This window comes from Myodes glareolus, chromosome 10 (genome assembly GCF_982192425.1).
Source record: "Myodes glareolus chromosome 10, mMyoGla1.1, whole genome shotgun sequence".
Lineage (NCBI taxonomy): Eukaryota > Metazoa > Chordata > Mammalia > Rodentia > Cricetidae > Myodes > Myodes glareolus.
In genome coordinates, this window is record NC_142035.1 from 18,453,800 (window position 1) to 18,597,978 (window position 144,179).

Consider the following 144,179-nt stretch of genomic DNA (forward strand, 5'->3'; position numbering starts at 1 on the left):
CCCAGGCCCAACAGGCTTGGAATAATAAGGTTCCTGTGGACATCCTAGTAGCTGTGGTGACAGTAACTGGCTGACAGTGCATGCAGAGCTTGAGAGTGTGACTGGAATCAGCTAGGCCATATGAAGACAAATACCCTGACAGCTACCAACCTAACATTTAGAGGTGTCTCGGCACCAAACAGCCTTACCGAAATAGGGGTAAAACCAGTAAACATTATAGGAGCCCAGAGAGGCACTTTCAGAAGAGGTGGTTACATGATGTGAATTCTTTCCAATAACATGTCCAGAAAAGACATTGTTTAGAGAATGACCAGTGGAGGATACCTGTGGGACTGTGGGTAAGCTGCAAATGGGTGTGAGGGATCTTAATAAGATAAAAGTGGCCTAAAAGTGGCCCGTTATGCTAAACAAACCAGTCATTAGTCACTAAAAATTATTTTAAAATACTGTATTTAAGACATGTAAAATACACTTCAATAGGAGTGCTTAAAAAAATAGCAGCACCCACTCCCATTCACAGAGAGCTTCACGGAAATGCTGAGAATAAACTTTTCTCCTTGTTGGTCACTAGTGACCAAGGCTAGTCCGCAGGGAGGGGACTGGGGCAAACAGGGTTGCAGTGGGCGGGAGAGTGAGTGGTGGGGATGACTCATGGCAGGTACTTGTTTGTGAGATGAGAGGAAGAGGTGGTGGCTGGAAAGGTTGGGGGTTGGGAAGTTTCTCTCTCTCTAATGTGGCAGGGACAATGAACTAGCAGCATAGATGACAGGGGAGGGGAGATGTGTAGATTAGGTGCCACATAGAAGCTCCTCTTTGCCTGCTACTGAGTACCACAGAATGGAATTTCTCTGATGCTGCCCATGTGGCTGGAATTCAGATGTATTGGGTTGCCAGCAAGGACATAAGCTTACTCCAAGCTCAGCATGCCTTCAGAGCCCTTTATACTTTGTCCCTCTTACCAGCCCCCGAAACCCAATCTTTGCAGCTACTTCTCAGTCCCAATCATGATAAGCTGAGATTCTTATTCTGTGATTTTACTCAACCTGGAATGCTCCTTTCTATCAGCACATACTTTTGCTTTCCATCTGTTACCAAGACCTGGCAGGTGGGCTTGCCAGAGGTAGGTACTACTTCCTGCTCAGTATCTGTCTAGAATTGACAACCTAGTTGTTATCAGGGCCTACTCGGGTCCCCAGAATAAGCTTTATTTTTTACTACCCAGAGAGTATCAGTTGGCTACCAAAGACCTGTTTTTACATTCCATCTGGCTAACTCAACAATACATAATTCAAAATTCCCTCTTGATTCCAGTGACTGTTTACTGGTTTTATTCCTTGGGATTAAGTGCTACCTGTCTCACTGGCCAATGAAGTTCAAGCTTTAAGGGACCAAGAATTCTCTGCTATGGGCCCAGCACCAGTGACAACTGAGACCATTAAGGAAGGTGGTTCTGTATAGACTACTCAAGCCAGCAAGCTTGGGTGCAGGCCTTTCAACTGGTAGCCCATTCTGACCTTCCTGTTGGCCTGAAGATTTCACCTTTTTATTCAGAATTTCAGATTTATGATGGGAGAAACACTTTGTGGGGATTAGGGCTACTATTAGGTATCTACAGCTCTGGGAATAGACACAATAAACACTTCCAACCAGTCAATACAGAGAGTCTTTATTCTACCTGGGAGCTTTTGATATCTGGTACTTGGTGCTGACTGACCTGACCTCAGTACTGACTGGAGGTTTCATCATACAAGCAAGCCTTAAGCAACCTTCTGCTTCTGTCCAGTGGAAAGCTCTCTACAATTGTTTCGCAAATAAACCTGGTCTTGTCTTGCTCAATAGGCACTGCTCATTCTTAAAGGGCTCCTGCGATTCTTAAAGGTTGTATTGTACCTTCCCTTGCTTTCTAGGCCCGTCTTTACGGAGGGAGACTTTGATACTCTCATTCCACATCAGGACAGATGAACTTCCATGTCAAGCCCCCTGCCCATCTTCCCCTGGGAGAGACCTGCCTACCCTTGCTGACCTGAATGAACAGACCATGCACTGCACTAAATCCCAGCCCCCGAGCCTTCACTCTGGCCTGGGGCCTCATTCACAAAGAGGCAGACGCTAAGTTTCAGTTAAGTTGTAGGAGTTTATTTTAAATAACCTACAGTTGATTAAAAGGGAATTCATGATAAAAATAGAAGATACTTGAGGAAAGATGAGGGAATGGACTCTGCACACACACTAAACTAACAATGCCTCTAAAACTAATGATTATAGCAAAAAAATGTCTTCACATTAAAATTTTGCTTTTTATGTTTTTCCCCCATTTTTTACACAATTACAAAAGAAAAAAATAAAAGCCCTAAAATCTTGATTATTTTTACTTTTTGTTTTTTTGGGTTTTTTTGTTTTTGTTTTTGTTTTTCTTGGACCAAATGCTCATTTTCCTCTAAATTTATTGACCTGTGGAAGTTTTTAGACAAAAAAAAAAAACAACTCTCAAAGAATGGGGTTTACAAAAGAAAAAGATGGATCTCTTAAAGGGTACAAAGAATGCTCCAAACAAAAAAAGATGGGAAAATGGTTTCAGTCACTGATTATTTCATTATCCTTAGACTCACTCGCCCTTCATCCCTCCCCACCCCAAGCTACACGATCTTTAAGATCAAGAAGAAGGCTTAAATATTTTAAAATAATTAAAAAGAAATAAAAATTCACATTTAAAAAGGAACACTCAAGTCAGGAAATATTTTCCCATCATGCTTTTCTGTGAATAGGTGTCTGAACCAAAACACTGCCGATGTCACAACTGCTTCAAGTTTAATGAAAACTGATTCCCATGACGATAGAGTGACAACTCTAATAGGTGCGCTGGGTTTTTGATTTGTTCTACTTAATTTTAAATTCCTGAAATAGGGGAGAGAAGGGAGTTTAGGAATTTGTTTCTATTAAAATATAGAAGTTATTGCAAAACCCTAACTGTAAAAACGCACCAATATAATCAGACTGTGCATACAGTAGCTGAGAGAATCCAAACATTGCAGCAAAACTGAATTTGCCTGGCAGGATGCTGACAAATTCCCATTCACTTGCTCTCTTGAAAATAAAAATAAAATTCAAAACAAATCAAACAGCTAGAATTTTGATATCTGAAATATTTTTAAATAAGTTGTCCATAGGACAACTGGCTCAGCTCTCCCTTATAATATCTCCAGGTCTATCTTTTTGCAAAGATGTTGGTTTTTTAAGACTTGCAGCCTCCCCCTCAGGTGTGAGGGCAAGTGAGGCTCAGTTTATCCATCTTCCTCAAACCACACTGTCCCTTTTCATAGAACCCCTGGCAAGACTGGTCAAAACTCGTAGTCCTCATCCGTCATATCAATGGCCCAGGCAAACTTCTCCCTCTGTGTTTTGTTGTAAATCTTCTCAATTGGGACCCCCCACTTCTTACACCTGCAAAAAATAAACAAAGGTATAGATGAGAAAGGAAGTCTAGGGTTTTCTGGCACACCAAAAATATTCAAAGTACTTTATTTCATTACCCCATTTAATCTCAACAGAGATCTCTAAAGTAGGTGTTACTACAGATATACAAACCAAAAAGGTAGACTTTAAACAACAACCATGCAAAGAAGGTAAACAGCGGTGTCCTCTACTACTAGAAAGGGCAGATGGAATTTTAACACTAAGCAGTTTGGTTCAAAGCCCACACTTTTAAAACTGCCTCTTCTCAAGACTTAATACAGGCTCAGTGGGGATCCTGGTTGGTTTTGCTGTTGTTCAACTTGATGGGCTAGAGCTATCAGGAAAAAGAAACCTCAACTGAGAAAATGCCTTTATCAGAATGCTTGTAGGAAAATTTACAAGGCATTTTCTTGACTAAAATTTCATGTCAGAGGGTCCAACCCAAAAATCAGGCTGAGGAATAAGCCATGGAGCAAACTATTAAGCAGTATTCTTCTGTGGTGGTCTCAGCCACATTTCCTGCTTCCATGTACCTACCTGTCTTGAGTCCCCACAGTGATGGAATGTGACCGGAGAGTCATAAGCTGAAACAAACACCTTCCTCCCAAAGTTACTTATCACAGCAATAGAAACCCTAACTAGGATAGAAAGGGTAAGTCACTTGCTACCAAGCCTAAAGACCAAAGTATGATCCTCAGAACCCACATGATGGGGGAGTGAATCTACCCACCCCTGTCAAATTGTCCTCTGACCAAGTACACTGTGGTATGTGCACACACAAAAACTAATGAAAAAAGAAAATTAAGCCAAGCAACACAAGTACAAAGCTGGATCTCTGGCCTAGAAGTCAACACTCAAGCTTCAGAAATAATCCACTTGTTTGTTGAATGCTATTGTATGACTATTTGTGAAAAAATAAGGAGGGTGTATGTATCCATTCAAATTAGGGAATCTATGTGCCTTTATTGATTGAGCTCTCTACCTCTGTGTACGGTGTAGGTTACTTGGATCCATAGTCTCAATTCTTTGCCCTGCCTTTCCTCCCTTTTTCGGAGGTGGTTATTTATTTTTTGAGACAGAGTCTCTCTATATAATCCAGGCTGTCTTCAAACTTGCATAGATCATTCTGCTTTTGCCACCTGAGTGCTGGGTTATATGCATACACTACCAAGCCCAACTTACATTCTTCTTTCATGTGCAAAATTTCTGAGGGCACTGGACAGATGGCTCAGTGTTTAAAGTGCACATCCTGTTCTTGTAGAGGACCACAAGTTGGTTCACAAAACCAACATAGTAGTTAGTACTAAGTGCACTTGTTGCAGGCTGGGAGTGGTAGTGTACAGTCCAAACACTAAGCTGGGACAGGTGGATCTCCAAGTTCAAGGCCAACTTGGTCTACACAGAAAGTCCTACAAGTCAGGACTACTTTGTGAGACCTAATCTCATAAACAGATGGCTTTTTGGTCACTGCAAAGTTCTTTCTGTTAAAATATGGATGAACTGACCCTTCTGTTTTTCTTTCACAAAGGCCTAAGAGAGTTCATTCCTGTCATACCCACTTTCTCACAATAACAAAAGACTGGGAGATGTATGGTAAGGAAGAACACATGTGAAAACGGAAGGAACCATGGCATAAAGTGAAAGAAGGAGGATATGAGGTGTACTTCTCTGGCCTCTGAGGCATGGGGTCCTACACACACACAAACACATGCCCTTGGGCCCATCTAGGATAATCTGCTGTATCTGTAGACAAGGCTCAGCAACCAGAGCAGCAGGTTCTCCCAGAGGTGTGCAGCTTAGACATGGCATGAGGAAGCTGGCAATACTCTTGAGACCTGCCTTTCCTTCTTTAAGCAACAGCAAGAGCTCTGCACAGGCCTAATGCTTACCAAGCCACTGTGATTCTAGGGTCCAGATAATTGAGTTTGGAAGTTCCCAAGGCAATTTGTTTATTCTCTTCTCGATCTGTGGCTTGAACTTCCAACTTCATCAGCTGTTCTTCTAGTCTCTGTACAGCCTTCTTTTTTGATTCTACAACCCTGGAAGAATGGCATTCATTATATATTAAGACTGACCTCTGAATAAGAACAAGACTGTGTCCTCGCATGCCACTAAAGGAGAAAAAGCATGGAAAAGTTTCCCAAGAAATCCTTGGAAAAAACCAAAAAAGCTCAGTATAGTGATTTAGCATGGGAAGCTAAGAGGATTGTGAGATCAAAGATAACTATAATAAGGTAGGTGAGCTGGGACACCCAGGCCTCTATATTATGAGGCCAACTGTTCTTTCTTAGCCAGCCCTTGGTACAGTATCAGATACATACTTCTTGGTCTTTGCATCTTTCATGGCTTTGGCATCAGCCTTAGCACTTTTCAGGTCCCTTCGAGCATCCGCTAGCTGATCTTTCTTGGCATCAATCTAAGTAGAAAAAATAGCAGTAAAGTTAGGAATAAAATGAGCCAGAGAGGGAAAAGAAGGGCTCCATCTTAGAATGTAAAACCTGGGCATTGTCAGTGTTTTCAAGTATAAATACAAGGGTGGATTTATGAGGGCAAGGGATAGACAGTGACCACAGAAAACAACCCAGCCGTTGTCTGGGTTCTTCAGTGAACTTTAAACAATATGAAGTTCTATAAAGTAACCTGCAAATCTGGTTGCAATCTTTCAGGGAAACACGCAGCTTTAGGGAACAGGAGGGCCCAGATGACAGCGATTATCAAATAAATCCTGTGTCAGGCTTTAGTATTTCTTTGTTGTCAGTCTGTTAAGTCTCAAAAAACAGACAGGGTCTGACTATGTAGTCTTCGCCATCCTGGAACTCATTATGTAGACTAAACTGGCCTTGAACTCAGAGATTTGCCTGATTCTGACTCTCAAATTAGGAATGGCCTCGCCTTGGCTTTATGTTTTAGAAAGTAGAGATGTCTAAACTGAGAAGAAAATTAGTCACTCAATAAAAGAGATGTGAAAAGAATCCATTACAGATTTTTCCTCCACAAAGGTAATCTTATGGAATCCATATCTATAAAGAAAAGCCAGAACATTTTTCATTCGTTCTTGCTTGTTGGAATCCTTGAAAAGCTAAGTTCTGCTTTGGGTATTGCTTAGAAACAGCAGTAGGCAATACTAGGACACTAAAGATAAAGAGTTGTGGTGCTGGGTTCCAAAAAATCTTATTCCTGTGATTACCCTGATGACCTGTGAGGTCAAGAGAATATCCCAGAGTAATACATGTTGACTGACACACATTGGATTATTGTTGACTGAGCCTAAAATTTGTTAAACAAACACCCCACCTCCGCAAAAACAAAAACAACAACAAAAACCAAACCCATATAAAATGCAGCCTAAGATTAAAACAGTACACCATTGTGAGAGAATCATTAAATATGTTTTACTGTTAGTGGCTTCCTTCCAACTGTCATTGAACAGTTACTGGAACTGACTGTGCACACAAAAGCATAACAGCTACCACTAGTCAGATGCTTCTTAGGTTAGAAAAGCAGCAAACCACAGTCTTAATCATTTCTATGAATGCTAAACTGGCAAGCTATGTCAAATTCTCTAAGCATCAAAGACGCCATTGATTCACTAGGCAATGGAGCGTGTGTTTGCTTTGTGGGCACATAGGCAAAAGTTCCGAGGCTTGGAGGGCTTGTGTGTCAGACATTCTTAACTGTTCAAATGGGGTTCCAGAATAAGAGCAACAAATGATCCAAGAAGGGTCTCCTAAACTGGGTAAACAGCACCCCAGTACTCAAGCTTTAGTCTGAGCTTAGAATGCCAACCTAAGAAGTAAGCAGTATCAGAGGATCTCCGTTGAACACAGGGGAAAAGCAAAGGTAAATGCTAAGATGGCAGTTTGTGGGGTTCTTGTACATAGACTAGAGACCCTGTACATAGACTAGAGAGCTGTGATCTGTATTCACTCACTGTGGATGTGAAGATTCCCTTCAGGCCAGCTGCAGCAAAGCCTCTAGATTTTATCTTTAGAATTATATACATCATGCCTGGGTACTCATTTTATAAAAATCTTAATAGAGAAAAAACTTTCTGAAATGTGTGTTAAATTTTACTACAAAGCAGTTTCGTAAAACTGAGTTGTTCAAGTACAGAATTCCATAAACTTGGGAAGAAAAAATTGTATCTGTATTTCAGCTACTCTCTAGCTGACTTTTATTATTTCCTCTTTAAGGCAAGAACTCAAAGAAATATAACTTATCCTGTGACTATTAACAATAGATGTTGAATACTTTCCTATTATACATTACAGTTTATAGAACTCTTGAAATATCACTTTTATTTATTACTATCTTAGACTGTATAGAATTATTAGGACTACCTCAAGACCTTAAATGAAGATCTTAATTCCTGTGCCACAAACTGTGTTTTAATATAACTGGCTTCCATGTGCAGCTGTTTCATTATGAAGTATCTGCAAACTTTCACTTTGGGTGAGGGAGTTCAGATGCACAGTTAAGCAGTCAATAATAAGAGAGAGGAAGGAGAGCTGTATGACAGCGGAACAACATCAACCTGTTTTTATCAGTCTCTTCCTATAGGGCACAACCCTGACACAATCACATCTGAATTTAACAGATGTCAACATTTGTGCTAGGATTAGAGGGGAATCAAACACCATTGCTTGACCATCTTTTAAACTTGAAATAATCTGATAGAAAAGAGTTAACTTTCCCTTCTCCTGCTTATACTTTAGGGACTAAACCGAGGGTTTCATGTGAGGTAGACATGCATAGGAGACTCTATCACTGAGGTGTATCTTCCACCTTAGCTAGAGCATAAGACTTTATTTTTTGTGGTGCTAGAGATGGAGTCTAGTGCTCCATGCCCCATGTTAGACAAGCATTCTACCACAAAGCTGCACTCTAATTTCCATTTTTCTTAAGTATAACAGGGACAACAATTAGCAGTTCAGGGATGCAAAGTTAGCACTTCAAAATAGAAAATAATTAATACAGAACTGTGTCACCAGCACAAACATTTTAGGAAAACAAACTAACTAACAGATAGTATTGATACTATCCAATAATCTCCACTTGTTAGCTATAGAACAGATATTTCTTCAGAATGGAACCAAGCTAGTCTGCTGTTATCCCAGCCTACACAAGATCAGATTCCAGAAGCCTTTCATTTTTATATATATTTGGAACCCTCCATACCTTAGACTGCAAGTTCATCATTGACTTCTCAAAGGTCTTTGGTGGTGCCCTCTGGTGGTTACAAAGAATTGCAACAGCTCGATTGGCACGGTTATAAGACAGAATCTTTGCTGGTACATTCTCATCAGCTGTTAAAAAAAAAACAGTATCAGCCAATTTATATAGCAATAATATATAAATGAATTATCTTCTATGGACTTCATCCTTGTGATGTTTGTACTGACCTTCAACTTATCATAATCAAGTTTCTTTGAAGGTACAGGTCAAAATTTTCATCAAAAGCAGAAAATGTCTACATAAGCCTGAATGAGTTCCTATCACAAGAGGAATTTTAGACTTCTACTTTCTTTTTATAAGCTTACTAGATTTTGTGAGCAGGTCTTACAAATATGTAGTCCAGGTGGTCTCTAAACTACTGGGCTCTTGAGCAGCTACAACTACTGTACCCAACTTGTCTCTAATATTACAAGGAAATCTACATTTGTTTTTTTAAACCTCAGATATTTGGCCACAAACCCTTCTACTGCTTGTCTCATTTCCTGTCTCCCACTTACCATAGAAACGTAGCCTGAAGAACATGCTGTATTGGGTGAAAAGACTACAGAAAGATGAGATGAAGAAATTTTAAACTGTATATGTTAAAGCCATTATGACAGAGGCTGCAGAGATGGCTCTGTGACTAAATACACTTGTTGCAGAGGACCTGCAAGAACATGGTTTGGTTTCTAATACCCCTGTGTTGCCTCACAACCATCTGTAATGCTAGTTCTAGGGATCTGACTTCACTTTTTTTTTTAAAAAAAAAAAAAAGCCAATTTTTAAAAATCACACCCTAGGACTGGGGAGATGGCTCACTGATTAAGAGCACTGGCTGCTCTTCCAAAGGACCAAAAGCTCACATGGCAGCTCACAACAGTCCATAACTACAATTCCAGGGGATTCTGCATTCTCACACAGACATACATGCAGACAAAACACCAATGACCATAAAATAAATTAAAAAAACAAAATAAAAAAAAATCACACCCTAAAATATTGATCTTCAGTTATACCCTTTTCTGGCTTATCTGAGACTACTGGACACATTTATAGAAGACCGTAGAAATCCAGACCCCAGGAATGGTGGTGGCTCATGCCTACAGTTCCAACTGTGGGGAGGCTTTAGGCAGTAGGTTTACTATTTAAGGCTACTTTGGAGCACATAATGAGTTATGGCCTGGCTTCAGGTACAGTGTGAGAACTTGTCTTAAATGAAGAAGGGAAAAAAAGAAAGTACTAAGGTCCTAAGAGTAATTATTATGTACTATACTATTAAGAAAACAAAACAACAACAAAATAAAAACAAAAAAAATTTACTCTCATATTTTTCTGGAAACTATGACAACTTTACCCTCCCCAATTTAATAGCAAGGCTTAAAACCTTGTAAGCTTTTAAGTAACAGAGAAAACACAAAAATTCTTAGAGCAAAGTTCTTGTATCATTCTATGAGGTTAATCTAGAATTTGGGGTAGAAGTGGGAAGAAAGGCACTGGTTTTGTTTAGATAGCTAAGCCTCTTCTAGAGGTCAGAGGGGAAGAGTGAAGCTCAAGAAGGACACTGGTACCATCCGAGGGGCAGCCCAACAGAACTACTTACGGGCTGTGAGCTCTTTAAGCTGCTGTTGTAGCGTGATGGACGCATTGTATGTACGGAACACTTTAGCGGTCAAACCTTCCATGAGATCCTGAAGGTGCTTATTTAGAATGCCAGTCTGCAGAAGACAAAGCAACACAGAGGATACTGAAATTGGGGTAAAAGCCAAAATACACTTTTCCTTGCAGTAAGCACTAGGAGTCATTGTAACATGCTGTCATCATCCTGATAAGTTACTGCCCTGTCCTTTAAGAAGGCAGTTAGCCAAAGAAGGAAAAACAATTTCAGAATACAAGATTGCATGACACCTTCCTACAAAGTACGTCAATCTTGAGCAGTTCAAAACAACAAATTTGTTCTTTTCTATAAAAGTCTTTCCCAGTACAGAAGTCAAGTGACAATCTTAGTTCTCTAGTACAGGTAGTTGGTCATCTCATGAAAGAATGCAAGAAAGAGGGAAAAATACAGTAGGTCTCAACTCCCTCTGCCTGAAGGCTCTGGTAGTAATGTAAAGCAGAGGGTGCCTGCTCCTGGTTACAGATGCATTGTGTGCTCCCAGGGAGAAAGGGCATATAGAATGTCACTGACAAGCTAGCCTGAATGGATAGCCCAAGCATCCTTTGACAAAGGATGCAACTCTTGTCTTCAGGAGCATGAGACTGGTCTACTTACATTAAGTCGATCAAAAAGATCATCCTCGGGCTGCTTGTTCTCCATAAATAGTTGTAAGTTCTTAAAAACCTAAAAGAAATCAGTCCCATTATTATTCTTCTTAAAATCTTCAGAAATAACTTTAAAGTCACAAAAACTTGCAAAACAGAAAAAGGCAGTGACCACCCATATATATACTATACTGAAATTCTCGCTTTGTATGTGTAAATTTACATAATTATCTAAGTATCTGTTCTGCGTCATTTGTGGGTATTATAGCACTTTAGCTCTAAACATCCCAGTGTCCACTTCCTAAAAACAGAAACTCTCCCTTAGAGTCAAACTATATGCTTCCCACAGTTGCATGACTTAGCCGATATGCACTGTTATCTAGTAGACCAGAGTAATAAGTGCATGTATGCCTATCTCATGGGTCTATGGAACTGCAGCATGATCTACCGTGATAGGCTCAGAGAACGGAAAACTGAAAAACTATCAGTTGGGAATTGGCCTGGGGCTAAGCAAAGGCACAAAGTGTCAACTGTGGGCATGACTAGATGATGCTGATGTGCTTAAATTGCTAAAGTGGTTGGGTCCAATTTATGCTGAGTTTGCTGTAAGGGCTAACTCTCTGCAGACTGTTACAAACTGCTTCCAGTGATGGCTGCACATTCCTAGCACAGCAGCAGAGGTTGCGGGATGGGGCTAAAATGAGGCACAGAACACACCAAGCAAAACAGTATCTTTCTTTGAGAATATTTTCGCTAGAGCCCAGCAAAATGTAGAGCATAGAAAAAGCACTCAATAAATATTTGTTGAATGAACAAATAAGTAAAAAAAGCAAGCCAGAGAGCACAGGCCACACGAACTTACTCTTTTCTCAACTGGGACTTTGTTATAGTATCTGATTGAGTCCTTCCCAGGAAAGTCAAATTCCACCACATATTCCTGACCATCCAATTCTGGGTGTAGATTGATGTGTTCCACTCTAAGTGAACAGCAACCCACAGTGTCTGCTGTTTCTCCTTCCTCCTTCTCATTGCCTGCTCTCAGAGCAAGCTGCGCAGGAAAGAGGGTTGGGGTTGTTAAGAAAGAGATAAGCATCAGTGAAGAGACATGGACCGTATATGATCTCTAGGAAACACTAAACCAGAACCCTCAATTCTTCTGTGGATGAAGCATTAGGTCTGCACAGCCTGGAAACTCAGATTCTACAATGTTGTGACTCATATCAAAGACAAAGGGATACTCAAAGACTAAGTTTCTCTACTGTATCCTTAGAATGGAGATAGAGAGAAAAAAAATTTAACAAGGCAACAAATGAGAACATTTTTTCCACTGGGCACATTAAAACTGTTATCAATTTTGTGGGAATTCAGAATTTGGGCTAAAACATAAGCAGTGCAAAATGAAAACAAAAAACTAGAGTACTAAGAAACTGAACTCTATAGTACTATCTTTGAAAATATATTTGTAGGCTGGAGAGATGGCTCAGAGGTTAAGAGCACTGCCTGCTCTTCCAACGGTCCTGAGTTCAATTCCCAGCAACCACATGGTGGCTCACAATCATCTGTAATGAGGTCTGATGCCCTCTTCTGGACTGCAGGCATACACAGACAGAATATTGTATACACAATAAATAAATATTTAAAAAATGTATATATTTGTAATAAATCACACTTTGTTTAACCAATTTTATAAGTTTTAATCATCTTTTTGTAAAAGAATAAAATGGAGAAGAAATATCAGAATTCAGGTCTAGTAGTTAAGCAATGGTTTGTGCAATTTCTGAACTGATTGCATAGAAATAAATATGTGTGTTGGACTTTGACATAAGTACTTTTGCATTGTAGGTTAGGGTACTAAAAAAAGTTTTAAAGTATCACAGTTATCCTCACCGCCCCCTAAAAGAAAAATTTAATTTATGTAGAACCTTTTGTTACTCAACAGCAAACGTACTGTGGATGCCTCTTTGTAGCCACATCTACTTTTCCTACTAGGACAGACTTGGTGATAAGTCACATAACAGATAAAATACTCCCGACCCTATACTTACAGAGCTGATACTCCCTATACCTGTAAACAGAACTGCCCAATGCGGATAAAGGAACCTGCTCCCACCTTATCAATGAAGTACAGTGCTACAGCTCTCTGACGGACTTTCATCTCTTTGGACTTCCAGTCTTCCCGATACTGATTTCGGATCTTGTCCACACATTTCTTCAGCCGCCGAGCAGTCTCGTATTTCTGCCAGTCTTTCTCACCCTGTAGAGACCACATTCCCAAAGGTGGATTATTTATAGAGCGTAGAATAACATATTGAATATTCAGAGCTCTGAATATAAGAGTATAGCCAGAGCTTAAGCAATGTTGAAAAGCACAGAACTGAAGAGAAAGTCTGGAGCATTTATTTAACCTGTTATACTTCCACTAAGCACAACTGACCCGTGTATAATTGCTAAAAAAAAGTTTCCAAGTCTATAAAATGTTCACACTCTTGGTAGAAGCCCACAAGCCATGCCCCCAAACTGACTTTATAAAAAAATAAAAATTTCATTTATTATGTACATAGTGGTCTGTCTACATGTATGCCTGCAGGCCAGAAGAGGGCATCAGATCTTGTGAGCCACCATGTGGTTGTTGGGAACTGACTCAGGACCTCTGAAAGAGCAGCCAGTGCTCTTAATTACTGAGCCATCTCTCTAGCCCCCCAAACTGACTTCTGTCAACATAAAGAACAGACACACGGGGCTGGAGAGATGGCTCAGTGGTTAAGAGCATTGCCTGTTCTTCCAAAGGTCCTGAGTTCAATTCCCAGCAACCACATGGTGGCTCACAACCACCTGTAATGAGGTCTGGTGCCCTCTTCTGGCCTTCAGGCATACACACAGACAGAATATCGCATAATAAAGAAGGAAAGGAAGGAAGGAAGGAAGGAAGGAAGGAAGGAAGGAAGGAAGGAAGGAAGGAAGGAAGGAAAGAAGGAAGGACGGACGAATCCCAGTCCCTCACAAGCACCACAGCCTTGCTCCCGAATCTCAGATCCAATACCAGTTTTCTGCTAGCACTGACTTCTAATAAATTTAAGACAGCCATTGAGTTTCATGGAGCTATCAAAAAACAAAACCTAAGACTACATGTAATTAGCAAGGAACACAATGACTTCCATGATTGAACAGTTATAGATTCTAACTTCTATATTTAAAAGTAGGGTCTAGTGAGACTGAGAAAAACAATGTTTCTGAGGACACCTTCCTTCCTCCTTTGGAGCTTAAAGCATAAAGCTTGAGGTCTGATCCCAAAGCCCATGAAATGTTATAAAAATGTTACACATGCCTGATATTGGAAACCTAATCAAGAACCTGTGGCTGGGGAGCTCATATGTCTGAAGGGTGAAGGTACTACTATGATTTTGCTAAAAAGATATGGAGGTAAAAAGCTGTCTTCTAAATACATTTCTATGCCCATAGACTAGTGCAACTCTTGGTCCTCATCAGCAAAACTTGTGCAAGATATGGATGTGGTTAATACCAAGGCTGCAAATGATCTTAAGTACAGAGAACCACTGACTGTGGAATGCTCAGCCATGAATGGGATCTCTATACCACACACTCTGACCTCAAGGTTCAGGAAGCATTGGAAAAAGTGATGGAAAGACTATTTGAGGCACAGGTTAGGGAGGACTGGGCCCAAAGTGTCTTCTGGACATGGTAGTACCATTCTGTAAGAACTCACAACAACTGTGGTTGCCTGCACAGGATAAAGCCAGTCAGCATTCCTGTATGAAGTGGGGAGGGAAGTGTACACAAGCCCCAACTTGTAGCTGAGGAGTTTCTGACATTTGGTGACTGTTGGTATTGTGCTTAGTTTTCTTTAGAGGTGTGGTACCTGGTAGCTTTCCCATGCCCCAGTGGAAGGCCACACTCGTGTATATGTGGGCACCACTAATTCCAACTGAGTGGGTTACTAAAAAGAATTGCCATGAATTTCAGAGGAAGGTGTGTGTGTGTGTGTGTAACATGGAATAGTTGGAGGAAGGAAGTTGGGAGTGATCCAAATAAACTATGCATGCATGAAATTCTTAAATAATAACTATCATTAAAAGATTTAAAAAATTGTCATTACACAACAGATTTCTGCTACCATCCTGAGTGAAAACAGACCCACAAGCAAGGCCTAATAATGTCAAAATGAGAAAGATTAGGAAAATTCCATATAGGCAAAGAGTTTGACATTAACACAGGAAAAAAAAAAACAGGTTCTGAAGAATACAAGAATCTGGGGATGGAGAGATGGCTTAGAAGTTGAGACAGACTTGGGTTCAAAACCCATATAAAAGTGGCCTGTGACTCCAGCTTCAGAGGGATCTGATGCTTCCCACCTTTGTGGGTAATTAAATGCACATGCCCTCACACAGACATGGGTAAAATAAACATATGGAATTAAAAAATAAGAAATAACCCAAGAATCTCTAATCTTGATTCTTTGATCCTAAAACAAAGGACGAAGGTGGGAGTGATTTCTTCTTGGTTTCCACATGAAACAAAAGAACCTGATCCATAGGACCTCGTGAAATCCTTGAGACATAAGAACAGTGGTCAAGGTAACCAGTCTCTGAGCACAGAGGCATGGGGGTACAGGGAACAAAAAGGCATACTTCCAGATCTCAAGAAAGCAACGCTTATTTGGATGTGCTAAAGAGTCATTAATATTTCATCACAATTGTGTGTGTGCCATTTGTATGTGCTGTTCGGATTTAAAACAAGAAGTTCAATAACTAATAGTTGTCTCATTTCCTGGGGCGCTGAAAATTTTTCACTTGATGTTTAAGAGAGTGAATTACGAAGAGTACAATACAAGCTGTCCTCCTGAATAGGGCAATGATGTATCTCCACCACAATGTTATATAAACCGCCACCAACAAGACACCTGAAAAGGCTTCCCAAAATACAGTATCTAACCAGGAGTGGAGACTTCCTCACCACTCCAACTCACATAGGCATCAGCCTATCTCAGTGACTGCTCTGAGAAAGTCAAATAAATAATTTATATAAGACACCTCCACAGCAGCTTTCCCGGATGGGGAACAGGGGCAGAAGGTATCCTGCAAAGGGCTAACAAGAAAGGGCAGGCCTCCAAGTATGCTTGTTCTGATTGGTTTCAGTGCTGCTGAAAAGTCTATAAAATGATTATAGACTTAAAATCTTTTTGGACTGCTTGTAGAAAATATTCACCTAGGTCTTAAAAGGAGAGTCACACAAAAACCATTGTGAAAGGTCATCTCCTGACATTGGCACACACGTGCTCCTTTCAAACCCTGCTACTACATCTGTACATTACTGATGTGGAATAGAAAAGCAGTTTGGTAAAACAAGATAGATAATGTAGGAGCCTTGACTCCCTCTCCTCTTTCCCTAGTTGGCAACCTCTCCATAATGGAGAGAAAACTAGTTAGTGTCAGTTATAAACCAGTGATCACCATACTTCCTCTTATAAATGTAGATACTTATCCACTCAGTAAAACAAGCAGATGAGTCAAGGCTGCAGAGCAGGAAGTGTGTTGAATTTGTCTTTGAGCCCTTCTTAGGAATCTGTATTGAGAAAGATGCCATTTGCCACTACACTTTGAAAATGTAAAACAAACTCAGAATGTTTACTCAGACGCTTGTTTCTGAGATAGGGTCTCTCACTGACCTGGAACTCACCACTTAGGCCAGATTGTTGGACAATCCAGACCCAGGAATCCTGGCTCTACCTCCCCAGAGCTGGGTTTACAAGCATTACCATGCCCAACTTTATTATTATTATTACTATTATTATTATGAATTGCTACATCTGTATTTTTAAAAATGTCATACATGTATATAATGAAATATGACCTTATCTATCTCTCATTTTTCCTCAAGTCCTTCATACCCACCAACTTCAAGTTTTTGGTTTTAAGATAACTCAGTAAATACAGTTAGTGCCACCCAGAGATTCATATGTGCACTGGCATGGTAGCATCCACTGTACCATGTGTAATCTAACAGAATTTAAAAGGAAAAACAACAACAACAAAACCAAGACCTTCCAAATACTAGGATTAAAAGTTTGTGCCACAATGTCCAGCATAGCAGAATACTTTTTGTAATTAAGAGACTGAATATATTGAATATGGTACCATGACAGCATCAGATGTTAGGGTCAAGAATTTATTATATATCTATTCTTACATAGTTTTGTTCCTACTGTTCAGGCCTTTATCTGGACTTCATGGCCACGAGGCATAAAACACAGTGCACATACATTTATGCAGGCAAAACACTCATATACATAAAATAAAAATAAATTAAAACAATAACCCCCCAAAACTCCTAAAGTGTGAACCTTTATTTAAGAGAAGAAAAAAAATAAGAAAAGAATGCTTCTCTGGGTGGCAACACAAAATTAAAAACTATTCAAGGTATTATCAAACCCCAACCTCTGAAGACAATGCTGTTTTGTTAAAGGGAAGACAGCCTAAGACAGGACTGAGAACAAATTCAAGAAATCAGAGGCAGCCGGGCAGTGGTGGTGCACGCCTTTATTCCCAGCACTCGGGAGGCAGAGGCAGGCAGATCTCTGTGAATTCGAGACCAGCCTGGGATACAAGAGCTAGTTCCAGGACAGGCTCCAAAACTACAGAGAAACCCTATCTCGAAAACCCAAAACTCAAACCAAAAAAAAAAAAAAAAAAGAAAAGAAGCCAGAGTCACTACCTCACCCCTGGGCCAACAACATCACCTCTTTCCACACCTGTAATGACTTTTTTTGGGAATCTCATCCCAGTTGACTCAAGGGTATCTTGGGTACATGCATCTAGACAGGGACAATCTCTGGGTGATTCTCAAGTTTATTATCTTAGCCACTGTCTAAGAAACCTGGAAAAATACTTGCTATGCAGTTATCCGGTTATTGTCTGGGTAAAACTGGCTGGCTTTCCGTTCTAATTAAGGTGGTGCTCTAGCTCACCTTACAAGGAACTCACTCTTGTGAGAATGACAATCCATTACAATCTTTACCTATAAGAGAACACAACAACCATATATGTGAAATCTATTCCCCTTTCTCCACTCCCATTGCCATTATCTGCCTTGGTCTCTACAGTTTCTTGCCTGAAGAACAACAGTTGTCTAGTGGCCTAATTTCCTGTTTGTGTGAAATCTAGGCTTCACCAAGTAGTCAAAACTATCAATTATGCCACAAGTCAAGCCTATTTTTCTCTTTAAAATCTGAGCTCTTCTTTCTCATGGCAGAGATTTCAGAAGGTCTCATTTTCTCTCTGGAATGCTAATTCCTTTTGTTTCTCTTTCCACAGCCAAAATTCTTATTCATCTCATAAATCAAATCTTAAATATTATCTTTTTGGAAGGCTTAACTTGAAACTGAGATGAAATCAAGCCCAGAGGTATACACTTTAATGGTATTCCTACTCTGCTCAGCAGCATTTATCACAGCTTACATTTATTGCTGTGATTACATGTCATTCCTACTAATCTTGCTAAAGTTGGGAACCTGTTTAAGATACCCTTCCACTCAAAGTCCTTAAGTGGTTCTTTTCCTGGAACAGAACACAGTCTTTTCTTTGGCGTGTTATTTAAGAATGGCCACAATTTAACTGCAGGATGTCATGGGAGAGCATGAGATTAGAGATCTAAATTACTTTCTAAGAAAAATGACATAGTTACCAGCTATCAGATCGAGGACATATTTTTTTTTTTAAAATTCTCACAGACTAAATTTATTCACCTACAAAGTGGACCCTGTTACGGTTATTAAATATCAACTTACATGAAAAAGCCTTTCAACACTAAAATAATATTCACCATGGATTGACAACTTTTTGCCTGTGGTGATACACATAGAATTTACTATTAGTGTGACATTTAGTATATTCACAGTGTTATGGATCCACCACTACTTAGTAGTTGTAGTGTAGGTAGTACATACACATTGTGGTGTGTGATATATGCACATGTGCATGTAGGCACAAATCCCTGTGCAAGCATAAAGAGACCCTCCACCTTATTTTTAAAAGATTTATTTATTTATTTTTTAGATGTGCTATGGGTATTTTGCCTGTGTACCGCATACATGTATACTACCTATAAAGGCTGAAAGAAGGCATCAGATGCCCTGGAACTGAACTGGTTGTGAGTTGCCATGTGGGTGCTGGGAATTTAACTCCAGTCATCTGGAAAAACACCCAATGCTCTTAGCCACTGAGATATCTCTTTAGCCCCTCCACCTGATTAAGACAGGATCTCTTACCGAACCTGAAACTTACAATCTCAGTTAAGCTGGCTGATGAGTGGGTTCCTATCACCAGCATGTATCTATACCCAACACTGGAAATACAGATATGCATGGCTTTTCACAGCTTTATGTGGGTGCTGGAGACATGAACTCAGGTCAGGTCTTACTCACTGTGACATTTCCCCCAACCATATTTGACAGTTTCTAATTAAAATATTCCCTATGTACCCTCTTTTGTCCATAGGCACCCTAATCTGTTTATAAGACCTCTTTAAACACCTAAATTCAATCTGACTTCCTCTAAAAATAAAGTATTAATGATGTTAAGAAAAATTACTAGGGGCTTGAGAGATGGCTCAGCAGATAAAAGCACTGGCTGTTCTTTCTTCCAGAGGACCCCAATTCATTGCCAAGCACCCACATGGCAGCTCATAACTGCCTGTAACTTCAGTTTCAGGTGATCTACACCTTCACACAGACATATATGCACACAAATGAGTGCATATTAAATAAAAATAAACTATAAATTTAATTAAAAAATAAACTATTAGTAACAGTTACCTTTCTTCTCACACAACTGAATGAATCCTTACACAATTTGCCCACCAACCTACAAGTGTGTCAAGGAATAAAACTATAGTTAATTTACTTCTATAGCTTTGTAAGCTAATTACATGAGGGAGAATAGCATGATTTTTAACTTTCTTTCTCTACTCTCCTTGATTCTATACTTACTTAGAACTAGAAAAACGTACCCAGGTGGTATTTTTCAATAACAAAGTAGAGACATATGTCAGATCACAGGGTGTAAGCTAGAAAGTAGGCATCTACATAGCCTTTTCCACCTGTAACTCTCAGATATTAACAAACAATCCTTATAAACAAGTGTTTCAAAAGTCTTTAGCTTCAGACTCTTGAATGGAAAACAGTTCTAGATTACATAGAACTAATCCCTTGGCTGTTTTTGCTCTTTTAGTTGTAATTCACATTTCCTCAATGTCTGATGGAGGAAGCTTGTAGAACTCTTCAGAGCATATAACTAGCAAACAAGATAGCAACAGTCCCTTTCAGTAAGTCTAATAATAAAAAATAACACGAGTATGTAAGATAGTATATAGTGGGCTTTCAATACAAGAAATCACATCTGTTCCTAAAGGAACTTACTCACATGAGACCTTAGAAAGCCAATATATAAAACTCTAGGTTTTATAGCTTGTATCTACATTCATAGAAAATTCCTACACTTCTCACATCCTGACTACAAGATAGTAAGCAGTAACTGTGAATGCAAGAGATGCATCTGTGTAATTGCTATGACCATAAATACATTGTGGTTGGAACACAGTAAGATTTCAGAAAATTTTCATAGGTAAAATTACAATAGGATACAAATGGAAACATCTTTGGGAGGTTACCAGGTAATGATAACCATGAAAGCACTTGCTTCCTTTGAGGGAATGAGATGAGGCAGGTTTTGTTTTGCTTGGAAATTTTTTTTTGGGGGGGGGGGGTTTCAAGACTGGGTTTCTCTGTGTAACAGTCCTGGCTGTCCTGAAACTCGCATGGTATACCAGGCTGGCCTTGAACTCACAGAGACCCACCTATCTCTGCCTACCAAGTGTTGGGACTAAAGGCATGTGCCACCACTGCCAGGCAGAAGATTAGTTTTGAACTTGTTAAAGCTTTACACTTGTTAAAGTTTAAACTTGTAAAAGCACACTGCAAGGCAATCAAGAGAAAGAGATTACCAGCTCCAAGAGGTGCAGCCTATAGTTATGCTTACCTTGATGCGTGAACTGGGATTCAGCATGATGTATTTAATAGAACCCTGGATATTCTCTGTCCAGGAGACCAGCCAAGTGACCTTGTTATCATGTCGTACTTCTTTCCATTTATGTCCTGGAGGAGGAGAAGGAACCTTGGCATCTCTGTGAAAATAACCATGTAGAAGGTAAATAAAATGAAAAGTGACAAACCATGTCCCTTTTCATAACCAGAAGTGGAACTATCTGCTAAATATGTATTTCCAACCACTTCCCACCCATCAAAAGTCTGAACAAAAACTTGGAAATCTACACATGGAAACATAAAGCTGTTTTCATAGTCCCAACCACCTAGCTTTGAGGAAAAAAGCTCTGCACCTCAATTCTGCCCCTAAAGATGAACCTTTGTGCTCACTTGCTACAGTTGATAATGATATCCTCAGGCATGATTCTTCTCTTCAGCATGCCCATCTTGGGATGGTTACCCCGGCCACGGAAAAGCCCTGGAGGTTCTATCTTGAAGTTGGCAATCCGTTCTCTATGATTATCCATAACACAAAAGCCATATTCTTTCAATAATTTTTCATTTTCTTCTTTGATTTTCTGAAATAAGAGCAAGGAAGTAATTAAAATGGATTTAAACTGCTAAGACTTACTTAACTTTACCTCTTACGAGAGAAAGACCAAGAAGTAAAGACCAAAATTTGCTCAGAAATAAACTCAAATAAAGGAAAATGTCTACTGGATCTTAAACTTATACATAATAAATTGCCAAAAGACCTACTGAGAATAAATGACTTTACACAGATTCTCACTTGTATCTTTTGTAGTACTGCTGAACCAAATCTAATGTATACTAGATAAGTACTCTATCATTGAGCTAAAGCATCAACCCTTGGTTTTCTATTGTAAAGGGTACAGATCTATGAATGTCACTTATTTTCAATTCAACTTAGTTTTAAAAACGTGGGCTCATGCATCATGTATCTCAGGATATCTTCAAACTCTCTACAACTTAAAATGATCTTAAATTTCTGATTTTCTAGTCTCCACTTCCCAAGGATTGATTGCTATTACAGAAATGTACCAACCACCATGCATGGTTTTATGCAGTTCTGGGAGCAGAGTCAGGGTTTCATGCAAGCCTTCAGGCAAGACCTATAACAAATGAGCTGCTGCAGTCCCAGTTCTACCTAGATATTTTTAAATGTTAACCTTAAAAATTAATACTGTGGGGGTTAGAGAGATGGCATAGAGGTTGAGAGCACTGGCTATTCTTCCAGAAGTACTGAGCTAAATTCCCAGCAACCACATGGTGGCTCACAACCAATCTATGATGAAATCTGGTGCCCTCTTCTGACATGTTGGCAGAATAATGTATACATAGTAAATAACTAAACCTTGTATCCTGTCACTTGTATTGTTTTAATAAAATGCTGACTGGCGAGTAGCCAGGCAGGAAGTACAGACAGGACAATCAGAATTTGAGAATTCTGGGAAGAGGAAAGAATGACTCAGTTTGCAGTCTTAACCCAGACAAAGAGGAAGATGAGAATTACTCACCGATAAAAAGTAGAAAGCCACATGGCTGACACAGACAAGTATTATAGATTAATGTAGGATGTAAGACTTAATAAGAAGCCTGAGCTAATAGGCCAATCAGTTTATGATTGATGTAGACCTCTGTGTGTTTCTTTGGAACTGAAGAGATGCAGGACCAGGCGGGACAGAAACCTCTGTCAAAAAATGGCACCCAAAGTGGGGCAACTATATCCCCATAAAACTTAAGAGAGCTTGGGAAGTAATTCTAGACACAAAAGAATAGAGTTAAGCACGGCTTCTTGGTAGCAGCATTTTCTCAGATGGGCTCTCTTTGATAGAGGCAAGCACGTCTTATTTAAGAGAAACTTCCTTAACTCAGCTTTAGTTGAAAAAACTTTGCAGCCCCATTCAGAGGCCCCACCACAAAACACTTAAATGGTGTTTAAGAATACCCAACAGCATGTTTCTAGGTGGTGTCAGGAACCTTGAAACTTCATAGCATTGTGGCAACATGGCTCTAGTTGGTATCTCTGCCATGAGGCTAGACTCTCAGAAAGTTAAGGAACGGGGTGGATCCAGCCAAAGTCATGGCTTTAATTCTAGCCATATCACTTAGTAAATTAAAGACTCATGTGATCAGAAAAAGAGATATTCAGTAAAGAGATAGATTCAGATGAAAAAAAAGCCCTCTAAATAGTTTAGAGTGTGTTTAAAAATGTGTAGGCTTGGAAGAGAGAAGAAAAAGGATAAAGTCCTGAGAGAGAGAGAGAGAGAGAGAGAGAAAGCTGGGTGTGTTGGCACACACCTTTAATCCCAGCACCTGGGAAGCAGAGGCAGGCAGATCTCTGTGAGTTCAAAGACCGCCTGGTCTACAGAGTTTAGTTCCAGGACAGCCAGATACACACAGAAACCCTGTCACAAAACATCAAAAATTAAAAATAAAAAGAAATAGAATTTAAAATAAAGCCACATAAAGATAGAAAATATACAGAGAGTCTGGATACTGTACATTATTGTGTTGTCTGAATTGTTTGATCGTTGAGAAAGGAGCAACAGTTGCTAAAAGACACATGATTACAAATACCACTGGATTAATACAACATATATATTTTGAAAATGCTTTGACTTCAAAACTTAAGTCAAGAGATATGTTACTTTGGAGAAGAGATTTTGCTTTAGTTTCCACAGGAAATGAGAGGCTCTGGATTCATTCTGGGTTAAGAAAAATCAGGTTTGATCAAGGAAGACTACCCCCACCCGCAAGGATCTCTGATAGGAGCAGATGGCCCATATGATCCAAGATTTCAGAGGTCCTCTGGAGTTTCCTCTGAATACTACATACAGAACAGCATCAAGACTATTGGCTGAGATGATCAAGCCTCAAAGTATTTCATTCAGGACTTAACCATAATCCTAAATTTTCTTAGGTCCCCATAAGATTATCAGCATCCCAGGGCTGGAGAGATGGCTCAGCAGTTAGGAGCATTGCCTGCTCTTCCAAAGGTCCTGAGTTCAATTCCCAGAAACCACATGGTGGCTCCAACCATCTGTAATGAGGTCTGGTGCCCTCTTCTGGCCTGCAGGCATACATGCAGGAATATTGTATATATAATAAATAAATAAATAAATAAATATTAAAAAAATATTATCAGCATCCCCAATCAAGCAGGAAATTGCTTGGAAAACTACATCCACATTACCAAAAAAATGGATTAAGGATATTTATCTTTGTTTAGAGTGTCGGTTACAAGTTGTTACATATAATGGTGGGGGGGGGGAGCTAAACAAAGGAGATTAGATTCAGAGTTCTTGTTTTGGAAAAAAATGGGGGGAGGGGAGTGCTGTGGGGCAATGCTCTTGTATCCTGTCACTTATATTGTTTTAATAAAATGCTGATTGGCCAGCAGCCAGGCAGGAAGTAGAGGTGGGGCAATGAGAACAGGAGAATTCTGGGAAGAGGAAAGACTCAGTTTGCAGTAGTAACTCAGATACAGAGGAAATAAGATGAGAATGCCTCATTGATAAAAAGCAGCAAGCCATATGGCTGCCATAGACAAGAATTATAGGTTAATGTAGGGTGTAAGACTTAAGAAGCCTGAGCTAATAGGCCAACCAGTTTATGATTAATGTAGACCTCTGTGTGTTTCTTTGGGACTGAACAGCTGTGGGACTGGGCGAACAGAAACCTCTGTCAACACTGTCTAGTTATTGTTTTGGCTATTAGACAAGGCCTTGCTTTCCTTAAACTCTTGATCCTCCTGGCTTACCTCTTCCCAGTTCTGAGATTATAAGAGTTCAACATCATGGCCCATAGATGAATGAATTCTATGTAGTGATTCAATAACCAAGCCCTGCTCGACTTACTGGCCACAGGTCCCCCTGCCAAGGGGCCTAAACAAGGAAATGTTTATAAAAGTGTTGTTATTTGAACTAGTATTCCAAGAGCAAAGGTCCAAAGTAATCTTTATATTTAAAAACACTAGGGCTGTAGAGATGGCGCCATGGTTAAGGCAGTTCCTAGCAACCATGCTGGGCAGCTCATAACCTCATGTAACGGCTCTAGGCAATCCGACATCTGGTCTCCAAGTGTAGCCACATACACATGCATGCATTCATATACAACTAAAACCTTAAAATTTCCCTAAGTAAATATTAGACCAAATTTCAGTGACTTGGAAAACAACAGATAAAACGAACCCAGGAGGATCAAAAGTTTAAGGAAAGCTATTTGCCCAGTCCCACATTAGCTCAGGCTTCTTAAGTCTTACATCCCACTGGGAAATGGGATTATAGGCACGTACCAACACAGAAAGATAGTTGACAGTTAGAACAACTCAATAATCTAAAAGAATGGACCAAAATAATATTAAGTTACTTTAATTACAAGTCCTTTAAAATGTCAAGACTACAGCACCATAAAGTACAGAAATCTCTTTGAAATCCTTAACTTCTGGATGCTGGTTAGGCATAAAACCTACCTTAAGATTTCTCTAAATTAGGGCTTGGCAACTTTTTCTAAATAGGAAATATTTTAAGATCAAAGGCTATATTGTTTGTTCCAACTACTTAGAATATGAAAATAGCTGCATCTGTTTATGAAAACAGGTGGCTCGCAGAGAACACACACATTAGATACTAGAAGACCTTTCACAGTGAGTATAACCAACACTGGGGAATGGAGATGGATGATAGTGGACAGATACCAAAGGAAACAATGGGTAGGTACATGGTCAGTATTATTTCATGTGTCTTAAACCTGAGTACCTGTAGCTGCTGAGGAACATGGCTCCTCAGGCTTAAATGCTACAGCAGTTAAGTTATTGATTGTTACTGAAGTACTCACAAAGCTCATTCTAAATTAAAAAATCATAGACTTAGTAGTGAATCTTTAACACAAAAATATAACATTAACGAAATCAATGTTGTGTCACAAGAATCAATAAAATTAGACCAATAATTACTATTCAGAATTTTCTAGTTTAATAAATTCTATCATACCAATTTTTCTTCCTTGCTCATCTGCTTCCGAGCCTCCGACTGGGCTTTGAAATACTGGCTCATCTGTGTGAAGTCGCATTTGCTTAGGTTGGTAATCGTATTTTTCTCGTCATTAGTCATTTCCTAGTTAAATGAAAAGAATATAAATATATTGATAAGTTCTCCTATTTCTAGGTGTCTAGAAAGGTAGCCAATCTCAGTAAGGTGTTTTTTTCTTGGGAGGGGCGGCTGGAGAGTTGTTCTGTTATAAACTATATTCTTTTAATATAAAAATATTTTTAAGTGACTTATCATGGAGAAAAACTACTCATTTTTCAGGGGGATTCTTGACAAAAATACAAACTCATGAACATCAACCTTAGAAACACAATCAATTACTTTAGGAATGAGAGAAACACTTTGTCTTATTTTCCTGTATAACTACTACCCCTGTTCCTATTAAATCTGGCTTTAGAGAGCCTTAGTTGGTAAATTTTAACTCAGTTTGTTTATACTATCCAAGTGGAGAACAATGCAATTTTTACCTAGGCTAACAGTATAGGTAGAGCCAATATGAATCAAAATGAAATATGAGGTCAGATTACTTCTGCGCAAAGACAGCACAGGACATTCCCTGCAAAAACAAACTTTCTTTTGTTCAGCTAGAATCGGGATTTTCTGTTGAACCTATCTGATCAATTCTCCTTCCTGTGTCATATGAAAGCTGAGAGAAAAAACATTTAGACATACATCTTTTACTATAATAAAATTCAAAATAGGGTTGATTAAACTAGTTTGCTTTTTTAAAAAACAAGCTATTAAAATATTAATGCATGGGCTATACCTCCCAGTCAGCACTTTTGTGAACTATTAAGATATGAACACATGGGCCATAATACCTTTCTCCAGTCTTTAAAGAAATTTTTTCTGAATATTTCCTTAGTAGTATATTCATGGTCAAGCATTTTTGCAAAGAATGTAGCTACTTCTTCTGCTTTGGGACTCAGCTTCATAACTTTACCTAAAGGAAGAAAATGGTTCAAATCAGTGAGGAACATCATTCATATTCTATGTGTACTGAATACTGGAGACATCTTTACTGATGGCTTACCTCTCCAAAGTGTACAAAGGTCTGCTGATACATAATTATAACAACAACAGAGCAACATAACTGTTATATATCTACTTATAAAATTTCTCCTTCTCTTTAGTAGATATTTACCTGGGTCTTTTTTGGAGACTATGCCAGTTAATTGTTCCCAGGTGCCTGCTCAGGACAGGGATGACCTGGGGAAGGCCCAGCCACTCTTCCTTTTCCTTTCAGCAAGCAGGGTCCTTTACACCTCTTCAATGGTTTTTAAAAATCAAATCCTCAGAAGGACTCCTGCCACTGCTAAGCTAAGCAGCCTCTGTTCAAGAAGGGGAGGAAAGGATAGGGGCAGGGAGTGGAAGAAAGGAATTGTGGGGGAAAGAAATAGGCATCTTTCTTCTTCAAAGTTACGTGGGTGGAATATGAATAAAAATATATATTCATAGCAGGCAAGCCTAGATTTCCCACATTTAAAAAAAAAAAGCCTAAATAAGACCTTTCCTCTAGAACCTTTGCTACATAAAGTATGGTTCACAGACCAAAAGCATCAGACACAAGTTTCTTATAAATAACAAGTTTGAGGCCTCAATCCTAGACCTAGAATCAAAAACTGTATTGTGTGTGTGTGTGTGTGTGTGTGTGCGCGCGCACGCGCATGCATGCCTCTGTGTGTGTGTGTGTGTCCATGTAGGGGTCAGAACCTTGCCTTCCATCTTGTTTTTGAAATAAGGTCTCTCTGGTTCACTGCTACATTATCCAGGTTAACTGGCATAAAAGCTCATGCCATTTCTCCATAGGGACATGATGGAATTACAGACAAGCATGCTACTTCATCCAACTTTGATGTGGGTTCTAAGAAAACAACCTTAGGTCATCAGGCTTGAACAGCAAGTACTTTTCCCACTGAGTCATCCTCCCAGCCAGAAATGGCACTTTTGCAACACTAGTGTACACATAGAGTGAAATACATTGCAACCGAAATACTGGGAACAGCACCAGGAACTCACCTCTTTTAGAAAATCCCAAACAATCCACAGCACAAGGTATGGCTGGGTCTGGACAGCATATAAGTATATGTAAAAACTGCTCTTAAAAAAACCCCTGTGTTCATAAGGAAAGCCACTAAACTAATAAGGAAATTCTGGAGGAGGCATAGGTTTTGTGTATCTTAGATCATAACCATCAGTGAAAGGAAAGTATAAGTTTAACCTATCAAATTTTCAAAGAGATTTAAAAACAAAACAAAACTTTAAAATACTATAAAGAAGTACAATAACATTTGGCTGCATTCTAAATGAGATTAAATATAATCCCACGGATTTACAATTATGTAAGTACTAATAATTCCAAAGTATTCACATTCATTACAGAAATCTAAGTTAACCAGAAGCCTACTCCTTGTACAGTTCAGAAGACATCTTATCTTATAATGGCTGGAAGTGCTCTTCCTGGCTGTAGGAACACCGGGAATACAGGACAAAACTGAAACTTGTGTTGTAGCGGAGGATCAGCTTAGAAGATGTAATTTAAAAGGCCAATAGGTGGTGTAGTTCCTCCTCGGTCCTTCAAGCTTCTGTTTTGAAAAAAGACTTTGAGGAAGAGGTTTCTGCTCCTCCCCCACCCCACCCTCAGGTCTGAATTAGAGTTGCTACCAAAACTGCAACATGTTTCAAATATAAATAAAAAAATAATGAGGCCAAGGTGGCACTGGCCTATAACTGTGGCATTCAGAAGGCTGAGATGGGAGGATTGTGTGTTTGAAGCTAGCCTAGGCTATAGAACCACTGTCTCAAAACAAAAATAGATAGGAACAAATTTAAATGAATTGAGTTCCCTAGTATGTTTCACATAATCTAAATATTCAAAAATGTTTTTATTTTGGGGGTGAGGGTATCTTTGGAACTATTTCACTGGGTTTCTCCCAATAAAGCCACTACTATGACTCGTTTCTGTTTTAAACGGGCTATGGAAAGATTAAACAAGAGCTCCTACAGTAGAGCAGTGGGTGGAGAGTTGTATAGGTTTCCAGCAATAGTACTCTGTGAATGAGGCTGAGCGTCTGGAAACGGAAACTGCTGAGTCAGCTGACAGTAAAGGTCCAGAGCAGAGGCTGCCATTCTGTGCTTCAGCAACCAGGTCCTGTCTACCAGTACTTACTTATCAGCTTGGATTAACAAGTCAGTTAGGAGTTTTACAACCACAGGGAAGAAATCCCAGGAGAACCAACAGAGAAAACACCAGTGTTCCTAAAGTGAAGGGCAAGGAAAATGGAGGAATAAACCATAGCCAACAATGAGCTTTTCCAGGCCTTAGCTTCCTATACTGAAAAGTAAGAGAAACCCCAAGAGAAAAGGATCTAGTATCTATCCTTTATCACCTTAACTTTTCCAGCTCAGTTTTCTAAAGCTAATAAGCCCAGACAGGTTACAAAATACCAGCAATTAACTTTTCCAAGGCCTTAGATTTTTATGTCCTCATCAAGAAGTTTAACTTCAAGTATTTTCATAAGAATCTCCAGGAATCACCCAGTATGTAGGCTATCTTGTACTTTTTGATCAAACTGTTTTGCAGTCAGACCATGAAATATTTTATGCTGTCAATTTCTTAAATAATTTGAATAGTAGTTTTTATCTATTGATAGGATTTGGGTGTCTAATATAAGCATATTCATTTTCCTGATGTACAGAATGAGCCCTATGGTCAAAACTAGATGAACATCCCTTATCGGAAACATCTGAAACCAAAAGTATTTGGGCTTTCGCTTCTCCCTCACTGCCATCCAGATTTTGTGGTGTTTGTATATGGGTATATGTGTGTGTAAAGAAATGAAGTATCAGGCTGGACATGATGATGCACATCTTAATTCCAGCACTCAGGAGGTAGAGACAGGTGGACCTCTGAGCTCGAGGACAGCCAAGGCTATGTAGTGAGACCCTGCCTCAAAAAAAAAAAAAAAATAGATAAATAAATAAATAGAGAAAAAAAGAAAAAGAAAAAGAGAGAGAGAGAAAGAAATGAGTTATGTTGACGATGAGACCCAGGTTTATAACAATTTGTTTCATACATTGTTTTAAATCCTAAAGTAATGTCACATAATATCTTTAATGATACAGAGCACACAAGTTTCACTTTTTTGTAAGTTGCATGTATTTATTTAATGTGTGTGTGTATGTGCAATGTGCTGATCACTGACAACATGCAGGAATTGCTTGCTTCTTTCACCATGTGGACACTAGGGACTAAACTGAAGTCATCAAGCTTCACGGCAAATGTCCTTATGGAGCCATCTTGGTGATCCTAAACGGTTCATTTTGTAGTGTTATGTTGTAATTTAAATTTAAAAAAATTTTTCTGATATCCAGATTTCAAATGTTGGATGCTAATAAGCCTATTCCATCCTAAACCCACAGGCACCCACAGTCCTGAAGCAGTGCTGATGAACAAAGACATTGCAAATAACTGAGGGTTTGCCACAGGCACTTCTTAGTAGCTATCCTGTCCAGTGTTTCTCCATATTGGTAAACAGACTATTTGGTTGTTCAGAAGCACCCAGTCCTACCACCTCATTTACTAAAGAGCTACTTAATGAATCTTAAGCATACGTAGGGTTTGACGAACAAGACTCTGGCATTCCTGGACAGAACTCTTGGAATGAAGAGGTGAGTTGGATATCATCAACTATCAGCACACTGTCAGTAAAAGGTTTGTGAAAGACTACTCTCAAATCTCTTATCTCAAGGACAAAAACACAGATGATAGAACTCTCAGCAAATATGGGAAGTTCCAAGAAAACCAAATAGATCAGGTAAGGTGGCACATGCCTAGGAGTAGAGGCAGGTCAAAGAACTAAATTCGAGGCCAGCTGATCTACTTTAGCAAGTTCAAGGCCAGGTAGAGCTATGTAGTTAGAAAACGTCACAAAATAAAACAAACACATAAATACATAAAAATAAGTAAATAAACAAAAATAAGAGACCTAGGCAGAACATTTCTTTAAAATTCACCTATTGAAGACAGTGTTACATTACATAAAGTGAGTAATATAGTTTATGATTTCTACCTACAGGCTGAATGAAGGCAGCTAAATCCTTTGTCAAATACTATTTCTAATGATAAGCAATTTGCTGGTATATTATCACTAAAATAAAATGCTAGTATTTGAGTAAGGCTTTTCTAACAAATCCTCAGAACAGAACAGCTTTACGGCTTCCTAGAAACTGAGTTCCGATAAAAACCTTCCATGAGCTGACAATAGGATGGCTATGAGCCCCAAGATAAACCTTATTAGGATTACAGATAAGATACCAATAGCCCCTTTACTTACGGTATTTTTTTAAGCAGCAAATGGGCCCTTATGAATTAAGCACCCAAGGTTCCTTTTCCCAAACCACACAAGATCAATAAAGTGAAGCAACTATACAGGACTGTCCAGCAGAGGCGGCGCCTTCACTTTCTATCCCAACAGAAGCAAACTCTTAGTCAAAATTCAAATGACCTGAAATAACTCACCATCATAGTAAAACTTGACACCCTCTGGGAGAGGCTCATATGGTGGAGCAAAGACAGGCCCTTTATGTTCTAAAAATTTCCACTTGATGCCTTCAGGATAGCGTTCTTCCTCCCACCTTTCAAAGACAAGGCTCAAAATTATTAAGTGATCCCTTTATATAATAAAAAGATTCTCACCTATCAAATGCCAAAATAATTAATCAACTGATGGTACTCATTCAAAGGCTGGATAAGAATAACCTGCTTCTTACTGAAAAGGCAGCAATTTCAAGCTTGATGAAAGAATGTGGTAGCATTTCATTTAACAGTTTCAGTACAAAGATAGTAGGTATAAAGACTATCATTCAAAGAGCCCAGCAATAACTAGTGAATATGAAAATGGGGATATCTGTTCTACCATGGCATTCTAACAACATGCCACAGTAGTATACGCAAAGGAGGCATTACTACACTGATGAAATGCAGGTGAAAGTTTAGAGAAAATTACAAAATACAATCAGGCAGGATTGTCACACGCCTATAGTCCCATCACTCAGAAGGCAGATGCAAGCAGAACTCTTGAGTTCTAGGACAGACTGGTCTACATATCTAGTTCTAGGGCAGCCAAGGCTATATAGGAAGACCTTGTCTTAAGAAAACAAAATAATCAAACAAAAAAGTTCAAATGTAACAAATGGATTGAAATAGTTTAACTGAGGCACACTGAGTTTAAGGAACTTAAATACATCCAGCTAGCTAACAAACACTTGCAAAATTCTAAGTAAACTGTAGGTTAAATAATTTTCTGAAACGCTTTTATTAAAAAAAAAAATCAAAACCAGGCAGTGAAGTGGAAATTTTTATAAACAAACAAACAAACAAAGAAATTTAAAAAAAAAAAAACCAGGCAGTGGTGGCACATGCCTTTAATCCCAGCACTTGGGAGGCAGAGGCAGGCGGATCTATGTGAGTTCGAGGCCAGCTGGTCTACAGAGCAAATAAATTCCAGGACTGGCTCCACAGCTACAGAAAAACCCTGTATAACCTAAAACATATATTTAACCTAAAAACCTAAATAAATATATAAAATCAAGAAAATCAAGCATACAGAAAAACAATGGATAAAATAACTGGATATATACAAAGAACTAGTAAAATATATTAATTTCTATTTTGACTGATAAAGTTAGTTGTGGGTAAATATATAATACTTTAGCTATTATCCTTATAAAAGTGATCTTCTAATACATAGTTACAACATATATCATCAGATCTAACAAAGTCAATAGTTTTCTAGTTTCATTCTTGTATTTAGTATGATTATAAATTCATCAATGAGATCCAATGTATTTTACAGGTCAAAATCTACTGGAAGATCATGCACTGCATTTGGCAGATGTTTCTAATACCTCCTTTACACAGATACATCTTACCATCCTCACAGTTTGAAAAGAAATCAGCTAGATAGAATGCATCTGACATACAGATTGCTTTAAAACTCAGATTTCATCTTTACTGCTACCTCTAAACAAGAAGAATTTCAAGGATGCCTATTCTGGTTTGAGGGCTTTGTTTTTGTTTCCTGAGACAAGGTTTCTCTGTGTAGCCCTAGCTATCCTAGAACCTGCTCTATAGACCAGGATGGCCTCAAGCTCAGAGATCTGCCTGTCTCTACCTCTCAGGAGCTGGGATTAAAGGCATGTGCTGTGTGCCACCACTACCTGGTTTGTTCTGCTACTATTTAATTCCAAGCCCAACATTTTAAACAAAGATCAGAAAGAGAATAAGAAACATGAATCCCATGAAGTTGTAATACTGTTATATAAAACTGTAATCAACATATATTGTCAAGTAATTTTCAAGACTTATGACCATCCAATGGTTAGATGATAGATTCTAAACACTGGAATTTGCAAAGAGGACAAAATAACAAAAGTTAACACAAAATGAACTAAGAAATTAAAATTCTAAATATAAGAGCTAAAATGCACTTGGACATCTGGGAGAAAATAAAGGGAAACAGCTTCACAACATTGGGTTTAGCAGTGATTTCTTGGATATAATACCAAAAGTAACAACTATAAAAACATACATAAGTTGGGCGACATCAAAAGTAAAAATACCTGTGGATCAAATGGCATGTTCAAGAAAGTAAAAGGCAACCCATAATAAAAGAAAATATCTGAAAGCTGGAAATGCAATAAAGGGTTAATAAGAATACACAAAGAACTCCTTGTTGGGTCTAATGGCATGAATCTACAGTCCCAGTAACTTGAAAGGCTGAGGGAAAATGAAAATTTGAGCCAGGAATCCAAGGCCAGCTGGGGCAACCACAAGGGAAGCTAATTCTTCTCTCTCCCCCACAATCAAATTTGCTTTTATTTACTTTGTGTCTTTGAATATTTTGCTTACATGCATGTATGTGCACCATGTGTGCCTGTTGGATTTCCTGAAAATGGGGTTACAGAAATCATTATGTGAGTGCTAGGAATCAAACCCGGGTACTTTGAAACAGTAACAAGCGCTCTTAACCACTGAGTGTTCTCTCCAGTCTAGGAGGCCAATTCTTAAACAAACAAACAAACAAACGCTGGGTAGTAGTAATAGAAATGCCTCCAGAGTATACAAAGATTCTAACTTCTATTTCTGTCCCACCAACATTTTTTGGTTCCCATCTTAATATGTCTCATTGCAGCTTTGTAATAGTGTAAAGTAGTTTCTCATTACAACTTTGATTTATGTTAAGATGACAAATTTTATGTGCGTTTTAAATATACATTCACATTACAAGTAAGTAAGGATGGAGCTAGAAAACATCATTTTGAGTAAGGCAACCCAGACCCAGAAAGACAATTATCATATGTATTCACTCATAAATGGTTTCTAAATATAAAGCAAAGAAAATGAGCCCACAAATCACAATCTCAGAGAACCTAGACAACAATGAGGACCCTAAGAAAGACATACATGGATCTAATCTATATGGGAAGTAGAAAAAGACAAAAAAGATTTCCTGAGTAAATTGGGAGCATGGGGATCATGGGTGTGGGTTGAAGGGGAGAGGAGAGAAAGAAAGGGGAGCAGAGAAAAATGTCTAACTCAATAAAATCAATAAAAAAAATTGTATGAAACAAACCAAGTATTTAAATATTTTTTTAAAGTAAAGATTCTTATAAAGCCTAAGATCTGAAAGGAACAATAAAGTCCTCCTATAACCAACTTTACAGACAAGAACTCTACTAGCTGATGACAATAGCCTGGATGCAGGAAAATATCTAATCCCCAAACCAACTACTCTCCAATTCAGAGAAAAAGTCTGCAAGCATGTGAAAGCTTCTTAAAGTGGCTTAAATCTGTTGTTAACAGTCACAGTGTAATTGTGGAGGGGTTCAGAACACCATGTTTCCCTTATACTCCTGTCACCAACTCTATTGTTTCAAAATTAAGACTCCAAATCATTTCTTACAATTCCTCCAAACTCAATATAGTTTTCCTTCTGGACCTATGACAAGCTTCTTATCATTTAAGCTTAATTAAGTGATTCAATGAAAGCCAGGTGGAGGTGGTGCACACCTTTAATCCTAGCACTATAAAGGCAGAGGCAGATGGGTCTGTGAGTTTGAGGCCACCTGATCTACAGAGCCAATTTTAGGACAACCAGAACTGTTACACAGAGAAACCGTGTTTTCAAAACAAAAGGGGGGGGGGTGTGGAGTGACAGAGAAAGATTCAATGATTCCCTGAAGAAAAAACTTCAGTTTAGCCAGAAAAATGGAACATATCCTCTAATATATTAGCATTATTGGAGTGACATACATTAGTGTTCAAATAAAATTACTTTGTTTGCCTTTAAACAACACCCCACACACATTCCACCAACTAAGAAATGTATGCATTCAAAATGTCTCCTTGATTGCGGGTTGGCTTCAAGTAGCAATTTTATTAAAAGAAAAAAAATTTGCTTGGAAAGGAAAAAAGTGCAGCAGTGCAAAAAGGAATATAAAATAGAAAAGTAGGCCCACATGCTTTCAAGTCAAGGTCTCCAGATGTGAACAAGTATCTCACAAAAAAATTTATGATCTATAAAAATTCAGAGATTAAAACCCAACACTATAGATTTCTAGAAGCTATCTACTAGAATGAAGGGAAGATTAGGTGTGAAAAGAATATCAACAATCCATATTTATTAAGTTATTTTTTCTTTTTTATTTAATCATTATCACTGACATGACCCACGAGTCCAGGGCTTTTAATACTAATTCCTTTACATTATATTCCTAACTTCTTTTAGCACTTTCCTTGAAACACCATTTAAATTCCAACCTAGTGATGAACTGGCCAGTTTCAAGTCTTTTGGGAAAGAATCAGTTGTTTAGAATTAATTTGGCTCTTGTTTTGGTTTTGTCTTTAAAGATGGTCAGTTGATTTGACAAGAATTTTTTTTAACACTACAGATTTATGCATGCTTTTCTTTTTCTTTAAAGCTTTACTTTGTTTTATGTATGTGAGTGCTTGCATGTATATATATTACATAAAATATACAGGGAGTGCACAGAAGAGAGCAGTTACAGAGGGTAATGAGCTACCCTGTAGAAAGCTAATTGGGTCCTTTGCAAGAGAAGCAGGTGTTCGGGAACACTGAGCCATCTCTTTAGATAGGCCTTTGCAAAGTTTTCTTAAATCTGAGTAACTTGGTTCTACGATGTCAGTCCAGAGACAAAAGTGTACTTAACCCAACACAGAGCAGAACCCTATGCAGTTCTATAATAGGAAACAGGGAAACATGAGTTAAATACATTGCATGAATGTATCAAAACAAACTGTCATCACTTCTAATATTGTCATTATGAGGAAAAATTATCAAAGTCACAGGAACCTGAGCTATTTTCCCATTCCCATAATTGTGAAACAGGGGAAGATAATCAGAGTAAGTTCATTTTTGTGGTTAGACCTTGGAGAAAGTCTGCTTCTGCAGTGCTGGTAAAATATATTAATTGTTTCACTGAGACAGTAAAGGAAATCATAACAATGGGAATATCTTCCAGTTAAGTTCTCCAACTAGACCAGTTAGAAGTCATTGAGGACTTCAGCATGCAAAAAGACACTGTTCATCCCTATTCTTCATTTCTAGCAGTTTACACTAGACAGTGTTAAAGACAAACACACACAAATTGAACAATGAGATTTGTTCAATCTCATTGCATGCATAATCTACAGCAAAAAACTGTCCATTTCCAAACCAACTATCTTAAAAGGCTAGCTAGTTCCCCTCTGAACCAAAAAAAAAAAAAAACAACAACAACAACAAGTTTTGATCTCTTAGAATTAATGTATGGTCAGAAGGGGAAGACTTGATTACTTCCCCTTAAGTTTAAGATTATCTTAAACTTAATCTTAAACTTAAGATTAAGTTTGTTGTAGTAGAGCCAACTACAACAAACCTGGCTCTACAATCCTGTTGCTCTCAGATGTAGCATAGACTCCTAACTAGAACCTCAAGTCTGCATTTGAGGATATAGCCTTCTAAGCTGACAGTTGTTGCACAGATGAGCAGGAAAATGAAAGATGCTATAACTGGCCCTTTAAGATACAAAAAATTTTGTCTGGAGTAAACCCTATGGATAAACTCTAGAGTACCCAGGATAAAACTAGTTTACAGAGTTTCATTATTCATCTGTCTGTTCTTCCAGATTATAATTTAACTATTGGTATGACTGGCCCTGCTGAAGTTATTCCGTCTGTTTACCTGTCTTCAGCTCTTAATCTGCCTGTTTTGACATGCTACTGCAATTAGACTAACTGGCCTTGAGAATTATAATAGCATCAGTTTCAGGCTCTTGCCCAGTTCCATCAACAAATTTTGAATAGAAGGAACCTGTACCATACCATACCAGAACTTAATATTCACAACAGGGAGGACCAAGCTGCACACACCTTGACCAACAACTTTAAGTAGAAAATAACCCTGCTTATTATCAACACCTGAATCATCTGTTTAATCTAACATACGTGTATCAGGTTGAAAGCAGAGTGCATTGCTTTTTATTCTGTGATAACTAAGAACTAAATATGATTGACCAGGACTAAGAAATTTTAAGTTCACCTTGAGACATAAAGCAACAATAGAACTTCCCCACTGAACTTAATTTGCAGCTAACTCAAATAGGTTCACAGGATCTGTTTGCCAAGTAGGAGAATGGTTTTCCTGCTTCACATCACCAACGAAAAATCTGACTTGAATGGAAACTCTATAGTGAATCCCCGAGTATGATGTTAATGGAAATTATCATTCATTCAAGTGATTTGTAGGTTCCCTAAGGACAAGACAGACATTGCTCCTGGTGACTTTTACAATATGATTATCAAGGAAGAAATACCAACTACTATAAATAAACTTTATAGGCAAAGATTAAGCTCTGTACCTGGCCTTATCCCTGGATGTTGTTTTTTATTGCCTATTCTATCTCATTCTAACAACTTCCTGATATTTTTTGGAACCATCTCTTCCAGTTTTCAGTGGTTTAGACACTTGTTGAATCTTGTGCTGGACCTGTTACTCCAACCTCATTAATCAGTAAAGTCCTTCTTGACTCTAGTGATTGGTTCAGGAATGGATACATGATTCAAGTTTGTCCAATGATAATCAGCCCTAGGCGGTTTACTCAGTTGTGAAGAAGTTCTCTTTACTTAGAAGCTTTAGTTTTGTGGGAGAAAAACTAAAACCAATAGGGCCTACTATGTTGAAAGAGCCAGACAGAAAATGAAGCCAGTGCAGAGGGAAAGAAAGCCAAAAGAGCGAAAGACTTGAGTTCCAATGACAACATTTATGCCCCCTGGATCCAACTGTGCCTGAAGCTAGTGGTATATCCCCTGGACTTTGCACAGTTATGTGAACCAATAAATACACCCCTTGTTTAAAAAAAAAAAAAAAGAATTAATGTATGGCACTTGATAAGGACTTCAATCACTAAAAGTTAAAACTGGGACAAGTAAAGCCTACAAATGGCCCTAATCATATACACAAAGGGTAAGATTCTATCTACATTGGGATGGGGAAAAGAAGCATTTTTTTTCCTGACTGGATCACCTGAAAATTTTCATCAAAAATATAAATTAAACATTACTAGTATAATAGTTAAGTAAATAAACATAACAATATACAGCTATTTCAAAATTCTCAAAAGTAGAAAATAAAAATTAACTACACCCACAAAAACACAGGCAGTAGATAATTTTATGCCAGCAAAACTCAAAGAAGGGAAACTCTCTCTCTTTCCCCCCATTACCAATAAAATAACAGGAATTAACAATATTAATAATATTGGTCATTAATATTCCTCAATATCAATGAACTCAATTTGCCAATAAAAAAGACACAGGCCAATCAATGAATACAAAAACAGGATCCATCATTCTACTATGTGCAAGAAACACACCTCAACATTAAATACAGGTATTACCTCAGAGTAAAGGATTGGGAAAAAGATTTTCCAATCAAATATACCTAAGAAGCAAGCTGGTGCAGCTATCCTAACATCTTAAAAAAAAAAGAGAGACTTCTAACCAAAATTAATCAAAAGAGATGAAGAAGGTCATTTCATATATTCAAAGGAAATATCCAACAAGATGATGTCTCAATTTTGAATATCTATGTCTTAAATCTTAAGGGCACCCACATTTGTAAAAGAAACACTGCTAAAACTTAAATCACACATAGAACCCCATGCAATTAACAATGGGAGATTTTTAACACCCCACTCTCACCAATGGACAGATCATCTGAACAGAAACAAAACAGAGAAACAATGGAACTAACAATGTTATCACTCAAATGGACCTAACATATATCTACAGAACATTTCATCCAAACACACACACATACACAGAACCATCTTCTCAGCACCAAATGGAACCTTCTCCAAAACTGACCAGAAAGCAAGTCTCAACAGATACAAAAAAATTCAAATAATCTCCTTACCAGATCACCATGGATTAAAACTGGATTTCAACAACAACAGAAAGCCTGCAGACTTGTGGAAACTGAATAACATTTTACTGAGTTACCACTGGGACAAGAAAGAAATAAAGCTAAAGACTTCCTAGACTTCAATGAAAATGAATGCACAACATATCCAAACGTATAGGACACAATGAAAGGGGTGCTTAGAGAGAAAAGTTCATAGCACTAAGTACCTTAATGAAGAATTTGGAGAGATCTCATAAAAGCGACTTAGCAGCACACCTGAAAGCTCTAGAACAGAAAAGAAGCAGACACACCTAAGAGGAGCAGACAACAGGAAAGAAACTGAGGAATGAAATCAATAAAACAGAAACTCTATAATACAAAGTTAATACGAAGAACTGTCTATAATACAAAGAATCAATGAAACAAAGTATTGGTTCTTCGAGAAATTTCAACAAAATAAACCCATATCCAAATTAACTAAAAGGAAGAGAGATATCCAAATCAACAAACCTAGAAATGAAGAGAGACATAACAACAGACTCAAAGAAATCCAGAGAATCATTAGGTCATGAAAAACTGTACTCCACAAAATTAGAAAATGTAAAAGAAACAGACAATTTTCTTCATTGATACCACTTGACAAAATTAAGTCAAGATCAGATAAGCAATTTAAATAGACCTAAGAAAATAGAAGAAGTCATTATAAGTCCCCCAATCAAAAACAAACACAAAACAAAACAAAACAAAACAAAAAAACCCTCAGGGTCAGATGGTTTTAGTGCAGAATTCTACCAGATTTTCAAAGAAGAAGTAATACCAATACTCCTCAAACTATTCTACAAAATAGAAACAAAAGAAACACTGCAAAATTCAATTTATGAGATCACAGTCACCCTGATAGCCAAACCACATAAAGATCAACATAGAAAGAGAATTACAGATCAATTTCCCTTATAGACACAGGTGAAAAAGTACTCAAGAAAATACTGGCAATGTGAATCCAAGAACACATCAAAAAGATCATCCACCATGACCACGTAGACTTCATCACAGATGTAGGGATGGTTCAACATACAAAAATCTATCAATGTAATCCACCACATTAACAAACCAAAAGGAACTGGTTCTCTCCTTCTACCATGAGTTCCAGGAATCAAACTCAGCTGATCAGGCTTGGCTATAAGAAAGCGCCTTTAACCAATGAGCATTCTCATCAGCCTAAAAATTTCAGCTAAAAAAATTTATGGGACAATACGATGGCTCAGAAAGTAAGGGTGTTTTCTGCATAAGCCTGGCAATTTGAGTTTGATCCCCAGCAGCTACACAATGGGGAAAGGAAAATACCAATTCTAAAAGTTGCCCTCTAACCATCACACATACTTTGTGACACATACTCAACCCACATATCATTTTTTAAAATCTATTTAAATTAATTAATCTATGTATTCATTTTTAAAAATTTTTTAAAAGCTGTTGCAGGTATGCATGTGAGGATATGTGATCATATGTGTGTACATCTGTGGGACTCCGGGTACTTGTGTATACAAGAGGTAAATGTCAAATATTTTCCTCATCACTGTGTATTTTATTTTATAAACAGGTTCTCTAACTAAACATGGCCCGCAAACTCCAAGAATTTGCCCATTTTTGCATCCTCAGTACTGGGATTACAGATGTGTCCTGCCATGCTCAGGTTTTTACAAAGGTGCTGGGGATCTAAACTCAGATTCTCATCCTTGTGCCACAAGAAATTAATTTATCAACTGATCTATTACCCCAGCACGAACATTTTCATTTCTGATGTTTTAAATTAATAATTTCATTATGGTTCTGGTTTTATTTTGCTCAAAATGATCTTCACTTTTCTAAAATTACACAAATATTCATCAAGATATTCTTGTGGAGGTTTCCTAAGAGGCAGCATTCCAAATATGATTTATCATAGGAAACACATTTCTAATAGCAATAAGGACACAGGAAAGTATGATAATTCTCAGCATAAAGATAGATAGGCAGGCTTAGCCTAATTTAACATTACAGAGGGTACACATGCACTGAAATATTACATCACTAATAGGGATAATTTGTAAGGAATGAATGAATGCATTTGTGCCTTCCTCCTGTGCTGAATACCTTTCTATACATAAGCTACTTCTAAAACCCATTCTATTCAATGGGATTAAACTAGTTTTGAGATCCACTAGGTTTAGAGCTAGGAAATTACTTCATTAATACCCCAAAACTTTTTTTTAGCTATTCTTATAGAATTAAGTATTTCCCCCTTAAATGTCAAGAAATTAACCTTAATAATTCAATGCTTGCTTAATTATGCTGCACAATCAAAGCGAGAGCTGACAGCTTAACCCAGTGCTGAAATGTTACCATTTCCACTTCTGCTCCTCTTCCTTTTTCGGCTTCTTTTTCTTGTTATCTGACTCAGCAACTTTTTTATCTTTATCTTTATTCTTGGGTTTTTTCAATTTGCCATCCTACAAAGAAAGAGAAAGCACTTAAGTCAGGACTAATTACACATCAGGAGGCTGTTTTGGTGAGCTACCCAAAAGAAAAACTATAAACAAAAACTGCTGAAACCGGCTGGTGGTGTTGGTGCACACCTTTGAACCCAGCACTCACTTGAGAGTCAGAGGCAGATGGATCTGCGTCTGAAACTAGCCTGGTCTACAGAGCGAATTCTAGGACAGTTAGAGCTACAGAGAAAACCCTGTCTCAGGAAAAAAAAAAAATACTGGAACTAAAAGACCTTATATCTAACACCCCATCACCACAGATAAAAATTTATTGATAACTTACAAAGGAGTATTTCCCCTAATCCCTGACAAATAATTACCCAGGAATATCACACGACAAAAGCCTAGTAAACTACTCCAACAGTATTCCCAGGGTAATTTCCAAATTTACTTTAAAAATCTACTCATTTCGAATCTTCAAATCTAATGAAGAATAGAAAAACTATGCAAGATTCTTTCTGAAAGGGAATTCTGTGACACGGTTGCTGCTGCTTACCGTGTCATACAAACACAAGAGTATTCTCAACTGTGAACTGCTCAGAGTGGCACAATAAAAGAATATCATCAGGCATGGTGGTTATCAGTTATCTGTAGTAGTAGTGGTAGTACATCAGTTACCAGTAGTAGTAGTTATCAATTAAAAGTACTCTGTGTGTATGAGCAGCAGTAACCGAGTTACAGGAGTTCAAGGCCAGCCTGGGACATAGAAAAAGAGACTCCATTACAAATACAAAATGTGCTGGGGGGCGGGAGGTGGGTATAGCATACACCTTTAATCTTAATATGGGGGAGACAGAGGCAGAGGGATCTTTTTGAGTTTGAGACCAATTGTATGTGCATGTTCTTGAGTGTATATATGTATGCATAAGAGTCTCAAGCAATTTAAAAAAAATAAGCTTCAAACCTATGAGTAATTAATATTTACCATTAAAGACAAATCTAAAAACAAGTACACATCCCAACTAAGGTATGACATACAACAGATATACTCAGCAGAATCTGATTTCTTCTAAGTTTGATCTACATTTCTTAACATCATCTAAGACTTTACTTGGTAAGTTTTATATAGCAATGAAAGATGATTTATAGGATGGCCCAGCTAGAAATCATTTGGTTTGTTCTCTCCCAATCATAATCAAGGTAGTTCTGAAATCGGTTTGCTATTTTATTAAGGTTATGTAGCTGTTGCTGAGCATAATGAGACCATAAATTTATCTTAAAACCAAACAAACAACAAAAATCAAAATAAGCAAACAAACACAGAACGACTAATGGAAATGGCTAGAGAACATTCTATAACTCTATAAAAGGATATCAATCAAAGAAGGGATGAACTTAGGTCTCTAAGCAGATGATTTTTGAAGACAAAAAACAAATGCTATAGTATTACACTGTAAGTAGATATGAGTACAAGTGAGTAGAAGTAGAAGGACAGCATCAAAATATCCCATCAGTGAGTAGGGAATGGTAGCTCATGTCTAAAAAACCCTGTAGTCAAGAGGCTGAGGTAGGAAGACTGCCAGGAATTCAAGATCAGTCTGGGTCTTGGAGTAAGACTCCATCTTAAAAATACACAATAGGCTGGGGCTATAACATACACTTTTAATCTTAGTATTCAGGACACAAGAGGCAGAGGGATCTTTGAGTTTGAGGCCAACCTGATCTACACAGGAAGTTCCAGAACAGCCAGAAATACCAAGTGAGATCCTGTCTCAAAAGCACAAACAAAAATAGGGGCTGGAGCAGAGGATATTGGATTTGGTTCACAGCACACATAATAGTTAATAATCATCTAAAACTCCAGTTCCAGGGATATGATGCCCTTTTCTAACCTCTGCAGGTACCCACCATACAGGTGGTACACAACATACATGTAGGCAAACTCTCAATACACATAAAAATTTAAAATAAAAAAATAAAGGTACAAAGAGGGGGGGAGATAGAGTGATAACTCAGATAGTAAAAGTGCTTGCTGTTCTTGCCAAGGACTGGGTTTGGTTTCCATGACCCAAACGGTGACTAACAACTATTTCCAATTCTAAAGATCTGATGCCCCCTACTGTTTTCTGTGAGCACATGCATATGGTGAACATAAATATTCATAGAAAAACACAGAAAATAAAATTGAATGTGATAATAAAAAAAAACAAATTTGCATCATATGATTTAGTGTTTGCTATGCCTTATTTTAATCTTGCCTTGCTTTGATCTTCCCTTGATCTGTACCATTCCCGTCTTGAAATGGTAATGTTTATTCTGCCCTGTATATTGAAAGTTCATAATTTATATATGGTTTCATAGGAACTCAGAATTAGGAGATTGAACCTCTCTGAGACTGGACTTTTAAGTGTTGAGATAAACAGGACTATGAAGTTAAGAGTGAATGTATTTCGAAAATGAGATATTCATAAGCCCATGAAAACACAGATGAAAAGGGAGGGGAAGTTCTGTTAACAAACCAAGGGGTAAACTTGTAAGTTAGTCTTTACTGCTAAGTTGGTTAAAATCTAGGATCTAAGAAGATACCACATCATGTCTGTGAGAAAATCTCCAGAAGGTTAACTGAGGAAAGAAGACCCATTTATTAACTGTGGGCAGACGCATCCCAAGTACTGAAGACCCAGGATTAATCTACTGCTCCCTGGCCTGTGAGTGTAGCATGACCAAACAACACTTCACTCTTATGCCCTAACAGAAAATATTTCCTCAAGTATTAAGCCAAAATAAACTTGACCTTGTGTCACAGCAACAGATTAATAAATATTTTTTAAAAAATATTACACTAATAGGTAAAATGTTCCTAATTTTATGTTATCATTTAAAAATAAATTTAAATGAAAAAAGTACATCTGTACTTTCTTCTGGGAGAAGGAGTTGGAGAATTACATTAATTCAGATGATGTTCACTACTTAGGCTGAAAGACAACACAGGATAGGGAAATGCTGTTCAGTTAAGATAGCCTCTGAACAGCTTTTAAACAGGCATGTATATGATCCCATCGGGAAACTACTGCCTACACTGTAGGTTTTCTTTTCTTGGTTTTTGAGAATGGGTTTCTCTGTGTGGTCCTGGCTGTCCTGAAATTCCCTATGTAGACTAGGCTGGCCTTAAACTCAGAGATTTGCCTGCCTCTGCCTTCCAAGTGCTGGGATTAAAGATATGTGCCATCACTGCCCAGCACACTGTAGGTTTTCGGGCTTCAAACTGGGATAATCAATAACCAAAAGACATCAGAACAATCCCAGAAACAAATTAAAAATAAAAACTGAATGCCAATGAAGTTTAATGATTAATTCTGACATCTGGGGTACATGCCATAAGAGGACTATGAATCAAAATTCAGTCTTTCAGTCTGTATTTTCTCACAGGGAGGGGAGTGCTAACTAAAATATAAAGTCAAAAGTTTTCTTTTCCAAATTGTTTAGTAAGAGAGCCATTTTACAAAAAGGCAAAGCAATAGATTGCAAGAAGAACTTGACTTTTACACTTCTTTAACCAGTCTATACTGATTATCTAAATGAGAGTAGAGTGGCTGGCCATAGTAACAGCTACTCAGCACTTCACTATCAATTCCATACACTGGTTCTCATTAACTTGAACTTCTGCTAAACAGATACTAAGGATCTGAAAAACTACAACTTTCTATCTGCAGAACCTGATTATCTCTTTAGCTCACTCTAACTCTACCCATGAATATTTTAAACATTTCACTGAAGGCCTTTCTTCTTTCTTCTTGTGAAGTGAAAGGACCATCACACTCTCACACATGAGGCAAGATAACATGACAGATAGTGTGTTGGCTCTAGACTCACAACGTATGAGAAAAATCCTGGTTGCACAATTCAGTGGTATACAACCTCTAACAAACGATCAACTGCTCTACACCTTAAGTTTACATATCCATTAGTAAGGATGGTACTATAGTCATCTCTTGTGGTTGCCACTAGAATTAAAAGACACACATATAGAAAACTGTCAGGAATGAAGTAAATATCTATTATACATTTAAATATGCATATCAAGTTCTTAATAATGTGATAAATGACATTTTTATTGCTAGTTTGTGGTTCAGGCTAGATTTGATCTCATAATTCTCCTGCCTCAGTCCTCAAAGTGCTGAGATTGCAAGTCTGCAGTCACCATACCAGACCAAATTATCCCTTCTCTGCAAGGCAGGGTCTCACTATGTATCCCTGCGGAGCCTAAAACTCTGACTCCAGAGTGCTAGGATTATTAAAGGAGTGTGCCAACACACTCAGCCTTAGATTTGCAATTTTAAAAACTCCTGGCCCACTATCACTAGCATTACTCCTGGTACTTTAAGCTATCCACTTTTAAGTCCATTTTGTCCATAACATTGACTGACCTCAGAACATAAAAGTTAAAAATTGTACTCAAAAGCCAAAGTTTAAGAGCCTTAGGGACTGCTGCCATCTTAAAAAATTTCTGGCTAAAAACCTTTTAGCACTAGAAATCAAAACTACCAAAAAAAATATTATTTATTATTTTTAATCTTTAGAAAAGCACTTGAAGCCAGGTCAGTGGTGGCGCACGCCTTTAATCCCAGCACTCAGGAGGTATAGGCAGGCGGATCTCAGTGAGTTTGAGGCCAACCTGTTCTACAAGAGCTAGTTCCAGGACAGGCTCCAGAGCTATACAGAGAAACCCTGTCTCAAAACCACATCCCTGCCCCCCACCAAAGCATTTGAACTAAGATAAGATTTTTAGAGATGATTATAAGCCAGTATAAGAAGAGAGGAATAACGTGTATTCCAAACAGAAGAACAGCATGAAACACAGAATCTGGTATGAAAAACAGAGACAGCCAATATGGCTACAGCAAGGTGAGCTTGGGAAGAAGGCACAAGATACAAAGTCCAGACTGATGAGTGGTGCTCAAGAGCTTAGATTTCATACGATGAGCAAGTAGGCAATCATTAAAGGACTTTAAATTAGGACTTATTTAAAGTCAATGAAGAGCATGCTTTATTGGATATACAACAGTTTATTCAAATCTTCAGTGTTAAAAGCCAAAATGGTATGAGCATTTTTCTGCAAACCTGCAATGGCATAAATTCAAGTATCAGTTAGCAACGCAAGCTACAAGTAGACTCAACGGTAGCTAAGGATAACCTAAAGATACTCTGGGGTCACTTCAAGATGTTGGCACACTGAGTGCCACAGCCACAACTTGCCTGTAAAACCTTTCTCCACTGTTACTACTACAACAAACCAATAAATCAATCCCCAAAACTCATTTGGCTTCAAGAGTTGTTTTAGGAACAATGAGATGGCTCAGAAGTTAAAGGCACTTGATGTCAAACCCGATAACCTGAGTTTGATTTCCAGGAGAACCAACTTCTCAAAGCTGTCCCTTGATTTCTACGTGTGAACCATGATATGCATAAACACACACAAAATAAAAAAAGAAAAGTTATGTTTTTAGGTTGTTTTATTAAATCTTAAGCCTCAAAAACCTTTACTAACCTCCTCTTCTTCTAATTTTCTTTTCTTCTCCTTCTTGATATCTTCTGTCTTAATTTTCTTAGGTTTATAATCAGCACTAGAAAGGGGAACACGAATATGCAGTTAATGCAACTATGACTAAAGAGTTCTCACCTACAGGATAAGACTCTCCCAACTCTTGAAGTGTCCAAGGAAGATGTGATGCTGTTATTCTTGACTAGGCATTCTATACTAACTGGAGCAGAACAAGTGAAGGATCAGACAGGACTGGAGAAATGCTCAGCTATTAAGAGCACTGGATGCTCTTGCAGAGAACCTAGGCTTAGTTCCCAGCACCCACATGGGACAGCTCACAAAGTCTGTAACTCCAGTTTCAGAGGACCTAATATCTTCTTCTTTAGGCCTGTGGGCACCAGGAATGCATGTGATACACAAATGTTCAACTCATAGACAAAATAAATAAATATATATACTGTGTGTGTGTGTGTGTGTAACTAAAAGAAAGAAACAGACTAGAAAGCAATAGATATAGCTCCCTGATGTGGGAGCTGGGAACCAAACTTGAATCCTCCAGAAAAACAAGCACTCACAACCACTAAGCCATTGCTGTAGTCAATATTTTTGATTTTCAATTATTCGATGCATCTATCTGAGTGCTCATATTCATATGGAGGCCAATGGACACCCTCAGCTGTCCTCCTGAGGAACATTCTCCATCTCCTTTGAGACAAGGTTTTGTAGGGGCCTGGGCTTCACTAATTAAGCTAGGCTGACGAGTCAGGGAGTCCCAGGGATTCTCCTGTCTCTGTCATCCTGGTCCTAGAATTATAAGCATGTGCCACAACACCTGGAATTTATATGTGGGCTCTGAATCAAATTTAGATCCTCAAGCTTACAAGGTAAACACCAACTGTGCTACAGCCCCAGGCATTCATAGAGTATATATAATAAGCTACATGGACTCAAAACTAATAAATAAAATGTATTGTAACTGGGTGAATCTAGGAAAGAGCCTTAAATAAATAACAAGAGCAATTTTTTTATCTCTGTACTGAAGGTTCCATATGTATCAAATGGCATAGATCCTAGAAAACGAAGAAAAAAATAATTGGGGCTGAGTCTCAGGTAACCCAAGCTGGCCTCAAATCACTATGTATTCAAGAATGACTGAGTTTCTAATCCTCTTGTCTCCATTTCCTAAATGCTGATATTATAGCATGCACTACCACATCCAGTTTAATGTGGTGCTGGAATCAACCTATTGCTTTCTGTGTGGCAGGCAAGCACTCCACCAACTGAGCTACACCCCTAACCCAATTTACCTGTAGTGTAAAATTAATCATGAATTCTAAGTGACTAAATAATTTAAATATTCTTCATTAATATTGTATTACTTGAAATTTCTATACTACATATGCCTATCATTTTAACATGAAGGAAACACATGTGACACATAACTCCCATAAATTAATTTGCTTAGCAAACCCAATTCTCAAATATCAGAGTCTATTATGCAAAATGCCAGTTAATGTAGTTTTTGTTCATTAGAGATACACACACTTATTATTTAAATATATTTTGGAAGTACTGCTCCTATTCTAATTCATTTTTAACATTTTATAATATATATATATATATACACACACTTATACATGTACATGCACACATATACACACACTTGAAAATAAAAGAAATGCAACACAACAAAATTAACCAGACCCAAACCTCAATGAATGTCTATACTTAGAACAGGCATTCAGGAGTTTCACATGCAATTTTACATTTCAGTACTGAATATATTTTATGCATTTATCCATCACCAAATTAAAAAAAAAATCCTTGACAAATCAGGACTAGAAAAATAGCTTTATATACTTTCATAACTAATTTCCATCACCTACATTTAGTCCTTTGTCATCCCTTTATATTTAACCTGTCCTATTCTCTTTCTTCGTGGTACACAGTATTCACATATACATTTGTGTTTACACACACACACACACACACACACACACAGATCTCATGAGAGAGTGTGGTTTTTCTTCTTTCTGAAATTATGTAACCATGCTTAATACTATACATATTAAATCCATCTATATTCCTGCATGAATCTTACTTCATTTTTTTTAGAGATGAGTAGTATATATTCTATTATCCACACACATATGACATTTTCATTATCCATTCATCTGTTGATAAAGAAGATTGATTCCATTTTTTGTTTTTTGTTTTTTTGCACTATAGCATCCTTTTGAAACTGAAACTTCATTAAATGTTTCTCTTTAGTCAAACAGGAAGAAATACATACTCATCCTCATCTCGAGGTCTCTTCAGTGGCTTTATATCCTCTTTTGGAGGAGCAAAATAGCTATCATCTTCGGGATCATCTTTAATTCGTGGTGGACTAAAAAGAGAGAGAGAGAAAAAAAAACAGCCAGTTACTGATTCTAGTTACTAGAATGTCTACATTATGTTAAATAACACAAAGTAGGTGTCTGGCTAGTTTTATGTCAACTTGACCCAAACTAAAGTCTCATCTGAAAGGAAGGAACCTCAATTGAGAAAATGCTTTTAAGATCCAGCTGTAGGGCATTTTCTTAATTAATTACTGACTAATGTGGGACGGCCCAGCTCACTGTGGGTGGCTTTACACTGGGCTGGCAGTACTAGGCTCTTTAAGTAAGCAGGTTGGGTAAGTCATATCGAGCAAGCCAGTAAGCAGCACCCCTCCATAGCCTCTGCATCAGCTCCTGCCTCCAGGTTTCTGCCCAGCTTAAGTTCCTGTCCTGACTTCAGTGATGAGAAGGCATAATTCAAATAAATCATTTCTTCTTCAAGTTACATTTGGTCATGGTGTCTTGCCAAAGGAATAGTAATCCTAATCAAGACTGTAGGCATACTTCATCTTATCAAGGAAAGGCTAAAGTACACATGTATTTTCAACACTTTTGTATTCCATTACAAGCTTATAAAAACCTAACTTAGGTAATAATACTGTCTTCATATTATAGATAAATGGATAATGCCAAGATTCAGGATAAAGGACTTTACTCCAAATAAACATTTTCTTTTCTCACTATAGTTTAGCTGCCTTTGTCAGTAGGTCTCAAATCAGAGAAATAAATTAAAAGTTTTCTTAACTTACATGAAGGATCAACTATATATGTGATCCATGTTCCACAAATGACCCTAACTGTTTTAACAACCCAAAATTAAATAAAGTGTCTACAAGGAAAGAAATAAAACCTACCTGCCTAAGCATGGTATGCTAAAATCATGCTGTGGCAACGCCATACATATTTTATTAAGTAGCACAGAAAAATGACCAGTCATACAAAATTACAACAAAAAGCTAGGTAATAAATAAGTATCAGAATAAAGTAAAGTTATTCTCATTAAGTCAAATTTTCCACTATTCCAACTTGTGGGTTAGGTTTCTTACTTCACACAAAACATGCCTAGAATCTTTTGCTAAGACTTTGCCCTCTGAAAATATAGAGGACACAGATTTTAGGATAGCAGATCAGAAATTGCCTGTGTGTTAAATGATAAAAGACAAGAACTAGGATAAGAAAGAACATAATTTGGAGGTTGGAATAAACGAACGAATGAGTGAATAAATAAATAAATAAAATAAGCTTGGAAAAAAGTAGATAACTACAAGATCTGAAGGGAGCACTCAGTAGTTAGGAGCACATGCTGTTCTTTCAGGGGATTTGAGTTTGATTCATAGCAATTTTATCAGATGACTCACAAATGCCCCAACTTGAGCTATAGGGAAAACACCACCCTCTTCTGGCCTCCACTGGCACAAACACACATGGCATGCACACACATACACACACCCACAATCTTTAAGTATTATTGGAAAAATGGTTGATCAGTTAAAATCACTGGCTATTCTTCCAGAGTACCCGGATTCAATTCCAAACATGGCCGGCAGAATATTAACTCCAGGTCCAGAGGATCTGATGCCTTCATTTCAACTCTGTGAGCAGCAGTCAAGTAGGCGGACAAAATGCCCATACACATAAAATTAAAGTAAACCCTAGTAAAACAAGAAATAAAAGCTGAGCACTGGGCTGGTGATATGGCTCAGTTATTAAGTGAACTGGCAGCTCTTGTAGGGGTCATGAGTTCAGTTCCCAACAACCACAGAGTGGCTCACAGCCATCTATAATGGAATCTGATGCCCTCTTCTGGCCTGTAGGTGTGCATGCAAATAGAGAAGCATATGCATGTAATAAAGAAATCTTTAAAAACTATTTTTTTTAAAAAAGGCTTAGCATGGTAGCACATGCCTTTAATCCCAGCACTCAGGAGGCAGAGGAGGGTGAACCTCTGAGTTAGAGGCCAGCCTGGTCTATAGTAGTCAGGGCTACTAGTGAGAACCTATCATGAACCCTGCTCCACACACCAAGTATAACATTAAAATCCTAGACATATGTTTCTTACCAAAATTAAATGAAGAAGCTATAAACAAGTTAAACAGATCTATACATAACAAGAAAGAAACTGTAGCAGGAGTCTCCCGATAAGCTGCCCACAATTAGATAAATTCACTGCCAAAATCTACCAGCTCTTTAAAGATTAACACCAATACTCTTCAAGCTGATCAAAAAAGAGAAAGCAACACCATTACTAAGATATCAAAACCAAGTAAGGAAATAAAATTATAAATCAATTTCTCGGACAAATATAGATGAAAAATTCTCAAATATTTGTAAGTCAAATTCAAGAAAACACGTACAATGATACATGACTAACGGTAGAATAGTTCAATACCTACAAATCAATAAAAGCAGTTACAGCATATATACAGAGTTTGGGGACAAAAATCACATGATCAATGATGCAGAAAAGGCATTTGATAAAGTTCAACAACACTTGCTGATAAAAGCTCTAAAGAAAACAGGAATATAAAGTACATACCTCAACATAAAAAGGATATATATAATGACAAACTTAAAGTCTATATTATATTAAATGGAGAAAAACTGAAAACATTTCCACTATAATCAGAACCAAGAGTAAGGCAAGAGAAAGAAACAAAAGGGATACAAAAAAGAAAGGAAGAAATCAAAGCATTATTAAAAGATCCTTAAGACTCCACCAGGAAACTCTTTGATCTGATAAACACTGTCAAAAATAACACACAAAAATCAGTATTTTGTTTTATATACCAATAATGAACTTGCCAAGATGTAAACTGGAGGAGGTGGGTCCCTATTCTAATAATAGCTTTAAAACAAAGAAGCCAGGTAATGGTAGTACAAGTACTTAAATCCTAGCACTCAGAGGCAGAAACAGGTGAATCTCTGAGTTGGAGGCTAGCCAACAGAGAGAAACCCTGTCTCACAAAAAAACAAAACCCAAAACCGAAACTGAACAAAAACACAACTAAGGTCATCAAGATGTATCAGTGGATGAAGGTGCTTTGCTATCAATCCTGATAATGAGTTTATTATTACCTGGAACCCACATGGTGGAAAGAAAACTGATTCTTAGAAGCTATGCTTTGACTCCACATGGATATCGTGGGTATATCATGTAAAGCACGTCGTGTGTATGTACCATGCGCTTATGCACACAAACAACCACACAATAGATATATGGTGATGCCTGTCTTTAATCCCAGTACTCAAGAGGAAAAGGAAGAGGAAGAAGACCTCTGTGAATTCTATGCTAACTTGGCTTACATTGCAAGTTCCAGGACAGCAAAGAAAAGCAAATACTCTAGTAGAAATAAATCTAACAAACGCAGTGAAAGAAAAACCTGTACAATGAGCATTAAGACTCTGAATAGAGTGAAAAAACATTAAAAAATGCAAAGACTATCCATGATTGCATTGCACATTGGTAAAATCAGTACTGTGAACCTAACTATATTATAAAAAGTTATCTACAGAATCAGTGTGATCCCCATTAAATTCCAATGACGATATTCACAGAATTAGAAAAAAAAAACATAAAATTTATTTTAGTATAAAAGATCCCATACAGACAAAGCAGTCCTAAGCAGAAAGAACATTGGAGGCATGGTCGCAAACTCTATTAAAGACCATGGTAACAAAAATAGCATAAAACAAGCAAGAAAACCAACAGAACAACAACAACAAAAAATCCAGAACAAACCCGCAAAGCTACAACCACCTAATTTTTCATCAAGGACATCAAAAGCATTGAGAAAAAGCAGTCTCTTCAGCAAACGGTGCTGAGAAAACTAGACAATTACCTATTATCTAAAAACAGATCAAGGGCCTTAATGTAGTATCTGAAATTCTAATCTTTCTGAGGGAAACACTTTCAAAATAGATATAGGAATAAACAATTTTCTGGAAAGAACCCTTATAGCTTATGAAGTAATTGTCAAGAACTGACAAATGGAATTGCACACAATTAGAAAGCACCTGTATACAAACTAAACATCAAGAAAAAAGTGACAGCTTACAATAGTTCAAAGTATGTGCCAATTGTATATCTGACAATAATCTACAAAGAACGCTAAAAAAAAAATCCATCATAGTTGAGCAAGTGAACATAGTATCAAAATACAACCAGCAATAAATACTTGAAAAAAATAACGTCCTTAGGCATTAGGGAGCACCCCAGTCAGAACAGCTAACAAAAAGAAAAAACAAAACAAGACAAAACAAACAAACAAATGCTAGTGAGGATGTAAATTGCTAGGGCCACTAGAAATCCTACTGATGACTATACCTAAGAACAAATGCTACCTCTACAGCTGTTCTCCTTCTACTCCCAATCAATCACAAAGCCCTGGAGATCCAGAATAAATACTGAAACACCCAACCAGTCCAAAGTATCTGCTCCATCTTAATACTGTCATGTGTGAATTTTAAAGCAGGTAGTGAGGGTTTGCTACTCTTCAAGAAGTTCTAAAACAATTTACCAGAAAGAAAAGTTTTAGTGAAGCATCTAGATTCTCCACAAGACTCACTGGGTTGCAAGTGACTGCAGCAAAGTGAATCAGAGGACAGTGCTTAGGAGAACATATTCCTGACCCTTCCAACACCCCACAATCTGTCAATGAACTCAAGACAATAAACTGAGTCCAAAGAATCTATTGAGATCTTAGTTTAAAAGAAGTCTTGCATGGTTTCTGGACAGAAACTAGACACCACAAATCTCAATCAATTAATCTAAGAAACAGAATACCAAGGGTAGCATGTTACTTCCTTGACCTTTTCTGCATTCTTAAACCAGTTATGAAACATTCCTGCAGAGATGTTTTCTTTCTCTGAAGTACCTGGATACATGCACAGTCTCAAAATCTTTATTTATCAAATACAACTGAAAGTTCAAAGACTCAAGGAAGCAAACCTATCAACTCTTTGACTAAGTCAGTAAGGTAAATACGGCCAACAATCCCCTAACAAATCCATTCTGTTGTTCTGTGGAAGGCATAAAAATACATAATGTGATTTTAAGTGGTCTTCTGAATCTAGAAAGAACTTTGGAGCTTACTTGAGGGTTCTGAAAATGAGGAAAAAGAACAGAAAGAGTAAAGGCAGTTAAAATGGGCTATAGGTAGTTAGTATGCATTTATATACATCTACCTAAATATATACTTATTCTTAAAATTAAGTCCAAAAGGTTCTATATATAAGCCTTACAGTATTAAGGAGTAATTCATAGTGACTAAGAAATTGATAATTACTAGCAAGGAGTTTTTTTTTTTTAAATATTGGGGAATAGTGAGGTTGCATTGTAAGGTAGATACATTCTAAAATGGCAATTTTGTGGCATGCATATACCTCAACTTTTAAATATCTTATTCTGTCAGTCTTCTCCATTTCTAAACTTTCTGGATTAGTGCTATTCAGTCTCACTAGCTACAACTGTAAAAACCCAAGCTGGCCAGGTCAAGTTCTCTTACTACTGACTTTATTTTGAACCATCAAGTTGGGTAGGTCAATTATGTGTTGGAAAAGTGTAGACACCACCAGGTGGAGTCATCCAGAAAAAAATAAGCTACCATAGCATAAGATCTTACCTAGAGAAGCCATTTTCCTTCTCCTTCTTTATTTTTGCATCCCCAGCTGCTCTAATCTGCAAGGTAAAAACCACAACAATTCAGTACGTGCTTTGGAAAGTATTAAATATGAAAACAAATTTCTTATTCAAGAATACTACCATCAACTAGGGGTGTGGTGTTAAATTTTTATTAGCATGTATTAATTATATATAAAACCGGTTTCATTATGACATTTATACAAGTAAATGATCTATGCATAGCTCATCTCCCCAGTCCCAATCAGTTGTTTCCATTACCATGTCTTGTCTTCTTTCCTTTTGGGTGTCTCACTAAGGTTGCTTACAGGAGTACAGGCACATTACCAGTAACCAGGCCACTGGAGAAAATGCCTCTTTCCTCTAATAACCTTTAATGGATGGTAAGTCTTGAAGGAATAATGAGGCATCATGAGTCCCTACCCATCTCTAAGACAGAATGTTGATGGGAACAATATTGTACATATCTTGGGCTGATAATCACAGCAGTTGACTGTTCAGGAAAGCCAAGGCCATTCCAGGCTATTTTAGAGTGTATGGATCCTGGACTGTCTCTTTTTGTTAGCAAAAGTAAGGTGAGTCAACTAAAGACCTTGACTTTTCCCAAATCTGTTTTTTGACAATGCTAGGTGAAACGAACCGAGAAAGGTCTTACTGAAAATAGCAACTTTTAATCTTAAAATAATAGTAATTTCACTTCCCCAATAAATATATTTGCTACTCAAAATCTGCTGCTGGCAGTGCAGAGAAAGGAACAAACACCAAAATCAAGAGAGAACAGAATAGTCTATCTCCTGCCCTCTTTGGTTTAGGCAGAGTATTATCTATTTTCCCCATCTCCTTCAATTTTCTTTTTTACATGAATTTTTTTACAGAAAAAAAATAGATCTTTCAGAAATCTTGACATATACACACAAATGGATGCCCCTCAGCTCCATCAGTCTCTTTGGAAAGGAACAAAACAATCAACACACTGGCTATCTCAGGGAAAGATGGGGAACAAGTCAGGAGGGAACAAGGAGAAATCTTGTTCCGCATTCTATATTCCACCATGTCTGTGTTTTTTCATTTAAGAATCTTCAACCTTTATTTTGAGTCAGGGTATACATTTCAGGCTGGAAATCACCTTGAACTCACTTTGTAGGCCAACATTGACTGAATTTTTACTCTTCCTGTCTCCACCTCCCAAATACTGGGATTACAGACATGCACCAATACACCTGGTTTAGATGGTGCTGGGAATCAAACCAAAGTCTTCCTGCATGCTAATAAAATACTCTACCAACCAAGTACATACCCAACCCCAGAATCTTCAATCTTTATCAAAAGGAGACCCAATAAAGCTTGAGACCTTCTTCCTAAAATTTCAGAAAGATCGTGTTTCCAGAAACTTTATATCCTCACTATAGTATAAAATAAAAGGTTTACTGTATTGTGAAGGACCCAGCTGGTAAATAATTTGGTTTTCATAGTTTCAACAGGTTGACTCTAAAATCTTTGGGGTGGAGTGGGGAGTTTAGTGAGTACACTGCAAAGAAGCAGTAGGGCCAGGCAGTAACTATAGTACTGCCTGCTAACTCTCAAGTCTTCCTACAGACTGCTTTACTCCCCATGTCAAAGGCATACACAACAAAGGTACTTTCATTACCAGCTTCTAAAGTGATCAAAATAAAAGTAGAATTAAACTTCTCCTTTTCCCCCTAACGGAAAGTTATATACCTTTTCCTCCTTTCGTTTTTCCTTGTCTCTGTCTTTATGTTTATCTTTATGTTTTTCTGAGCTTCCATCCTTATGTTTGGTTTTCTCTTTCTCTTTATGTTTCTTTTCAGAATCTTTATGTTCACTGTTAAAAATAAGACATAAAGGGTTAGCCTAGAGTTATGACAAGATCAACTTAAAAGACATAAACCATCAAAACTTGTAATGCTTAGATAGTTCTGACAAAAAGTTCAAAGACTTGCTGGCATTATCAGAGGTCTAAGACCTGGATTAGTTCACCAAGTGAACTAACCAGAAAACACCAAAAGAAATCATCTGGATTTTGTTTTGATTTCCCCCAGCTCCTAGGTACAAGCTGTTGCTGGGACAGGAGCCTACAATGAACCAGAGAGACAAAGAAATGTACCCAGTGTGCAACTGCACTGCTGTATCACGAACACAGGGAAAACTAGTTGGGAGAGAGAAAATACTCCATGGCATAACCTTACTTCATTCATGACTCTGAGGATGGCACCGGTCAAATGAGACCTAAGAGATGGTGCCCCTTTACCTGCTGGCTCAGCAGTCAATTGAGTACCTTAGAAATAAGGTTGCAAAAGTCCTGAACATAATCACTTGTTTTCTGTCTTCACAGAAGCTTCTTTAGAACTCATAGCTGCCACATATTACCTGGGAATTTGGGAGTTCCCTACTTTTGGGCTCTTACTCTAATTAATAAAAGAACTTAGAAACAGACTCAGAAAGAAGCTTAAAAGCACACAAGTAGAAAATCTTGGTACCTGCCAGAGAAAGGTAGAGAGAGAAGAAGACAGAAAGTCATGCTGTTGAATTATGCCAGCACGTTCTGCAATAGAGGCCCACAAAGAGTCATATGGCAAACAAGCAGCTCCATGGCAGAAGGGGTGCGGGGAATGTCTCAGCCAACAAGTGAGAAAGCTCAGAGATGTCAGAGAAGGCATTCCAGACTTGGGGCCAGTTTATCAAAGAAAAACAGATTTAAAATTAAAAGGGAAAAGTTAACCTTTTCTAAATTAGGTACCTAATTCTCTAAATTAGGTAGATAAATTCTACAGCACTACATAATGGAAGCTCTGCAAGTGACTAAATCCAGGACATTCTTCAAATGTGACAGAATATATGGTCAAGTCTAGTGTTATTTCTATAACTTCCTAACAACAAAAAATACAATGAAAGTTCTATCTCCAACAGTCACATCTAACCTAAGATAATTCAATCTAATTTCATGACTACGCCAGACTCAAGACAAAATGTCATAAGTGAATGGCCCAATATACTGAATATTTTCCCACTAGCTTTAACTAGGAAGAACTAAGTTACTTCCACATGAAGTTTATAAGCCCTGCTTGTCTCTTCCTCAAAATAAGAAAAGATCCATCAGAAATTAAGGACAAGTTCTATGTTCATTACTTCCAAGTCATGCTTTGAAAGAGATATGTGGTCATACCAGTAGCACTGTAAAAATAATATTCCTATTTTGGAAAGCAAAATCTTACATTAAAAGCCAAGAGCCATTAAAATGATGAAACACGTTCATACAGGCTCTATCTTCTAGAAATTTCCTTATGAAAATAATGTTACAGGCAAAGATGTTTATTTTAGTACTTACCATAGTAACCAAAAGAAAAAAGAAAATGAGAAAAATGGGAAAATGAATACAATCTAAATAATTAAACCAGAGAGGAATTTGTGTTATATCAAAGTATATAACTATTAAGAAATATTGTTGACTACTTTAAGTATACAAGCAGAGTATTCCTGACAAATGCCAACAGGACTATGAAAAATGCCTTTGAATGTAAATGTAGACAGAAACAGAGACTAGCAGCAAAAACCACATGCTAAAGAACATATAGTCATTTTCTTCCATATATCTGGCTTAACAGTTAAGTCATTTGCTCACTGAAAAGAGCTGATGGATTCCATAGCTAAGCAAAACAGAACTCAAATTCAATGACAAGAAGTGGGAGTTCATCCCAGGTGCAGGAGTGCCAATAAAGCCCAACCAATGGGGATAGTCAGGCCTATGAGCTTCATCAGATCATTTGCCACTATTTTCACTCAGAGCAGAAAAAGCAGGCTTCACTGGCAATGATCTCAAGAAGTCAAGAAGTCTCCTCTGAAGCTGATTCCTAAAAGGATACTTGTCTATAAACAAGACAAAAATAAGACAAGCCACAGAATATGTGTCAGATTACCTGCTGTTACACCCACCTCTATGCACTAAAGTAGTCATAGCTAAGACAGCCATCTGGATTCTAAGCAGGTTTAAGAGGAATGCAGGTACTATCACAGATGTCACAGATGAGAAGAAATGCCCACTATGCCCTGTTTACATACTCTTCCCTTATTTACATTCCCCTCCAGCTCTCATTAGCTGTTATCTATATGAGTTATACAGCTAATGAAGGCTGAATGGCAGAGAATGCCTATGGCACAGTGACATTTCTTTACTAATAGTATCACTCTTCTCACTGTGTTCTTGTATGTTTCTACTAAACTGCAACATTTTATCAAAAATTTTATCCTATAACCAATGTAAAAAAATTAATTCTTGGGGCTGGAGAGATGGCTTAGAGGTTCAGAGCACTGGCTGCTCTTCCAGAAGTACTGAATTCAATTCCCAGTAACTACATGGTGGCTCACAACCATCTAAGATGGTTGATCTAAGATGGTAAGATCTGTTGCCCTCTTCTGACATGAAGGCATACATGCAGGTAGAATACTATACATATAATAGATAAATATAAAAAAGAACTTAATTCTTTATATGTTGCTGAGCCTAAAACCTGACATACATAATATGCATAGCTTTGATATTACTAGCTTCTATTTAAAAGTACTATAATAAAATGAAACCCTATAACAAAGTCTAAACACTTAGTCTCCTACATAAATTTAAAAAAAAAAAAGCAAACTCTGGAGACAAATGCAGTCATCTAAATGATGACTATATCTTCTCCCCACACTATCCTCTAGCCAAGCATGCACTATACTTGGTTTTTTATGTTCTGTGTGCGTGTGTGCGCACGCATGCACAAATGCATGTGTGTGTTTTGACATTTTGCATGTCTTTTGAGATAAGATCTCACTATGTAGCCCTGGCTAGCCTGAAAACTCATTGTGTAGACTAGGCTGGCCTTAAACTTACAGAGACCTGCCAGTCTCTGCTGGAACTAACGGCGTGCACCACACATGGCTGTACTTGTTTTTATAACCCTCATTGTACTCATTTTGTAATAATCCAGAGAGGCAGGTTTTATTTTCTTAGACAAATTTATATACAAAGAAAGTGGTAGTTTAAAAACTAATGCAAATCCTGTTGCGAGAGAAGTGATGCTAGGATTAAACTTGCTATTTCCATTTATAAGTTTAGACACCTGCTAGTACAATGTTATCACCTTTTCACTTAAATACTGTTTTGCTTTTGTTTTCATGTTTATTGTGTATGGGTGTTTTGCCTGCATGCATGTCTGTACAACATGCACTCTTGGTGTCTGAGGAAGACAGAGGAAGAGTTGGATCTCCTGGGGCTAGAGTTACAGAAGGCTGTGAGCTGATATGTGAGAGCTGGTAGTTGAAATGTGGTCCTCTGGAAGAGTAGGAAGTACTCAACTCCAGACACATCTCTCCAGCTCTAGATATCACAATTATCACTTAAAGGAAACTGGTGTTGTATAGAAAATCTAAGATTTGACATATTAAGGTCATTAATATCTTGCCACCAAGTAGATATTTTCTAAAACAAAAATATTCAATACTTGAAAGGATAAGACCTTTGTGATGCTTCCTATGAAAACATAAATGGCTAATTATGGAATGCTTCAGGCTCCATCTTCCTTTACATATTATACCCCTCTTCCAATTCTTTTTTTTTTTTTTTGCTTTTTTGTTTGCTTTTGTTTTTCAATAAAGGGTTTCTTTGTGTAACAGTCCTGGCTCTTGGTTGTCCTGTAACTCGCTTTGTGACCAGCCTGGCCTCAGATTCAGATATCTGCCTGCCTCTTCTTCCCAAATGGTAGATTTAAGGTGTACACCACCACCACAGCTCTTTTATAAGAAAGTAATTAGAAAATTAATCTGCCTCAGTGAAAAATTAACTCCTTGATTCTGTACTCATGTCTATGAATACGATTCTACCACACCAGTTGAATAAGCAAAGCCATGTTCAAGAAAGTAAACATAGTATGTCTAGCCCTAAATGGAACACACACACAAATACATACATATGGCATCCACGCCTCTAAAGGCTCAATGGTCGTTGCAGAAGAGAGGGCAGATAGAGTATAGTAAGGAGTGATGGAACACAATCAAATTCTCTAAGAATTAATAGTTAAAAAGAGAAAAATAATGAACAGAAAAGACTTAAGGCCTTCTTTTCATAATGTTCATTCTTGTCTTATGCTTCGAATCAGTTGAATTCCTATGATGACGAAGATGATGGAAGAAAGCAGTGCATGTTATTTTTAAAATGAGGTAACAGTGAGATATGGTCTGTGACTTTTATAGTAGTTAAGCAAACAAAAGATTGACCAGTGTATCTTTAAAGCATGTGTATAGAAATAAGGAAGGTGAGAGGAGAGACAAGCAAGGGGATGGCAGTAAAAAGCCAGGAGGATTAGGCATTTCTCTTTTGCATTAGAAAATTATTTAATTTTGTAGGGAAAAATTAAAAGGGGATGGACCTTTGCAAAACCTGGAGTCTGATATTCCGAGAAGCTATATGTTGGCTATGGGAAGATATTAAAATCAGTTCTTTATGAACAATGAAGTGTTTAGCATATAGAAGAATAGTAGCACACAACACACACACATCTTGCTATAACAAAAACCCGAGACAAGCCTGGTGGTAGTGGTGCATACCTTTAAACCCAGCACTTGGGAAGTAGAGGTAGGCAGATTTCTGAGTTCAAGACTAGGCTGGTCTACAGAGTAAGTTTTAGGATAACCAGAACTGTTTCACAGAGAAACCATCTCGAAAAGAACAAAAACAAAACAAAACAAAAAAACCCAAACAAACAAACACCCTGAGATAAGTACTGCTATCTCCACTTCACAGATCTGGAAATTAAAGCACAGAAAACTTGAGTAACTTGCCTAGAGAGAATCATTTAATAAGAAAGAATGAGGACTCAATTAAATAAACTCAGGCAGTCTGGCTCCAGAGTTATGAACTTGACCATTCTATTACTTCCCAAAGCAAGCAAGCAAGCAAATAAATAAGTAAATAAAAGCTATTAGGTTTAATAGAAATCTACTCATCTTGTGAGAATAGCCACTGATGCTTGCCAACTATATAAAGCAGCAAATCCTCGAAGGTCACAGACAATTGAATCTAGGGTACTCCTACAAGAGAGTGAATAGGCTTCCAAGCTACAGAAGGAAAGAAATTAATGGCTTTTCAAGGAAAGCAGTCACTTAAAGCTTAAATGCTTAAAATAAAACAATTTCAGGTAACTTCAAAGTTGTCTCCAGGAAAACAGAGCAGCAGCTAGTTTTCAAAAGCTCTAAGGCATGGTGACTGCTTAATATCCACCATCATTGGGCTACTAAGAAAAATCACAAGGACTCTGCTCTTTTGAATTACCACAGCTGCCCACCTTGGATCTAGTAGATGTCTAAAACCACAGATAGTATCCAACTCTATATATAGAATGGAATAGGGATTGGTAGTCCTTATACAAGCATATCTATAATAAAATCTGACCTATTAAATTAGGTGTATTAGGGATTAATATCAACAATAACAATTTTCTGTAACTCTCAGCACATTATTTTCCTTCTCCTTTGAGAACTTTCCCTTTCCACTTACAAGAAAAATTTTACTGCTTCCTTTGGTATATCCTAATCCCCATACTCACATTTTGAAAGCATTAGGTAAAATGAAGGTAAATTGAATACAAGTTTTAACTATGATGTGTTGACCGATGATCTTCAGATAACCAGACAACTACTGACAAGCACAAAGAGAAGGCTGGGCAGTGATGGCACACACCTTTAATCCCAGCACTTGGGAGGCAAAGGTGGGCAGATCTCTGTGAGTTTGAGGACAGCCTGGTCTATATTCCAGGACAGGCTCCAAAGCTACACAGAGAAACCCTGTCTCGAAAAAACCCCAAAACAAACAAATAGACAAGCAAACAACACAATGAGAATACATATGTATTGTGGATATACTGGATAGAGAGATAAAGCAAGTCCCAGGGTTGTATTTCCTGAGAATACTCAAAAAGTCAAAAAAAAATAGAAACTTATAAGCAGAAGAAATAGTTCATACCTAAGTAATCCCAACAAAAAGTTCTTCAGCTTGAAGCCAGCCTCTGTAACCATCTCAAAACAAACAAATTTAGGAACTATTGTCATTAGAAATTTTCTATTATTATAGTTTGGACTTCTTTTCAGAAGAAAATTATAGAAAGTCAGGAGAGGAAGTGGGAATTTGCATTGGTATTTTTTAAAGTAATAAAATAATAATAAAATTTAAAAAAAGAGGGGGCTGGAAAAATGGCTCAGCGGTTAAGAGCATTGACTGCTCTTCCAGAGGACCCGGGTTCAATTCCCAGCACCCACATGGCAGCTCACAACTGTCTGAAAATCCAGTTCCAGGGGATTTGACACCTTCACACCAAAAAAGTTGCTTTGATCATGAAATCTTTAAAAAGCATTAGTATTTATTACAATAGGGATAAAAGTAACTGAAAAATATAACAGGTCCAAATTAGACGTAGCAATAGTGACCTATTAAATTAGATCCCACTACAAAAACTGGCAGCTGTATTTTATCTACATGATCTTCTATTAGGCTTTGTGGTAATCAACACTGTCACCATTATTACCTTAATTACTTAGCATATTACAGTTTATGATGAGCTGTCATGTACATAACAAATCCAAAAGTTTGCCAAGACAGGTACTACTATCCATAGTCAAGGAAATAGAAAAAAGAGACAAAAAAGTTGAATGCTTGGATTAGGACAAAGCTTGTGAATGACAGAAATTAGCCTTTTGTCTTATGGTGCTTTTCAATATCACATCTAGTATTAAAGAAAATCTGACTACAAATGACTGAGAAAGCCGTCTGATCAGATTATAAACCAAACAACAGCTTGGAAGCTAGAAAACCAGTCCTTTTCTTTCAAAGTGTTTTTTAAAACTAAACTGTAAAAATGTTACTACTCTGTCCCTAGTTTGTTTTCTATTGCTTGGATAAAACACTGATTCAAAGGAAACTGGGGGAAGAAATGGTTTATTTGGCTTACATGTCCCACATCAAAATTCAATGAAGGAAGTCAAGGCAGAAGTCAAGCAAAAGCCATGGAGGAATGGTGCTTATTGGTTTACTCCACATGGTTTGCTCAGCCTGCCTTCTTATACAACCCCAGGAATGGCAAAACCCACAGTAGGTCGGGCCAACATTAATTATTAATCAAAAACATGCCCCCCCACAATGCTTGCCTGTTGGCAGATTTTATGAAGGCATTTTCTCAATTTCCCAATTGAGTTTTCCTCTTTCCAAATGACTGTAACTCATTACAAGTTCACGAAAAGTAACCAGCACATAATTATTAGGGAATAAATGAGGGGGCTGGACGCAATGGTTAAGAACACTGACTGCTCTTCCAGAGGACCTGGGTTCAATTCCCAGCACCCACATGGCAGCTCACAACTATATGAAAATGCAGTTCCATGGAATCTGACACCTTCAGATCAAGGCACATAAAATAAAGTTAAATCATTAAAAAAAATTTTAAAAAAAGAAATAAATGAAGAATTGAAAGATGGTGAAATTGTTAAGAACACCTGTTGCTCTTGAAGGGGACCTGGGTTCAGTTCCTAGCACCCACATGGAGGCTCACAACCATTCACATGACTCCAATCATTTGATGTCCTCTTCTGATCTTGGGGACACCAGGCACAATGTATGTTATAAATACATACATGTAGGCAGAACACCCATATCATACATATAAATCTAATAAAATAAAATAAACTATATAAGTAATAATTTTATTTGACTGGTGTAAATGTTTGTCCAACATCATAGGCAAAAACAAAACAAAAGAAATAGGAGACAGAGATGAGGTCTTCCTAAGGTCAGAATTTGATGTAACTAGTGCTTTTAAGTCTGAGGGACTTAGACTTCAAAATGACATGAACTCATCTTTAAAAATTAGGAAACCACCTGGCGGTGGAGCATGCCTTTAAACCTAGCAATTGGGAGACAGAGGCTGGCAGACCTCTGTGAGTTCAAGGCCAGTCTGTACAGAATGAGTTTCTGGGACAGTCAGAACTGTTACACAGAGAAACCCTATCTTGAGAAACAAAGAAAACAAAACAAAAACTTAGGGAACCTACAACATGCTTAGGGAGACAGTGCTTATACTTGGGTAAGTTGGCTACACACTTTGTTTAGGCAGGAAGTTTATTTGGTTTGTTTTTTGTTTGTTTTGTTTTGATTGTAAGGAATAATCAACTGGGAATGTTGAAGTCACAACCTTTCCTTATTGGATAATGTTATGAGTTTTGTACACATGACCTCAAGCTCCTGTCCATAGAAAAAAGCAAATAAAATCATCATCAATATTTGCTGCCTTGTTTTCCACTTTGAATGAAATCAACCAAAGTGGGATCCTGTCAGGTTTGTGCCCACAGCACCAAAACAAAGAAAGGTGGCTCTCCTGTTTATAGTACTATTATTGCACAGGAATGTAATTCCTGGACTTGGATCCCAAGTGCAATCTGATGATAAATAATTAATGCTACTATCTAGATGAGGAACACAGAAATACATTCCAAATTCATGCCCCCTAACAATAACAGCATTGAGGATAATAGTCACCAAAGAAACTGACTACTAGGAATCACAGCAGTCACTTAAACAGGAACATAATACACTGAACAGTAGTAAAGTATAACTTTTACTCACTTGCTTTGATGCAAAACCTATGTCTGTGGAATGGTCAAAACAGGAAGCACTTGTAAGCTTCCTTATAAGATATCTGATTAACTGTCTTCCTAAACTTAACCACATATGAATTAGAAACTACAGTCACAGAAACTCAGATCAAGTTCTTTCAAAGTTTCCTGGCAAAAAGGCTACTGGTTTATTATTTTAAAAAAAGAGTGTATACCAAAACCTGCCTAAATTTAGGCTGGGCATGAAGGCATTGGCTATAATTATTAATTTCCTTCAAAATTCTATCAGTTTATGTGTGTGTGCAAATTTTGAGGCTCTGATAATATTATAGCAGCATGTGTAGTTGTTATATCCTTTGTATCATCATGAAATGAGGGTCTTTGCAACATTCTTTGCTCTCAAATCTACTTTGGTACATATTACTATTAGTTGGAGAAGTTAAGATACACAAGAACCAAAACTCATTTCAAGTGCTGAGATTAATTTTAAATAAATAAAATACAATAGTTGATCAAGTTTTAAGAAATGACTGTGTAGTAGGAAAACAAGGAAAGGTACATAATTTGGGAAGAAATGTCTTCACTAGGGAAAATTAAACTGGTTATTTTAATGATTCATAATTAAATTACAAAATGATAAAAATTTTCTCTTAACTTGTCTGCTAGCAATAAGACAAACTAGTGAAGTAGTTTTAAAATACAATGTTTAAAATACACAAATATAGTTTTAAAATCTAGGAAACAATGATATCAAATCATTTTTTTACCAAGGCAAGTTCTGTATGTTTGATTAAGCAGCATGTTACAATAGATCTATACTTTAGCTATTATGAAATATATATTAAAAAACTCAATGTGCTTGCTTTGTACATCTAGTCTAAACAAGAACATCCCAAATGAGGCCTGAATTATCAAAGTATTCTCTTTAATAACCCAGCAAATAGCCACGCTACTGGCCTGTACCAACTGATACCTATCCATGGGAGTCAAGGACGCCAGCTCCCAATTGAGTGATAAGCCCTGTTGGTCAAACCTTACCTGTTACTATGTTTAGACTTTTCCCGGTCCTTTTCTTTATCCTTCTTGTGCTCTTTATGCCGGTGTTCTCGATCTTTGTGTTTATCTTTGTGTTTGTGAGAATCTGCAAGCATAGGAGAAAAGTCAGTTATAAGCAATCATGTTATCTTTTATCTGCCTACCTTAACAAAGGGATGTAGAAACAGAAGTCTAACAGCAAAGAGGCCACAACACACACTATTGGTAGGAAGATTTCACAAAGACATCCCAACATCCTGCCTCAAATCCGTGAACTTATGAAAGATAAGCAAGCACTCTATCACTAACCTGCCTCCATGGTTTCATTTACTGCTGAGTGACATCCATTATATGACATCATATATATAATGACATCAGTATACATACACATACATACACACACACACACACACACACATTGTAATTTATGATTCACATGCTGGTGGTGGATATTTGCTTCTAAATGAAGTAAAATTGCCAGGTCAATTAAAGAGTACTTTTAACTTAAAGTGCTAAATTACACATTACTAAGTGGTTATACTAACATATATGTCCATAAACAATCATTTGAGCTTTAAGATGCTATAAATCATTAGCAACATCTAGAATTATCAGTCTTGGCTTTTCTATTTGTTTGTTTCTCTATAAAACATTTAAGACAAAGTTTTGCTACACAACTCCAGTTGACCTGAATTCTGTATGTAATCAGACTGGCCTCACCCACCCCTGCCTCCTAAGTGCATCACAATGCTTGGCTAATATAATCATTGTCTTAAAGTTTTCCTATTCTAAAAGGTATATTGTGGTGGTTTGAATGAGAATGACCCCCATAGACTCATCTATTTGAATGCTTAGTCATCAGGGAGTGGAGCTATTTGAAATGTTAGGAGGTGTGGCCTTGTTGGAGTACGTGTGTATCAGGAGTGGAATTTGAGATTCCAAAAGCCCACGTTTTTCTCTTGACCTGTGGCTCAGGATGTAGCTCTAAGCTACTTCTCTAGTACCATGCCTGCCAGCCTGCTGCCATGCTTCCTGACATGACAATGATAAACTAAACCTCTGAAACTGTAAGTAAACCCACAAGTACATGCTTTATTTTTATAAGAATTGCCTTGGTCATGGTGTCTCTTCACAGCAATAGAATAGTGACTAAGATATATATACTACCTCACTGTTTTTTAAAGATTTTTTTATTTTATACATGAATGGTTTGCCTGCATGTATGTAAATGCAGTGTAAGTGTGTATGTATATGTGTGTGTGTGCTAGATCCCCATAGAGGCCATAAGAGCATTGGATCCTCTGGAGCTGGAGTACTGGGATCCAAACTTAGGTCCTCTTTAGTAAGAACAAATGTTCTTACCTGGAGCCCCCTCACTGTGGTTTGAATTCCTGCTTTTCTAATGATTAAGTAATGTTTAATGTGTTTATTGACTATTCACATACTTTGGTCAAGTATCTATTTCAATTTCACCAACTGTTGTATACAAATATGTATATGTTTCTGTGTGAATCTGTATGCATCTTACTATTGAGCTATACAAATTATCTATATATTTCTGGGTTGCAATTTTTTGGCCACATGTATTATGATACTATGAATATTTTCTGCTGGTCATTGACTTGCTATTTTGGATGGATACCCTCCTTCTTACCTCAGACACTCAAGTGTTGGGGATTATAAAAGTAAACTATCATAATGAGCCTTTCTTCAAAAAAGATTTATTCTAATTTATGTGTATAGGTATTTTGCTTATATGTATGTCTGTGTACCATGTACATGTTATATCTGTCTGTGGAGGTTAGAAAAGGGCATCAAGAGTCTCTGGAACTGAAGTTACAGATAGATGGTTGTGAGCTTCCTTCCATGTGGGTTCTGGGATTCAAACCCAGGTCCTCTGAAAGAGCCATCAGTGCTCCTAACTGCTAATTTATCTCTGTAGTCCCCATAACAAGTCTTAAGGAAAAAGGTGTCTAAATTTAATCAATTTTTCTCTTGGTATGAGAAAAAAAATGCCAAAATATCAACTGTTCACCCTACCCCCAGTTTTATTACAAAGGCATTCTTTACTTTGTTTTGATTTGTGTTGATTGTACGAAATAGTGGGTTTCATGATTACATTGTCTCTCCCACTTTTTGCTAGTTTTAGGGAAATACTCTACCACAGAGCTATGTCCTAGGCTGAACTGTAACATTTCATACATGCATATAAAATACTTTGATATCCACTCCATTTCCCATACTTTATCCCCAGTCCCAATGGTTCTCTTTCTATTCCCATTTACTCTATTGTCTATTTAAGATCACATGAAGGAAACTTATAATATTTATTGAGATAGGGTCTTTCTCTAAACCTGACTGCTCTGGAACTCTCTAGGTAGACCAGGCTGGTCTTGACTCAGATTGTTGATATTAAAGATGTGTGTCATCAGGCCAGCTTCAAAATAAATTTTAAAGTTTGCTAATCTTTAACTGACTTTATTTCCCATAAAGAGGTGATCTGTATATTAGTAGGTAAACTGAGAAGTTAAAACCTCTTGCCTGGCAGTGTGGTGCCCACCTTTAACCCCAGCACTAGGGAGGCAGAACAATTTCTTAGTTCGAAGCTAGCCAGGTTTACAGAGTGAGTTCCAGGTCAGCCAAGGCTACACAAAAGCTCTGTCTCAAAAAACTGACCAACCAGGCGAGGTGGTGGTGGCGCACGCCTTTAATCCCAGCACTCGGGTGGAAGGGTGGAAGAGGCAGGTGAATCCCTGTGAGTTCAAGACCAGCCTGGTCTACAAGAGCTAGTTCCAGGACACCTGGACTGTTACTCAGGGAAATCTGACTCAAAAAACCAAAACAAAACAAACAGGAAACCTCTAAAGATGCATACTGAAGAGGTATTTCTGAGTAAATTGGGGTGGGATCAAGAGTTATAAAGACAGATAAAACAATACTAGCAAAAGGTTGCCAGTTACTGAAGTTAGATGATGGGTACATAGTAGCATCAAACTACTCTGTTATATGCAGTGTGTATTTTTTACATAATAAACGTGATCTCTAAGCCTTTTCCTTCCCAATCCCTTATTTTTTGTTATTTTGTAAAGGTAAAGGAAGAAAATGAGCCTAATTCCAAGAGAGAATTTGCATTAAGGAGGCAAAGAATGAAAAAATATTTTGTTTAGAATTGGGGCTAAGGATCAAATTCAAAGCCCTGTTCTATGCTGGCAACTGCTTTTTAAAACCACTGAGTTACATCCTGGCCCTTGGGGTTGTTGTTAATGAGGTCTTGCTGTATATAGTTCAAGCTGTCTGCAGAACTCAAGATCCTCCTGCCTCTGTCTCCTGAGTGCTGTGATAACAGACCTTTGTCACCACAGTAGGTGTCAAAAGATAATGTTTAATAGTTAATATTAACTCAAGGTCAGAGTATTCTACTCTAGGTTGACAGCTATCTTAATCTGAAAAAGAACAAAAATAAATCATAATAAGGGAAGCTAGTTGAAAGGCAGTGTGTAGAAGAAAGGATAAAGAAAAATTACTAGCTAGTTAACAACCCAGAAGACTGACAGCAAAGAGACTAAGAACAAAGGAAAAAACATTCAAGTGCATTTAGGAAAATAGAAGCTAAAACCAGTTCTAAGAACAACAATATGTGTAAAGAATGTAGAGAAAGAGAAAAGGAAAATTCTCATCTTTAAGTTCCAAAATCTGGAAGAACAAGAGGCCCTAGTAAAAAAAAAAAAAAAAAAAAAAAAACAAAAACAGAAAGCTTGTGCCCAAAAAAGTGAGAGTCTATGTATCTAAATGAAGTCACGTATTTAAGGTAATCGTGGGACATGTGACCATGTGATGCTGTTCAAAAGAGGGAGTAAGTAGAAAGTGAAGCCAGTAAGAGCACACAGAACTCTTATCATGTATGGTGAAAACTTGTTTGTAGAGAATATACTAGTGGCTTTAAAGATTATGTATCCTGAAACTTGTCAAAGAACAGATATTGTTAATTTTTTGTGAAAATGATTGTTTCCACAATATCTCCAAATATCTATCAAATGCAAAAAGATAGTAATAAACTTGAATGACAGCTAAGAAATTAAAGATGCCAACTACTGTGTACTATATTACCATAAAATCTAATTTACTGTGAATTCAGTCACCCAATGGCAGTTATGCATGCATTCCACTTGAGCTCATGTAGAAGTGTGTGTGTGTTTGTGTGTGCGTGCACACACCAACACGTTTCAATTCTTGCCATTTGAAAACTAGATGAAACCACAAAGACCCCTAAAGTCACTGGAAAAACAGAAGAGTGTGTGTGACACTAACTACTTCACTGCAATTTAAATAAAATTATTTCAGAAAGACACACAAGTAAATGAATGAATAGAAGAGACCAGAAATCAACAACTTTTGTTATTATTACATAAAGTATTCCTCCCTAAGGTTGAAAAGGCTTTTAAGAAAAAAAAAAAAAATCCAGGTCCTGAGTTCTGTTCTCAGCTCACAGCACTTATGTTGGGTGAGCTCACAACTGCCTTTAACTCCAGCTCTGAATTCAATGAGTAAAAATATACACACAGAAATATAAAGCAGAGCCAGGCAGTGGTGGTGCACGCCTTTAATCCCAGCACTCAGGAGGCAGAGACAGGTGAATCTCTATGAGTTTGAGGTCAGCCTGGTCTACAAAATGAGTTTCAGGCCAGGCTCCAAACCTACAGAGAAATCCTGTTTCAAAAAAAACCAACCAACCAATCAATCAATCAATAATAATGCAGAAAAAGTCAACTTCCAAATGATGAAGATCTTCCATCTTTTCCCCACTTTAAGAGCAGTTTCTAGCTAGCATTACAGAAGATTTGACAGTTACTGTACAAAATAAGAGAGATCCTTGTACTACCAGACGCAGGTTTACCTTGTGATGACTAATTTAATTTACAACCACTTACATGTATTCTCAAGTCCAAAAATCCTTCTAAAGATTGATCAGACAAGGACTCTGTACTCAAAGACTTCACAATCCAATCATGTAATTAATATATGAACCTAAAGAGCCATTACCCAAGGTACACAGGAGAAAGGAACATTAGAACAGGAGCAGACTCTCAAAATGTGGCCTTTTTTTTAAATTAAATTTTTCCATTTATTTTACATACTGACTGGCCACTTTCCCCTCCCTCCTCTCCTGTTCCCTCCCCCCACCTCTCTTCTACCCCCTCGTCTCCACTCAAAAAGGGGCAGGCCTCCTATGGGAGTCAGGGCATCAAGCTGAGGTAAGACCAAGCTCCTCCCTCAGCATCAAGGTTGGGTGAGACAACCCAGCCATTTTGTTGTTGTTGTTCGAGACAGGGTTTCTCTATAGCTTCTGAAGCCTATCCTGGAACTAGCTCTTGTAGACCAGGCTGGCCTCCAAAACAGAGATCTACCTGCCTCTGCCTCTGAATGCTGGGATTAAAGGCCACCCAGCCATATGGCCATTTTTAATAAAAAGGAAATATACACATTAGAGTCAATAGGTATTATTTACTAACTATGCATTTTGCTTAACTTGACATTTTTGGAAATACAGTATATCTAGTTGGTATATACAATCCTTGTGGCAGTATAATTCCAAAATATCTAATCAAGTAACTAACTCGTGTGCTCTCATATCCCTCCTCTGCCTCTTTAGTGCTGCAACTTGGAATTTATGCCATACCTTAAAGGTGTCTCTAGACTCGAAGGTTAAAAGGGATGGAACCAAAGTTAAGAGAAAAACCTTCCACAAGACAAGTGACAGGTGAGGGGAAGCAATTAGAAGACAAAGGAAGTACAAACAAAGAGTTAAGAAAAAAGACGAGGAAGCCGGGCGGTGGTGGCGCACGCCTTTAATCCCAGCACTCGGGAGGCAGAGGCAGGCGAATCCCTGTGAGTTCGAGGCCAGCCTGGTCTACAAGAGCTAGTTCCAGGACAGGCACCAAAAACTACAGAGAAACCCTGTCTCGAAAAATCAAAAAAAAAAAAAAAAGAAAAAAGAAAAAAGACGAGAAATTTAAAACTATTCTGAAGAACTATAACCACATTCCCAAATTTGGAGTTTACACAAGTCAACATTATACTTAATAGTATGCACTTGTATTTTCTATGACTTTAAAAGACTTTTTGTTTAGGGCAGAAAATGAACTGGTCTCTGGTGTTAAAGACATACCAAAAAGTGTGGTCATGTATTGGGAATATGCGAATCTCCCTCAAGAACTAAGAAGTTTAAAAACTTATTGCCATTAAAAGGAAAGAACAGTAAAAAAAAAAAAAAATTCCACCCTCTTTCCAATGGTCTCAATTCACACTTTAAGAATGTTGGTTTACTTTTAGTATAGATCTTTTTTAATGGTGGCTGGCTAATATAAGTGAATCCATAGAAGAGTCCTTATTTTACATTAATTCTTAATGAGAATGTTTTCAAAATTCTAGGACATAATTAACAACTTTTGAGGTCAGAAGACAGGTAGTTCCTGGCTAAAGAGAAAGGCTCTAAGAGTTCTGGAACTGAAAAGGAGAGGAAAAATTTGAAAGGATTCACTTCTAAACCAAACCATGGGTTAGATGTGTTCAGCAGCAGAGCATTTGGGTAGCATGTGTGGGTGAAGTCCTGGGTTTAATCCTCAGTACTAAAAAAATAAACGAAATAGAGACAAAGGACAAACATACATCCAGAATGCATACCTTAAGCCAGGGGTGGTGGCATACCCCTTTAATTACAGCAAAAGGAACAGATCTCTGTTACTTTGAGGCAAGGTTGGTTTACATAGTAAGACCCAGGACAGTTAAAGATACATAGTGAGACCCTGTCTCAAAAAGGTTGGGGGAAAGGGGTGTAGACATGGCTCTGTGGTTAAGAGCACTAGTTGCTCTTTTAGAGGACCTCATTTCTATTCCTAGCACCTACATAGCAACTCACATCTATCAATTCCAGTTCCAGGGCTTCTGACACCTTCATACAGACACATTAAAGAGCATCACAGTCCAGTATCAAATTACTTAAGATTAAACGCAAACAGAAACTTAGTCTAAGGGATATTTTACTACAGCCTTGATATTCCAAAGGTGCCACTCGGTCTCCCATGTACCTTGCTCTGTTTCATGTTTAACTCAAGCTGTGGCATCCAACAGTAGATTAAATTCCTTGCTCTACAATTTAGTTACAAATTACACAACTGTGAGCTAATTAACACCTGAATCTAAATTTCAAAAGTAGAAGTGAGTCCTCACAACCCATGCTTCAGGATTGACAGGTGAAAATGTAGAGAGCCCCTCAAACATTGCTTGAGTAATAGCAGTATCTGCCATTTGTTTCACCTCTAACCTTCCTACCCTATTCTCCAAAAATCTGATTATATTTGAAGCTAAACCTAGAGGAAACTAGGTCTATTTCATTTCTAGTCTTTACACAATTAATTCAAGTTGTTAAGATCTTACATGTCTACTGTCAGTGGTCTCAGCAGCCAAGGCTACAATAACATTTTATTTCAGCAGATTAGTATGTCTTAAAAAATCGCAAGTCCAATTATTTCAGGCTGCATTCTACACCCAACATGGGCAGGCAAGTAAAAAAAACAAAACAAAACAACCCTGACCAGGACGCAGGAAGGTATATAATTATAATCTGCTTTTACTAAAAGTTAACATAACAAATACAATCTTAGATTCACTATCATTTATAGTATAGTGTACTTGGTATGGTAACATGCTAGTAGCTTAGAATTTCAAATGAAGTCATAGGTTAACAGTAACCATTTTGAAGGATGCTGATCCATGAAATAGTCTAAATTTAAGCCAACTTATTTTGCTGAACATAAAACAAGCATAAACCACTTCATAGTTTAAGGGGTACTGAGATAAAATAAGAACTCATTCTATCCAGAGGATCTTAAATTTTCTCTTTTGTTTAGCACTAAGGAGGACAAGTAAAATGAAGACCCGCCTCAATTTCTAAATCATTCTCTTAGCACATCATCTAGGATCAAGCAATGCAAACATACGAATGAGAAATTCATTCAGACTTCTAACACACTACATTTGTACTGGTATTAGGAGTTCTTGCAAAGTTACAAAGGCCCCAACCACTCCGTATTCCAAGCAAAATATAAACTTTATCTCTTGGGTTGTATCTACATTTTATTTAGAGTCCTGACAGCAACCAGTTACGTGTGACTAATTTAAATTCAATAAAATGGAAGGTAGGGTAGGGGTTGGAGGGCAAGCACTACCTTGCATCAGCAACACTGTAGTTATTACTAGGCATCTGCTGTACCAGTTACCAGCTGCCATGAGCAGGCCTGGTAGGCTACGAGAGCCAAGTTCTGAGCATGAACTATGAGCAGCTGCATGCCAATGGAAGCCAGGTGTCCAGGCACAGATGGAGTTCTTATAGCAGGCCAGCCTCCCATGCTCTGACATGACACCCTATTCAGGATAAGTATCTGTACCACAATAGAAAACAGCAGGTACAGCTGCTGCACTTCAGCTCTCCCAAAGATGCCTTTGTGTACCCAGGGATCACAACTGTGGAGCCTGGCAGTGTCATGGCCCTGAGGACTGATTCTATTGGATGACCATGATGTTCCAAGGAGCCCTCATCAAAGTACAGTGCCACCTACTAGGATGGACAATGACACGCAGAAGCATTCATTAGGTGACACAGATGTCCCACTTGACGATTAGGGCTAGATATTCACTATGTAACGGAAGGTGAGAGGGCTCAAGAAAATATCTCACCCTGGGGAAATAAGAGCATCTGACTAATGACAAGGGACTAAAGACACTTGTGGAAGTGGACAGACTGATGCATGGTGAGAAGCAAGAAACCCCCTTATGAAAACCAACCCTCAAATCACTATGACAAACTGGACCCTAAGAACAGGTCTCCCATCTTAGTTGATCAGCTAAAGACCCCTCAAGAATACCTACCATATGGTTCTAAGCGGCACAGTCCACACGGTACCAGATTTTTCTTTGGGCCACCAGCTCACAAAAAATGACACGGAAACTTATATGAAAGCTCAGCCTATAGCTTAGGCTTGTCCCACTAGCTCTTATAACTCAAGTTAACCCATTTATATTAATGCATGTTTTGTCTCGTGGCTTTTTACCTCTCTCCCATCTTGCACCTCTCATTTCTCCTCTGGGTTCTCTGGCATCTGTCTCACACTGCCATTCATCTCCTCCACCCCACCCCACCCCACCCCTACCCACCTGCCCAGAAGTCTAACTCCCACCTAACCTCTTCCTGCTAGCTACTGGCCATTCAGCTCTTCATTAAGACAATCATAAGGCACCAGGGCAAAGACATATCTTTGTACCAAAAAAAAAAAAAAAAAATCCACAACACCATACCCTCAGGGGGGTAAACTTGGGAGTGTTACTTTCTTCCCTATTAGAAGCCCAATATGATAAACAGCCACCATATTGACAGTAGAGAATAGGATTTTGCTATCTAGAAACTTGGGACCTCTACACAGTGGCAATTGAGAATTCCTTGTCCTGACTCCCTACCTAGCACCCTGATCCAACTGTTGAAGATAAAGCATTTTCCTGTGTGGTATGCTCTACACAAATGGTTTATCACAAAGTAGACTAGTTCTACACAATGTCCCTGGAAAGTCGATGCCTAAGTCTGTAGATAATACTCAACTGAAGTATAAGTCTACTTCTGGAGCAAGGCAAATGAATTCCATTTTTACTAACTCATCCTCTTCTTTTAAAAACAACACTTAAAGGTAAAATGTTTTACTCTTGCCTCCATATAAGTCTCTGTAGTATGACTCATTTTCACCAGGACATCCCTACATTGCAAATACTTCTCCTTTCCTAGGAGGTAGATTCACCTAATCTGAACATGTACCTTCTCAGGCCAACTCAATCTAGGGTAAGCCTGTTCCTGCAGGCTTGTTCTCCTTTGCTTCCATTAACTGAGCTCTTAATGCCTGGATAATAGAAATAACTTCCAGTCTGCCTATACTACACACAAGGGTCCCAATAGTCAGGGTCTTTAAGCAGCCCCAAACCCATAGTTTGGCTATAAAGGTATCAAGGTGTTAGTATGTTTCTTCATTTATTCCATTGATGATCCCACCAAGAGGCCTTTCTTTGAGGTATTATGAATGACTGCTGAAACATTCAGGTCATTCTCTGGGACACTAGTGAGCTATAACTAAAAAAAAAAAAAAAAAAAAAAAAAAAAAAAAAAAATCAGAGAGACCCTTCCTCATTATTACAATCTTAAGGAAGCACAAATATTGCACAAGTAATGAGTTCCAGCCATAGAACTTTGCATGTGCAGGGGGTGGGGATGGGAGTTTGTGTAGCTAAGTTACTACAAATCTAATTTTAGAATTTGCACAAAAATCAGGATTATAGAACTTAACAAGAAAATTATAATGATCAGTCAATTTATCTTATTCTTGTCAACAATTTGATATGGTGGATATATTACTACCAGGATAGTTGTCTACTTCTTGAGGTTTGTTTGTTTTATTTTTATTTTTGTTGGGGACAGGTTTAGCTATGTGGCTCAGGTTGGCTCCAAGTTGCAATCCCTCTGATTCTGCCTCCCAAATGCAGGGGCTGTAGACATAAGTATTATTTTATGTGACTTTGAACTTACAGATGAGGACTTTGGAGTAATTTGTGACATGCTGAAGGCTATCTAGCTAAGAAGTGTTGATCTAAGACTATCTGAAGTCCAAAGTCTCTCTTTGACTGATGAACATGTGGATTATAAACATCTTTCATTCTTTCTCAAAATATGAGGCTCAACAGTTCTACTCCACTGCCTCTGAAACTTCAGTATGCATCAGATCACCTAGAATTCTGCTTACAAACAGATTGGAGTGATGTGGGTCTAGGCAAGGCCCAAGAGATTCTATTTCCAATAAGTTCTTAGACAATGCTAATGCAGCTGATCAGTCAGGAAACCATACTCCAAGAACTATCACTGTTCTAATCATATTCTTCCACTCAAATCGACACCATTACTAACTCAAGACCCCAACTAATTTAATGACCTCTATAGACTGGATCCTCAGTATTCTGCTGTTTACTTATAGCCCTCCCCTTAACCATTGTAGAGCTGGAGAGATGGTTCATCAGTAAGAACATTTGCTGCTCTCCCAGAGGATCAAAGTTTGGTTCCCAGCATCCACCTTTGGTATTATCAGCTCTAGGGGATTCTACACCCTCCTACTTCAGAGGGCATGTTTACACAGATGGCACAGATAGACAGACATAAACGACAGACATAAGTAAAAATGTTATTTTTAAATGAAACAAACTCTAGTTCTCTGAGCTCTAGTCAGTCATTCCATCAAAAAAGATGACTTCAATATTAAATGGCTTATTAAATATGGAAAGAGAAGGACCAAGATTCTGGTAAGACACAGTAAAGGCTGTTAATTATCTCTAATAGGTAAATCCTTAATGAAAGATAGAATTTATCTTTATAAATAAACTCAGGATTCATAAAGCCCAGGTTTGCCTCAAACTATATAGTCAAGGATAGCCTTGAACTCCTGATTTTTCTTCCTTTATCTTCATGTATTGGTATTATAAGCATGCACCACCACAAATGATACTGCTATTTACTTAAATGACAATGCAGCTGGCATTAAACTTTTATAAATGTACACTGAAAAAAACAATGTTCCGATCTTTAAAAAAAATCATTTACACTATAGGCAACTAATAACCACTGAGAGAGGGTCTCTCTCAAAAATGACCCCCCCCCATTGGTTATCTATCACAAAGTAGTCAGTTCGGAAATCATATATACACAAGTAACATACACACGCATGCAAGCACACACCCTTGTGTAAGCCTTGTAGCTTGACTAACAGAGTATCTTAATCTAAAGAAACAAAATGCACTTCCTAGCCAAATAAAATAGTGAGGTTTAACAGGAACCTCCATTTCTCTTTATGGGCCACCAGCACTATGTGGGCTTCTTAAAGACACACTAACAGATTTTCAGTATGATATATATAGTATCAACTTCTAGAAGCAGGACTAGGACCATGTCATGTCATATATGTCTGAAAAGCACTCCCACCTTACAAGATTTAAGATAAAATATTAAAGCTACACTTCACAGGTGAAGACTAGACTTGGTACTGAAATAAAGCTCTATTACCTAGTTCAAAGATTAAGCTGTTCAGCAAATGTTCAAGAACTCAAATTTGAGTTCCCTGAAACTCTCTGATCTATACTCAGCAGTGGGTAAAAACTTATTTACCTTATGCATTAGAAAGACTGATGCAAAAAAAAAGGCGGCATAAGATTTAAATACAACTCTACTGTGCATTTTCTTACACAATGAGGTCAATATAATCATACAGCATTAAGACTCATCTTCCTAGTTTTTTTTCCACATTCCATATTTTATTTACATTTCAAGACTTTGATCTGAAATCACATATTCATACACCTATTTCGTTTTTGTTGCTTCACTTAAAACCTCTAAGCATGTTTTATTAAACGAAGACTATAAACAAATATTTATCATGTCTGTTACATGGAACAAACGGGAACAGCTTTTAACAGAGATTCATCAATACTCCCAAACATCTTTTTATTATAAATACAGGTATCAAAACAATCCTGAAGCTATTTTTGATGCTATAGTAGTCAGCATCCACACCCACACCGCTTCGTGTTAACACAACTGTGACTACTCATTATACCTGCCACTTTAAACAGTTCGCTGTAGTCTAAGGACGATGGATAAAGCATACCATTTCTGTTCTTCCATCTTGAGACTTTATTGTTCAGAAAGACAAAGGTTTCCACTGCCATCTGACACTCCTTTGCCATGCTTTTGTCTTGAAAACATGAATTCAACTTTGAATACTTCAGGCTCATGTTTAAATGACAGTGCTTTAAGAGAGAAAGAAAAATTGTGCTGCACTTCTCCTGTTACCTGAAAACATAGGTGTACATATATTAAATATATTCTTACAACTGTACAAGTCATGTTTACCAGGTGGAATTCTTTTACTTAATGTGTAGGTATTTTGCATGGTGATATTTAATCAAGACATTAACATGAGTAGAAGGTTGTTGATTTAAGACAAGTCTGAGATCCACTAAAATCAGTTGTTATAAGCCTGTCCTTCTGTTGGCTGTGGAAGCTTCATATTTTCTTTGGACATCATTAGACGTCTTAGCTCTTGGAGGACAACTTTAATGCTATAGGAATTTTGCCATTTTGCTAATACTGGTATGCTTCGTGCATCCACCATTCCACTGGAATTATTGATCCCATTCATATTAATTTTTGTTACAAATCTAACAGATGGAGGAGCTTCTGGGTATTTAGATCCACATTCTACCTTCTGACTCTATATTCTGTTTTCATAGTTTGTCCTTGGTGGCCCAATAATCATGCCTGTCCACCTTGTAAGTGTCATGTCTTCATCATCGTCAGGCCCCAGCTAATCATACTGGGGCCTTTCTGTCCTTCTTCAAGTTCTTCCAACAAGCGAAAATTCCGAGGAACTTTAACTCCTATGGAGACTGCCATCTTCTTCTGCTACCAGACACAGCCGCCGCACGCAGGACCCCTAGTTTTTTCACATATATTTTAAGAACCACTTTTCCATGACAAACCTTTTGAAGGCTTTTAAGGATTTCTTAAAATTAGACCCATTCTATAATTGCCAGTTACTATAACCTACTTTCAATTTAATTATTAATTTTGCAGTCTGAGTCTGTTGTGATGCTATTCCTGATAAATGGTGTAAGGTCTCTAAGATCTATGAGGTTTAATCTAACAGACACTAGTGAAGCACTCCTAAATGATTTTTATTTCCTTTGATTATCAGAGTTTTAAAAATAACAAATTCAAAACAATTCAACCTTCAGCATTAACTAGACTTATGAGCCACTGTGGAAATTTATTGACTATGTAATCTTTTTTTCACTATCTCACAAATACCTATCTTCTCATACAACTATTAACATGTACTTTTGCTTTAATTTAGGGGTTGTTTTGTTTTTGTGGTACTGGAGACTGAACCTAGAAGCTTGCAAATACTAGGCAAGTGCTATACTGAGCTGTATGTATTGACAGTCATTTATATATATAGTCAGAAGTAACTCTGAAATGAAGAGTGCAAAAACCAGTCAATAGTGACAGGGTGGGTGAAATGGTTATGGCATGTAACACAGGTGTGCACTATGAGGGAGAGGGTCTCCTCCCCCCCCCCCCCCCCCCGGTACATGAGTGGCTAAAGGGAGTGAATGAGCTGACACAGAGAAGCACAAGTCTCTACACTGGTCCTTGAGGCCTCCTTTATTTCCCTAGGCTCAACTAGTCACAGAGAAATGAAATCTGAGAGGTAGCCACCGCCACCATGTGGTACTCTGAGCCATCAAGCTTAAGCTTGTATCTGAGGAATGTGGCTATGTCTGAGCACAGATGTATACTGAATAAAGACCACAGTAGACTAGTTGGAGGTGGAGTTTGCATGTAGAGTTGCCCTCATCCTTGTTGGTGAAACTGGCTTAGAAGACCTTGATGTGAGAATGGTCTGGAAGTGGTATATATGCTTGGGCACCCCCACAGTGCAATTAGAGAAAATGTATTTTTGTCTCCAGGCTGAACTCATTCTGGGATCAACAAGCTTGTGCTCTTCTTTTGACAACATACTAAAGGCTCTGTACGACCAAGCAGGCACCTTTTGCTCTCAGGATATCACCAAGACTGTCAAAAGGACAACAATGCTGGTAGCTTGATTTATGGCGCCAAACGCCCTGTCCTGGATTCTGGGCTTTGGTCCTTGGTGGCTACAGCCTTGTTTGGAAGCACCACTGTCTTCTTTCATTTATATTTAAAGACAAGTTTCACTAAATTGCCCAGGTTGGTATGGAACTCACTTGATGATCCTCTTGCCTCAACCTTCTGATAAGCTCAAGTACAGGCCTGAGCTTACTTACTTATGATACTCTGATTCCCCAAATCACTATTTCACAGGAGGTTGAATTAGCCACTTTAAGCAAGACATGGAAAAAGAGATTAAGTCTCAGGTGTTTTCAGTCTTTGAGTTCAAAAATGTTTTGTGTGTTTTGGGGGAGAAATAGTGGCCTTTAAAAAATATGCTGATAAAGTATGTTGACTTTCATGGTTTAAAAAAAAAAACCCAAAACACACAAATGGCCTTTCATTTATTAAATGTATTAAAAAGCTGAAAAATTAGTCACATCAATGGATGGGTCTTCAATTTTCAGCCTGTCTTCTCAATTGCTCTAAGAAATTAATTAGGCCTTAAACTTATTCTTAAAAAAGTAGAACAGTGAGCTGGAGAGACGAATCAGTGGTTAAAAGCACAGATTTTAACTCTGTGCTCTTACAGAGGAAAGGATCCAAGTTTGAGTTCTGGCACTTACATTAGGTGGCTCACCACCAGCTCAGGGGGAATCCAATGATGCTGACTTTCACGGACATCTGCACTTGCGCACACAGACACACACAGATATATACATGATCATAAAACAAAAAACATTTTTAAAAGGAAGAAAAGTAGGAACACAGCATATACTTGGATCCTATTTAGTTCAAACATAGATACAGAGACCCTTTTATTTTACGATGAATGACTCCTTTTACAATGAGAAGATGGGTACAGAACAGGAAGCTCAATTAAGACAAGGAAAGGATGTAACCAACTCTAGTTATAAGCTACAAATATAGTGAATAAATGACAGGAAGATTTAAAACATTAGCAGGAAATACCAGTGAGGAATAATACCAATAACAGCACTACTGCAAATCTAACATTGATAAAGATCTCCTGGGGCATGGTGGCACATGCCTTTCTTTAATCACAGCACTCATGAGGAAGAGGCAGCCTGGTCTACATAGTGAGTTTGGGGTGAGTCAGGGTTACATAGTGAGGCCCGATCTCAAACAAAAACAAAACAGAAAATAAAGATCCACTTTAGAATACATGCAATCTCACTGAAGTTTAAATATTACAGAGAGATGAACCTTCACATTCTTATATAATCTGTTGTAATAGTTTAAGAAACAGAAAATGGCTAGCTGAGAAAACCAGGGACCAGGACAAGTTTCAGAGTGAGAAAGTGGATTTACCTAGATTTTTTTCCGAATTCTCCAGTTTCTTACTATAGCAGCTCCCTCTTCACCACCAATTCTCTAACAATCCAGTTCCAATCTTAATATCAAAGAATCTCTTAGTTATCTAATAGTCCAGGTGCATGGGGTCCAGGCTATCTCTACAATCAGATAGTAAAGGACAGACTGTAACCTCTCTCTCTCTGTAATAGGAAGCGTACTCTTACAACCTGAGTTTCTAGAATCAGCATCAAGGCAATGTTATCAAAATAGGGAGGTAAGAATGGAAAAAGTATAAAAGTTTTTATGCTGGCCTCTGGTTCTCCATAAACCTACATAATCTCTACTACTTCCACTCAATTCAGATTTAAAAAGTGTTCTATTAAGAACTCTTAATTAGCTCCCCTCTTTCCACTTCCACTGCTAATCAGGAGCTCAACTACAAAGAAATTAAAATATAGGGGACACCACAAAGAAAAGGGTAAATTTGGGTTTTTGATTAATTTTTTTAAAAATAGGCTTTCTCTACATAGTCCTGGCTGTCCTGGAACTTGATCTGTAGACAAGGTTGGCCTTGAACTCAGAGATCCACCTGCCTCGGCCTACCAAGTGGTGGGATTAAAGGTGTGTGCCACCATCGCCTGGCTAAATTAAGGGTTAGTCTTAAACAGCTGATATAAACTTGCTAGATCAGTCTCCTGCCAATCAGTAACATGTCTGTAAAAAAGTTTATTACTAGGCATTCAGAAATGGTAGCAAGGTTAAAATATGAACATTTATTATATCGCAAAAAGATATATTAGGCTACTGTAGTTCAAGTGTGGTGTAACACTCAAGAGACAGGAGGATCTCAGTTCAAGACTAGCCTGGACTACACAGAGAGTAACGTTCTGTCTCAAAACAAAATATTTCAAAACCTAGAACCAAGAAAATTGGATAGTGCAATAAGAAACAACAATATAAAATAATATCGGGACCAAGATTTGGTTAGTTCTTACTCTTAAACAGAAAACCTACCTGGGCTTGGTGGTGCACACCCTTAATCTCAGCACTTGGAAGGCAGAGGTAAGTGGATCTTTGTAAGTTTGAGGCCAGCCTGATCTACATAGTGAGTTCCAGAGCAATCAGGGCTATGTAGAGACACTGTCTCAAGATAAACAGACAGACAAACCTGGGGCCTGTGAGATGGCTCAGCAGTTAAAGGATTGTGCAGCCAAGTCTCACAACATGAGCCTACATGGTGGAAGAATTGACTCAGGCAAGTGTCCTCTGACTAGATGTCACACTGTGGCTGTGTATACACACACACAAAACCCATGTGTGCAAGCAAACACACAAAAGTATTACAAAAACAAAGAAAAAACTAGGAAGCTATTACAATTCCAAAGTTGTCTCTTAAGTTTGTTCTATTTAACACTGTCTACCTCAACACGGTTCCTTGTATTTGTCTAGATTAATCTCTGGTCACTTCAATCTACAGAAACAAGCAAAAATGCTGATTTAAAATGGGAGGGGGTGCATAACAACAACAACAAAATAAAATGGGGATTAGTATTCTGGTAGAGATGCATATAAAAAATACTATGTGTTTCAAGTCTCAAGGATGGTATATAGAGGTAAAGATGGTAGGAAAGTGTATATAACTAGAAACAGGAAAACAAATTAAAGATGAGTTTCTACCATGAAGAAGTAAGTTGCTTTTTTACCAAAATTTTGAGATGCTAAGTAACACACATTTTGATACAGGCAGTCTAAGTTAATGGTACTATAATCTGTATGTACTCCAGAAGTATTACTTGAAAACATGTACTTACAATATTTCTTAAACATATGCAAGGTGCCATATTAAACAATACCTACGTGTCATTTCATCAAACTATGAAGCATTTCCTCTAACACTGCCAAAATACTTTTTAGATGGGTCATATATATCTGCCTTTTAAAAAAAAATTTCTGAGACAGGGTTTCTGTGTGGTCCTAGATGTCCATGAACTCCATCTGTAGATCAGGCTAGTCTTGAACTCACAGGGATCGCCTACCTCTGCCTACCAAGTGCTGGGACTAAAGCGCCTCGACTGCCTGACACATGGGTTTCTGCTTTAAACATTTTCTTTCCTAAACAAATCTTGGCCACTGTACTGCCCTCCACCCTTCTTCACACTCCCTTCTAAAGTGTCCAGGCCCACATAATCAGCATTGCACACGACCAGCACCTAGATAGCCATGAGGAAGAGTGGAGTTTGAAAAAAAGCTAATTCTTCAGTTTCAGAGTTCCTATTTCAGCTACTGGCCTGAAGCCACAGAAATAGAAGGGTGCTTCTCAAACTTCCAATTTACAAAGAAACAAAATAGAGACAGACACCCACCCCTCCATTTACGATGAAATCTTTCCTTAAACACAACACTCCATTGACTAAATCTGGAACTTCTACCCTAAATTCAACACCTTAAGGTGATTTCTCAATTGTTTGCCCAAATGCCTTTATTTTGCAAAGTTAGTAGATTAAAAGTTATCAAGGTATAATCAGATAATTTAAACCATAGAACACAGAATTTCACTCAAGGACTCCAACTTCTAAATGGCAACAAATATGTTTTACCATTCCTTCAAATTGTTTTTGTTTTAAACAAAAACAAACAAAAAAAATAAGAAAACACAAACCACCTCTAGGTTTGACACCAAATGCTTATTGCTAGTACTTGCGGTCTCAAGGTAAATTACACCTACAAAGTAATTACACTTGTAATTCATTTCAATGTGAACCTAGAACTTTTAGAGTCCAACATAGTTTCATAGGAGAAAGATGCAATCTCTCATACAACATGTTTCTGGGGAAATGACTGAGTTTAAAGAAAGTCAGTTTTTACTTGGCATCTAATAAATGGCAAAAGCTATTGAAAATATGTAATGTACATTATGCACTCATGCCCAACTTGTATGAATAATACAATTTCAGAATAATGTGGTCTTGTAAAATGACATGTATTAAGAAAGAACGACAAAAAACATTTCCCATACCATAAGCAAAAGACAACTAACTGTAGCTGTAATATACAGTTTTTCTAGCATTTTACAGATTGAAAAAGCAGACTTTTTAAAAACTTTCCCATGCCACACAGAAAAACAAAAACAAAAATCTAACAACCTATTTTGAGCATATAAGGCTTAAAAACAGGTTAACTATAAGAGGTTCTGCCACTCACACAAATAGCTATTACCTAACTCTTCCCAGAATAAATCAAAACTTTCAAAATTTTTCAAACTTTCTAAATCCATATTTTTATGCTTGTAGAAAAGACTCGACTTTCCCACCCATGTGCTATGGTTTATGTAAAATCTGGGGAACAACTTTGGGTTATCTTCCATTTTACTACTTAACCAATATAAATTATCTACTTATCCAAAATATCTACTTAATCTACTTAACCAAAATAAGTTGAAGTTAAAAGGTTAGATATAGTACCCAGCTTTTGTCTTTTAAACCATGAGGTCTTTTTCTGATTTCTTCAGTAACTCCTGGATTTTCTTGTTTTAACAGAATACCCAGGCTAAAATCTGTGAGATCTGATAAGCTCCAAGATAGCAGCACTTCAAAATTTCAAAAAAGGTCCATCAAGGAGTCTGGCTACAGTGTAAAAAGAAACACCTCACTGGAGTCTAATACTTAAATGTGTCCACACTGAGCCTAAAGGTTTCCAGACTTCATCTGGAAAGACCACCAGTTTTCAGCTTTAAAATAAGATGAGCATTTCAGAGCCACACCATGAGCCTTCTCATTGCCTACCTCAACTCATACCAAACAGACAGCAAGCACACTTTATCAAAATTAAGCCAATTAAGCCTACCCAGAATCAACACATGCTGCCAAATCATAATATGATGGAGTTTAGTCAATCTACTTTGATGCAGGAAGAGGAGGAAGCTCCCAAACTCCAGTAAGACGGGCAGTAACTTTAAGTCTTTGAAAACAGAAAAGGATTACCAGCACATTAAGCTGATGTTATCAATGTTACAGCAAAGCATCCTGTGCAGTACTGTAATAATGACTCAGCCTCACTATGGTTAGTGCTACTGACAAAGGGTGAAAGGGAAGTATGAAGTATGGGTTGTGTTCCTAAAATTTCTAGCTCATTGTTAATATCTTATATACAAATATTCTACACAAATAACATTTTCACAGCAGTTGAGTATGGTCCAGAATGTTCTAAATTTCACATAAAAGGCTGTAATTTTTAAGTACTGTAAAGAATGAGCTCTGCAGCAGGGGAAAAGTATTGTACATCTTACAAAATTTAGGCAAGCAAACTAAGGAATATGTGGTTTTACTTGGTGAACTTGCAGTTAATCTGTATGATAGCTCAAGATCACTTAAAATCATATTTAAGTAAATATTCTCGCACTATAAGGATCAATTAAGAAGTCAAGGTATAAAAACTCGTTTTTAAAATTGTCTTTCATATTTACAAGCTCAATCACTAGTTAACAGTGTATTGCTTGGTAGAGCAAACAGTTACTGAAACTACATGTAGACAAGACCCACAAAGGTAATCACTACAGCATCAGAACCTTAAGATGCGAGATAATCAAAGTGCTTTTGTCATCAAGGTTTTGGTAAGGAATAAACAGGGTATCACAGATTACTGCCTCCCTTTACTCATCAAAACAGGAAACTTCATTTTTTCAAATCTACTGTATGGAGGCTAGGTTCATGGCTTTAGAGTGTAATCAGTTTCCTATCTATCAAATGGAGATTAAAAATATCTAATTCATAAGGTTCTTACAAAGAATAAGTTAGATGAACCAAGAAAAGAGCTGAGGTGCAAGTCCGACAGTTAAGTGCTCAATAAATATTAAACATCATTGCTGGAAAATGTGAATCTATTCTAAAAGTTAACAGAGGCAGTTTAATTTACTCTCTATAAAAACGCAAAGAAAACATACCAAGTCTATAACCATGCACATATTCAGTAGCTCTTTTCTGAAATTTAGATGAGAACTATGGAAGTTAAACTTGAAGGGAAAGGCTCAAGTTTGTTGCATCACTAAATACATCACCTACCAGACCTAATTAAAAAGCAAATACTTTTATTATTAAATTCTTACCTTCCTTCAGAGAGCTTAAAACCACTTCTGAAATCCACACCTACCGCATTCTTTGCCCCCTTTCCAAAGAAGCATATCTATATTAGATGGCTTTCTAAATTAAAGAGGTCTCATCTCCCTCTTTTAAAAGCCTGATAGGATGGACAAACACACCCAAGAAAAAAACCAACCCCTGGCAATTCTCAGCATCTAGTCTTGTACAACACCCTTGCCCAGTCACTTCTGAGAAATTTCCCCACCCCCAGATAAAATTAAGTCCTTTATGTTTCCAAAGCATTTTGGGTACACATAATGCTACAGAACCTACCTTGTAATTAACTAATTATGACTCCCCCAATAGAATGAATTGAGAGCAAGACAGAGATGTGGTCACAGGTTCGATTCTAGCACTAAGCACAGTATATATTAGGTGCTCAAGAAAAGTTATGCTTTACTTAGATTCTCTCCGGACTCATATCTCTTTTTGGAAGGCTGCTCTCAGTTGGGCAGGCCAATACCATAGACTGCTGCACCAGAAAACCTACTTCTTAACGGCTTCTCCCACTAAAGTTCCCCAGAACCCAAACTATTGAACACGATTATGAACAAAATCAGAGGGAATTTCCAGCATTCTACAATGGGATTGTTGGAAAGCCTATAAATATGAGCTTCTTACTGGGGTAGTGGGAGGCAGACACCCACCAAACACATTCTTCACAGGGTAGTTTTAGTGGAAATATCTAAAAAACAAATGACTGGAAAGGGCTCAAAAACACGATGTGGGAAAAGCTAGCTAACCCTTGATTCCTGAAACACAACAGCGTTGGAAAAGAATGAACAGGAAAACAGGAGTAGGGGCTGGCCACTCTTTGTTTCAATAAATAAAATCTTTTCAAATTCCCTATAGTCCCTAAAGAAAAGACCAGCACACCAGGTCCAGATGAGCAGCGCAACCTTTCCTCAAGACAAGTCATTAAACTGTCTCTTAAAAAAAAGGAAAGAAAGAAAAGAAGAAAGAAAGAAAAGAAAACAACTGTCTTGGGAAGCCTAGCCACAAAGTTCTAGTCACTAATACTTTTAATTTTATAAGGAAAACCAATATGCTCAAGTCCAACACTCACACTAGGTGACACACAGCTAACGTGAAAACTTTGTAAAGGGAGTTATCTTTGCAAAGAACACAACTTGGGAAAACAATCCCAAAATACAAAGAACTCCACAAAAGGTGACTTTAGTTTTTTTTGAGCCATAACTGCCATCTATCATAAACATCTCACCACGAAAAATCACAAAACCCCACAGCTGCCTCCGGGAATCTTTCATTCTGGAAGCAGAAAAAAAGCAAGCAAACGTGAAGCTGAAAGCGAATAACTTCCAAAATAAAGTTCTATTTAGAAAAAAAATTTAGTCTCCAAGCCTTGCCTCTCGGGTGAGGTCTGTGATTTATACGGCTCTGCTCTGCAGAAAGCTCTTTCTGGACGGCTCAAAGAAGGAGCCGAGGGAGGGAGAGAAAGACACAGGCACTGAAAGGAGAAGAGAGAGAAAAAGAAAATGGCGCAGAGACTAAGTCCCGACCGTCGACAAGGCGACTTTCCCGGGAAGAATCCCGGCGGAGCAAGACCGCCCGAGACCCAGAGACGAGCGACACGGGGTCTCCGTTGCCCCCTCTAGGGAAGGCCGTGATCTGGGGGTGCTGGGACCCCGGGAAAGGGGGTCTAGAGGAGGCCCGATGGGAACAATGGGGCCGGTGAGCGAGGAGCCGGGACTTAGTCTCTGGGACGCCATGTCTGTCCTCTGCCCGGCTCCGGCCCGGCGCGGGGGGACGGCGGGCGGCGTGTGGGGACACTCGGGGCGGGGCGGGGGGCACACTCACCATTCAATCGGAAATCCGCTTCAATCTGAGGAAAGAAAAAGGAGGGAAGATGAAATAACCGGCACATGAAGCCCTGGGGCGGTAGGCGAGAGCGCGCGGCCGGGGGCCGGGCCCACACGGCGCCCCGGGACCCGGAGCCCCGCGAACGGCCCTCCCCGGGGCTGCCATCCCCCAACCCCCCCAAACTCCAACTTGACGGCTCCGCCCGGGGCCCGGCCACCCGAGCGGCTCCAGTCGGCCACCCTTTACCGCAGACTCGGGCCTGTCAAGGCGGCGGGGCCGGGGCCGGGGCCGGGGCTGAGCCGGGAGGCCGGCGGCGAGGCGGGGGCCCGCGGCTCGCACCTGGGAGTCGTTGTGGAGATGGTCCCCGCTCATGTCGGCCGGCGGGCGGACGCTGAGGGCTCAGAGGCAGCGCGAGGGAAGAGACGCGGATGGTCTGGGCGGCCTGAGCAGGCGGACGGAGTTTCCCGAGAGGACGAGCAGACGGCGACAGCAGCCGCGGGCCCAAGACTCCCGGAGCAGCTGAGGAGGCGGCGACAGCGGCGGCGACAGCGGCGGCGACGCTGACAGACTGCCGGGCGGGCGGGCGGGCGACTAGCGAGAACAGACCCCCAGCAGTTGTGTAACAGCCTAAGTTCGCATTTCCTCTCAGTGCGCCTGCGCGGCCGCTTTTAAATGGGACGTCAACGACGTCAGAGCTCGTGGAAAGGAGCTGAGTGTTGCGGCGGGTCTCTTCGAGGTCTGGGAGGCAGAGCCGGTTTTTGACTTGCAAGTTCCGCCCCTCATTTGCATACGGGCTTGACCCCGCCCACCCTCTGCCTAGCTGCCGGCTCGCGTTCTCGGAGGCGGGACGCTGGCTCTGGGCAGTGCGCAGGCGCAGCGCTGACACCGCCTCTGGACCCGGGACACCGGCGCGGCCACGTGGTAGGCCTTTAAAGGCCGCGGCGGGACCCAGCTGGGCCAGGCAGGGACCGAGCCTCCAGCTTCCGCATCTCTATAGCCGGGGAAGTTCGATCTTCTCGTACCTTGGCTGCCGGGGTTTTAGTTTACCACCATCCCTAAGGTATTGGGTGGAGTCTCTTCCCAGCCTTTGTCCAGACCTCAGCCTTCTGGGTTACTTCACACCCGTTTTTTTTTTTAATTATTTTTTCAGTCAAGTTTAGCTCCAGCTTACAGATTCATACATAAAGCCCTGTGTCACAAGGGCTCAACTGCATTCGTTCAGTCTACAAATATTTATTGAGCATCTACGGTGAGCCAGGAATTACGCTGATGTGAGAAGGCTGATGTGCCAGGTTCAATCCAGGGTTGTACTCCGAGCAGGCCATTGGCAAAGAGGTAAGGAAAGAACTTTCATTTAGGGAGCACATACTGTAAAGCCTGCCCTGAATCCTCAGGGTTCTAGGTGTGGACAACCTCCCCCTAGAGCTGTCTTAGGGATAAGTGACTTTGAATCACAAGTAACAAATAAGTTAAGTGCCTCACGAGCCCATCTCTGGCTGAACTCATCTGCATCCTGGCTCAATCCCCAGTACTGCAAAATATAAATAAATTTGGAATATGTTGATAAGCACATTGAGTGGTCAACACTAGCGGTTAATTCTGTGAATGCTTCCAAACTTATCCCAAAAATCACCTAGAAGTGACACACACACACACGCACACACGCCTTTTCCACTCGCAGATCATTTATACCTCTCATAAAATGATGTCACAATCGTTAAGTTACTTATAGGGGAGCTTGTGACTTCTAGTCTGTCTTCTCTATAGAATCCAAGGTCAGGGTGAGCTTGTCCATCTTGTTCAGCACTCAGTCCCCAGGACCCAGCAACAGGTCCTCGGACAGAAGGGGTCCTAGGCAATAAGTGCTTACAAGCAGATAAGGCAGTGACTAAGCCCACACTGGGAAGTTAACCCAGCCTGATTTTGAATTCTGCTTTCTTATTAGTTTTGTGACCTTGCACAAGCTGTATAACCGTTCTGAGTCCCAGTTTCTTCATCTGAACAATAGTGATAATTGTGTTTAATAGACTGTACCAAACAAAAAGACCTTATTTGAGGGCATGTAGATAATTTGTATCATCCAGTCTTTATTGAAACTCAGGTCTGCCTGATTCCAGTGCTCTTTCTCGGCAGTTTGCTTGGCTTAGTGTCTGGCCTCATAACATGCCCCTGTGGAAAGCAATCCCAGGCCAGCAGGGGAGACCTCTGGCTATCACCTGTTTACTGCAGTTATGCCGAGACATTGCAGCCTTCAAGAAGAGTGGTCCCATCTTCCTCTGCTTTAGCTTCCAGCCCCCCTGGTGACTTGGAAGAATCTTCATTTGCTTTCTAGGTTCCTCTTAGGAAGACCAGGTAGACATGGAGACAGAATACAGGCCCCAGAATGATGTATCAAGGATGGTACACTAGCTCCCCATCATCTGGTCATACACTAAATGTCTCTGCCTCTATGTTTGGCAAGCAGTGTCCACATGGCCACCCTCTGTCTTCCTCATGTGGTCATAGTGCTTGAGAGGACTGCACAGACTGCACAGACCAGTGTTTACATTTTAACTGATGTGCATCTATTTTAATATGTGTAAAGAAAAAACAACTACCACATGAAACGCATGGTAATAACTGTTTGGGTTGAAGATTTAAAAAAAAGTTAGGTGATTCATTTTAAATAGAAAATATCCAGCTGGGTGTGATGGCCCACACCTTTAATTAACTCACTACTTAGCAGGCAGAGACAAGGGGATCTTTGTGAGTTTGAGGCCAGCCTAGCATGGTGAGTTTCAGGCCAACCAGGGCTACATACTGAGACTGTCTTTTTAAAAAAAAAAAAAACAAATCCAGGAATAGTACAAACAGGGAATATAAGATATACTCCATGAAGGTCAAAGACAAATATATATGAGGTTTTGGAATACTGCTTTGACTCAAGACTGTTCACTAATGGACCTTCTCAGCCTCCATAAGAATAAGTAGCAGATGGGAGCTGATGGTGTAGGCCTGTCTCCAAAGCATAACTCGTGAAAGGCAGATGACTTATAGCTGGTACAGCAAAAGGAGCACTCCACACACAAATGCATACATTCCACACACAAATGTATAATTATGCCTAACACTGCACACACAAATGCATACGTTATGATTTAAACAGATCTTTCCCCAGAGTTCTGCTTCAATAAGTCGACACCTAGGTGATTCTTAAAAGATGGCAGAGGTGTGCGGTGTCTTTAAAATAACTTTCTTTTTAATTTATTTAGTTTCCATGTGCATTGGTGTTTTGCCTACCTGTATGTCTATGTGGTGGGTACCAGATCCCCTGGAACTGGAGTTACAGACAGTTGTGAGCCGCCATGTGAGTGGTGGGAATTAAATCTGTGTCCTCTGGAAGAGCAGCCAAACTACTGAGCCATCTCTCCAGCCCCTGACTTCCTGAGACAGGATATCTCTTTTTTTCTTTGTTTGTTTGTTTTGTTTTTTTCAAGACAGTATGTAGACCATGATGGCCTCAAACTCAAGAGATTTGCCTGCCTCTGCCTTCTGAGTGTTGGGATTAAAAGTCCGTTCCACCAGTGCCCCTTCAAAATATCTTTAAGCCTAGGAAATCCCCCCCCCCCGCGCCTTTCTGACTGCAGCTGGAGACTTGGGCTCCTTTGGAATGAATGGACCCAGGATACAGGATCTGGGAGGCTGCTCAAGGTTCAGTCTATATCTGTTTGCTTTTTCGATTTTTTGTTTGTTTGTTTTTGTTTTGTTTTTTTTTTTCAAGACAGGGTTTCTCTGTGAAACAGTACTGCCCGTCTTGGAACTCGCTCTGTAGACCAGTCTGGCCTCAAACTCACAGAGATCCACCTGCTTCTGCCTCCTGAGTGCTGGGAGTAAAGGCATGCACCACCGTGCCTGGCTCTAGCTCAAATTGAATTTTTTGTTTTGTTTTGTTTTTGAGACAGAATTTCTCTGTAGCTTTGGAGACTGTCCTGGAAAACTCTTGTAGACCAGGATCACTTCAAACTCACAGAGATCCACCTGCCTCTGCCTCCTGAGTGCTGGGATTAAAGTTGTGTGCCACCACCATCGGACTATGGATTGGTTTTATTAAACCTGATCCAACTTTTGCCTTCCAGAATTAAACACTTGTGATGATGCCGGAACAACTTCTCCTTTCCTAGACTCACATGGTTCTGGAGGGACAATGTACACCGCCACAAATGTGCTGTGGTTCCTCTTTGACAGTTGTCATGCCATGCATGAGCCACTCAGTTTAAATTCCTTGAGAATTTAGAATTGAGAACAAAGTGTGGTCTCTCTTCTTGCCAGTAGGTCTATATAGTATATAAGTTAAGGAACAGCACTTTCTGTCAAGATCAGAGGGAGCTGGCAGAGGTTGAGGGGAGAGTATAGTAGCCTATTATTTGTATTTTGATAAATAAATCTTCCCTGAAGACCAGACACAAAGCTAAAGCCACTAGAAGTCAGGCAATGGTGACACCTTTAATCCCAGGATTTGGGAGACAGAGTCAGATGGATCTCTGTGAGTTCAAGGCTACCCTGGGCTACACAAGATCAATGCAGAAATAAATCCAGGTGGTGGTGGCCTATACCTTTAATCCCAGTACTAGGGAGTCATGCACCCTTAATCCCAGCCCTACAGGTAATATTAAATGAGAGGAGAGAGAGGCTGTTTTAGTCTGCGGTCGCCTAGCCTTGGTAGAGGTATAACTTCTCTAGCGACTTTTCTGGTTTTCGGGTTGAACCCCAATTTCTGTCTCTGGGTTTTATTATTCGTGCTATAGGAGAGGCCTGGGGAGTGCTAAGAGGCAGAGAGAAGACCCTGATGAAGTTCAGGGATGTGGATTCTGCCTCACTGTGCTGTGTAATCATTGCTCTTTGTACTTGCATAAACTGTGATGGATCATATGACTCATATTCAACCGCAGTCTGTGCTTTTGAACCCCACTTAGAACTTCATGTTGCAGGACTCAGATACCCCTCCTGATATTTTTAAAAATGTATTTGCTGTTCTTAACACTTTTTTTTTTTTTGAGGGGAGGGTTGTTGTTGTTTTTTAACTTTTTGAGATAGCGTCTCATGCAGCCCAGGTTGGTCTTGAACTCACTGTATAGCTGAACTTGAACTGTCTTGAACTCCTGATCCTCTGTCCTGAATCTGCCAAGTTCTAGCCTTACTACTGACATGCACCGCCACATTTAGCCTCCTGACGTTGTGATACCAAGATGCTCGTGTAGCCTTGACTGGGCCTCTGGCTGCAGTGCATTCCAACAGTTTCCCCTTGTCATAATGCCTTGCCTAGTGATCCACTGCCCTGTCAAGACTTGGACACTTAAAATAGAGCCTGTTTCGTGATCCATGAGAAACTTTCATGCTGTTGATCCCAGTAGCTACAAGAAATGTCCTGCTGTCTGCTCGTACTACAACAGCTGCTCACCAAAGGTTGAAAATTGGCTAATTAAAAGGAAAGGCCAGTGAGAAAGAGCCAAGCCTTTAATTGCACAGTGAGCCTAGTTCATGCAGCTAGGATGTAGGAGCCTGCCATGTGGCTCAGGGTGTAGGGTAGGACTTGTGTATTTCTGTTATCTTTCAACATCCTCCTCCCTCAACCTCCCAGATCACTGAGGTTACAGGCCCAAGTCCTCTGTTGTCTTCCTTCCACAAGACATCCCTGCTATGATAAGAATATTTATTCATAGTCAGGGTGGTGGTGATTTACTCCTGTAATCCCAGCACTCGGGAGGCAGAGGCAAACGGATCTCTGTGAGTTCGAAGCCAGCCCGGTCTACAAAACAAGTTCCAGGACAGCCAGAACTGTTGCACAGAGAAGCCTTGTCTCTTTAGTTTAATCACTATTCCCTAAGGATTGGGAGTATTGTTCATACTATGAGGTAGTCGGGTCCTACACTAAGCCATGTAAATACAGATACAAACAAGACCTAATCTTCATTTTTAGAAAAATTTCTAATATAACAATGAGAAATTCACATTTCTCAACTGTTATCCTAAGGATTATCAGCATATATAGCTGTAGATCACAGCAGAGGAGAAAGTCATAGCCTTAGCTGTGAGACAGAATGAAGCTGGGAAGGTGGGAGGGCCCTTCCCATCCCAGTGGAGCTACAGCAAGATGAGCTAAATTTAAATGAGGTGTGAAAAGGAGTGGACAGTTCAGTGAAGCTGACAATGGAGACAGGGAGATTAGCTAGGAGACCTCCTGGGGTCGTTACACTAACCACAGCAGGTAGTTTGGAATGAGCATAGAAATGCGGATTAGAAAGGAGACAGTAGGATTTTTGACCCATCTAGAGTAGAGTGCACAGGGCAAGTGTGGCAGCCGGTTTTGCTGACTCTCCAAGGTGTGCTGCCAGGTGGGTCATCCTGCTGCTGTTTGGGTCTGACTGCTTTCAGCTAGAGAAGCAGCAGGGAGTGGGAGGTAGAGAAGCAAGCACGGGGATTCCAGAAAAGATTCCACCCAAAGATTCTGGGAGCTAGAGAACCCCAAGTTGACTCAGCATGACTCCTGGTGGGGGGGGGGGTGGAGAGAAACAGAAACAGAACTATCAAGTAGCAGCCTCACTTAACAACCAAATGGTGACAGCTTCAGATCTTGAAAACATCATTTTTTCCCCCTGCTACAGACCCTCCAAGTCCTCTATCACCACCACCCCCTCTGACCCTGTCCAGAGCTCAGTGGCTGCAAGGGACATCTCTTCCTACAGGAGTCCCTGTAGCTTCACTTGTCCCCTTCTTTCTGATACCCTCTTTGACCTTGTAATTGTTAAAAACAATTTTTCAGAAACCTGGCATGGTGGTGCATGCCTTTAATCCCAGCATTTGGGAGGCAGAGGCAGACAGTTAGTTCTCTGTCAGTGCAAGGTCACCCTGAGTGCCAGGCTAGCCCATGGCTACAAAGTGAGACTGTGTCTTGACAAAAACAGCAAATAAAAGCAATAAATACCTCCCATTGGTTGATTACTTACTCTGAGATCTTTCCTATGCCAAGTGCTTCTGAGAGTTTGTCTTAAATTCTTGTAGCAACTAGTAGTAGTTACTAGTGCTTCCTTCATTGTATGGGCAAGGACTGTCAGGTGTGTTCAGCCGCCCAGTAAGCCCAGCCTCTGAATACCTAGGCTGCTTTCCCAAGTTGTCCTGAGGTTACTGTTCCCCTCGCCTTTATGGGAGAGATTCGGAAAGGCGATGCATAAGTGGGAGGCGGGTACAGGCTCTGGTGTTCTAAGTGTGCCACTGGCTCCAGCTGTTATGTGGATTCTGGGGACACACATTCCAATTCTCAAGCTTATGAGCTGTCTTTCTGTTATCAGCAGCAGTCTCTTCTCCTTATGTATTCCCCTGTGGTAGTTCTGTAGCCCCAATGTTGACTTTCACAGGTAGCCTCTCAAATGCATGTTTCTAATCTTGACTCCTTTTGAAATATTTACTCTATAATCCCACAGCCCTCATGAGTGCAGCTTTCTGACTGAGCTTCCTTGTCTTTCTGTTGGCCCTGTCCAGGTCTCAGCCTCAGATCCTTAGTCCTACTCTTCAGACCCAATATGTAGCTATTATCTCTGTGGAATCTACCAAGACATTTTTCTGAAATTCTCTGTCTTCCCTTCCCTGATTGTTATTACATCCTACACCTTCCCTAAGCTTGCTCTCTCCCTTGCTCCCTCTCTCCACCCTATCTTTTTCTCTTCCTCCTCCTCTCAGACAGACACCAACAAGCAAAACCCAACGAGCCAAATACTACACCTAGAACAAAGAATTAAGCTGTGAACTAGGATGACCAGGTGCCTGTTCTGAAGGAGCACAGATGTAGTAGATACGACAGACAAGGGAACAAGTGTTTGTTATGCTGCGGTGGGGGTGGGGGTGCTGTATGTTGTGAAGTTCTTCAGAGGAGCCCAGATCCAAAAGTGGCATTTGCGCTCAGGCCTGGAGAAAGATACAGGAGTTAGCAGGTTAAAAGTTGGTATGTGAGGGAAATGACTGGAGACTAAGAGGTGGGAAAGATTTGGAAACTCGGGTGCTTTGGGGAGCTCCTGGATATCCAGTGTGGCTGAGAGTGGATTATCCAGATGGACTGTGAGAGATGAGACCTAGAGTTTGGGTAGGATTCAAGCGTTCCCCAGGACTTGCTGTAGAACAGCAAGTGGGTTCAATTTAATCCTTGATATTTATTTATTTAATTTGGCTTTTCAAGACAAGGTTTCTCTGTACAGCCCTGGCTATCCCATATTCAGAGATCTCCCCACCTCCCCTTGCCTCCTGAGTGCTGGGATTAAAGGCACATGTTGCCACCACCTGGTTTAATGTTGGGCTTTTGGAATATGATTGGGATTAGATAAAATAAAGATTAGAATGTGCCCCCTTTTTTAAATCCTTGTAGCTTTATAAAAAGAGGAGAACACACACTCTCACACATACGCGCATTTATACCTCTTGCCATTTACTGCCCTGAGCAACCTCTGGACTCTACCAGCAAGGCCATAACCAGCCTCCTGCTCTTGGACTTAGAGACTGAAGGCCAGAGAAGCGTGCACGCAGGCACACACACACACACACACACACACACACACACACCTCTCAATTTTTGTTGTTTATTTTTTTTGACACAGGGTTTCTCTATGTACCTCTGGCTGTTCTGGAACTTGCTCCAAAGACCAGACTGGCCTTGAACTCAAGAGAACAGCCTGCCTCTGCCTTCTGGGAGCTGAGATACTGGGATTAGAGGTATGGGCCACCACTGCTCTGCCAGCAGAGCCTCTCTTTTCAAGATTCGTCACTCTGTAGTATTTCATTATTGGCACAGAAAAGTAGACAGATACAAGGCTGAATCAGTGAGAAAGGCCCCAACTCACGTAGGATTTCTTGAATTGGGTTCAGGAAAAAGCCGTTTGTCCTAACGGCAACAGGAAGTCACTATGAGCCACCAGCAACAAAGAAACATAATCAATATGCATTATAGGTAATATTACCTTTTAAATAAAAAGTATATTTGAAGAAGATCTTAGGAAGGTGGTTGTTTCATGTAAGCAAAAATAATGATGTTGGCCTGAGGATATGGTTTAGGTGATAAACTGAGAGTGGAAACGCATGCCTGTAATCCCAGCTCCAGGGAAGTAGAGCCAGGATGATGCCTAGGACAGGATGCCCAGCCCATTTAGTGAAGCTCCAGGTTCAGTGAAAGACCCTGTCTCAAAACCAAACCCAACCTACAAAAAAAAAAAAACAAAAAAAAAAAAACAAAAAGAAACATGAGAGTGATTGAGTAAGACACCTGACATGACTCTCACCTTCATACACAATGATGTTGATGGTACTGGTCAGCCAAACAGTCATGAGGCTGGAGAGAAACTGGCAGTGGAGGGTTGTATTCATAGCTTAGAGTTGATGTCAGTGATTGATTAATATATGTCTGGGAAAGCGACAGGGGAGAAGTGAAGGATGGGATTGGAGGTACAATTCACAAGAACCAGGAATTCTGGGAGTTGACCTATATCTTAGTTAGGGCTGCTATTGCTGTAACATAACACCATGACCAAAAGCAACTTAGGGAGGATAAGTTTTATTTGACTTATGCTTCTATATCATTGTTCATCCTTGAAAGAAGTCAGGACAGGAACTCAAATAGAGCAGGAACCTGGAGGCAGGAGCCAATGCAGAGGTCATGGAAAAGTGCTCCCTATTGCCTGCTCAACCTGCTGTCTTATAGAACCCAGGACCATCAGCCTAGAGGTGTTCCACTCACAATGGGCTATGCCCTCCCACGTCAATCACTAATTAAGAAAATACAAACCAGGAATGTGTCTTTAATCCCAACACTCAGGAGGCAGAGGTTGGTGGAGTTCTAGGAATTTGAGGTCAGCCTGGTCTATAAAGTGAGTTCCAGGACAAGGGCTACTCAGAGAAACCCTGTCTCAAAAGGGAAAAAAAAAAAGAAGAAAGAAAGAAAAGAAAAGAAAGAGGAAAAAAAAAAAGAAAATGCTGTACAGACTTGCTTATAGCCCCATCTTATAGTGTGACATTTCACAATGGAAGTTCTTTCATCTTAGACGGCTACAGCTTATGTCAAGTTGACATAAAACTAGCAAGAACAACTTGATTTGAGAAAAAGATGATGAATTCAGCTCTGCCCATAGAAAGCTTAAAGTGATTGTGTTTCAGCTGAGTCAGGATGTCTGTCTGGTAGGCAGTAGGACACATAGCTTTGAAGCTCAGGAGAGATACTGGAAGTTAACAGCATTGAAGTAATACCTGAAGTAATTCAAATAGATGAGGTCATTGGGAGGGCCTGGAAGCACAGCCTTATTTTAGGGATGGGCCTGGGTTGGTAAGTGAGTAGAAGATCAGGAAATGGAGGCAGCAAGTTTGGACAAGTAGTTCAGAAGGTTTCACTATGAACAGGGAGGAATGTAATGCGGTAACGACTGGAGTAGCCTGGGGCTAAGACGAGTGTGTGCGTACATATTGTGTGTGTGTGTGTGTGTGTGTGTGTGTGTGTGTGTGTGTGGTGCTGCTGCTGATGGACAGCACACATCAGATAAGAAAGAGGATCTGCTGATTTCTAGTTCAGAGCTATTGGATCATCCCAACCTCCTTGAAAAAGCGCTAGTCTAGTTTATAGTCAGGTAGAGGAGATATCCCTTTGAAGGAGACAGCATTCTTTGCCTCTAAAGAGCCACAAGCTGCTTCCAGCCTCACTCTCACGGCTCTGGGCCCCTACCCCCAGGAAATTTCTTGAAGATAGACTCAGGACTAGTTTTTCAGGATGGCTTATCTTTCAGGGTCCCAGAGATATTTTCCTCCCAAAGTGCCTGCAGAAGACATCTCTAATTTTTCAGGACTCTGCTTTGGGCACCAGCTCTGGCAGTGAATGTGGAGAAGCCAGGAAGACAGATGTTCCTTGTCAGCTTCTGCAGTGCAGTTAAATTACTCTGTCATATCTCCATGTCTGTTTGATGTCAGGCCCTGCTAGTACTACTGCGGGTCAGAGTTCACCCCAGTGGCCTCCCTCCAACTGGAGGGAGAGGAGATAGATGGAGTAACGTATCAATTACAACGTGGACGTCTGGAACCTTGTGAGAGAGCCCCCAGGACAGGGAATCCAACCTTACATACTTGATGGGAAAGAGACAATGCTGTGGTCTCCAAATCCTCTCAGTGATGCTGAGTAACCCCAAACACAACTCCTCTGCTTTTTTTTAAAATGGCAACACAATTTATTTGAAATTTATTTTTCTTATGCATTTGTGTTCAGAACCAGGAAGCACAACACTAGGAACGCATTTGCACAAATGTCTGGAGAATGTCCTGGAAATTGCTTCTGTAGACAAGGCTGAACTACCAATAAACTTCTAATGTGTCAAGCAGAACAGAAACATAGCCAGGGTCTTTATTATCACTCTTCCTTCAGAAATGCAGTTTTCCAACTGTCCATCCAACAGCTCATTCAAACTTCAGTCACCAGCCCCTGTGAACCTCTGGGCTACATGATAGCTCTGCTAATTCCTATCTCATCCCACTACAAGCTGTTTTGGTTCTTTAAGCATTCTGTTTCCTTTGCTGCTTTCTTTACCCCAACGGCATGTCCTGGGTTCACAGACCTCCATTCATGCATGAGTGTGGGCCTCTTGTCTCACCTGCTTCCTTTTTATAGGCTAAGTAGTTTAAAAATGTGTATATGTACATGTACCATCAGGTCCTCTGAGAAGCTGGTATGTTATGGGCCTTCTTCCTTCTCCCAGAACATGGTATGCCCAAACATAGCACTTTACATAAACATACATGTCTTCCTGGATTCAGAGCCCCTTCTCTGGGGGTGTCTCTCTCGCTTCCCCCCTCTTTTTGTTTTTGGTTGTTGTTGGCTCTCCAGATGGCCTACCTCAGCTCCTTTTAGAAGCCAGAAGTCTCCTCTTCTTATCATCAACACTTATTTATTTACAGTAAACTACAAGATTTATACACTATTTTGTTTTTGAGATGGGTTTCTCGCTCTGTCACTCAAACTGGCTGTGCACTTCTGGACTCAAGCAATCCTCCTGCCTCAGCCTCCTGAGTAGCTGTGCACCTGGCTGTGCTCAGCTGTACATATTGTATGCATCAGTTGGCTTCATCCTCTCAGTGACCCCAAGAGGAAGGAACTATTACAGTCCCAATCTTCCAGATGAGAGAACTGCTGAGCTGCATGACAGTGCCTCATGATTCCAAGTCGAGTTTCTTTCTTCTGTGCAAAGGTTGTAGCTTATTAACTGCTGTTTTCTTTGACCTCTCATTTCTACCACCTGAAACCCACCTGCCTACCCTAAACCCACGCTGCCCTCATGCTATGATGGATTGCTTGTTATTCTTAACCGCTGTTATCTTTGATTGCCCCATCTCTGCCTGAAATCTACCGTCTTTACTACCCCCACTGCTCTACTACCCTCTCTACCCCAGCCACACTTCAGCTGACCGCAGGTGGCTTCTTTGCTTGAGCACATGTGAGCTGTAGCAGGGTTTCATTTCCCCTTCCATTCTCAGTCCAGCTTTGCTTGCCTCTGTGGTCCTGGCTGGCCCTAAATGGAGCACAGCAGTCCTTTTCACAGTGGGCCTGGACATTTCTGGTTCCCAAGACACAACTTAAATCTAAGAAGAAGGAAGAAGACAGCTAGCTGAGTGTCTTACCCTATGCTAAGGCATGGGGACATGGACCCAATTCAGAAAGGCCTCGGCTTGTAGGTACATCCATGTACAATTCCTATGGGCTCCTGGATGCTATAACGCAACTGTTTTAATTCCTTCTGTCTGGATTTTGATGGTTACGGACCTTTCTGCAGCACAACTAACCTTTAGCTGCCCTTTAGCCAAAAACATACTGTTTAGACTCTATATGGGAAAAACACCTGGCTGGTGGTTAACCCTCTTCCTCCCCAGCTCAAATCTCAGACTAGCCTGTTAAGTTTTTTTTTTTTTTAGCCTGTTGGGTTTATCAGTCACATAATTTTTATCTTAGTTGTATAATGCAGTTCATCATCATAAAAGTAATTTATGAAAGTCTATCAATATGTAATATTAAAAATGCACATAAAAATGGGCTCAGGAGGGAATGGAGAGATAGTTCAGTGGTCAAGAGCACTGACTGCTGTTCCAGAGGGTTCAATTCCCGGAACCCACATGGCAGCCCACAACTGTCTGTAGTTACAGGTCCAGGAGACCCTACAACTATGGCAAAACACCTATGCACATGAAAATAAAAAATAGAAATAAAAAAAATGGGCTCAGGATGAGGAAATGACTTGGTGACATTAACTCAATCTCTGCCACCCACGTAAAAAGCCAGATTTGAGAGCTGGCATTGTGGCACATACCTTTAATCCCAGCAATTGGAAGAGGCAAGAGGATCTCTATGATTTTAAGGCCAGCCTTAAAATTATATTGTGAATTTCAGGACAGCCAGGCCTACATAGTGAGACCATATGAAGGAAAAAGTAGAAAAGAGAGTTGTGATTGATCCACGTCTGGTAACACCAGCACTCGGATGGCAAACACTCAGGTGGCAAACTGGATAATCAAACAGCTTTCATGCCAGTGTGAAGTCCAGTGTCAGTAACCAGAGGGACCCTGCGTTAACAGCAAGGTGGAAGGTGAGAACTAACATCCTGAGAAGCTGTCCTCTGACCTCTGCATGAGTGCTGGGGCACACATGTACCTACACACACATACAGAGAAGAGAGAGAAAATAAAAATGGACGGCTTGATAAATTTGAAAAACTGAACACACCTTTATGACCTACATAATAAAAAAGTTAAACATTGCCAACACCTCGAGCCCCTCCCCATGCTTCCTCCTTACCACAAAGTCCCAAAGGTGACCACTATTCTGATGACTTTTCCAGCAGAGATGGGGCTTGTCTGCTTTTGTCCACCAGTGCAATTTCAAAAGAGAAATCTTCCTGACCACCACCCAGACATATATGGTGGTCTATGAGAGATCACGACTGATCTCAGTTGTCAGTGACCAGATGACTGTATAATGAATCAAGTCCTCTGAACTGAACCAACAGTCTGGAGCATCAGAGGAACTTGGGCCACAAACTGATCTTCCTCTGGAGCCTCCAGAATATTAGTGTGTTCTTGTGTTTTTAAGACAGGATCTGTACATAACCCTGGCTGTCCTGGAACTCTCTCTCTAGACCAGGCCAAGCTTGCACCGACAAAAATCCTCCTGTCTCTATCTCCTGAGTGCTGGAATTAAAGGTGTGCACCACCACTCCCAGCATTTAGTGTGTTCTTAAGAAAGGGCCCAGGCCATTTCTTATCACTTCCTCTGACGTTCAAACTCTTTTCCCACTACTGCTTTTTCCCCAACTAAGGTTTCTAAAAAGGGAAACTAGATACTCTGGGAGGAGTTTCCAATCCACCCGACAGGGCACTGGAGCACTGACTACCCTTGGTGTGAGAAACCATCATCTCACAAGATCACTACTGAATCGTCTAGACCACTCAAGTAACTTAATTTTAGGTAGTTTTATTTTTATTTTATATGTATTGGGTGCTTTGCCATATGTCCTTGTATCACATACATGTGTGGTGCCCAAAGAGCCAGAAAGGGCCTTGGATTCCTTGGAACTAGAGTTACAGATAGTTGTGACCTGGCATGTGGGTACTGGAAATAGAACTAGGTCTTCTGGACGATGAGCAAGAGCTCTTACTTGCTGAGCCATCTCCCTAGCCCTAGTTTGGGTGTATATGTTGTATGTGTAGGTACATGTTTGTGTATGCATATGTGTATGTGGAGGCCAGAGGTCAGCAAGCATCAGGTATCTTCCTCAGTTACTCTCCACCTTATTTGTTATTTAATTTTTTTTCACCTAGACAGGATTTCACTGTGTAGCTCTTACTATCCTAGAACTCAACTCTGTAGACCAGGCTGGCCTCAAACACAGAAATCCTTCTGCTTCTGCCTTTCCAGTGCTGGGATTAAAGTTGTGCACCACCACCACCATCACCGCCCAACATCAACCTTATTTTTTGAGACAGAGTCTTTTACTGAATCCAGAGTGTATCATTCAACTCAACTGTCAGTCTAGTGTCCTAGACTACTGTGTTCTTCTCCCCAGCAATTGGATTATAGGCATGTGCTGCCATGTCCGGCTTTTTACATGGATACTGAGAATTCAAAGCCAGGTCCTCATGCTTATGCACCAGCCCTTTATCCCTTTTACTTTAAAAAATTCTATCAATAGAGCCATTGCCCCATCCTTTCATCTTAGTTTTAAACGATTTACACGCGCGCGCACGCACACACACACACACACACACACACACACACATCATACATCCCTCTTTTTTGTTTTAAACTCAAATATACTGAAACCTTTGTCAACCAATTCCAGTCCTGTCCTCTTTAGCATTACAGTGTATGTCAGCCCAGTTGTCATGTTTCAAGTATGGAAACAACTGAGGTGGTTCCTTGAGTTCCAAGTTCTTCCTTTGCGGATCTGGGGACTTATTGTGTCAAGGATATGCCCCAAACCACATTGCAAGAGTGTACTCCTCTGGGCACCAGTCCTCAGAAATGTTTTCTGAAAACAGAAGTCTGAGCTCAGATAAGTTGAGGAAAATGCTACATGCTTTCTGTTCTGTTTCTAAGATCACATTTTGTGTAAGCACAGAGAGGACTCTGGGAGGTCCTTAAAGTAGAAAACTCAGTTTCACTTTGTTACTGTTTTCAATACTTATTTGACTTAAAACTGCTGTTTTCTTCCTGAAGAATGCCTAGAATATTTCTCAGAATTACTGTCCCCCAGAACAGGAAACATGTCGGCCAGCTTTAAACATTCTTTAAAGATGTGTTGTTAAACATGGGAGCTACTGGCTCATAGTGTTACTGGACCTTTCAAATAAAGATGGGCTATGAGTGTAAGGTACACACAAGATATAAAATGTCAATAATGCTTAAAAATGTATTTATTTTTGTTGCATGTGTATGGCAATTTTGCCTGCATCTATGTGTGTTCACTGTGTACATAGTATCTTTGAAGAGGCCAGAACAGAGTACTGGATCCCTTGGAACTTGGAAGTTACAGATGGTTGTGAGCTGCCATGGGGGTTCTGGGAACTAAACACAAGACCTCTGCAAGAACAGAAAGTGCTTTTGACTGCTGAGTCATCATCCTCCAGCCCCAAAATGTCAATAATTTTTGCATTGATTACATGTTAGAATAACAACATTTTTTGGAAAATAGGGTTTTAAATGTTATTAAAATTAGTTTCATTAACATGAATTCTGGACTGTGCCACACATCTCAGAGCAGAGAGAAGCCTGTGTCTGGGAGAGAGTCAGAAGTTGAACCCATGGTCCAGACTGTTATTTGGAAATGGTTAGATGAAGGCTCATGATTATGACTCTGAATATGGAAACTGTGATTGGGAACCAGAAATCTGTGGGAGGGGAAGATGCTAAATTCAGAACTGCTCAGAGTTCCAGAAATATGAGGGTTACTCAAACGGGCATGCTCAAGTTAAAGTGGATAGCCTCGTCTGGAACTTGGGAAACAGTTATGGGTAGAGTTGAAAAGGAACTGTCTCATCCAGGTGACATATATAAGGTAGGGATGTCATCTTCTCAAGGCCAGTGAGCTGATGAGGTGATGTAACAGGTTAAAAGTGTCCAGGACGTGCTAACTCCTTCAGATAGTCTCATCACCAGTTCCCATGTGTCCAATGTGATGGTTAATGTCAGTTATTATTTTAGGGGATATAAAATTCATTATAGACAGGCCTCTGGACATGCCTGGGAGGGGTTATCTTGATTTGGTTAACTGAGTTGGGAAGAAAGATCCACCCACTGTAGATGATACCGTTTTCTGGGATGGGATGTGGATAATATGAAAAGGAAAAACAGATAAACAAGCATTCACTTGCTCTATGTTTTGACTGCTGGATGTATGTCCAACTGCCTTACGTTTATGCTCCCAGGACTTCCCTGCTGTGACAGACTGGACCCGCAAACTCTGAGCCCTCCCAAACCCTTTCTCCCTGCTTTTGTCAGGGTCTATTATCATAAAAGGAAAAGCAACTAATCCAGCTACAATCTTTGCACTAATGTCTTTACAGCCCCTGTGTCCTCTTCCAGTGCGATGGGATCCACATTTAGGTTCTGAAGTCCCCAGTGCAGGTAGGGGAGATGTTTCCGGAAGAAGCTGGAGGGAATGAGGAGAGAAGGCTGCTGTGTGAAAAGCAGCTAGGCCATGCAGTCTACAGTACATCGCTACCCCCCAGCCCTGCCAGCGACATCATCAGTAAACCTTGCCTCATTCTAAACCTCAGCTTTTTTGCTGCTCCAGGGAGAACTGGCTAGCTGACCCTTGCCTGTTTCTGTCCTTGCCACCTTCTTCTTTCCAGAAAGCTGCCCGCTTTCTCTTGACCCACAAAAGACATCACTTCCTTGAAGACTTGGCTCATGGTAAGCCTCCTGGCGGCTCCTTCCTGGGGCAGAGGGCCAAAATCCTGACAAGATTAAGATGAGGTTTTGGAACTGGGCCAAGCTGGAAAAACAGGAAAGATGACGAACCAAGCTGCCTCCTTCTGGGGATTGTTTATTCCAGTGTTGAGTTTTGTGGGCACTTTACAACCCTTGACATTTTACCCAGTGCACGCCTCTGGCCTTTTCCTGCCCCTGCCCCCCAGCACATCACTAGTTATGGAGATTGTTGAATGGATTTACTCCTGGAAGCACTTAGCTAACTGCATCCAATCCTAGAAATCAGGAAGCACACAGATGTAGCTTGAGTATCTACTATGTTGATAGGAGGAACCATCTTCTAAAATGAGCCCCCTACACCTTCCTAGGATAAGGAATGTTTCTGTTTGTTGCCATGAAGAAAGAGGCTCAGGGTGACTTCCCAGGGTCCCCAGCATGTTAGTGTAACATCCAGAAATGAGGAGAGTTGGAAGGAGAAAGGTGACTTGTCCATTCAGGGCAGAGTCTTGCGTGGCGGATGAGGGTTTCTGCTATGATTTCTGACTCTGCCACTTACTACTCCAGGAATGTAGACGAGTTCTTAATAGGAGACGGTGTAGGGGAGTATTTTAGAGCACAGCCCCGGAGTCAAATGTCAGTTCTGCCATCTGCTAGTTATGTGACCTTGGGTAATTTCCTTTGCCTCTCTGCACTTTGGTTTCCACAGCTATAAAGCAGTGTAATAATAGCGCCTACCTCATCACCTTGTTGCAAGGATTAAATGTGATAATCCATGAGGAGCACTTAGCACGCTGTCTGGCTCATGGTCCAGTGCCATCCATGTCAGCTATGGGATGAATGTAGGCCTAGCCGTCTTTGGCCACCACCTGTTTCCCCGCCTGTTACCCTGGCGGCTCACTCAGCACTTGGCACATGGTAGGTACTCACTTCCTTGGTCACTGAAGGAGTGGTTAGAAATTGACTCTGTTTCTGAAAACAGGCTTCAGGCAAATGTGTAGGAGTTGATTCTGGAGGAGGAGGATTTTCAAGAGTTTCAACAAGCAAGTAATTGCTTTTTGCATGCTAGTATAAACTTGAAAGTATTTCCAGATGGGAAATACCCATTGTATCCATATGCCACACCCATTTCTGACTGTAGCCTATTCAACAGAAACATAACCTGAATTCATACCTATAGAAGCCAGCTATAATCACTGAGCCATTTACAGAACGCACAAACCTAAAAACAGTTTAACGTCTTAAGTAATCCCAATTCAAAAGGGTTGCGGATTGCTTATCTGATTCATGCCCTTCTAAACATTTCCTATGTCTCTGTCTCTCACTTTTAGCTCACTGTGTGTTTGATACTTCAGGTTCACTAACTGTCTGTACATTTGGGTAGGCCCCAGGGGGGCAGACCGCAGAATTCACAGAACTCTTAAGCAGTGGTTAAAATTTCACAGTATGGATGACTCATCCATTCAACATACACTTAGCATTTGGGGCTTGGGAAACTGAAAATGACGAACCAACGTACTACCTGGATTCAGAGTGAGAACTGAGACTGAATTAGCACATGACCTTTCTTACTGAATGGTTATATACTTGTTCACCAGTGGTTGTATACCTGTCCACCAAGCCTCGGTGAGAGGACAGGGTGAGTAATATGGCTTTGATTACCAAGAAAGCCATGTTTGTGCTGCATAATTCCTTATATGTGGGGAGCAGAACAGGAGCCAGACTGGCTGGTTTCTATGGTTGGGGGGCCAGTCACTTCCCTTCTAGGATCCTCAGGTTCCTTATTTCAAGAGTGGAGAGAATCTTTTTGCTTTGAAAGGCACATTTTCTCCATTCATTCATAGAAGATGGTATTTTCTAGAGAATGTGTTGCTCTATGTTGTGGCTCTCTAGGAGAAAAAAAGATTTGGGGTCATATGGTAGATTGCATTATTGCTCAGTAAATATTTACTTCACCCAGCCCTCCCCACTTGGAGAGGAATATACTTCCTCACCCTGTTGATACTGGACTTAGCCTTGTGACTTGCTTGGGCCAAGAGAATATGATGTGTAGAAGTGGCAGCAGCCAGCTCCAAGGCACTGAGTGTTTCCCTTTGCACTTCTTGAGCAATTGTCCTTGGCCATGAGAACACCAGGCATCAGGGAGTCCTTTGGCTGGACATAGGATGAGTGGACATGTGAGGCAACTGTGCCTGACCCAAGGCTTGGAGCCCAGCCTGAGCCAGCTGACTGCAGACCCCTGGGCGAGAGAGAAATCAGTGTTCACTGTTATGTGCATTGAGTTTCTGGAAGTTAAAAATTTTCTTTGTTATTGGTGCTTGAAATTTCATGTTTTCTATGATCCAGCCAGGATGGTTAGCATACCCCTTACCTCACTTTTTTTTTTTTGGTGGGAATATTAAAAATCTTTTCCCCTCCTTTGTGTGTGTGTGTGTGTGTGTATGTGTGTATGTTGGAGGGTGGATATCAACTTTGTGTGTCAGTACTCAAGAACCCTCCATTTCATTTTCATTTTTAAGTTAAATTATGTATCTATTATTATTTTGTGTATGTGCATGATGGGGGCACGGGGAGGCATGTGTGCCATAGCTCGTGTGGAGGTCTGAGTACACTCGTGTGGAGGTCTGAGTACAGCTCTGTGGAGTCAGTTACATGGGTTCTGAGGACAGAACTGAGATCTTCAAGCTTGTACACAAACGCTTTACCAACTGAGCCCTCTCCTAACACTTTTGAAGGTACTGTTTCTTATAGTAACCTATAGCAATCCTATAGTAACATTCTTTCTAGCTTCATTTCTATATCTGCTAACCAACTTTTTTTTTTCTTCCTTCTTCTAGAAGTTGATTTTGTTTTGTTTTGTTTTTAAAGACTGGGTTTCCTTGTGAAACAGAACTGGAACTTGCTCTTATAGACCAGGCTGGCCTCAAACTCACATTGGCCTTGAACTTGATCCACCTACCTCTGCCTCCCAAATGCTGGGATTAAAGATGTGCACCTCCACCGCTGGACCTTGGAAGCTGGTTTTATGCAATAGCATCATGACAAGCTCAGACCGCGGATATTTAGCTGTTCTGACACTACCTGTAGCTTGGATCCTGGGGAAGGATTTTCTGTTTAGGTGACATCTGCTCTGATATCTGAATGTTTAAAAGGGACTGGTCCTGTGGCCAGCTTGCGGAGGGGAAAGTGGTCCAGTCATAGGAGCTGTAAATACGTTGGTTTCTGATTTGGGGAAACTGCCTGGATTTCGGTGGATGAGGGGAAATGAGATCTGAGCCCTAGCCCCATAACCTCAATGGAGACATCTCATCCCATTCCAGACATTCTTCAGGTACTCGCTCACAACATCAGCTCCAAAGCTGAACTTCCAGACCTGCTTTTCCTCTTCCTTTCCTTTCTCTGTCAGTGAATGACACCACCGTCTGCCTGCCAAACTAGAAAACTTCACCCCCTCATTCTTCTCCTTCCCTCAGCCCCACATCGTCTGACTCCAACTCTTGCCAACCTAATCCAGTCCTTCTTTTCTATTTGACTACCCCAGTTGGATTGTCCTTTTTTGCCCGGATGTAGCAGAAACCAACTTCCTGTCCCCTGACCCTTTGGCCCCCTGTCCCCCTAATCCCCTGTCCCCCTGACTCCCTGGCCTTTGCTCTTTTGTTTGACTTTGTTGGGAGGTTGTTGTTGTTGTTTTTTTTTAGACAAGGTTTCTTTTTTTGTTTGTTTGTTTGTTTTTAGTTTTTCAAGACAAACCTTGTTTTCTCTGTAGCTTTAGAGCCTGTCCTGGAACTAGCACTTGTAGACTAGCCTGGCCTTGAACTCACAGAGATCTGCCTGCCTCTGCCTACCAAGTGCTGGGATTAAAGGCATGTGCCATCACCGCCTGGCCACAGGGTTTCTCTGTGTATCCTTGGCTGTCCTGGAACTAGTTATGTAGACCAGGCTGACCTCAAACTCACAGAGATCCACCTGCCTCTACCTCCTGAGTGCTGGGATTAATGGATTAAAGGTATGTGCTACCATGCCCAGCCCTGGTGCACTTCTTTCATGCTAGCACTCAAGAGGGTGAATCTCTGTGAGTTTGCGATGCCTGGTCTACATAGCTAGTTCCAGGCCATCTGGTGATACATAGAGAACCTGTATCAAAAAATCAAAAATATAATAAAAGTAAATAAAATGAAATTTTAGTACCTTTCAATGGGTAGAGCATCAGAAATTGTAAGCAATCCAGAATCCATAATTGATATTTTTAACTTTCAATTTAAGACTATGGTGTTTTAACTTTTCTTTTTCTTCTTTTTGTTTTGTTTTGTTTTTTGTTTTGTTTTGATTTTTGTTCTTTGAGACAGGGTTTCTCTGTGTAACAGCCCTAATTGCCCTGGAACTAGTTCTGTAGACTAGACTAGCCTTGAACTCACAGATATTCTCCTGCCTCTGCCTCCCAAGTGCAGAGATTAAAAGTGTATGCCACCACCATCTGGTGTGTTTTAACTTTTTGATTATTTGTTTGTTTATTTGTTTTTGCAGTATAGTGTAGATGGAAGTTTCTGTCCTGCCTGGTCCTGCAGCTGTTGAGTCTTAAAGAAACACACAGAGGCTTATATTAATTATAAACTGTTTGTCCTATTAGCTCCAGCTTATTATTAACTAGCTCTTGCAACTTACATTGACCCATAATTCTTGTCTGTGTTTAGCCACATGGCTTGGTACCTTTTCTCAGTGAAGCATTCTTGTCTTGCTTCCTCTGAGTCTGGCTGAAGACTACATCTCTGCCTTTTCCCAGAATTCTCTTAGTCTGGCTGCCCCGCCTATATTCCTGCCTGGCTACTGTCCAATCAGCATTTTACAAAACCAGTACGAGTGGCAAATCTTTACAATGTACAAGAGCATTATCCCGCAGCAGAACAGAGATTGGATTTAGGGCCTTGTGCATTTAGGTAATCATCTATTGCTGATCTCCATTTCTATCACTGCTTCTTGTAGTTTTGAGTCAGTCTCACTAAGTTGTACAGTCTGGCTTTGAGCCTTCTACTCTCTGTTTGAAGTCTGCTGAGTAACTAGGATTAAGACCTGTACCATCAGCTTGACCTTTGACTTTATTTTTGTGTTTCTTTTCTCTTCTGCCAAGAACCTGATTTTTAAAAAGTATATTTTTTTTAGGTTGGGCATAGTGGTGATGTACACCTTTAATCTCAGCACTTGGCATTCAGTACACGGAGGCAGGTAGATCTCTGAATTCAAGACCAGTATGATTTATGTGTAGAGTTTCAGACTAGATAGGGTTACATAGTGAGATCCCTTTCCATATCCCCTTCTAAACATGATAGCTTTTGTTTGTTTGTTTGTTTGTTTTAACACTCTACTGAGTCCAGTTAGTAGTACCCATATATACCTGGGTATGGAGCCTTTCATTGGAGGATGGTCAATTTACCAGGGGCCATGCCTATAAAAAACAAAAGCAAGCATGAACAAAACTGGCTCTCCCTTCCCTAGTAGCCATCAGCTGCCAATAGGTCCTCTGTTTGAGGTGGGAGCCTGTGTGTCTCTCTGCTCTCCATGCTGGAATGTTGATTGGCTTGATCTTGCTCAGATCTTTTTGTTGTTGTTGTTGTTGTTGTTATTTTGTGTTTTGTTTTGTTTTTCAAGACAGGGTTCCTCTGTAGCTTTGGAGCCTGTCCTGGAACTAGCTCTTGTAGACCAGGCTGGCCTAGAACTCACAAAGATACACCTGCCTCTGCCTCCCAAGTGCTGGGATTAAAGGCGTGCGCCACCACCACCCAGCATCTTGCTCAAATCTTGTGCAGACAACCATGGCTGCTATGAGTTTGTGAGGTCCTGTCATGGCCACAGCATACTGTTTAGCTCAACTCTGGCTAAATTTTCCCCAGTTCTGGCTCTTATAATCGTTCTACCTCCTCTTCACCACTAAAGAAAAACCTGACTTAAAAAAATACGTATTTATTTATTTATGTTATATGTGTATAATATATGTTATTTATGTTATATGTGTATTTATGTTATATGTGTACATACACAGGTGTGCCATAACATGCAGAAGTCAGGGGACAACTCATGGGATTCAGTTCTTTCCTTTCTTCAAGTGGATACTAGGGGTTGAATTTAGGTGATCAAGCTTGGGGGCAAACAGCTTTACCCAGGGTGCCTCATGGCTGACCCCAAACCTGGTTTTTAATGGTACCTTAGATTCATTTGCTTCATCTTACAATGTCTATAAATATGATTTTATTAATGATAATACTTGTGGGAGACATTTTAAAATTAAAAACATTTTTTTGTTCTTGCCTTTTGGGTATATTCTTTGGGAATATATAATCAAATTCTGCTTTAAAGTCATTTGAAATAATTCTTCTCTAAACACTTCTACCATCAATTTAATTCATAGTTTGGTACATTGACTTCATTTTGCTTTCAAGTTCTAGGGATTAATTAAAATTCAATTTTGTTTTAATAATTACACAGAACAGTTGTATTATTCCATACCCCAATCTTAAACTACACTCAAGTTAGTCCAGCTTCTATACTTGTTTCCTCCATGCTAATCTCTCCTTTGCCCATGGGCAATTTTATTTGTTTTCAAAGATGTATTTTTACTTATATGTATGTGTGTGTCATCCATGTGCAGGTGCTCAAGGAATCTAGATGAAGGTGTTGGATTCCCTGGAACTGGAGTTACTAATAGTTGTGAGCTGCTATGTGGGTGCTAGGAATCAAACCAGAATCATATACAAGAGCAGCAAGTGTTCTTTACCACTGAGCCATCTCTCCAGCTCCAAATAAGGAAATCTTAGAGGGGGTGGGGAAGAAGAGACTATCCTTTCTGTTTGAGATTTTCCAACCACTGTACTTTCCTATGTCTCAATTTCTCAAATGGGAAGGAGTAGCAAAGCTTGTATGCCTGTGGGCTTTTGTCAAGACTAACCGGGTAAAATACTACACCTAGCACGTATGGGATGCTTGATAATCACCAGCTGTCTTTATTGTATCTGTCAGGGTCAGGAGACATAGACGCATGTGGGCAGGTGCAGGCCTCTGAGGGCTCTCAGGGACTCTACCTTGCTCCTCTGTTCCTGTAGGGGTGGCAGGAATCCTATAACCCAGAGACTAAATAGACCATGATTTTATGCTTGGAGATGAAAGCATAGATCAGAGTTAGATGCCAACACAGACAGTGGTCTCTAAGTTTTCTCATGTCCCTGTAGGTGGATTTTTCATTCCTGTCAGCCAGCTCCCAAATAACTACACAGAGTCTTCTTATTATGACAGCTCAACTGATAGTTTAGGCTTGTTTTTTTATATAGCTCTTATAACTTAAATTTACCCATATTTCTATTAATCTATGTGCTGCCCCAAGGCTTGTTTACCTCATCTATGTAGTGTCCATCCTGCTTTCCTGCTTCTCCTGGTATCTCCTTGCAACTCTACACTTCTTCCTAGTGTTCTTTCTGCTCCCAAAATCCTGCTTAGTTATTGGCCATTCAACTTTTTATTAAACCAATCACATAATCACAGTGTACAAAAAAATTATTCCACAACATATTCCCCTCCCCAAAACTTGGCTGTTGGACACATACCTGAAATTTTCCTGAGACTCAGATGAACTCTGGAAGAAGAAAGAAGAAAGAAGAAACTCTCATACAACTGCATTTAACTTGCATTTATTTAGAGTAAATATTTATCATACAACAACATGGGTCCTGGAGATAGAAATTAAAACCAATCACAGGTAAAAGCATTTTATTTTATTTTATTTTATTTTGAGATAATGTGTTATGTAGCTCAGCCTAGCCTAAAACTGACTATGTAGTCAAGAATAACCTTGAACTTTGGATCTTCTGGTCTCCACTTTCTGAATGCTGAGATTACAAGCATGCACCACCATATCTTTTTATGTTATGCTAACCCTGGGATTTGTGCATGCTAATGAAATACTGTACCAATTGAGCAATATATCTAGCCCTCAAAGCCATCTTACATATTTGTTTTACATGAAATTCAAGCCTACCAACATTGTTTAATGGTCCCTGGAGGCACAATAAGGATGAGCCTGTTTCCCTAACAGTGTGAGATAATGGAGGGACAGGGAAGGGATACAACTACCAAGAGGCAGCTTTGCTCACTGCACGAGTGCTGATGGTGCCTTGAACTGTCACTGTTCAAGAGACTTCTTTGTAGTTATGAAAGCTCATCTTATATCGTAGGCCTGTCCCTAACTCTTGCAACTTAAATTAACCCATTTATAGTAATCTATGTTCTATTATGTGTTATTACTTCTCTTGCATCCTGCACCTTCTGTTTTCTCTCCCTGTCTCCTGTTGTCTCCTGTGCCTAGATTCTTCCTCTTTTTCCTTTTGTTCCCCCTGAAATCATGCCTATACCTCTTGCCGAACTATTGGCCATTCAGCTTTTTATTACACCAATCACAGCAATATGCCTTCATACAGTGCATAGATATCCCACAACATTTCCCCTTTTTTGTCTAAATAAAAAGGAAAGGTTTTAACTCTAATACAGTAAAATTATATACAATAAGAACAATTATCAAATAAGAATTATATTCACGGGCTGGAGAGATGGCTCAGTGGTTAAGAGCTCTGACTGCTCTTCCAGAGATCCTGAGTTCAATTCCCAGCAACCACATGGTGACTCACTACCACCTATACTGAGATCTGGTACCCTCTTCTGGCCTACAGGTATACATGCAGACAGAATACTGTATATATAATAAATAAGTAAATTTAAAAAAAGAATGCTATAAAAAAAGAATTACATTCACAATGTTCAGTCCATTTGTATTTGGTAAATTAGGAGAAATTATTCTATTATCTATCTTATCTTGATGAGTCTAATACCTAAACTATTTTCTATTATAACTTGTATTACCATCCTAAAAATACCTTTTTAGACCTTAAAACATCTTCTTTGATAAACATCTTAAGCTTTTATGTTTCTCAACCTTATAAACTTTCCATCTCTTATGTAAGTTTCTTTTCTGAATTTGGTAACAAGGAAAACAGTAAAACTATATCTATCTTTAACCCCATCAAAGATCTGAGAAGGATATAAAATTACCTAATTAAACAGGAAGTGCAGAGCAAGCAACTTCTCAAATTAAGAAACAACAAAGACATCTGGCCGCCTGGACAGTCACCCAAGTTTCTTCTGTTATGATAGGGCATTCATCTTTGGCCTACAGGCTAGAATGTCTTACATATCTCATTGAATATCCATTCTCATTGACATCTCCTCTTCTCTTACTTCCTCTCTCTGCCCAGAAGTCCTGTCTATACCTCCTAGCTATTGGCCATTCAGCTTTTTTTTTAATATTTATTTATTTATTATGTATACAATATTCTGTCTGTGTGTATGTCTGCACACCAGAAGAGGGCACCAGACCTCATTACAGATGGTTGGGAGCCACCATGTGGTTGCTGGGAATTGAACTCAGGACCTTTGGAAGAGCAGGCAATGCTCTTAACCACTGAGCCATCTCTCCAGCCCCCTCAGCTTTTTTTTTTTTTTATAAATTTATTTATTTATTTATTATGTATACAATATTCTCTCTGTGTGTATGCCTGCAGGCCAGAAGAGGGCACCAGACCTCATTACAGATGGTTGTGAGCCACCATGTGGTTGCTGGGAATTGAACTCAGGACCTTTGGAAGAGCAGGCAATGCTCTTAACCTCTGAGCCATCTCTCCAGCCCCCGGCCATTCAGCTTTTTAATATACCAATCACAGCAATATATCTTCATAGAGTGTACAAATATCCCACAGCAGAAAATTCAGCCCTAGAAACTTCCATCAGTGCTTAAAGTTCTATTGAATAATGCTGGTCAACTCTAGGCCCTGGTGAGACAGTACACAGAGAAATGTTGACCGAAATGCAGAGTGGCATCATGCAGAACTGTTTTTGGAGGTCTGCTTGAGTGCCCTATCTCTGTGCCCAAACAGACCCTTTGAGGACCTTGGGCAGCTGCCTGAAGCTGTGTAGTTGTCCAAGTCTGCTTTTCTGATTCTTTGTCCCTCCTCCTAATCTCTAAGGAGTATCTGCCTATAGTTTTGTCTCTTCCATCCTCATTCCTCATACATGTTCTATCACTTTCCAAATGTCTTTCTCAGAACTCCAGAAATCCTTAGGTTAATTGGTCAGTTTGTTCTCCATCATCTGCCCAGGCTTGATGGAGGTGGTTGGGAAGTGGAGACCAGCAGAGGCAGCACAAGTTGGTTTCTACTGAATTGCTGCTGGTTTATATTTCTTGTTTTCCCTGGGCCCTATCAAAGTGTGGTATGGGAACCTGCCCCTTCTTTTCATCATGCTGTTTACTTTTGAAAAAAGGGAAATGGAACTGCCCAGTGTTTGGTTCATTAATTAGGCTACCAACACCTTCCACTCTCCACTGAGACCTTTAAGTCTCAGTTCCACTCAGGTGCCGTGCCCATCCCATAAAGGCTTCCTCCAACATTACAAAGAACAATTGCAATTGTCCTTGGAAGCTGATGCCCCAGACTCAGAGGAAGTCCCCACCCATCTCTGTTGTGCTGGAGTGGTATGACTGCTGTATTTTTGTTCAAGTTTCGTTCAACAGATGCTGGTGATGTGCTCTTAGCCGGCCCTGGGGTTGCTAGGCTTTACAAGACAAATGAAGCTCCTGCTTCCTGCTTGTCCATCCTAGAGGGAGAGACAGACAGCAAAAAGGAAAGGGGATCCTGATTAGTGGATTGGTTCTGGGTTAGAGGGAACTGTGTAGGTTTGGTGAGTGTTCAAATTAGACATGCCTTAGTGTACCCCCATGGTTGCCCCCTGTTCTTGGAGCCTGAATCTCAGATACCTACCAGCCAGCTCTGCTGCCACTCAAATTCAGTTGCTGGCACTTCTCAGTATTTTTCTGAGCTGAGACCTCTGACTTATTCCACCTCAGTGGGATGGATGGGTTCTGGATTCAGTAGGAAGTTCTAGTTCTTGTTGAGCAGCATGTCCAGTGGAGACACCAAGTGGTCAGACTCTAGAACAGCCATAGTTAAGCTGAGCTGTGAAACAAGGTGGACCCTGACCTAGACACAGTTGACTTGTCTTGGCTCTGTCCTGGTTCAGTTCTAATCCTAGCCGAAGGCAGAAAGCCGGTCTTCCTAAACAGCATAGCGTATTTTTTTTTTTGAGACAGAGTTTCTATGAGTAGTCCTTTGTAAAGCCAGCTGGCCTTGAACTCAGAGAACCACTTGCCTCTGCCTCCCAAGTGTTGGAAGTTCTCAACCATCCTAATGCTGTAACCCTTTAATACAGTTCCTCATATTGTGGTGACCCCCAACCATAAAATTATTTTCTTTACTACTTCATAACTACTATTATGAATCATAATGTAAATATCTGATATACAACTCCTGTGAAAAGATTGTTTGACCCAAAAGGAGTCATGATTCACAGGCTGAGAACCACTGGTAAAGGTGTGCACCACTATGCCAAGCTTCATGTCTTATTTTATGTATTTGTTTGTATATTTGAGTCAGTGCCTAGGCTGGTCTTGAACTTATGATTTACTAACCTCAGCTTTCCAAGTAATAGGATTACACCATGCCTAGTCAAAAACCTTTATTTAAAAATCTGTACTATGATGTCTGATATCACCTTTTAAATTATTATTTTCATTTATATTTTTAATACAATATATTTTGATCACATTCTTTATTTTCCCCTATTGATTTGAAAGAAAATGGCCCCAAATGGAGTGGCACTATTAGGAGGTGTGGCCTTGTTGGAGGAAGTGTGTCACTGTGGAGGTGGGCTTTGAAGTCTCATATGCTCAAGCCACCCCAAGTGACACAGAGCACTTCCTGTTGCCTTCTGTTCAAGATGTAGCAGCAACATGTCTGCCTGCACACTGTTGTGTCAGTCTGTGATCATAATGGACTGAACCTCTGAGAATGTGAGCCAGCCCCATTAAATGTTTTTCCTTTCTAAGAGTTGTGGTTATGGTGTCTCTTCACAGGAATAGAAACCCTAACTAAGACCAGAAGTTGGTACAAGAGATTGGAGCATTGCTATGATAGGCCTGACCATGCTTTTGTTTGAAGGAATATAGACCTTGGGACTGTGGGTTAGAAAAGCAATTGAAAATCTTTTATGTGCTGCTTAATGGGCCATATTAGTAGGAACATGGAAAGCAATGATCTAAGAGTCATTTGAACTGTCGAGGGAGTGGCTCAAGATGTTTCAGAGGTGAAGAATTTTAGTATGTTGCCTAGATATTTTGGTGAAAAAAAAGTGTCTGCCTTTTGCCCTTGTCTGAAGAATCTGCCAGAGGCTAAAGTGAAAAGTTTGGGATTCATTCTTTTTGCAGAGGAAATCTCAAAACAGCCTATTCTAGATTTTGTTGTATGGTTAATTAATGGTAACTTTAATCAAGATTTATAGTGAAAAGGAGCAAGATGAGCAGGATAAACTACATAATGTAAAATTTGAAGAGAAAAGGAGTACCATGAAGTGGAATGGAGCTAAATTCTGTGTTCAAGGAGATAAACAGATCAAGAAATGAAATAAAGGGAGTGGTGACCACAGGGCAAGATCACACCCAGCTAAGTTTCCAACTTGTGAAAAGGAGTTATAGAAAAGCCTAGAACTGAGTATGGTGGTGTATGACTTTAATCCCAGTACTCCAGAGGCAGAGGCTAGACTATCTCTGAATTTGAGGCCAGTCTGCTCTACATATCCAGTTTCAGGACAGGTTTAGGCAGTGAAGAAAACCATTGAAAACAGAATACAGTGAAGATGTAATTGAATGAGGGGAACATGTCCCAGCCCCAATAAGCAGCAGAACTTGGCAGCTTCAGCCATGTAGTTCTGGAGTTAAGGATAGAAGAAAGGGACTGTAGAATTTACCCCGGAGACTAAGGAAAGTTGCTGAGGTTAGGTATTTTTCAGGGGTGTCCCTGAATGGAGGCCTAGAGTTGAAGTTGTGAAGTTGAAGCCTGGATTGCCTTAGAGACCACAAGATGGTGAAGATGCCAGAGCTGTGAGGTATCTGCCAAGGAAAGCTGCTAACAGAATAAAACCAGCCCAAGAGAAAGAATTAGGTTGCAGTCAACAAAGCTAGATGGAGTAGGAAATCTGAAGAGCGTTTGACATCAGACATGGAGATGCAGAATTGAAGTTTGCCCAGCTGGTTTTTGATCTTGCTTTGTTCCAGTATTTCCTCACTGTGCTCTCTTCCCTATACCATTTTGAAATGGCAATGTATATCCTGAGTCATTATATGTTGGAGGTATGTGATCTGTTTTTTGATTTTGATTTTATGGGGGATTATAGTTAAAAGATTGTATGAATCTCAGAAGAGACTGAACTTTAGAATCTTAAATAATTTTGAGACTATTATAGACTATGGGGACTTTTGAAGGTGGACTGAATGCATTTTTGCATTATAATATGGCTACTAGCCTTTGGGGGCCAAGGAGTAGAATGTGATGGTTTGAAAGAAAATGGCCCCTTAAGGGTGTGGTAATATTAGGAGGTGTGGCCTTGTTGAATTAGATATGGTCTTGTTAGAGGAAGTGTGTCAGTGTGGAGGCTTTGACATCCCATATATGCTCGAGTCACACACAGTGAGACAGACCACCTCCTGTTGCCTTCTGTTCGAGATGTAGCCAGCACCGTGTCTGCCTGCACACTGTCATGTCTGGCTGTGATGAGAATGAACTGAGCCTCTGAAATTGTAAGCCATACCAATTAAATGTTTTTCCTTTATAAGAGTTGTTGTGGTTATTATGTCTCTTTACAGCAATAGGAACCCTAACTAAGGCATCCCCTCCAACTCCTCCAATACCCTCCTTACCTATCCAACTTCATGTTCTCTTTCTCAAAAAAGACCCCCACAAAAAAAATGGAAAAAAAGCAGTAAGACAAAACAAAGCAAAAAAAGAAAAAAACAAAATTAAAAGCACACAAAAAACATGGAGTTTCTTTTGCATTGACCAACAATTTCTAGGCATGTAGAAGGAGTGGCGGGCTGCTTTCCCGCCTGGCTCCCTCATGGCTAGCTTTACACCCAGAAATAACAACATACAAACTGTATTCATTTAAACACTTCCTGGCCCATTAGTTATAACCTTTTATTGGCTAGTTCTTACATACTGATTCAACCCATTTCTAATAATCTATGTCTCACCACAAGGTCGTGGCTTACCAGGAAAGATTCAGCATGTCTGACCTGGTGGCTGACTGCATGGTGTCTGCCTCATTGCTTTCTTCCCAGCATTCTGTTCTGTCTATTCCACCCACCTATGTTCTGACCTATCAGGCCAAGCAGTTTCTTTATTAATTAACCAATGAAAGCAACAGGTTGATAGAAGACTCTTCTACACCATAGGCAGGGACCTGCCCTACAGTGTGGTTGATATACCTAGTGTCACTCCATTGACAAACAAAACAAAACTGATTTCTCTTCCCCAGCAGGTGGAGGCTGTGTGTCAACATGTTTTTTGTCACAGTCATTGTGAGTTCTTACGTGTATCAGTCCTGTTATGTCTGGAAGATGCTGTTTCCTTGGAGTCATCCATCACCATTGGATGTCTAAGTTGTTCCATTTCTTTTTCCACATAGGTTTCTGAGACTTGAAGAAGGAATTTGATAAAGAATCCCATTTAGGGTTGAGTGCCCCCGAGCCTCTCACTCTCTGAACATTGTCCAGTTGTGGGTCTCAGTGATAATCACCATCTACTGCAGGAGGGAGATTCTCTGATGAGGGTTGAACCATACTCCGATCTCTCAGCTTTTTGTTTGTTTTCTTGAGCTTTTCATTTTGAACTTTATTTATTTCATTTTGGCTTTTCTTTAGTGATTCTATTTCTTTGTTAAATTCTTGTTTCATATCTTGAATTGTTTTCATTATTTCATTCAACCGTTTGAGTTTTCATGGTCTTCATTAAGGTATTTATTCATGTCCTCTTTAAGATCCTTGAACAAATGAATAATTGCTATTTTGAAGTTCCTGTCATATGTTTCAACTAAATTGGTTTTCTCAGGACTTATTGTAAATAGGGTTTCTGGCTTCTGGAGGAGTCATAGTGCCTTGGTTCTTTATGTTTATGTTTTTTGCTAGGATCTAGGCATCTGGGGTCACCACATTTGTGCTATTTGTTGGTGTAGATATCTGGTCTTCCCTTGGTTAGGTGGGTATTCCAGTCTTTAGTTGCTATTGCCCGATCTGGATCCCTGTCAAGTGTAGCAGCTGTGGTGTCCCTGGTAGAGAGCAGTTCTTCAGGTTAGTGGGAGTCACAAAGGAACGTAAATGGGCTAGACAGAATGACTGGGTCCCAGCCAAGTGTGGAGTCTGTAGGGTCCCTGATAGAGACTAATTCTGGGTCCTAGCCAAATGTGTCGGCTGTGGGTACCTGGTAGAGGCTGTTCTGTGGGTTTATGGGAAATCACAAAGGAATGGACATGGATTCGAAGGAATGTCTGAGAGGGACAGTGGAGAAGAATTAGGAGGACCCTGGATCCACACCATGAGTCCAAGTCCCAAGAATATGAAGGTGGAAGGGCCCCATATTAGAATAATTTTTATAAGGCATCAACATAACTGACATACATTGCTGGCATCCCAGAAGACCTCCGAGGCTCCCTTATTTCAGTTATTTTATCTTTTGGCTGTGGCAGAATACCTGACCAAAGAGATGTAATGTAGGAAGGGTTCCTTTTGGCTCATGGTTTGAGGGGCTGCCATCATTAGGGCAGGGAAGCAGGACAGTGGTGGCTTGCTACTGAGACTCCTTTCTGGGGCACACCTTGGCTGAGCAGGAAGTGGAGAGGGAATGCTGAGTGGGACTCAGCTGGTTTTGTTCCTTCTCTTCTCTTATTCTGTCTGGGTGTCCAGTGTATGGCACGGCACCACCCGTGTGTAGGGTGCTTCTCCATCTTCAGCTATGGGAAACGAACTTTCCTACAAGTGTGACTCCTAAATCCCAGCTGCTTAAACTGTGGGTCATGACTCCATGTGGAATTACATAATGGAATGTAGGGCTGTGAAACTTTTGGTAACAGTAAAGGGGTTTGAAACTTAAAATAGCCAAAATATAATCCAAAATCAAAATCAAATCAGTGATTCAGACATTTCCTGGCAGTGCTTGCCCATGTTGCATTGCATAGCTTTGCTGTAGTCTTGGTTCTGAACACAGCACTAGAACTCTGCACTTAGCATGTAGTCACATCATGAGATGCCAACCAGTGTTGTCTGAAACACCTCAGCTTAGTGACAGGACTGTTTATTCTATGTTATGAATTGCATTCTTTTTATAGCACATGCAAATTTTTTGCTCTTGTAAAAGCATAATGATTTAATTTTGAAAAGCAAGGACTTTTAATATGTCCCTATTGTTATTCCTCAGAATGTTAACTATAAAATTAACATTTTTATCACTATTTTAAAGTTTTATTTTATGTATAGAAGTGTTTCATTAGCCTGTATGTCTATGCATTATGTGTGCACCTGGTGCTGAGGGAGGCCAGAAGAGGACATCAGATGCCTTGGGATTGGAATTTACAGATGGTTGTAAACAGCTATATGAGTGCTTGGAATCAACTCTGCTCCTCTAGAGGAGCAGCCAGTGCTTTTAACTCTTTAGCCCCCAAATTAGCATTACTTTGTATTATATTGTGTCAGAATGTTTGACATTGCTGTTAAGTGGCTGACTCCAATTTCATTAAAAAATTGAATTCAGTTGAATTCGGTTTGGAATCAGGAGAGAATTTTTAACAATATCTGAAATAATCGAAAGACACACTTCTACCATTTTATACTGTGTAGTTGTAAAAAGTGGTATTTACAGCATCGATGATTATAAAATCAAATTATTGATGACTGATAAATGTTAAATATGCTCTATGTCCTTCTGTAGCCAATATTTGGCCAATGGAAAAACAGATCAGTGAATAAAATCATGTTGTATAAGGCTGATGACCTGAGTTCAGTCCCTGGATCCCACACTGGAGGGTTAGGACTTGTGAAAGTTGCCCTTTAATCTCTAGTGTGAGATTTCCCTCTGTATGTTATGAATATGTTTTATTACTGTGGTTAATAAAGAAGCTGTTGTGGCCTATATCAGGGTAGAATATAGCCAGGCAGGAAGAGATAGAGAGAGAGTAGGCAGAGTCAAAGAGACGCTATGTAACTGCCAAAGGAGAAAGACACCAGAACCTTATCAGTAGGCAACAGCCTTGTGGTGATACACTGATTAATAGAAATGGGTTGATTTAAAATGTAAGAGCTAGCTAGGAATATGCCTGAGCCATTGGCCAAACAGTGTTGTAATTAATATAGTTTCAGTGTGATTATTCAGGTCTGAGCAGCCAGAAAATGAAAGAACGGTCTTCACCTACAAATTGGTCCCCACCATCTGGGGCATGGATCCACATAAGACCTAAAACAAAGCTTAAGGAAAAAAAGAGGTCTTCTAGACCCACAAAAAATGGGGGTAAATTGGAGCTTCTTGGTAGCCACTTTTTTTTTCAGATTGGCTCTGTTTGCTGGCTGTGAGCAGAGGCAGGGCTTCTTTAAGAGATGGCTTCCTAGTTGGTACTGGCAACACTAATGGCTATGACTCTTTTGGGAGGTCCAGCTATGGAGCACTTAAACAGAGTTTGTGAGCAGAGTGCTACAAGTTGCTTAATGGTGACACAGACCCGCTGCATCCCTGGAACTGGAGCGGTGAGTATGGCTCTCAGAGGCAGTGTACATACCTCTGCCGTGTTGGATGGGGTGGAGCCAACAGGTAAAGCTGCAGAGTTAGTCTGAGCCATGATGACTTAGCATTTAAAAGGAAAAAAACCTCTCCTGGTCAGAAAATGATTACAGATACACAATAAGACAGATTCAGATGAAAGAGACCTCTGAATGGGTCAGTGTTGGATGGATAAATGTACATGGGCTTAAGAGAGAGAGAAGAAAGAATATAGGCAGTCATAGATTAAAGGAGTAAAGATAATAAAATAAATATTAAAAAGTAATAGAGTTAAAAAAAAGTCATGTAAAAATGGAAAATACACAGAGAAAGCTGACCTCTTGTTTTCTTTGGATTTTTTGACTGCTAATGAGTTAACTGCTGAAAAACCATTTGATTCTCAGGGTTGCTGAGCTAAAACAACATATATTTTAAAGGTATCTTGACTTCAGAATTTGAATCTAAAGATATATTATTTTGAAAATGAGGTTCTGGTATTGTTTCCACAGGAGATCAAAACCTGTGAATTCTTTCCAGGCTAATATGGTTTGATGGAACAAAAACCCCCTGAAAGGCCTCCATGAACCCTAAAAATACTTCACCCAACAAACAGCAGGAAGCAGTTTGGAGAAAACTATACCCAAGTTCCTAAAATGATTGCTTATAAATATTTATTTTCATTTTAAAAGGATTGGTTATAAATAGTCACAGTTGGTTATAATGGTCACAGTCAATTTCTAAAAAAAAAAACAAAATTAAGAGGGGTATGATACAGAAATGAATACTTTATATTGGCATGGATCTCGGTCTATTGATACAAATTTAAGGTCAATTTTATTATTTTTATATTTCTACTCTTGTTTAAGGTGTTATGTTTATACAACTCATTAAAAATATAATGTATAATTAAAAATTATGGATTAATAGTCATCTATAATGATCAAACTATAGTCATGTTAGTTAGGTTTTCTAGATGTACAGAGGTATATTTCAGTTAGATAATATTCAACACTTCAAAGACCTACAAAAATGGCATTTAAAAGGTTTAAGAACTTAAACTTTTCTTGACAGTGAGGTATGTCTGCTTCTGGCAGCACCAATTTATTCAAGAGGATGATGGGCATCAAAGAGGCTCCTTATGGAATTTGCTAGCCATTTGGGTAAGAAACTGCTCTTGCCTGGACTGCTTGATGGTGTTCTGTGTAGACTGGACGTGCAGGACCCACAGGGGATGACTGCTGAGCTTGCCAGAGGAAGGTGAGATGGTCCTTTGGAGTTCCTGCTTCGTTGGGGAGTCTGCCAGACATTTTGCAGTACGCAGAAGAAAGTAGCTGAGAAACTGCCAATATAGGCGAAACAGCCTTTCAAGTTTCCTGCTTCATGTAAAAGTCTGTTCGATACTATGGGCCTTAAGGCTGAAGATGGATGCCCCAACATTACAAAAGAACTTTAGGAGACTATCCAGGAAGAGAGATGTCTCTGTCAATTCTAGAGTTTTTTAAGTTGCTTACAATACACTTCTGTTTACTTAGGTAATATTATATCCTTCTGGGGTCTTTAATGGAGTTGAAGACAGATAGTTATAGTTTTCCTTATTTATGATAAAGGATAAATTAGACATAAAACTTTAGACTCACAAAGATAAAATAGATGATAGAATATTTTCTTTAATTTTACCAGATACAAATAGACTAAATATTGTAGCTGCAATTCTTGTTTGATAACTGTTTTGTTATATGTAATTTTACTATGCTAAAGTTAAAACCTTCTATTTTATTTAGATAGAAAAGGGGAGGTGATATGGGATTCCCCTCTGTATGCTATGAATATGTTTTATTACCATGGTAAATAAAGAAGCTGCTGTGGCCTACATCAGGGTAGAATATAGCCAGGCAGGAAGAGATAGAGAGAGAGTAGGCAGAGTCAAAGAGACGCCATGTAACTGCCAAAGGAGAAAGACACCAGAACCTTATCAGTAGGCAACAGCCTTGTGGTGATACACTGATTAATAGAAATGGGTTGATTTAAGATGTAAGAGCTAGCTAGGAATATGTCTGAGCCATTGACCCAATAGTGTTGTAATTAATATAATCTCACTGTGATTATTCAGGTCTGGGCAGTTGGAAAACTAAAGTGCGGTCTCCTTTTTACAGACCTCCACATGTATGTCATAGAACTCAAACACACACATGTATATACAACAATAATAAATATCAAGTAAGATACATATAAATAAATAATATAATTTTAAATTATTAAAACCAAATATTCAGCCAAAATTTAATTCTTTATGCAGAAATAAGCATATTCATTACACTCACTGGCTGCTCTCGCAGAAGACTGGGGTTCAGTTCCCAAAACCCACGTGGCCTCTCACAGCTGTTTATAACAACAGTTTCAAGGGATCAGACACCTTCTTGTAACCTCCTGGGGCACCAAACACACACATGGTGTACTTGAACACACACTGACAAAACACTTGTACAGGTTTAAAAAAAAATCTAATTTTTTTTTTTTTTTTTAGAAAACCCAGTTCAAATATTTTGTGCAGTTTAAGGACCACATTTATCATGTAATTCTTCTTAGAAACCCACATCTGTACCTGCAATGCTTAACCTTGGAGAGCTCCCAGGGATCACTGTTTTTGCTAAGCTGGACCTTAGCGCTGTATTGCAGGCTTTTATTGAGGAAAATTAAGGGAAACAGTCTGGGAGGCTGACTGCTCAGTCTTGGTGAGGATGCTTGTTCAGGCTACCCATGTGGGCTCTGAGACCTAAGAAGCACTGTCCTCCTTCTTAATAAGGATAGGCATTTTCCTAGAGAATGGTTTTCCTCTAGCTAGCTTTAGATATCACACAGTATATTTTATTTTCCTTTTTACAATGACTGTTAGGAAGCTCATTCATACTAATGGCCTGTGGTTTCCAGTACATGGGATTCTGTGATTGTCTCTGTTTGTTTGACCTCACTCCTGATTGCTCTTAGTTTTTTATTGCTCATTTTCTTTTGTTTCTGTTTCTTCACTTATTTTTTTCACTTTTTTTACTCTAAAATGATTAGCTCCCCCCCCCCTTTTTTTAGTGATCAGTTCTTGAGAGGAACACTTTAGAAGCATGTGAGAGTATCAGAATTGCCTTAGGGAATAATATGAGGTCAGTTCAGTGTGTGTGGAACAGAGAGGAGCTGAGCCTTCCAGTTTCCAGACATCGGCATACTGTGATCACCTAGAATGGCTGTGAGCTGCAGCCATCTCTGCCCCTGGCTTGACCTCCTTTTCATACCAGTGATGAATGGACTAGGCTCTGATCCTGGTATTTGACCCAAGTCCCCCTTTAGCCTGTGAAAGCCGACCACTTGCTATGCGCATATCTCTTCAAAGCAGAGGCAACAACCAACCTGTCATTTAGAAGGGGAGATTTATGATTTTAGCTAAAGGAAGTGTTTTTACAGAAGGATAATTGGTTGCTGGGGTGACATCCACACTGGCAGCTGCTGAAATGCTCAGTCTGGTGAGAAGCCTGCTCCTCCTTCCTTCCTTCATGGTCTCTGAGGTGGAGGAGTCCAAACCCATAGCCAGAAGTCAGGGCAAAGGGGAGTTGACGCCCTGGGGGACACATGGTTATGGTCACTGGACAGATCAGTTCTTTCTTTGAATTGATTTTGTGCATTCTGCTGAGCTGGAAGGCAGCCCCAAATAATGGTCTCAGCTGGTGGTTCTCTGGGCCATGTCAAAAAGTGAAGAAATAATCTCAATCTCTCTTTCCACTCCCACCCCTCTCTTTTAGACAAGGTCTCATGCAGCCCAGGCTCATCTTGATATTAGTATGCAGTTGGGAATGACCTTGAGCTCCTGACACTCCTGCCTCTTCTTTTCAAGTGATAGAATACCAGAAATGTGCCTTCCTGCCTGGTTTCTGAAGTGCACAGTCTAGTACCCAGGGCTCCAAGCATGCCAGGTATATTAGGTACTTTTCTTCTTGGGGTAAAATACCTGATGAGAAGCAAGGTCTAGGAGACAGGGTTTATTACAGATAAGAAGTGAGGAAGACCTGGACTCAGGCCTGAGGGCTTGAGGGGCCAGCTGATCACATTGCTTAAGCAGCCAGGAAAGCAGAGAGGGATGGGGGAGGGGGTAAGCCTGAGCAGGAAGTGGGAATAGTCCACTCACTGGCATTTTTTTATTTTTTTCAGCAAGTCTCCACCTCCTGAAGGTCTTCCCACAGCCTTTTAAATATCACCAGCTGGGGACTGAGTGTTCACACACATGAGCCTATGAGGGACTACATTTCTTTATTTATTAGGGTGAGTATGTTTAGTATGTTTAGGTTAGAGGGCGGCCTGTAGTAATCACTTCCCTCCTTCCACCATATGGGTCCTGCAGATGGAACTCGGGTTTTCAGGCTTCTAGGCAAGTGTTTGCTGAGCTTTCTTGCCAGCCTAAGACATTTCTTTTCTTTTTATTATTTATTTATTTTGCATCCTGACCAGTTTCCTTTCCCTCCTCTCCTCCCAGTCCCGCCCCCCATTTCCCCTCTGTCTACCCTCACATCCTCTCCTCTGTTTCTATTCAGATAAGGACAAGCCTCCCATGGATAGCAACCTAACATGGCATGTCAAGTTGCAGCGAGACTATCACCTCCCTTTGTATTAAGGCTGGACAAGGCAGCTCAGTGTGAGGAATAGTGTCCCAAAGGCCGGCAGAAGAGTCAGAGACAGTCCCTGCTCCCACTGTTAGTAGTCCCACAAGAAGACCAAGCTACATAACCATAACATATATGCAGAGATCCTAGGTTAGTTCCATACAGGTTCTTTGGTTGTCTGTCAGTCTTTGTGAGCCCCTATGAGCCCAGGTTAATTGATTCTGTGAGTTTTCTTGTGCTGTCCTTGACCCCTCTGGCTCCTACAATCCTTCCTCCCCCTATTCCACAGGATTCCCCTAGCTCCTTCTAATGTTTGGCTGTGGGTCTCAGCATCTGTTTCCAGCAGTTGCTGGATGAAGCCTCTCTGATGACAACTAGGCTAGGCACTAATCTGTGAGTATAGCAGACTATCATTCATTAGGCATCATTACATTGACTTTTCTTTTTCAAGTTATCTTTGGTTCTATCCTAGGTCTCTGGACTATCCAGCCTCTGGTTCCTGGCCCTCCAGGCAGTGTCAGGCATGGTGTCCTTTTATGGCACGGGTCTCAGATTAGACCCATGGTTGGCCACTCCCACAATTTCTATGCCACCTTTACCCCAGCACATCTTGTAGGTAGGACAAATTGTAGGTCAAAGGTTATGTGGCTGGGTTGGTGTTCTAGATCTTCCACTGGAAGTCTTACCTGGTCACAGGAGATGACCAGTTCAGGCTGCGTATCATTTATTGCTAGGAGTCTTAGCTAGGATCACCATTGTAGATTCCTGGGCGTTTCCATTGCTTTAGGTTTCTACCTCTTCCCGAAATGTCCCTCTTTTCCAGTCATCTCTTCCTGTACTCCCCCTCTGTCCTCCCACACCTGCTCCCTCCTGTTCCCATCCCCACCCCCTCCAGTCCACCCATGAAATTTCTTCTATTTCCCCTTCCCAGGGAATTCCATGCATCCTTCCATTGAGCCCTCCTTGTTACCTAGCTTCTCTGGGTTTGTGGGTTGTAGCATGGTTATCCTTTACAACTAATACCCACTTATAAGTGAGTACATACCATGTTTGTCTTTCTGGGTCTGGGTTGCCTCACTCAGGGTGGTTTTTTTTTTCTAGTCTCATCCATTTGCCTGTAAATTTTATGATGTCATTGTTTTTAACAGCTGAATAATACTCCATGTGTAAATTTACCATGTTTTCTTTAATTGAGGGGCATCTAGGTTGTTTCCAGTTTCTAATTATTATGATTAAAGCTGCTATGAACATAGCTGGGCAAATGTCCTTGTGGTATGATAAAACATCCTTTGGATATATTCCCAAGAGTGATATATCTGGGTTTTGAGGTAGATTCAGTCCCAGTTTTCTGAGAAACTGCCATATTGACTTCCAAAGTGATTGTATAAGTTTGTACTTCCACCAGCAATGGTTGTATAAGTTTGTACTTCCACCAGCAGTAGAAGAATATTCCCCTTGCTTCACAGCCTTCCCAAAATGAGCTGTCACTTGTGTTTTTGATCTTAGCCATTTTGACAGGTGTAAGATGGAATCTCAAAGTCGTTTTGATTTGAATTTCCCTGATGGCTAAGGATGTTGAACATTTCTTTAAATGTTTCTCAGCCATTTGAAATTCCTATGTTGAAAATTTTGTTTCTCCATTTTTAAACTGGATTATTTGTTTTTTTGATTTCTACTTTCTTGAATTCTTTATATATTTTAGCAATCAGCCCTCTATCGGAAATGATGAAAATCTTTTCCCATTCTGTAGACTTCTGTTTTGTCCTATTGATGGTGTTCTTTACCTTACAGAAGCTTTTCAGTTTCGTGAGATCTCATTTATTAATTGTTTTAGTGCCTGTGCTATTGGTGTTATATTTCAGGAAGTTGTCTTCTGTGCCAATGCATCCAAGACTCTTTCCCACTTTCTCCTTTATCGGGTGTAGTGTGTCTGGATTTATGTTAAGGTCTTTGATCCATCTGGATTTGAATTTTGTGCAGAGTGATAGATAATGAATCTATTTGCATTCTATATGCTGACATCCAGTATACCAGCACCATTTGTTGAAGACACTTTCTCTTTTCCATTGTGTATTTTTGGCTTCTCTGTCAAAAATCAGGTGTCCATAAGTGTGTGGACTTATGTCTGGGTCTTCAGTTTGATTTTATTGACCCAGTTGTGCCTTTTTATGCCTGTATCATGCTGTTTTTATTGTTCTGAATCTGTAGTAGATTTTGAAATCAGGATGGTGATATTTCTGGAAGTTCTTTTATTGTATGGGATTGTTTTAGCTATCTTAAGTTTTCTGCATTTCCATATGAACTTAAGTTTTGTTCTTTCAAGGTCTGTAAAGAATTGTGTTAGAATTTTGATGAAGATTTCATTGAATCTGCAGATTGTGTTTGGTAAGATGGCCATTTTTTACTCTGTTAATTCTACCAATCCATGATCATGGGAGATCTTTCCATCTTCTGATACCTTCTCCAAGTTCTTTCTTTAAAGTTTCTTTCTTGACATTCTTATCATACAGACCTAAGACATTTCTTATTCAAACCACAACCCTGTGTAATTACTCTAGCAACTAAGCTATATCTCCAGACCTAGAAATGGTCTTCCCAGTTGTTGCCCTGGATTTACCCCACCGATGGAGTTTGGTATTTCCCTCTTCCCTTGACTCTTGGCTGGTACTGGCTGGAGGTGAACACTGAGACCACAGACAGGTGATCACAATTCTCTGTTTAGATGCTGCAGAGACCCATAGAGATGGCCAGAGCAGGGAAATCATGTTCATTATTTGGCATTATGATAGACTACCTCACACAGCAACCTGAGGGAAGAAAGTTGTTCCTGTTTGTTTCCTTACAGTCAGGGGCTTCAGACCATCATAATGGGAAGGCACAGCAGAGTGGCTCTGTCCTGGTGGCCTGCAGTAGAGTGGAGCTGTCCCACCATGGTGGACCATGAAGCAGAGAATGGGCAGAGCCAAGGGCTGTGACTCCCACCAACCCATCTCTTAAAAACTTTGCAGCCTCCCAACACAAGTGCCACCAGCCAAGGGATAAGCATTCAGAACGTGAACTAGAGGGAGACATTGCAGATTCAAACCACAACAGACTTGTCAAAAATTTCTTCAGAAGGAGAAACAAGGTCATTTTCCTGATTCCATAGCATTCATCTTGGCACAGCAGAGGACCTGGGGCTCAGTATCCTGGGAGCTGATAACACTGGGATCCTGGGGGCTATGTTAGCCCTTGTTAGCCAGCATTGATCATCCTGGTAAGTGAAGGTTCCACTTTTGGTAATCACAGCAGTTTCTTCCCCACCAGCTGACCAGAAACTGCCAATTTGATTTGTGGCCTTTTTAGACACAGGTTTTCACTATGTTGCCCTGGCTGTCCTGGAACTTGCTTCGTAGACCAGGCTGTTCTCAGACTCACAGAGATCCACCTGCCTCTGCCTCCAAAGTGCTGGGATCAATGGTGTGCTGCACTGGAATCACAGATTCTTAATATAAAACAGCACACAAATGGTTCTGATAGAATAGAGTCTTTGAGGAACTCGGGCTTTCCTGTGAAATTTCACCATCTAGGTCTCCGTCGTCTGCACTGCTCTCCGCAATGCCTTCCGTTTTCCCACGGCAGTTCATTGAGCTCTGAGCGTGGAATGATTTTTCCAACCCAAAGTTCTGAATACTTTCACAGTCCTCCCCAAAGTAATATTAACACCCAAGCAGAGACCGCGGAGGAATGCTGCTTACTGGCTTACTCTCTATTGATTGTTCTGCTTACTTTCTTGTGCATTCCAGGACCATTTGCCTAAGGATGGCATCACCCACAGTGGGCTGGACCCTTCCATATCATTCATTAATCAAGAAAATGTACCACAGTCTTGCCCACAGGCCAATCTAATGGAGGCCTCTTCTCAGTTGAGGATCCCTCCACCCAGATGACTCTAGCTTGTGTCAATCTGACAACAACAACAACAACAACAAAAACAGTACTGTGTCTAATTTCTGTCTCAGTTAGTGTGGCTGCTGTACCAGAATACCATTGACTGGGGCTTGAACAATTGAAATTTGTGTGTCAGAGGCCGAGAAGTTCAAGGTCAAGGGGCTGGCAGATTCAGTATGTGCTGAGGGCCTTCCTCTTGAGTTCAGACCATCTTATAGCTTCCCATGGTGGAGAGGAGGGAATAAGGGAAGAGAGGGAGGAAGGTGTTCCAGGATTGCAGTATGCACCACACCTACCTTGTCACATCTCTGTGCACACCTATAGAGGCCAGAGGTCAGTGTCACGTGTTTTCTTCAACCACTCTTCACATTATTATTACTATTTTAAAATTATCGTGTGTGTGTGTGTGTGTGTGTGTGTGTGTATGGGCATGTGTTCACTTGCACGCGTGTGTACAGGTGCATTGCTATTGCGAATGTGTGGAGGTCAGAGACTTTGGGAATTGTTTCTCTTCGTCTTGTTGAGGCTGGGTCTCTTACGTTGTTCCTGCCACACTGTACACTAATCATCTCTGTTTCCCAGCTTGCTATAGTAGTGCCTGGATTACAGATGTGCACACAGCATTCAGCTTTTTTAGGTGAGTTCTGGGGATTGAACTCAGATCGTCAGGCTTGCACAGCAAGCCCCTCTACCTGGTGAGCCATCTTGCCTGCTTTTCCAACTTACTTTTGAGACAGGGTCTCTTATTGAGTCCAGTTAGCTCAACTGTCTGTCTATCAAGGTCCAGACATTCTCCTGTCTCTGCCTCCCAAGTGCTGGGACTACAGTACCTGATGCTATACCTGCTTTTTTATGTGTGCCAGGCGTTTTATAGACTGAGCTGTCTCCCTTTAAAGGGCTGGAATTCTATTGTGAGGGCAACCATCTTTAGGATGAAGACACTTCCCCAAAGCCCCATGTCTTTATGTCTGTCTCCTTTCTTTAGGCTTGGTCTTCAGTATGTGAATTCTGGAGGGATGCAGCCACGAGCATCCCGTCAGCTACAAGTTCTGTTTTTGCCATTCTTACTTTTCTGTAGTTAGTGTTGCTAAGAGCTACCTTGAATCTTTCTGGAACAATGTGGACATAACTAAACAAACTGATAGTTTAAAAAACAGGTTAAGGAAGGTGAGTATCCAAACAGACTGGATCCCAAAAAATCCAGTATATGCAGAGGAAACAAGTCCCAGTGTCATTGTCAATGGCTTTTCAGAAAAACTCCGGGCCAGCCACATTCAGAGAATCCGGCCACATTCAGAGAATCTGGTTGGATCACGTGCTCATTCAGTCCCAGTCCAATTGGGATACTCACCTTCCTGGACCTGGAGGGAGGGGGGAGGAACTTGAACTACCCACAGGGCAGGAAACCCTGAATGCTCTTAGGGATGGAGAGGGAGGAGGAGAGGGAGTTGGGGGAGTGGGAGGGTGTTGTGAGGGGGGCGGAAATGGAAACTTTTATAATTTAATAAACTTTGAAAAAAAATAAACATAGTTCATGGGAAAAAAAAACAAAAAACAAAACAGGTTAAGCCAGTCAGTGGTGACGCATGCCTTTAATCCCAGCATTTGGGAGGCAGAGGCAGGCAGATCCCTGTGAGTTTGAGGCCAGCCTGGTCTACAAAGCGAGTTCCAGGAAAACCAGAGCTACATAGAGAAACCCTGTTTTGAAAAACCAAAGATAAATAAACAACCAAACAGGTTGTTGATATGTGGACATAAACCTATAATCCTTGCATTTGAGAGGCTGAAGCAGGATTGTGAATTTGAGGCTGGCCTAGACTGATCAGCAAGTCACTGTCTAAAATAAAACACCAGAAGACCTGCTGCCTGGCTGTGATCACTCCCGCTACAAGCTCCCATCTAGTCCTGATGTAATACTAAACATGTGCTGTGTTTTTCTCCCTTTGAGCTCCTATTTTAGAGGAAAAGAGGATGTATTTTAAAAGTATGAATTGAGGTTTAGACTCTAAATGTGACCAAAACGTTTACTAAATTTGTTCATTCACTTGGTTTCAACAAAGGCGTATTGTGCTCCTGCTTCCTCCAAGGCCAAGTGTCGAGTGTTATGGTCTCAGCAGATAAAACCTTCGATCGGGGCTGCAGCCTGAATGAAACACAGGTGGCACTCCCTGCTGGCCCCAGCTCATCCAGTTTCAGGCAGGGACCTTTCTCAGGCTCCTCCACTGCTCTAATGAGAGCGGTGAGAACCGGAAGTGAAACTGCAGGGCTGTCTGAGCTCACCTGCAGTCATCTCTGGAGCGCAAGAGTACTGCAGGCTCAACCGTCCAGAACACTCCCTGGCTCTGCACAGCCGGCGGCCCCTGCAGTTGCTTTGCTCAGCTGGGCACCAAGACCAGCAAGTGATCTTTTATGCTTCCTCCCCCAGCATGGGGCAGGTGGCCAGGATGTCAGGCTAGTTTCACTCAGGGAGTCTTAGCAACTGTGCATGGAACCCACAGATGAACCTCATTCGCCTGTTGGTGTTCCCAGGCGAACTGCTGTCCTGAGCTTTTCCTTAGTCACCTATCTGGAGAGGGCAGGGACGGCTTGTAGGGTCGGTCTGCTGAGTCATCTCTGTCTTCCCTCATTTTCTGACCTCTATCAGGGCTTTTTAAAGACTTGCCCCTTGTATCCTCCCCTGGATATATAGGCATATAAAATAGGCATGCAAGTCAAACCTCTACTAGAACTAAATCATGAAGAAATTTATTTTAAGATAATCCTATGTTATACCTATGATTTCACCATTAATTAAAGTTAACAAAGTTTCATATACTGGGAATGGATGTATTTGGTCTTTTTTTCCCTTCCTTAGAAAGAGCTAAATTTGGATTGAGATGGGTCAGTTGGTTAAGTGCTTGTTCTACAGGCATGAAGCTCTGAATTGGCTCCTCCAGAACCCATGTAAAAAGCTGGGCATGCCAGGCTTGGTGGCACATGCCTTTAATCCCAGCACTTGGGAGGCCCAGGCAGGTGGATCTCTGTGAGCCCAGACTAAACTACACAGAGAGTTACAGGACGGCCAGACTACTTAGAGAGACTCTATCTGAAAACCAGAACAAAACCCCCTCCAACCCCCCCCCCCCCATACACACACAAGCTGGGCATGAGGTGCTTTCTTATCATTTCAGTGCTGGGGAGGTGAAAGCAGGTGGTTCCTGGGGTTCCTTGACCAACCAGTCCAGCCTGCTTGGCAAGCCCCGGGTCCCAGGGAGACCCAGGCTCAAAGTCTCAAACCAACCAACCAATTAAGGCAGACAGTGCCTGAGAACTTGATACCAAGGCTGTCCTCTGCCCGCTGGTATACTTTCCTACATGAGTGCTCGTCCCTCATTAACTCGTGAGTGGAAATTTGATAACGCAGGGCATCTTCAGTGTTAGAGTCGATATTTTGATTTTATAATTGTCAATGCTGAGAATAATACTTCACAGAGATATACGATGCAAAATGGTCAAAGTATGGTTTGGGCGGCTATTTCAGAAATTATTGGGAATTCTGGCCTAATCCCAAGTCCAAATTCATGTAATAGTTTGTGGTGTGTGTGTTCTGTGCATCTTGGTGTGAGTGTCCATGAGCCTGTGCTGTTTTCTTTTTTCTTTTTTTGGTGGGGGGCGGTTTCGAGACAGGGTTTCCATGTGTAGCCCTGACTGGCCTGGAACTAGCTTTGTAGACCAGGCTGACCTCAAACACACAAAGATCCACCTGCCTCTGCCTCCCAAATTCTGGAATTAAAGGCATGTGCCACCACCGCCCGGCTAGAGTATGTATGCTTATGTGGAGGCCCAAGCAGGGGTGGAGTGACTTCCTCTATTGCTCTCCACGATACTGAATTGAGATGGGGTCTCTGACTCATCAATGTTTTGGCTGTCTGGCCAGCGAGCTCTAGAGCTCCACCTGTCTCTAGTCCTTAGTACTGCAGTTATAGGCCCATGCAGCAATGCCTTGCTTTTTTTTGTTTTGTTTTTGTTTTTTGTTTATCCCTCAAGACAGGGTTTCACTCTGTAGCCCTGGCTATCCTGGAACTCATTCTGTGACCAGCTGACCTCCAGTTCACAGAGATCAGCCTGCCTCTGCCTCCCGAGTGGCTGGTGAATTTTTTTTTTTAAATTTTAAGGCAGGTTTTCATTGCTGGCCTGGAACTTGCTGTGTAGGCTAGGCTGGCCTTGAATTTATAGATATCCCCTGCCCCCCCCACCCCGCCTCTGTCTCCTGAGTGCTGGGATTAAGGGTGTGCACTACTAAGTCTGGCTGGTGATGTGGGTCTTGGGGATTCCAATTCTTTGTATATGCAAAGCATGTGTACCAACTGAGCCATCTCTCCTGCCCCATAATGAGTTTTAAAACTGGAAGTCAAGTCAATGACTGAAACAACAATTTTAAAGAAAGATTTACTTTTTCTTTTAAAAAAGATTTATTTTTATTTTATATATCAGTATTTGCCTGCATGTATGTCTGTGTGCCATGTACATGCCTGATCTGCTTGGAAGCCAAACGAAGGGGTTAGACCCAAGTTTGGGTCCTGGCACCTACATTAGTCAGCTCCATAGGGATCTGTCACCTCTGGCCTCCAGGAGCAGTGCATTCACACAAACTAACACACACACACACACACACACACACGTGCACGCGCACACGCACACACACAAAATAATTAAAAGAATATTTTAAAAATGAATAAATGCCCTTTTACCATGTTGAAAATTAAACCCTCATGGATATAGGGGATAATAAATATATATGATCCAATTTTATTTATTTGAGTTGTCCTATATCACAAATAAAAATGGCAACAGTCATACCCTAGCAACCTCCTTTCTAGACATATTTACAAACATTTGAAAAGTATATACTTTTATCTTAATTTTTGTTTTACATGTGTTTATTTAGTATGTGTGTGCCCATGCATATGCCATGGTGTACAAATAGAGGTTAGCAGACCCATGCATGTGCCGTGGTGTGCAAGTAGAGATTAGCAGACCCATGCATGTGCCATGCTGTGCAAGTAGAGGTTAATGGACCCATGCATGTGCCGTGGTGTGCAAGTAGAAATTAATGGACTGGTCATGGGAGTCAGTTCTCCCTCTTCACTGTGTGACTGCTGGGAACTGAACTCAGGCATGGCAGAAAGCACACTTACCCACTGAACCTTTTTGCCAGCCCTGAAATACATATAAATCTAATCTAATAGGCTATTTATATGCATATATGATAAAAATATGTAAGTATATATATTTCATATTTTATTTTACATGTATAAGAGTTTTGCCTGCATGTATGTATGTGTACCATTTTGTGTTGTTCCCACAGAGGCCAGAAGAGGATGTTAGAATCTTTGGAGCTGGAGTTATAGATGGTTGTAAGCTGCCCTGTGGGTGGCAGGAAATGAACCCAGGTCATCTGCAAGAACAGCAAGTGCTCTAAACTAGACTGTTGATCCATCTCTCCAGTCTCTAAAGTTTATATTAGTACTTCTTTTATACATTTTATGTGCATTGGTGTTTTACCTGTATGTATAACTGTGTTAAGGTGTTGGATCCCCTGGAACTGGAGTTATAGACAGTTGTGAGCTGCTGGGAATTAAACCAGGTCCTCTGGAAGAGCAGCCAGTGCTCTTAACCTCTGAACCATTTCTCCCGCCCTTTATTCTTTACATTTTAAGGCTGAGTGACACTTCATCGTCTCATACTCTTTTTATATTTATGTATTTCTGTGTACATGTATGTACAGATGCATATCAAGCACTCAGGCGGAGGTCAGAGGACGACTTTCAGGAGTGGGGTTCTCTCCTCCCCTCAGTAAGTGCTGCGATAAACTCAGGTCATCTGGCTTGGCAAGAAGCAGTTTGCTTGCTGAGCGCCATCTCACTGGCTTAGTTCTTCATATTTCAGAAATTCCTTGTATTTTGGAATTGTTCCTCTAGCTTCGTTGTCACAGCATACAGCGATTGCACGGCACACGCTCTCCTCAGGGTTCTCATGTAGTCTCGGGCACACAAATGACTAGGTATCCTACAAGCAATTTCTTTACGTTTTAGTTTTTGTAGTTTTAGTCATTTTGGTTGTATTTTTCTGTAGTAGGTTTTTAGGATTCACAAGAATCCTCTTTCTTCAGTTTTTTCCTATCTACAATTGTGCTAGTGGGCTTTTTACAGCTGTGGTAAATATGGAAGAAATTGGCTATTTTTAAAATGTCACTTCTTTTATTTTGACATAAAGCAATGCTCTATAATATTTGAATTTATTTTCTTATATCAGCTATTTATGTATTATCTATTTATTTATTCTCCTTAGGCACACAAAGGATTTTTCCTGCTTTCCCTGAAGTTCAGAGATTTTAGTAGAATATGTCCTAAAGTCTAATTGTTCTGTGTTGATATTTCAGGTATATCGTGTGTTCATTTCCTTCCTTTTTTTTTTTTTTTTTTTTTTGGTTTTTCAAGACAGGGTTTCTCTGTGCAGCCTTGGCTGTTCTGGAACTCTCTGTATTCTCTCTGTAGACCAGGCTGGCCTCAAATTTACAGAGATATTCCTGCCTTTGCCTCCCAAGTGCTGGGATTAAAGGCATTTTTTTTTCTTTTTTTTGCAGGGGTGTGGAGGGGAGTTTCTCATTGTGTAGTCCTGGCTGTCCTGGAACTCTCAGTGATCCACCTGCCTCCTCCCAAGTGCTGGTACAAAAGGCAGCCACTAGCACACACAGTTTTGTATGTTCTGTTGATGTAATATCTTCCACCTCTTTGAAAGCATTATCTTGAGGCAGGGCTGATTGTATCTTCAGAATTTTCATTTCTAAAACAGTCCCTAGAAAATGTGCCTCTCCTCCCTTCCTGAGTGCCTTGCTGTACTCACAGGCGTCCTAGTGCTGATGTGTGGCGCTCTTTCACAGCCTTGCGTGATTCTGGACACCTGGCACGTCATTTTGAAACGGTCAGGGTTCTGTTCTGCCCTGAAACCAGCTCTCTGGCATGCTTTTCCTGCTGGTGGAAATGCTATTTTGTTCCTCATTTTTCTTGCTTGAATTAACTTCATTTGGGATTTGGCCTCAAGACTTTTCTATGGTTTATGTGAAAGTTATTTTTCTCAGCTGAAGGAGCGGTATGGGCTAACATTCATAACTGGAAGAACTTTTCCATATGGTTTTAATGTGGCATATAGAGAGATTGCAACCTTTTGCGGGGGGACTTTCTGGCGGCTCGGTTTCTGGCCTCCACTTATAGTGGGCCTTTCCCCTCCTCCTCAATCGCGTTGATCCCATTTTTATGTGGGCTGCGCAAGATTAATAAACTCTGCTGGCATCATGTGATCTGCCCTGAGCAAGGGTGGAGGCTGAGACAGGGTTTCTCTGTGTATTTGGGATTCACCTTGAACTGCTCATTCTCCGGTCTCAGTCTCCAGCATTACAGGCATACACCACCACACCCAGCCTCGGGTCAGTTTGTCTAGTGGTCAGTTGCAGATTGCGCCATAGGCATGATGAGATGATAGATGTCTGAGGGCTAATTGTTCTTCTGTCTGTTGCCAGGCTTCCAATTCTGTCCCTCTCCTTCAGTTCCTGCGGGCTTGACTTCTGCTCCTTGTACCTGGCTCAGGAGAGGGACATGTGTTGGGTCCCCCTCCTGTGGTCTTTGCAGTGTCCTCTGGGGCATTTCTTCCTAAGGCAGGCTCAAGAGAACAGAAGGAAGGAAAGAACTGACTCCATCATCCAAAAGGTTGTGAAGGGCCTGCTGCGAGCCTGTATCGCCATCTGCTGGCCATATGTTTAATTACATGGAAGGAGGCCACTAGTCTCAGCTAGAGGAGTGGATTAATCTTTTTTCCTTCTACCTAAAATGATATATTCATGTTAAAATAATAATGATAATAATAATGAAATGAAGAAGGAAAGAAAGAGAGAGGGAGAGAGAGAAAGGAAGGAAAGAAGAAAGAAAGAAAGAAAGAAAGAATTTCTCTACTGTCTAGACATGCATACTTTTGTTTATGGTTTTTATGTGACAGGGTCTCTCTACATAGCTCTGGCTGTCCTGGAACTTGCTTATGCAGTCCAGGCTGGCCTCGAAGTCACAGAGATCCATCTGCTTCTGTCTCCTGAGTGCTGGGATTAAAGGTGGGTGTCACCATGCCTAACTACACTTTTCTTTTTAGAAAACACAAATAATGTGTATTTTTCTCACATTCCGTAACTCAAGACTTTGCTTTGAACTCTACTTCGCTGGATGGCAGGGAGTAGGTGTTAATTCACCTTTCTGTTTCCGGCTGTGGCTGTGTGGGGGCAAGAGAAAGATGATCAGGCTTAGTTCCCGAGGCTCGTTTGTCATGAGAGAAGGACTCTGTAGATGTGGACATGGAGGTGGGGATGTTACCCTGGCTTCTGGGGGGGCCACTCTCAGGATGATGGTCCTCCTCTGTGAGCAGTTGGAGATGCAACAGTGATGGATTGGAAGCTGCATAGAACCTGAGCCAAGGAATCTTAGTGGCTTCTGGAAACTGAATGTTCTAGAAGAAAGTCACACTCATGTTGCAGACTGACTAACTGGTTGTAATGTCATGATTGTGGAAAGTTGGATATTGTGAATATGGGGCCAAAATTATCTCGGGTTCCTCTTAATACACCAATGGCTAGTAGTTGCCCACCTCTATGTCTGACCTCACTTCCTTTTCTGAATGTGTGTATGTGTGCATATGTGCGTATGTGTGTATGTGTGCATATGTGTGTATGTGTGCATATGTGTGTATGTGTGCATGTGTGTATGTGTGCATATGTGTGTATGTGTACGTATGTGTGCATGTGTACGTATGTGTGTATGTGTGCGTATGTGTGTGTAAGTGCACGTGTGCGTATGTGTGTATGTGTGCATATGTGTGTGTGCATGTGTGCGTGTGTGTGTATGTGTAGTATGTGTGTATGTGTGTGTATGTGTATGTGTGTGTAAGTGTGCACGTGTGCATATGTGTGTATGTGTGCATATGTACATATATGTGTATGTGTGCATATGTGCGTATGTGTGTATGTGTGCTTATGGGGGGCAGGGGGATAACCTTGGATGTTGTTGCTCAGGAGATGTCCACCGCGTTTCATCAGTTGGTTTTTGACAGTTATTTACTTCCTATAGAGGCAGGGGAGTATGTGGAGTCAGAACACAACTGCGTGAAATTGTTCTCTTCTTCTGTCATGTGGGTTCTTGGGATTGAACTCAGGCCACTGAGATTCACCTCTACTCACTGAACCATCTTGATGTCCCCACCTTGTTTGGGGTGCAGATTCTTCTCTCATAGCCCTGGAGTTTGCTTGATGGCCAGCATGCCCCGAGGATCTGTATGTCTCTGCCTTCCAAGGGCTGTGGTTACTTGTGCATGCCATGGCACACAGCTTTTATACATGACATCCGGGAACTAGACTCAGGGCCCCATGCCGGTATGACAAGTACTTTAATGGCAGAGTGGTCTTCCCAGACCTTAACATCCTTTTGAGAACCATCTAGAACCTGATAGATATATCAACTTGGCAGATCATTAGCTGCCGTCAACCCCAAAGCTAAGTGTGTGGTCAGATTGCATCTGAGACCTATAATAAACATATTGGCTTTGCTATGACTTACTACCCAGTGCCTCCACCTGTGTATATGAAAAATGCCCTGGGTTTTATGGTTTTATTTTCTTCTGTAACTCAAAAAATATTATGAAATCATATATACACTGAGGCCTGTTGTGAGGGGTGATAACCTGAACCTGTGTTCCTGGGCTATGCACACCCATATTTGACTCAGGAATAAACTGTCTCTTGTTTCCTCTAATGTGTGAGCCATACTTTATGTCACTACCTTAATTTTTTTTTTTGTTTTTGTTTTTTGAGACAGATTTTCTCTGTGTAACAGTCCTAGCTGTCCTGGAACTAGCTCTTGTAGACCAGGTTGTCCTCGAACTCACAGAGATCCACCTGCCTCTGCCTCCTGAGTGCTGAGATTAAAGGCGTGCACCACCACCACCTAGCTATGTCAACGCTTCTAACTGCTAAAAAAAATGGATGTTTCTGGGAGCCCTCCAGAGAAATGCAGACCTGTTGGCTTCTGTCCCGGGGGCCTGTAAAGCGCAGATGTTTCTGCTCTCT

At 39.9% G+C, this 144,179-nt stretch overlaps 1 protein-coding gene and 2 pseudogenes across 1 annotated transcript; all 3 read right to left on the bottom strand.

Annotated features, from left to right (window-relative positions):
* Positions 1-2,114: 2,114 nt before the first annotated feature.
* Top1 (DNA topoisomerase I) lies at positions 2,115-90,995 on the bottom strand. The gene is made up of 21 exons (XM_087911049.1): positions 90,618-90,995; positions 90,276-90,300; positions 67,239-67,341; positions 57,267-57,390; positions 55,531-55,586; positions 49,822-49,917; positions 47,535-47,610; positions 41,901-42,007; positions 31,574-31,689; positions 26,874-26,995; positions 25,996-26,118; positions 21,371-21,558; positions 20,976-21,120; positions 13,037-13,180; positions 11,789-11,974; positions 10,937-11,005; positions 10,268-10,382; positions 8,632-8,759; positions 5,775-5,869; positions 5,343-5,492; positions 2,115-3,441 (listed from the first exon to the last, which is right to left on the bottom strand). The coding sequence occupies exons 1-21, from the start codon at positions 90,648-90,650 to the stop codon at positions 3,339-3,341; spliced, it is 2,304 nt and encodes a 767-aa protein (XP_087767175.1). The 5' UTR covers positions 90,651-90,995; the 3' UTR covers positions 2,115-3,338.
* On the bottom strand, positions 79,617-81,281 carry LOC148120583 (ubiquitin-conjugating enzyme E2 variant 2 pseudogene; annotated as a pseudogene).
* Positions 90,678-102,881, bottom strand: LOC146892767 (uncharacterized; annotated as a pseudogene).
* Positions 102,882-144,179: the final 41,298 nt, after the last annotated feature.

Coding starts and splice junctions, on each gene's coding strand:
- Top1 (XM_087911049.1), bottom strand. CDS start 90,650: ATGAGCGGGGACCATCTCCACAACGACTCCCAG. Junction 42,008..47,534: donor GAAAATTAGAAGAAGAGGAG/GTTAGTAAAGGT, acceptor CTTTCTTTGTAG/GATGGCAAATTGAAAAAACC. Junction 11,975..13,036: donor CACTGTACTTCATTGATAAG/GTGGGAGCAGGT, acceptor TTTCCTGCGCAG/CTTGCTCTGAGAGCAGGCAA.